The 144179-nt window shown below is 48.1% G+C and overlaps 2 protein-coding genes across 3 annotated transcripts; one reads left to right on the forward strand and one right to left on the reverse strand.

Moving 5' to 3' along the window:
• Positions 1 to 18460: 18460 nt before the first annotated feature.
• On the reverse strand, positions 18461 to 36269 carry LOC142260448 (uncharacterized). Of its 2 annotated transcripts, none has more exons than XM_075331925.1 (3): positions 36118 to 36269; positions 23397 to 23497; positions 18461 to 19666 (listed from the first exon to the last, which is right to left on the reverse strand). In XM_075331925.1, the coding sequence occupies exons 2-3, from the start codon at positions 23473 to 23475 to the stop codon at positions 18537 to 18539; spliced, it is 1209 nt and encodes a 402-aa protein (XP_075188040.1). In that variant the 5' UTR covers positions 23476 to 23497; positions 36118 to 36269; the 3' UTR covers positions 18461 to 18536. The 2 variants fall into 2 exon arrangements, with proteins under 2 accessions (XP_075188040.1, XP_075188039.1); XM_075331924.1 differs by lacking the exon at positions 36118 to 36269 and adding an exon at positions 35952 to 36107.
• A 2120-nt stretch (positions 36270 to 38389) lies between these two features.
• Positions 38390 to 94951, forward strand: LOC142260445 (uncharacterized). The gene is made up of 3 exons (XM_075331922.1): positions 38390 to 38514; positions 66856 to 66956; positions 93525 to 94951. Exons 2-3 carry the CDS (start codon positions 66878 to 66880, stop codon positions 94850 to 94852), a joined length of 1407 nt encoding a protein of 468 aa, XP_075188037.1. The 5' UTR covers positions 38390 to 38514; positions 66856 to 66877; the 3' UTR covers positions 94853 to 94951.
• The last annotated feature ends 49228 nt before the right edge of the window (positions 94952 to 144179 follow it).

Below are 144179 nucleotides of genomic sequence, written 5' to 3' on the forward strand. Positions count from 1 at the left end.
GAATCTGTTCATGTGTGTGATGTCACCTCCGCCTTCTGTTCTGGGTGTTTCCAAAAGGATAACAGAGAATGAAGTTAAGGATCACAGTGCAGAGCCATTTTGTTGGTGAGCGCAAAGTGATCCTAATATCTAGTGTCAGCAAGGACAGCTGCATAGTGCTCCTTACATAGCGCTCTGCACAACCCATACGAGCAATGCTCTGCCGCATGCTCGCCTTCAATGATCTGCTGCATGCATGCCAGCCGTCAAATTTCTGCCGCACGCACGCCCCCAATGCTCTGTCGCATGTACGCCCCCCAATGCTTTGCTGCACGCACGCCCCAATGTTCTGCAGCATACACACCTCCCAATGCTCTGCTGTATGCACGTCCCTCAATGACTGTCAATCTTACTCGGTTTGGGGCTCCATGCAAGATCTCGCCTCGTGGGGGTAAGTATAATTCTGAGAAAGGTCAAGAATCAGCCCAGAATTACACGGGAGGACCTGGTCAATGACCTGAAGAGAACTGGGACCAAATTCTCAAATATTACTGTAACACACTATGCCGTCATGGATTAAAATTCTGCAGTGCACACAGGGTCCCTCTGGTCATGCCAGCACATCCAGGCTCATTTGAATCTTGCCAGTGACCATCTGGATGATCCAGAGAGGCATGGGAGAAGGTCATGTGGTCAAGGGAGACCAAAATAGAATTAGTATTAGAGCATTGAAGATGGGTTGTGACTGAGTCTAAAGGCCACTTTACATGCTGCGATATTGTGACCTATATCGCTAGTGTGCACACCCGCCCCCATCGTTCGTGCGTCACGGGACAATCGCTGCCCGTGGCGCACAAAATCGCGTGCACCCATCAAATTACCTACCTGTCTAGCGACGTCGCTGTGACCAGCGAACCGTCTCCTTTCTAAGGGGGCGGTTCGTTTGGCGTCATAGCGACGTCACTAAGCAGCCGCCTAATAGAAGCAGAGGGGCGGAGATGAGCGGGACATAAACATCCCGCCCACCTCCTTCCTTCCTCATTGCAGCCGGCGGCAGGTAAGGTGAGGTTCCTCCTTCCTGCAGTGTCACACATAGCGATGTGTGCTGCCGCAGGAACGATGAACTACATCGTTGCAGTAGCAGCAACGATATTCGAGATTAGATGGCATGTCACCGATGAGCGATTTTGAACGTTTTTGCGACGATTCAAAATCGCTCATAGGTGTCACACGCAACGACATCGCTAATGCAGCCGGATGTGCGTCACGAATTCCGTGACCCCAACGAGATCGCTTTAGCGATGTCGTAGCGTGTAAAGTGGCCTTAACAGCATGACGATGACCCGAAACACACAGACAGGGCAACTAAGGACCTGAGCCTAATAGAAAATCTTTGGAAGGAACTGAAACTCAATGCAGCCCAGTGACAGCCAAGAAACCTGAAACATCTGGAGAAGATCTGTATGGAGGAGTGAACCAAAATCCCTGCTGCAGTGTGTGCAAACTGGGTCAAGAACTGTAGGAAACGTCTGACCTCTTTAACTGCAAACAAAGGTTTCTGTACCAAATGCTAAGTTCTGTATTTCCATTGTATCAAATACTTATTTCACGCAATAAAATATAAATTCATTATTTAAAAATCATGCAATGTAATTTTCTGTATTGTTTTTTTATTGTGTCACAGTTGAAGTTACCTACAATAAAAATTACAGCCCTCTCCATTCTTTGGAGGTGGGAAAATTTGCAAAATTGTCCACGTATCAAATTCGAATATTAGTACATATATCCAGATTTTCATTATAAATATATTATTTTTGAAATTTAAGTGTTTTATTGGTTTTCATGAAAAAAGACAACATAATGGGTCAGGTTATACAGTTACATGTTGCATAACAACTATGAGTATTGGGACCATGAGGTCCAACAAGCAAAGGAAAGAAGGGGAGAGAGGGGGCTGGAGGGCATTGCACGTAGACGATATTGTGACAATTATCCAATACGCCACATAAAAGAACTCCTGGCGCACAGACTCCCCCTTCCACCCCTCTCTTACCCTCCTAAAGGAAACTTACCATGAAAGAAAACTCCTAATAAGAAAGGTCAGAGAGTGGAAGGAGAAAGGAAGGAAGACAGAAAGGGAGAAAGAGTATCGAAAGAGGGTGCCATGGGGCCTTCACCTGCCCGCCATGTTTATGTAAGGAGGTAAAAAGTTCCGATCAAAAAGGGGATTTGAGTCATGTCATGGGTTTGAGCCAGACCCTGCCAAATAAGACTCCCAGTGAGACCATTTTGTGATCACAGACTCTGCATCCCCCCGCGACTGGACCAGAACCCTCTCCATCCGATATATTGCATTCACCTCGTCAATCCACTCTTCCAAGGTTGGAGAGTCTGCCTTCTTCCAGTGACGGGGTATAGCCATCTTGGCCGCCTGTAGGCGGTGTCGCAGAACAGATTTTTTGTACGCAGCCTGCGGCATAGGGAACATGTAGAGCAGAACCGCCTCAGGGCGTCTAGGCACGATCACTCCTGAAACCTCTCTGATCGCCTCTAGCACCCCCTCCCAAAAGGACTGCAAGGCTAAACTCGACCACCATATATGCGTCATGGTACCCCCTTGGCTTCCGCACCTCCAACAGTTATCTGGGGTCTCAGGCCACCACCGATGTAGGAGGGAAGGGACCCGATACCATCATGATACGACTTTATAACTGGTCTCCTGGGACTTAGTAGCAGTCACCGACTTGTGTGACAAATGGAAGCATCGCCCCCATTGTTCTCTAGAGAATGTTTGGTTGAGTTCCCCCTCCCATGCTCCGCAAAAGGGGGGGGGATTGTCCAAGCCCCCGGAGACCAGCAATTTGTATATAACTGAAATGTTGTGATTCGGGGCAGTCTTTGTTGTACACATGGCCTCATAAGGGGATGGAGAGAGTGAAAGCTCATGCGTCTGTGTAAGTGATGTAATAAATGCTGGAGTTGGGCGTATTCGAAATTGGGGCGTAGTTTTTGGGGTTTCTCCCCCAAAATTACAGAGAGTGGTAGTGTCCGTCCCTGTGGGGCAATATGGATGAGCCGAAGAGGCATCCGTTTAGTTCCTTCCAGGAAGCGGGTAACAGAGGCACCCGGAAGGAAATCCGGACTATCGGTCACCGGCATCAGCGGTCCATATGCACGAATCAAATCGCATTTCCTTCCAGGGGCATGTATGGTGCGCAGAGTCTGCTCGACACTGTACCCCACCACAAGTTTGCGACGGTTCAGCCGTGGCCACGTCCAAGGCAGAGTTGATGCCGACAGAGAGCATAGATCATGGGCCAAACACACCCATAGTTTAGACCCCTCACCGTGCAGCAGGTCCAGGACACGGGCATGGGCCACTGCTAGGTGATACTTTCGGCAGTCCGTCAGTCCCAACCCTCCCGCGTCCTTTGGTCTGGTCAGAACACTACCTCGTATTCTAGGTCGGCCCTTGGCCCAGACAAACTGGATAAATAATTGTTGAATTTTGTACCAGTATGACGCAGGGATGTGGACGGGTACCGTGTGCAGGAGGTATAATAATCGGGGCAGAACTGTCATTTTGAGGGCGCCAACCCTACCAAACCAGGACACCACCCCCTGATGTCAGGTGGCTAGGTCCCTCTCTAATTTGATAAGAAATTGTTGGAAGTTAAGTGGAAACAGTTTGGACAGGTCAGATGGAATGGTGATACCCAAATATCGGATACTATTGTTTTGTGGCCACTTAAAAGGGTGTTTGGATTGTAGGGAAGAAACTAGATTTGGAGGGAGGGAGATGTTCAAAGCCTCTGATTTGTCGAGGTTTATCCGGAAATTGGACCATCTCCCAAAGCTATCCAACTCTGACATCAGGGATGGAAGTGCCTCAAGCGGATTAGTGAGAAAAACTAATAGGTCATCGGCGAAAGCCGAGCATTTATATTCATGGTTCGCTATCTTGATCCCGTGGATGTCTGGGTTGGCTCGCAGGGCCGCCATGAGATGCTCCATCACTAGGATGTATAGAAGAGGGGATAAGGGGCATCCCTGTCTCGTCCCGTTATGGATGGTGACAGGGTCCGACAGGGTGCCATTGATTTTTATACGCGCCGATGGGGTGTGGTACAGAGCAAGGATTTTAGCCGTTAGGTTTGGGCCCAGCTGCAGATGATTTAATGTTTGGGCGAGTGACTCCCATGAAATCCTGTTGAAGGCCTTCTCTGCATCTAAGGACAGGATCATCAATGGGATCCCTCGGTTGCGAGCAAATTGAATAATATCTAGAGTTTTAAGAGTGTTGTCTCTAGCCTCTCGTCCCGGGACAAACCCAACCTGGTCTAGGTGGATCAGATCCGGAAGGAGAGGATTCAGCCTATTGGCAATAAGTTTAGCATAGCACTTGACATCTACATTGAGCAGGGAAATCGGTCTGTAGCTACCGCAAACGCCCGGGTCCTTGCCCACTTTGGGAATAACTGTAATGTGCGCCGCTGTAGAGTCCGTTGGAAAGAGGGTGGTGTCTGAAATTGAATTAAAAGACTCCAACATCAGAGGCGCAAGTAGGGTCGAAAAGGATTTATAGAATTTTGCCGTTAGCCCGTCCGGACCTGGACTTTTATTGCCAGGAGCGCTCTGGATAACCTGCAATAGTTCTTCTATCGTGAACGGGGCCTCAAGATTTTCTATTATGGCGCTATTCAGTTATTTAAAGGGGGAAGGGGGGGCACCCGTTGAGGCGTTGGGGGACACCCTAGGAGGGGGTAGATTGTACAACCTAGAATAATATTTATGAAAGGCACTTGAAATTTTTGGGGTAGTATGCACCAGGCCACCCGATGAGTCCTGAATATGTGAAATCAGGTTTGTTGCCCTTTTGGCTCGTAACGCGTTGGCTAGCATTTTGCCTGGTTTGTCGCCGAACTCGTAAAATCTGCTCCTGCCCAATTGGATAATGTGTCTATATGAGGAGTCCAGTAATTTCCTAACCTCAACCTCGCTCTCAGAAGTGCTTGGAGTGTCGAGGCCGCCAGAGCACGTTTATGGAAGAGTTCAAGTGTTGTGACTTTTTGAAGAGCGTCTTTGATGGCTTGTGCCCTACTTTTTTTAATTCGAGAGCCGTGTTTAATGAGAGTCCCACGGAGGATACATTTCAGGGCCTCCCACTTAAACACAGGCGCAGTGCTGTCTGATGCGTGGTCCCCAACAAAATTTGTGATAGAGGTGCAGATATCTGAAGTGCAGCTCTCATCCAAAAGCAGGGACTCGTTAAGCCGCCAGGATCCTGCCGTCTTTGCCATGGATGGAACATGCATGGAGCAGAACACTGGAGCGTGATCCGACCATAGGATGTTTCCAATCCCCGTATGGGACAGCCAAGATAAAACATTATGCTGAATCAGAATATAATCCAAGCGGCTGTACGAGTCCTGCGAGTGTGAGTAGAAGCTGTAATCCCTGTCCGAGGGGTGCTGTATGCGCCACGCATCATACAGTTGGAGCTGTAATAAAGATTTTTTAACTCGTTTAATTAGTGCATAGGAGAGGCTTGATCGACCCTTGGAGTTATCCATAGCCGGATCGAGCGTAATGTTTAGGTCCCCACAGAGAACCACTGAACCCCTAACCAAAGGGAGGGCCGAACGTACTAATCCGGCGACAAAGCAGTCTTGGTTCTGATTGGGTGCGTACGCATTAATTATAGCAAAATCCTGTCCACTGAGAGATAATGATAAAACAATATAACGTGCCGCCTCATCTATTTTAACGTCCAATACTTGGTGAGGGAGTGATTTGTGTATGCCTATCGCCACCCCCTTTGAACGTGTCTCTGGATTGTTGGCAAAAAACCATGTGGTGTAGTATTTGTTTTTGATCTTTGGGGTGTGGTTAGTTTTAAAGTGCGTCTCCTGGAGGCAGATCAGGTGTACCTTACGTTTGTGCAGGTGATAAAGGATCTGGGCCCGTTTCTCTGGGGTATTGAAACCCTTCACGTTGAAGCATGTAATGTTCAGGTCCGCCATTTAGAGGGGAATCCGGATGTTGCGATGGAAGGAGGGCAGGGCTGCAGTTTTGGTGGACAGTCCCCATGGCGAGGTCTAGTACAGAGAAAGAAGATTAGGAAAAAGAGAGAAAAGAGGAAGGGAGACGATTCAGAGGAACAAAACAAAAGCAGAGGGAAAGCCTCCGCACTTAACACTAAGCAAGTTAATACAATCAACGGGAGCATGCCCGCCGCACACCGGCGGGGCAGGGGCTTCCAACCTATTGGGGGGAGAAACTGGTCAGACATAACCAAAAGACAACTCCTTTCCAATTGAGCATGAATACAGAGAGACAAATAACATTAGCATGGTACGAAACCATCGGCATCTCATGTAATCAATATCATGTACTATAGATATCTTAGAGAGGTTCCTTCAGGCGGGGTCCAGACTACTGCGGCTCAGATGTGGGTGTCTCTTGCCCCGGAATCTCTCCTCTCTCCGAGGGGGTCCCGCAGACTGCCGATTCGTGGAGGGGCTCTCAGGAGGACCCGTGCGTAGCCCCATACCCCATGGACGGAGCAGCGTGTTAGGCCACTGGGGGAGAAGAATCGGCGGCAAGCCAAGGCCCGTAGTAAAAGAGGGCAAGTCCTCGGGTGTACGGAGGGTGAAGTATTTCGAGCCCTGGCGGACCGAAAGGGAGAAAGGAAATCCCCATCGGAACTGGATCTCTCTATCCTTTAAAACATCTAATAGAGGTTTGAGGGCCGCTCTTTGAGCTAGTGTATGGCGAGAAAGGTCCGGTAAGATTCTAATATGGGTCCCATTATAGGAGAGGTCAGCTTTTTTCCTACTCGCCAGTAGGATCGCCTCCTTGAGAGCGTAGAAATGGACCCGGCAGATAACATCCCTTGGGTGGGGGTCCTCCGGATTGAAAGGGCGGAGTGCTCTATGGGCTCTGTCCAGCTCTATTCTGACCCCTGGCGGGCGCCCGAGCAGCCTGTTGAAAATTGTGGTGAGCACCGATGGTACATCCACGGAAGCAATAGATTCTGGCAATCCTCTGACACGGAGATTGTTTCTCCTATTGCGGTTCTCTAGATCGTCCATATTTTGCTGCAGGGAGAACAATTGTTTGGCGTGTTCTGTCACTGTAGCTTGTAAGGCATGAATAGAGGTAGAGTTATTTTCTTGTATCGTGGAAACCGTATCCACTCTATCTGTTAGAGATGAGAGTTCCGCTCTGAATTGAGCAAATTCCAGTTTGCATTCCGCAACGACTTGGTTCGCTAGAGCCGCGATGTCACTTTTGGTAGGTATCGCCTGCATGAATGCTCGGAGGTCCGCCAGGGAGGCCGGCCTATCCTCACCCCCTGCAGTCGGAGAAAAGGCCACATGGGAGGTATGGAAGCTTGACTGTGGCCTGTATATTTGTGGTCTCCCCTCTCTCGGAGTTGCGATCATGATTGGGGTGTGAGGTACCATTTGAGTGTCAGGGCCCGCTAGAAGCAAGGTGGGATGCCTCTCAGGTGTGACCGGGTGCTTAGCGGGGGGGCTGTCTGCCCATGATGAGCCAGTGGACCATCTGGTTGGGGGGCTTGATGCTGCCTCCTCCCTCTGTAACCTTTCTTGCATGACAGCCTCATCTTTCTGAGGGGGGACTCCCCATCCTCCTCTCCCATATGTGGGGGGCAGGTGTCCCCAGCTCTCTGTGAGACCCCGGGCTCTGTGCTTCCACACCCATTGGGATCGTAAGCTGGGGTGGAGGGGGGGCCTGGACAGACTCCAGCTACTCCCATCTGTGGCTCCGGATTTTCTGCCAGGATCAGGGGCGACTGGTGTCCCAGGCATAGTCCTCCCCCTCCCTCTTGTGCGGCCTGATCGCCGCTTGTCAGCTGCTTCAGCTGCAGGGTCTGGGGCCTGCTTACCCGGTCCGTCTCGGCTGGGGATCTGCTGCGGCGGCCATCTTGGAATGGCGCCGCTGCCGCGCCAGGCCTCTCCGCCTCCGGTATGGGGGTCCCGATCGTTCCGATTACGGACCCATTCCTCCGGGTCTGAGCTGGGGTGCTTCCCGCTTCCTCCGGTGCCAGGGTCCCGCTCGCCGCCGCGGCGGATTCAGCTTGACAATCTGGTCCCCGGGCAGGACGCATGGAGGCCTCAGATTTTTCACTCCCCGCACTGGTGAGGTAAGCCTCCATAGTGTGCTGTGGGGACGTCGGGCAGGCAGCAGAACGGGACCGGGCTTTCTTGGCAGCGGTACGCACCATTTTGGTGTGGGGATGCCGGTGGATCGTGGGATTCTGCAGCGGAGCTCAGGAGCTGCACGTCTCTACACGGCCATGTCTAGCCACGCCCCCATAAATATATTATATGCTAACTCCACTACTTGATAATGTATAAAGAGAAAACACAGGAGCAATTGCGCATTTCAAAATTAAGAAAATTACTTTTATTACAAAATAATAACAACATAAAAAAAGACATACATAAACACATAAAATTGAAGTGTGACAGTGTATAAAACACACATAGATGGGGAGGATTGGAACTGGCTGAGTTTCCGATGCTATAATGTTATTTGCTTATTGCAAGTAAAAAGTAAAGGAACCCACATTGGTTATATCCCTCTGCTATTACATAGCAACGGAGTGCAGAACTGTGGAGCATGAGCTACATGGATGCAAATGCGTATATACGAAAAACACTCAGTATACGGTTTCATATCGTGGCCATTAAAGGGTTAAGTTCATGAGGTGCGCCTCTGCATCCAAACGACCATGCCCACAGACAGCATTACACCATAGAATATACAATTAAAGTGCTTAGTGCATACAGCATGTAAACTGATGCTATGTGATCCAGAGAATAGATAAATATTAGTGATAAGCGAGTATGCTTGTTACTACTCGGTACTCGCACGAATATCACTGTACTCGGGCTACTCGGCGGGGACCGAGTAATCTCGCGATACTCGTGCTGTACTCGTGGTCTTCATCCCTGCATGTTGGCGCTCTTTTGAGAGCCAGCCCTCATGCAGGGATTGGCTGGCAGACCACTGCAATGCCACAGCCCTGTTAGTTGTGGAATTGCAGTGATTGGTCGGCCCGCACAGCGTGACCGAGCCTTTATACCGGCGGGCGCGCTGTGCTCTGCACACAGCCATCCAGACAGTCAGTGCAGGGAGAGTGTTGCTGCTTCAGGGAAAGGTTTGCAGCCCTTTATAGCTATTTCCGTAGCAGGGCTGCAAACAGTGTGACCAGAAGTCCTTCTCAGGACTATTATAGTTGTATACAGGCAGGCAGGGTATAGCCAGGTCGGAGTACAGTAGCAGAGTCCTTCTCAGGACTATTGTTGCTGTATACAGGCAGGGTATAGCCAGGTCGGAATACAGGCTAGTGACCAGAAGAGTCCTTGTCAGGACTATTGTAGCAGTATACAGGCAGGCAGGCAGGTAGGCAGGGTATATAGCCATTCCTAGTGGTGACCGTATACCAGCCTTCATCATATCTGGGGCTGGTGTACACAGTCTAAAAGTCCACATAGTGTCAGACTTCTCAGTAATTGTCGCTCCTAAAAACCTGTTAGGTTCTTAGTGCGTCCGTGCTTGCATTTAAAAACCGCACGTGTGTGCCTGTCGGTGGCAGCGTACAGATGCACTTGTGTGCGTTTTGCACAAACTTGGATATAACGCACAAGTCTAGTGAATACACGTCAGCACAGCATTGCAAAATGCGTAAGGGCGTTGGCAACGAACAAGGAAGTGGACGTGATGGTGGTGCAGGCAGAGGCCGAGGTCGTGGGCAAGCTCTAATTTCGCCACAACAAAGGGCCACATCTAGTCGCTCGCACGTCCTGTCCCAAATTCTTGGGGACCGCAGCAGTACACCGCTCTTGAACCAAGACCAGTGTCAACAGGTTGTTAGTTGGATAGCGGATAATGCTTCCAGTCAGATTGGCACCACCACAAACACTCTGTCTTCCACACGGTCAAGTGTCAGTAGCCGTGATACTGCACCGCACATTTCAGAACCTGATCCTCCTTCCTACCACAAGGCTGAGTACACGTCCTCGGACATTACTGATCCCACACTTGGACACTCGGAAGAGCTGTTCACATTTCCATTCGCACATTCTGGCCTCTCGCCAGCTCATGTTGAAGTGGGTCATGAGGAGATCGTATGTACAGATGCCCAAATATTTGAGCAGCCACGTTCTCACGAAGTTGGCAACGTGTCTCAACAAGGGGTGGACGATGATGAGACACAATTGTCAGGAAGTCAGGAGGAGGAGCAGGGTGCGGAAGAGGAAGACGACGTGGTGGATGATCCAGTAACTGACCCAACCTGGCAGGAGGATATGCAGAGCGAGGACAGCAGTGCACAGGGGGAGAGAGGCGTAGCATCCCAACAGGCAGTAAGAAGCAGGGTGGTGGCTCCAGGCAGAAGTCAGGCAACCGTTCCCCGGAACAACAACACGACACAAGGTGCCTGTACAAATGTTAGGTCTTCCCGAGTCTGGCAGTTTTTTAAGTTGGCTCCAGATGATTCTAAAAAGGCCATTTGCAACACCTGCCATGCCAGCATCAGCAGGGGTACCAAAACTAGCAGCCTGACCACCACCATCATGATCAGGCACATGTCAGCCAAGCACCCGACTTTGTGAGATGTACAACAGAGTCGAGGAGCAGTGCTTGCTGATGTCACTGCTACGTCTTCGCTTGTTGTGCATGCGAGCCAATCCCCTGTCCATGCTGCCTGCGAACAAGCCTCCTCCGGTCCTGCACCTGCAGTTGCCTACGCAGAAATAACACCATCATCAAGCACGTCCTTGTCCCAGCGCAGCGTTCAGTTATCCATTCAGCAAACCTTTGAACGCAGGCGCAAATACACTGCCAACGCCCCACATGCCACAGTTCTAAATGCTAACATTTCGCAACTGCTTGCGCTGGAAATGTTGCTTTTTAGGCTGGTGGAGACAGAAGCATTCCGCGACCTGATGGCGGCAGCTGTCCCACGTTACTCGGTCCCCAGCCGCCACTATTTCTCCCGGTGTTCCGTCCCCGCGTTGCATAACCACGTGTCACAAAACATCACACGTGACCTGAACAACGCTGTTTCACCCAAAGTCCACCTAACCACAGACACGTGGACAAGTGCTTGTGGGCAAGGCCGCTACATCTCGTTGACGGCACACTGGGTTAATATTGTGGAAGCTGGGACCCAGTCTGAGCGAGGGACGGAACACGTCCTTCCCACACCAAGGTTTGCAGGCCCTACCTCAGTCAGGGTTTCACCCACACTCTACAGCTCCGGAATGTCATGCTCTTCAGCCTCCTCCTCCTCCTGCGCATCCTCATCCACTTTACCCTCCACACCAGTCCCAAGCTGGAAGCACTGCAGCACTGCCTCGGCGAAGCGGCAACAGGCTGTGCTGAAGCTAATCTGCATAGGTGACAAACCCCACAATGCAGAAGAGGTGTGGACAGCTCTGAAACAGCAGGCAGATCACTGGCTCACACCTCTGAACCTAAAGCCAGGAAAGGTCGTGTGTGACAATGGCCGGAACCTGGTGGCGGCTTTGAGGCGAGGCCAGCTGACACATGTTCCATGCGTGGCCCATGTGCTCAACCTCGTGGTTCAGCGGTTTCTAAAGTCATACCCAGAGCTGTCTGATCTGCTGGTAAAAGTTCGCCGCCTGTCTGCACATTTTCGAAAGTCACCTACTGCTTCAGCCGGCCTTGCCGGCTTTCAGCGCCATTTGCATCTTCCGGCTCACAGACTGGTGTGTGATGTCCCCACGCGTTGGAATTCAACTCTGCACATGTTGGTCAGGATATGTGAGCAGAAGAGGGCAGTTGTTGAGTACCTGCATCACCTAAGCCGTCGGGAAATGGGTCAAACTCCACACATAACACCTGAGGAGTGGAGATGGATGTCCGACCTATGTACCATCCTACAAAACTTTGAGGACTCCACCAAGATGGTGAGTGGTGATGACGCCATTATTAGCGTCACCATACCGCTTCTCTGCCTTCTAAAACGGTCTCTGCTCAAAAACAAACATGATGCATTGCAGGCGGAGCGCGATGAGTTGGAGCAAGAAACAGTAGTGGGTGTGGGTGATAACACACAGCCCAGCCTCGTCTCATCACAATGTGCAGTGGAGGACTATGACGAGGAGGAGATGAAGACATGGAGCAACTCTCCGGCCAAATTGAGGATATGACATGCACACCAGTCATATCCTCGGTTCAGCGTGGCTGGCCAGAGGACAGGGTAGATGAGGAGGAGGAGGACAGCATGTTCAGTCATCGTGTTGGTCAGGATACTGAAGTACTGGCTGTTAAGAGTCTGGCGCACATGGCTGACTTTATGGTAAGCTGCCTGTCTCGTGACCCTCGCGTTAAGAACATCTTGGCCGACAATCATTACTGGTTGGTAACACTGTTAGACCCACGCTACAAGGAGAACTTTATGTCTCTTATTCCCGAGGCGGAGAGGTCAGCCAAAATGCAGCAGTTCCGGAAGGCCATAGTCACGGAAGTAGGCAAAGCATTCCCCTCACAAAACGCTAGCGGCATAGGTCAGGAATCAGTAGACAACCAAGGCGTACAGCCGAGAGAGGCACAAGTCCAATCCGCCAGAGGTAGGGGAACAGTCTTTAAGATGTGGGACAGTTTTCTCAGCCCCTCACGTACCACAGCCCCTGAGGTGCGGGGTAGTGCCACAAGAAATCCTAAGTTTGCCCAGATGCTCAAGGAGTACCTTGCAGATCGAACAACTGTACTCCGACATTCCTCTGTGCCTTACAATTATTGGGTATCCAAGGTGGACACGTGGCATGAATTGGCTCTCTACGCCTTGGAAGTCCTGGCCTGCCCTGCCGCTAGCGTTTTGTCAGAGCGTGTTTTTAGTGCCGCAGGTGGAATCATTACAGATAAACACACCCGCCTGTCAACTGAAAATGCTGACAGGCTGACTCTGATCAAGATGAACAAGGGTTGGATTGGGCCAGACTTCACCACAACACCAGCAAATGAGAGCGGAATTTAAAGTTTGTAACGGGAATTTGCCATGTACCTCCACTCACCCATGGGTACACACTTCTGGACTTTGGATAATCGCTGGACTGCTCCTCCTTCTCCTCATGCGCCACCATGATGACCGTTACAATAGTTAGGCCTTTGTTTCAGGTATACCCCCAGTGGTAAATTGTTTCGCCCATTCTTTCAGAATGGACATTACAACGACAGGAGACCCGCTCCTTTGCAATGGGAACAATGTTTTGAGGCCCTCATGCACGTCTCTATCCAGGGACAATGTGGAGCCTCCCAATTTTTGGCTGCCCTGCCAAAGGGCTATACTACAATAGACCCACTTCCTTACAATGGGCACTTCAGGTTTACAGGCCCTCATGCACGTCTCTATCCAGGGACAATGTGGAGCCTCCCAATTTTTGGCTGCCCTGCCAAAGGGCTATACTACAATAGACCCACTTCCTTACAATGGGCACTTCAGGTTTACAGGCCCTCATGCACGTCTGTATGCAGGGGCATTGGTGAACCTCACAATTTTGGACTGCCCTGGCAAAGGAAAATACTACAAAGACTCACTTCCTCAAAATGGGCACATTAGACTCAAGAGGCCTTCATGTACGTCTCTTCTCAGGGACATCGGAGTGCCACACAATGTTTTACGTAAAATCTTTCATGTATTAATCTCAAAAAGTAACATACACCGGCTCTATCTCACTATTGGGTATGTGCCCTTAACATTTCCGCCATGAAAATTCATTTTGGTGTCATTTTGAAGGTTTTCTGGTGAGTCCGTAAAAATGGCGTAAAACGCGGACAAAATTGTTCACAGCTGTGACTTTTGAGTGATAAATGCTTCAAGGGGTCTTCCCCATGCTGTTGCCATGTCATTTGAGCACTCTTCTGAGACTTTTGTGACATTTTTAGGGTTTCTACATGCTGCCGGGGGTCATTTCATAAAAATACTCGGGTCTCCCATAGGATAACATTGGGCTCGGTGCTCGGGCCGAGTACACGAGTATCTTGGGAGGCTCGGCCCGAGCTTCGAGCACCCGAGCTTTTTAGTACTCGCTCATCACTAATAAATATATATATAGCCACTACATCCGGTCAAATAACATGGTTATAGTAAAATACAATCATCACAGTATAAACCAGTATAGGTAAGAATACTATATTCCTGGAATAGAGGTCATAGAATTGGCTCGAAAAGAGGACCTGCGCGTGTTAGTAATCTGTCATCCGTAAAAATTCACATCTCATTCAGTGCAGGTTACCATATGACCTAAATGGCTCAGGCAATCATGGCATCACATTACCCATTGTAAATTGGTGGATCAGCACTGTTCAACCTCCACCCGAATGTACATTTCACAATAGAATGCTTCCTCAGGGGTCTGCTGTTAATCGATATACCCTCACCTTTTATAGTGTGGTCACCCAAATGAGTCTCACCTGCGATCACACGCCGGCGCATGTGCGTTGACGTCCACCGGCCCTCCCGGGAGCGCCGCTCGTCAGCATCGCACGTGCGTGCTCAGTGGCTCAGAACGCCAATGATCACGTGCGTCGCCCATGACAGCGGTGCCACCCGGGGGATGGGTGGACAGCAGCGGGCACGCGCACAGGAACACACCTGGGACTGATCACATCCACTAGAATGCGGCACCATACACACCAGTACTCCGCATGTCATTCTATGTGGATACAAGGTATGTGACATGTTTGCCTCACAAAATATATACAGGGTGATTAATGTTCGTAATGACTTGGTTCCCAGGTGGTGTGGGATATCACCAGGAGATAAATGCAGTTCCATTGGGATCAGTTTCACATACAAGGTGCTCCTCAGGATGGCAAGGGAGAAATTACCTGTCAACAAATACACAAATTAAAATAGCTTAAAAACAAACAGTGTAGGAGAGTAATGGAAATATAACAACTGTTTAAAGTACTAATAAGTATCATAGATGCTGCGCAAAAATCCAAAACCAGACCTAGAAGGCCAATTTTAAGATCTATTTTAAGACTAAGGTGGACCATGGACTAATTCACAAAAAACATGCAAATGAGTTAATTTCGTTTAGCCCTATAGGTGATTCCGTTTGCAGCAGGGTGATCTATTTACATTCCTGCTGCAGCAGTTTTATTATGTTACCACCACGAATTCCTACTGACACTTGTTCAATACCCCTCACCTTAAACATGGATGTGATCCCCGCACCTTTAAGTTTGAAATGTCGTGGGATTGTTTTTAAATCCTCCAAACTGGTAACAGTTTTTGCCGCAAGAATGTCACGGACATGTTCTCTCGTCCGGACTCGCAGTTGGCGAGATGTCAACCCGATATAAATCAGGTTGCATCCGCAAACCGCGTAGTATATAACCTGCGTAGTGGAGCAGGTGATATACTGTCGGATTGTAAATTCTTTATCACCCCCAGAAGACTTAAGGCTACTTTACACACTGCGATATCGGTCCCGATATCGCTAGTGTGGGTACCCGCCCCCATCTGTTGCGCGACACGGGCAAATCGCTGCCCGTGCTGCACAACATTGCCCAGAGCCGTCACACATACTTACCTGTCCGGCGACGTCGCTGTGACCGGCGAACCGCCTCCTTTCTAAGGGGGCGGTCCGTGCGGCGTTACAGCGACGTCACTGAAGCGTCACTGAACCGCCGCCCAATAGCAGCGGAGGGGCGGAGATGAGCGGGACGTAACATCCCGCCCACCTTCTTCCTTCTGCATAGCAGCCGGGAGTCAGGTAAGGAGAGGTTCCTCGTTCCTGCGGCGTCACATGCAGCGATGTGTGCTGCCGCAGGAACGAGGAACAACTTCGTTACTGCTGCAGTAACGATTTTTAAGAATGGACCCCCATGTCGCCGATTAGCGATTTTGCAACGATGCAAAATCGCTTATCGGTGTCACACGCAACGGGATCGCTAATGCGCCCAGATGTGCGTCACAAATTCCGTGACCCCAACGACTCCGCATCAGCGATGTCGCAGCGTGTAAAGCCCCCTTTAAACGTTTTCATTCTACTCATATTGGCACATGCCTTGAATCCACCATACAGATAAAACCCCGATTGGTGGGCCCGTCCCAAATGGTTTGTTGGTAGTTACCACATAGTGGCTTCTAACCAACAAATCTTTCAGATTTTTGTTTCTTTTATAAGACATCTGGGGGTAATCCAATAGGTAGTTCTTCAAAGTTGGTTCAGTTTGGAGAACTGACAAGTAACGCTGTAAGATTTTCTTAATTTCCTCACTTTGTGAGTAGAAGGTCGAAATTAATCTAATATGGTCATTATCCTTGGAAGTTCGTTTTGAAGACTGGAGTCTGCTTTCTCTGGTAGAGTTCTTTGCCCTGTTGTAGCCTTCTTTGATGGCTCTGTTACTGTACCCTCGTGACTGGAATCTCTTTCTCAATATCTCTGCCTGATGTTCAAATTTTTGTGGGGTGGAACAGATCCGCTTCGTTCTCATGAACTGACCAACTGGAATGGCTTTGATGGTTGTGTAATGTTGACTAGACCCAGCATGCAGCAGGGAGTCATCTATGTGTGTTTTGTACACTGTCACACTTCAATTTTATGTTTATGTATGTCTTTTTTAATGTTGTTGTAATTATTTTGTAATAAAAGTAATTTTCTTAATTTTTAAATACGCAATTGCTCCTGTGTTTTCTCTTTATACATTATCAAATTCAAATATTGTAAGAATAAGCTTCTTACCTTTTGATACAGCTCGAGTTGCCTGAGGAAGGCAAGGTGGTTGGATCAGCGGTTCTCAGGAATAGCGGGTCCCTGTTCAGGCACCAGATTTTGTTGTCACCATTCAGCATGGGACATAAAAGATTTTGTGTATGGTCCTAATTAAATTAAATAGATCATGTATGTATGTATGTATGTATGTATGTATGTATGTATGTATGTATGTGAGACACCCCTCTGAGACATTAAAGTATCAGACGTAGCTCTCCCTTTGTCTCAAACAAATAAAAGATTACATCATCATCACTCATTTATATAAGACTATAAACTTTTTAATTTCACATTCCTGAACTTCACTTTTAACAAAGAAACTGAAACTATAGAAGTCCTTATCTAACGTAAACAGGAGGTCTCTGCTGCATTACACCAGGGGAGACACAGTACAGACTCTTATGGTCATTTCACACACAACGACAGCGACATCGTCACTGCTGTCGCCATTTTCTGTGACGTAGCAGCGACCGTGCTAGTGATGTCACTGTGTGTAACATCCTGCAACGACCTGGCCCCTGCTGTGAGGTCGCCGGTTGTTGCTGAATGTCCTGGACCATTTTTTGGACGTTGCTCTCCCGCTGTGAAGCACACATCGATGTGTGTGAGACAGAGACAAACTAAACGTGCAGGGAGCCGGCTTCTGCGGACGCTGGTAACCAAGGTAAATATCGGGTAACGAAGCAAAGGCTTTGCTTGGTTACCCGATATTTACCTTTGTTACCAGCGTCCGCAGCTTCTTGAAGCCGGCTGCCTGCATACGTAGCCAAGGTACACATCGGGTAACTATAAGCAAAGCGGTTTGCATGTTAATCCGATGTGTACTCTGGCTACGAGTGCATTCAGCCAGCGCTAAGCGGTGTGCACTTGTAACCAAGGTAAATATCGGGTAACCAAGCGAAGCACTTTGCTTGGTTACCCGATATTTACCTTAGTTACCAAGCGCAGCATCGCTTCCACGCGTCGCTGCTGGCTGGGGGTTGGTCACTGGTCGCTGGTGAAATCAGCCTGTTTGACAGCTCACCAGCGACCAGGTAACGACGCAGCAGGGATCCAGATAAGGTCAGATCGTCGTCGTGATCGCTGCTGCGTCGCTACGTGTGACCTAGGCTTTAAAGGTCCCGTCACACACAACGAGATCGCTACCGAGATCGTTGCTGTGTCACCGTTTCTGTGACGCAGTAACGATCTTGCCAGCGATCTCGTTATGTGTGACACCTACCAGCGATTAAGCCCCTGCTGTGAGATCGCTAATCGTTGCCGAAGGGTCCGGAGCATTTTCTTCAAAGGTGATGTCCTGCTGGGCAGGACACATCGCTGTGTTTGACACCTAACAATGACCTCCTATACAGTTCGCTTATCGTTACTGCATCGTTGGTAAGGTCTGACTGTGTGACATCTCACCAGCGACCTCCCAGTGACTTACCAGCGATCCTTATCAGGTCACATCGTTTTCGGGATCACTGGTAAGTCGTTACATGTGACGGGGGCTTTACACAAAGACAAAATGGAGTGTAGATTTAACAAAATGAATTCTGCTCTCATTCAAGCAATACACAAATGGATGAGTAAAGCATACAACTTGGCTATAAAAAAAAAATAAAGAAAAAAAAATTCTCCATCAAAAATAAAAAAAAATGTGTAAAAAAAAATGAATAATTTGTAAATGATCCATTATAAAAAGTACACAACCGTAATGACATAAAATTAACTCTTTATTAACAGATAGTAAAAGTCTATTAATATTTACTAAAACAGACATTCTATTCATGACTATGGCTTCACTCCTGTGTAATAAGCCTTGATTTCCGAGCAAAACAAACATGAATATGGCTTCACGCCTGTGTGAATGCTCTCATGTATAATGAGACTTGATTTGTCAGCAAAACATTTCTCACATTCTGCACATGAATATGGCTTCATTCCTGTGTGAATTCTCTCATGTCTAATAAGATGTGATTTCCGAGCAAAATAATTTCCACATTCTGAACATGAATATGGCTTCTCTCCTATGTGAATTCTCTGATGTTTAACAAGATCTGATTTCCGAGCAAAATAATTTCCACATTCTGAACATGAATATGGCTTCTCTCCTGTGTGAATTCTCTCATGTCTAATAATATGTGCTTTCCGAGCAAAACATTTCCCACATTCTGAACATGAATATGGCTTCACTCCTGTGTGAATTCTCTCATGTTTAACAAGATCTGATTTGCAAGCAAAACATTTCTCACATTCTGAACATGAATATGGCTTCTCTCCTGTGTGAATTCTCTCATGTTTAACAAGATCTGATTTGCAAGCAAAACATTTCTCACATTCTGAACATGAATATGGCTTCACGCCTGTGTGAATGCTCTCATGTGTAATGAGACTTGATTTGTCAGCAAAACATTTCTCACATTCTGAACATGAATATGGCTTCATTCCTGTGTGAATTCTCTCATGTCTAATAAGATGTGATTTCCGAGCAAAACATTTCTCACATTCTGAACATGAATATAGCTTTTCTCCTGCGTGAATTCTCTCATGTTTAATGAGATTTGATTTGCAAGCAAAACATTTCTCACATTCTGCACATGAATATGGCTTCATTCCTGTGTGAATTCTCTCATGTCTAATAAGATTTGATTTGCAAGCAAAACATTTCTCACATTCTGAACATGAATATAGCTTCTCTCCTGTGTGAATTCTCTCATGTTTAACAAGATCTGATTTCCAAGTAAAACATTTCTCACATTCTGAACATGAATATGGCTTCTCTCCTGTGTGAATTCTCTCATGTTTAATGAGATTTGATTTGTTAGCAAAACATTTCCCACATTCTGCACATGAATATGGCTTCGCTTCTTTGTTACTTTCACTTTCCTTAGCATTCTGTGTGGAACTCCTGGTACCGTCATCTGCCATAAATAAAATTGAAGTTATAAGCTTTTAATAATATAACCTCAAACATACACAGACACACATAAATCCATACAAATTCCAAAGAAAGTGTGTAGTGTTCTACTTTAAAAGGCCTATGTGACAGAAAATACCCAAAATGACATCATTTTAAAAACTGCACCCTTCGAAGGGCTCAAAATGACATTCAATAAAACATATCTACAAAAGAATATCCAGTGGCACTCAATAATATAAGGATACTTTCGCATTGCATTACTGCTGTAGGAATATTAGAAAAAAGGGATTAATACATAGGTAATGAGAAAAATGAGTAAAACGACATAGGCATTGCATTACTGCTTTAGAGATATTTGTAAAGTGAGATTCTTAGTTTATGTATTGACCAATCCATGTGAGCCCGATAACCGTGACAAGCACCTGACCAAGCACTCTGCCCTATAGCCAGGGTGTGTCCACCATCTTATTTAGCCAGGAAGCAGAAATGCAGATTTTTTAACCACACAGAGGCATTTAAGGTTAGGTTCCCAATAGAATAAGATCACCTTGTCAAGGTGATCGGCCTCACATGGATTGGCCAATACATAAGCTAAGAATCTCTTTGCAAATATCTCTAAAGCAGTAATGCAATGCCTATGTCTTTTTACTCATTTTTCACATTAGCTATGTATTTATCCCTTTTTTGTAATATTCCTACAGCAATAATGCATCACAGAAATTAAAGCAATGTGGAAGGAAAAAAAAAAACATTTTAATTTTTCCCACAAAAGTGTTGCGTTACCACAAATTTTTATTTTCCCAAGGGTAAGATGAGAAAATGGACCATATAATTCTGTTGTGCAATTTCTCGTGTGTACGCCGATATCCCAGGACTCGGAAGGGAAGGAGCACCATTTGACTATTGGAGAACAGAACTGGCTGAACTAGAGGATGCCATGTCATGTTTGTAAAGCCCTTGATGTGCCTAAACAGTGGAACACCCCACAAATTATCTCATTTTGAAATCTACACCACTGAAGGAATGTATCTAGGTGTGGAGATCATAGAAGTACCCTTATATAGGGCAAGGGGTCTTTAGCAGACCCCAGCTATTATGGCGACCCATATGCACCCAATGATAAATGTTGCTGGGGGCGTTGGATAGGTGGAACGTTGTACCCCATAGGCTGCAAGCTGCGAATGCTGCTGTCAAAGATTGAAAAGTTAACAGCAGTGGGTGAAGCCTACCTCCACTGAATAACTCAGACATCATCTGCTGGCAATAATGGAGACTCAGCTTCTGAGCCCGCCAGAAGCAATAGGATGTAATAATATGTTATATATCGAGAAGGGGTTAAAGAAAATCTGGCAGCTACAAAAACACTATTTACCTGCAGATATAGTGGTAATCTGAGTACCTAGCATTAAATGATCTCTATCTGGTTTATTAGAACAGTGTGTGACGCTAGTCACTGCATGGACAAGCCGTGAGGCAGGGTTATCAAATGTTCTGGGGTCAAATACAAAGAACATGCCATGAACTAAGGGGAAAGACAAAGGCGTAGTCAGCTCTGGGGTCAGAATATCAGGAGGATAGCGGATATGGGCAAATGGATGGTCAGAGGAGGTCCAAGGTCTCCCAGCTATAGATCAGAGCACAGATAACCAAGGCCCACATTCGCAGGGAGCCACAGTGGCGACGGACTCTGTTCACAGGCAACCTAAAATTAGTTGCTCAGCCTCAGCTGAGTGTTTTACACTGTTTTCCAGTCCTGTGGAGTGGTTTGTGGCTTCTTGAGACTCAGGGGGCTAATTTCTTTTCAGCTGTCTTCTCCCCATTTAAGGTTTGAGATTCCTCTTGTTACTGCAGATGATACCTTCAGTTTATGCTCCTGTCATTCCGGTTTTTGTGGCGATTCTTTGTGGGGTTTGCATCTCCACTCCCGGTGGAGGGGGGGGGGGGGGGGGGGGGGGGAGGGTTAGATCAGGGTTTGGACAGGTGTTAGTGTGGCACCCCAGGCTTCAGTTGCCACAAATATACCTGTACCCGGGGCAGGGAAGGATCTCCACATCAGGTAGTCCCACATACAACACTTCCACTCCAAGCCTGGAGGGGGAGCTCTACAAGCAGAGTTCAGGTGAGGTCCCCTTTAAATCCAGGTTTGGAGGCGGAGTTAAAAAGACAGTTGACAGTTGGAGAAAAGGAGACAGTGCGAGCAGAGAGTGAGGGAAGACATCAAAATAGAGAGGGCTGTGCTTAGCCCGTACGAGCAACTGTGTGACCGCCTGAGGGGTCAGGAGTGAGGCAAAAGAGGAGTGACCGGGAAGGTGGAGCCAGATCGGTTCATCCCCAAGGAACAGCGCTGATTACCGGACACCGGCGTCCGAGTTTGTGAGGGATCTAATCTACCCAGCAATAAAGACCGGAGGCCAGGAAGACTCCAGGTCTCCTGGCCGCAGCAGCACCTGAAGGCAAAGCCGCTACACAGAGCTTAGGGACCGCAGTGAGTACAGCAGTGCCCCTTAAAGAAGCTCCCGCCGCCTGCCATACAGGTGAAGACAGTGAGAGAGGGACAAGGTATAGCTACAGGCAGCCTAGTACGAAGGAGAGAGACAGCGCAGCAGGGAGGTCTCACAACTAACATGGTGCAGAGATCCTGAACTGTTTCCAGATTACCCAAAAACTGTCACATCAGAAACTGAACCCATTTTTAATAACACCTGCAAGTAAAACCTGGTCAGAGTTAATGAATTGGTGTAACGCACTTTATTTCTTCATCTGAGGAGCCATAGGCTGCTGCACTAAAGTGACAGTTGAAAATGCTGTGAGGAAAAACCGCCATATCTGTGTAGAGACTGCTAAAACTGCCCTGGGGACCCCGCTTCACCTACGGGAAGCATAAACAACTGGCTGCCTAACCATCACCCCAGAGGTCTGACCTGCAGCCCCAGTAACCATACTGGAACCGTAGGTGGCGTCACGAAAGTTTTATTTTTTTTTAATTTTCTTTATTATTTTTTTATTTTATTTTTATTATTTAATGAGTTTCAGCGAACACCAGGGCCATGGAACTGGGCACAGGCCCCCGTGACATAATCCCATTAACCAACACCTGGAACCGAGTACCCCACGGCCCTGGGGCGGGTCATTAGGGTTAAGCTGGAGGTCCAGACCTGGATACTATCAAGCCTACCTCTGGGATCAGGGACAGCACAAGTTCCCTAGTTTGAGGGCCAGTTTTAGGGTCCCTGCTCCAGCTATCCTGGCACCTCCATGATACTCTGGGTTTAGGACTGATTACTCAGAACAGGGAACCCCTGAAGAAACCAAGCACCTCCCAGTTTCAGATTGAACTGAGCTTTCGCTCAACAAACAGCTTGGCACGACCCGGATTCCATAGGGAGCCAAAATTGTCACTCACTGCGTACAAGACAGCGGATAGAGTGTGACACAGTAACTACAAGGAAAAAATGCAGTTACATTCTCCCAGCAGATGCTCACTTCCAGTCACCAGCACAGTGGGAGAGGCTGAAACAGTCACCACTCACTACATAGTGGGTGCACAGTAATCAACCCTCTTGTTCCTTGGCTGACAGCCTGTGAGCGGTAAGTGTTACTGTTTCCCGCACTGCATCGGTGACTGTATACGAGCGGCAGCAGGGAGAATGTAAATTCATTATCTCCTTGCAGCTGGGAATGTGACTGTTCTCCTTGTTATTTAATGGTGACTCTTCACTGAGGAGGGTTACCTGTGGAAAGGTCTCTACTCCGTTCATCACCCCGCACATCCATTTCTCCTTTTTCCATTGTGTCTGCAGCGTTCTGCATATCTTTTCCCTGAATTTCAAAGCTGTAAAATAAATAATGTAAAAGTCATGGACAGAAGGAAAAGTCATGTGGAAGGTTCTAGATCAGCATTTCTCAACTCCAGTCCTCAAGACCCACCAATAGATCATGTTTTCAGGATTTCCTTAATGTTGCACATGTGATGGAATTATTCCCTTTCTAATATTAAGGAAAACCTGAAAACATGATCTGTTGGTGGGTCTTGAGGACTGGAGTTGAGAAACACTGTTCTAGATTGACGCTTCTGCTACCAGAGTCTTATGGCACCTGAGACCAATCGATGCTTGGCCTCTACGCCTCCTATATCCCCCGTGCTGCCCCAGAGTCAGTTCAGCAGGGATAGAAGCAGACGTGGCAGGATCCACTTAGTGTGGTACATTATGACATTGGGATTTCCTTCATTGTTTTGTCTTCACAATTTGGACGCCCTAATGCTTATTTTTCCATCATTTTAGAATTGGTTTAGTCAACAATGTTATATTTTTGAAAGTCTTTTTGAGGAAATACGTAATTACTTACCGGTAATGTGTTTTTTCTGAACCCATGATGGCACCACGAGAGAGGGGATCCGCCCTTACAAAACAGGAAACCTCCAGAATAAAAAGGGGCGGCACCTCTCCCCGCATCAGTTGATTACCGAGCATGACAGGACCTCCGAAACAAGGAACATCGTTAAAACATATCCCGCCACCAGAACCGCCCAGTGAAGAGGAGCGAAAAAGGAAGCAAACTAGCAACCCCTAAGTGCAGGGAGGGAATGTAAGGGTGCCGTCATGGGTTCAGAAAAAACACATTACCGGTAAGTAATTACGTATTTTTCCAGCACCCATGATGGCACCACGAGAGAATTACAGAGAGGAAGACCTAGGGAGGGACAACAGTTTGCAGAACCCGTCTCCCAAAGGTGATGTCGGTGAATGACAAATCAAGGCGATAGTGATTAAAAAAGGTGGACGGAGAAGACCAGGTTACTACCTTACATATTTGCTCGATAGAGACCTCTGACCTCTCCGCCCAGGAAGATGCCATCGCTTGCGTGGAGTTCGCCTTCATACCAGGAGGTACAGCTTCACCCCCGGCCGTGTAAGCAACAGAGATGGCATCCCTGATCCACCTGGCCAAGGTGGATTTAGAAGCCTTAAGCCCCTTCCTACAACCCTGGAAGACTACAAACAGAGACTTATCCCTCCTCCCTTCTGAGGTGACCAACAGATACCGTTGAAGACAACGCCTAACATCCAGGCAGTGCCATCCCATCTCCTCCGGAGTAGAAGGGTTGGCATAAAAAGAGGGGAGCACTATTTCTTGTGATCTATGGAAGTGGGAATGCACCTTCGGCAAATAGGCACGGTCAGTTCTTAAAACCACTCGGTCATCAAAAAACTGGGTATACGGAGGAGAAATGGATAAGGCCTGAAGGTCACTAACCCTACGAGCGGAAGTGAGTGCGACCAGGAGAATCGTTTTGAGGGACAGATGCTTGAGTGAGATAGAATCTAAGGGCTCAAACGGGTGCCGTGTTAAAGCTGAAAGGACCAAGTTAAGGTCCCAGGACGGCAGTGGCATGTTGCCCCGAGGCCTAGACCTAGCACAGGACCTAACGAACCTAGACACCCAGGGATTTCCGGCCAGGGCATGGTTATACAAGGCGCTCAGTGCGGAGATTTGCACCTTTATGGTACTAACCGACAGACCCAGTTCCCAACCCCTCTGGAGCAATTCTAGGACAACCGGGACAGAGGGTGGCTTAGTAGGATCCGCACCCGTAGAGGCCAGGAATTTGGCCCAAACGCGCCCATAAATACGAGTAGCGACAGGCTTTCGACACTGCATCAAGGTGGAGATCAGACCTGGAGAAAACCCCTTGTAGCCTTACAGTGACCGCTCAAGCGCCACGCCGTCAGGTGTAACCTGGTGTTCTGCGGGTGGAAGGCTGGACCCTGGGATAGGAGATCCGGTAGGTCCGGGAGAACCCACGGATTGGTGATGGACAGATGCGTCAGCCAATAAAACCAAGGTCTCTTTGGCCAAAAGGGTGCTATGAGAATCACGGCTGCTTGATCCTCCCGTATCTTCCTGAGCACTGCAGGGAGGAGGATGATCGGAGGGAAGGCATATGCGAGGCGGAAGTCCCATCTGAGTAATAGGGCGTCCACCGAGTGGGGATGATCCCTCGGATCCAGGGAACAGAATTGGGGAACCTTCCTGTTGGTTCGGGTTGCAAAGAGGTATATCTCAGGAACCCCCCACATCTCCGTTATCCTGTCGAAAACGGACTGATTTAGAGACCATTCGCCTTGGTGAAACTGGGTGCGACTGAGAAAGTCCGCCAAAATGTTCTCCTTCCCTCGGATGTGCACTGCCGACAGGGAGCCCAGATGAGCTTCTGCCTGAGACATGATCCTGCTTGTGATGGACATTAGGTGCCTGGAGCGAGTACCCCCCTGGTGGTTGAGATACGCTACTGTCGCTTGGTTGTCAGACAGAACTTTCACATGGCGACCCCGCAATAACGGCAGGAAACGACCTAACGCCTTTTCCACCGCCAGCAATTCCCTTGTATTCGAGGAACTTTGAGTTTCTCCTCCAGACCATCGTCCCTGAATGAACTGAGTGTCCAAGTGTGCACCCCAACCGTAGAGACTGGCGTCGGTGGTTACCACCACGGGCTCCGGCGCCATCCAAGGCACCCCTCTGCCCAAGTGGACCGGATCTAGCCACCAATAGAGGGACTGCAATGTGCTATGGTCGAGAATGATGAGTCTGTCCAGATGGTCTCCGTGAGCGGTCTGATGCTGCAAGATATTCCACTGCAGGACCCTGGTGTGTGCCTGAGCCCATCGGACTGCCGGGATGGCCGCAGTCAGGGAGCCCAGGAGGGACATCGCACCCCGGAGAGACATGCGCTGGTGCCGCAGAGTCCGGTCTATCTGGGTCTGGAGGGCTTCCACTTTGGAAGGAGGCAACCGACATAGTTGAGTGTTGGAGTCCCAAGTGAGTCCCAGAAACAGGTGAACCTTGGAGGGGATTAATCTGGACTTCTCCTCGTTGATCAACCAGCCCAACTCCAGTAGGGAAGCTTGCACCTGCCGTAGAAGGGCCGCACAATGGCGAGCTGAGGCGCCCACAATCAAGAAGTCGTCCAGATAAGGAATCAGAAGGATCTCTCTCTGACGCAGATATGCCGACATTTTTGCTATTATCTTCGTAAAAATTGTCGGGGCGATGGCCAGACCGAAGGGGAGGGCTTTGTATTGAAAGTGGCAGACCCGACCGTCCATGTGGAGGGCTATTCTGAGGAAGCATTGGAAGAGAGAGTGGATTGGGACATGATAATATGCATCGCACAAGTCTATGACAGCAATGTGACAATGGGGATACAGATATTTCACGATGGACCGCACGGACTCCATCTTGAAGCTGTCTATTTGAAGGAACCGGTTGAGGGCTTTCAGGTTGATGATTGTGCGATAGGAACAGTCAGGCTTCCCCACCAGAAAGAGGGTGGAGTAGAATCCTTCTCCTTGTTCCCGTGCGGGAACTTCCATGAGAACCCCCTTGAAGAGGAGGTTGCTTCCAAAGCCAGCTGTTCCGCCAGAGAACGACGCAGAGGGGTAACCAGGAATCGGGGAGGAGGAGGGTGATGGAAGGGGAGCCGGAGGCCTGAGCGTATGAGGCCCAGGATCCATGCACTGGATGAAGTCCTTTCCCAAGCCCGAAGGAACTGAGAGAGCCTCCCTCCGACCTGGGAAAGCGAGTCACTTGGACGACTTATTCTGATCTTTTGAGGGGCCCTTGAACATGAACCCCTTTCCCGGATTCTTTCTATCGGACCAGGTATTCCGATCCCGGGGCCGGGTGGGGCGAAAGGACCGCCGTGAAGAAGGAAATGACGGAAAGGGAAAACCACCTTTCTTGTCGCTAGCTTTTTCCAGGATGTCATCCAGGACGAACAGATATTCACCTTGACAGGGGATATTGCAAAGTTTAGACTTAGTTTGCAGATCCCCCGGCCAGCATTTCAGCCAGAGAGCTCTTCTAGCCGCATTGGAGAGGGACGCTGACTTTGAAGCCAACTTAGTGGAGTCCGCCGAGGCGTCCGCAAGGAAGGCCGCCGCCCCCCGCAATTTGGAGAGGGAGGAAGCAATCTCCTCCTTAGGTGCCCGTGATCTAAACTGGTCTTCCAGTTCGTCAATCCATATAGTCAGGGATCTAGCCGTACATGTAGCCGCAATTGCGGGTCTCAGTCCTCCAGCAGAAGCTTCCCAGGTAATCTTCAGGAAGTGATAAGCTTTCTTATCCAACGGGTCTTTCAAGGAGCCCATGTCCTCAAATGGCAAGGCAAACTTTTTGGACGCCTTAGCGACAGCCACATCCAATTTTGGCGCCTTATCCCATGTGGAGCAGGAGGCCTCCTCAAACGGATATTTTCTCTTAAAGGCGCCTGGAAGGGAATGCTTCTTATCAGGTCTCTTCCATTCCCGGGCAATCAAGGCCTGTACTTTATCCACCACCGGGAAGGAGCGTCGTTTTTTCTGCTCCATGCCCCCGAACATCCTATCCTGGATAGATTTTTCAGGTTTCTCATCCGGGATGCCCATAGTGGTCCGCACCGCCTTAACCAACTTCTTCATATTTTCGATTGGGAAGCACTGGCGACCCCCTGAGTCGCTATCTGAAGAGGAGCGGGAAGTAGAGCCAGAGGAATCACAATCCCCATCAGACCTATCAGAGTCCTCGAGGGTAGGCGAAGGGGGCCTAGAACCCCCAGCACTCTGCGCCCCAGACAGGGATCGGAGGGAGTCCCTGACCTCTTCCCTTATGATGGACCGGAGATCGGAGGCAAATCCCGGCTGTTCCACCGACAAAGTCTGCTGAATGCAGCCTTTGCACAGCCTCTTAGTCCAGGAACCAGAAAGTTCTTTACAGCACAAGGCACATTCCTTATGGCTGGATTTAGATAAACACTTCTTAGGTTTACTGCGATCCTATAAAAAACACAGACAAGACGACCGCCGGTTAGAAGCGGAACTCATGAGGTAGCACTCACCCACAGATGCAAGAGGCTATACCGGGTCAGCAGGGACATCATCTGACTTCCCTCCTTTAGAGGGCCTTTTTCTGTCAGGAGAGTCAGGGTCCTTCCACTTGGAGGACCGGTCGTCAGACATCCCACGCTTGACCCCCGAGCCAGTGACACTGTCATCCTTGCCACCTCTCTGCTGCCGCTTCAGGGAGGCAGTATCCATGATCAGAGGGAGGCTTTGGGGAGGAGGGAGGCGAAGGAGACGCAGCTGACTGCTTGTCAGCCATGGTAACCGAGCACAGGCACCATAGAGAAGATTGCCGCTCTGATTTTCAAAAAAAAAAAAACCTTTGCAACTCCGCCCCCTATTTCCGGTAGATGACAACCCATCCGCGCGTCCAACAGGAAAAGGCGCGCTGCGCATGCGCACCGCCCGGACATCCCCGCCGCCACACACAACATGGCGATCAGTCACCCGGAAGCGCCATAGCATCTGCCGCCATGAGGACGCCCCGCAGGGAGCGCAGCAGCAGCCACCCGTATCCCATCCCCTGGTGCTGGTACGACGTGGTAAGGAGAGGGGGGGGCCGGGAGCAGGGAGGGAAGGAGCCCACGCGCAGACAGGACCCCCGTGGGTATGCTGCGTCGGGAGAGCCCTGCGGTCGACCGGACATACCTGGTCCCCGCAGGCTCATGGCGCTCCTATCGGGCGCGCCGCACGCAATCCTGACCCCCACTGGTCCGCTGCGGCAGCTCCACAGCACCTCGGCCGACCGCAGCAGGACCCGTGCCGCTGCCAGAGTCGGCCGGCCGGGCGCCAGACTTGAATCTTCGGCCCATCAGGACCTTCTTGGATCCAGTGGATCCCTGGAGGCTCCCTGTTCAAGGACAGGAAACCAACTGATGCGGGGAGAGGTGCCGCCCCTTTTTATTCTGGAGGTTTACTGTCCTTGAAGGGCGGATCCCCTCTCTCGTGGTGCAGTCATGGGTGCTGGAAAAAATTAGTTTTATTCAATTGTTTTTCTTTAACGGGACGAACAGAGGTGTACATAAAATCATGGGACCCCATAGCGGAAGTTGTAATTGGTACCCCCCTCCCCCAAAAAATAAAAATGTAATTAATATTCAACTGGGTCATATAAGAACCTCTCTCACAACTTTACAGCCCTTAAAAAGTAACTTTCCTCCTAATGAAGCCCAAAGATTCCCCTTTCACTGCCCCATAATGTATAATACAAGCACTGTATGATACCTCCACAGTCACTTCCTCCACACCAGGGCTGAGGAGAAAAACGAGAAGTTTCCATCCGCTCTCTATACAGACACATCTGCAGGTTTTTCCCTCCGCTCTCTATACAGACACATCTGCAGGTTTTTCCCTCCGCTCTCTATACAGACACATCTGCAGGGTTTTTCTCACTATCTGACATCAAATCAGAATAAAGTGAAGAAATAAATCCAGCACTCAAAATATTTTCAATTTTTTTTTTTTATTTTTTAAATCCAGTGAATAAAGACCACAATGTGAGTCAATCAGTGACGTTTCGGTCCTTCCTTGGACCTTTATCAAACTCACACTATAAAGATACATAAGAAAAATACAAAGTGAATATTATGGGATATTGCAGCCGCTGGGGACGAGGCCATGTTCCAATTGTGCCCATTTTCTGTTATATAGATAAATCTTTTCTATCTTTCCACAAGTAATATGTATGATTTTTGCTCTAATATTCATGCACCGTATTTTTCGGACCATAAGACGCACCCTGGTTTTAGAGCACAAAAATAGAAAATAAAATTTTAAGCAAAAAATGTGGTCATGACACTTATTATAGGGCGAGGATCTGCTGCTGACACTGTTATGGGTTAATGTCCCCAAATTCTCTACTAGGATACCCCATCCTGGTAATGATCCTCCTGCCTTGTATATACAGTATATACCACCATCCTTGCTCATATACCCCCATCCTTGCTCATATACCCCCATCCTTGCTCATAATATACCCCCATCCTTGCTCATATACCCCCATCCTGCTATACACCCCCATGCTGGTATACGGCCCGCATCCTGTGGCACATAAAAAAAAATAATAAATAAACGTTCATACTCACCTTACCTCACTCCCTGCAGCCCCTCCTCCCGTCTGTGTCAGCAGCAGCGCCGCTGAGTGGAGCCGTCCCCGTTCCCCTGCAGTACCGCGATCTCCTCCTGGCTGCCGGCGGCCAGCCAGGAGGAGAACGCTGTACTGTAGGGGAACGGGGACAGGTGAGTATACTGATTCCCTGCACCCCGCGCTGATGATGATGCACGGGGAGCAGTGAATACAGCCGCACATGATCACTCCAGGCTGTAGTTGCCAGGGGTGATCATGTGGCCGGCTGTTTATCCCTCGCCCATCATCCCGTCCACCTGTCAGCGCTGAGAGATGGGCGGGAGGATGGGCGTGCATATGGAATGAGTGGGCCCACGTGGTCACGGCAGGCGCTGCTGCAGCCTGCTCGTGCCCCCGATGACCCACTCCACCGCAGCACCCTCATTCCCCGCAGCCCTACATTCAGACCATAAGACGCACCCCCCACTTTCCCCCAACATTTGATGGGGGGGGGGGGGGGGGGGAGTTCGTCTTATGGTCCGAAAAATACGGTACCTTTGAGAGAATGTTCACTTTGTATTTTTCTTATGTATCTTTATAGTGTGAGTTTGATAAAGGTCCAAGGAAGCACCGAAACGTCACTGATTGACACACATTGTGGTCTTTTGTCACTGGATATAAAAACCCTAGATGTGCATCCATCCTTCCTACAGGCCCACCCCAGGTGTGCCCCCATCCATCAATCCATCTATCCTTCCTACAGCACCCCCATCCATCAATCCATCTATCCTTCCTACACCACCCCCCCAACTTGCAGTCTCTCCCCCCTGTGAGCCCCCCCCAACGTGCAGTCTCTCCCCCCTGCGAGCCCCCCACAGCTTGCAGTCTCGTCCCCCTGTGAGCACCCCCAAACGTGCAGTCTCTTCCCCTGCGAGCCCCCCACAGCTTGCAGTCTCGTCCCCCTGTGAGCACCCCCAAACGTGCAGTCTCTTCCCCTACGAACCCCCCCCAACGTGCAGACGTGCAGTCTCTTCCCCCTGCCAGCACCCCCACAGCTTGCAGTCTCTTCCCCCTGCCAGCACCCCCACAGCTTGCAGTCTCTTCCCCCTGCCAGCACCCCCACAGCTTGCAGTCTCTTCCCCCTGCCAGCACCCCCACAGCTTGCAGTCTCTTCCCCCTGCCAGCACCCCCACAGCTTGCAGTCTCTTCCCCCTGCCAGCACCCCCACAGCTTGCAGTCTCTTCCCCCTGCGAGCACCCCCACAGCTTGCAGTCTCCTCCCCCTGCGAGCACCCCCACAGCTTGCAGTCTCCTCCCCCTGCGAGCACCCCCACAGCTTGCAGTCTCCTCCCCCTGCGAGCACCCCCACAGCTTGCAGTCTCCTCCCCCTGCGAGCACCCCCACAGCTTGCAGTCTCCTCCCCCTGCGAGCACCCCCACAGCTTGCAGTCTCCTCCCCCTGCGAGCACCCCCACAGCTTGCAGTCTCCTCCCCCTGCGAGCACCCCCACAGCTTGCAGTCTCCTCCCCCTGCGAGCACCCCCACAGCTTGCAGTCTCCTCCCCCTGCGAGCACCCCCACAGCTTGCAGTCTCTTCCCCCTGCGAGCACCCCCACAGCTTGCAGTCTCTTCCCCCTGCGAGCACCCCCACAGCTTGCAGTCTCTTCCCCCTGCGAGCACCCCCACAGCTTGCAGTCTCTTCCCCCTGCGAGCACCCCCACAGCTTGCAGTCTCTTCCCCCTGCGAGCACCCCCACAGCTTGCAGTCTCTTCCCCCTGCGAGCACCCCCACAGCTTGCAGTCTCTTCCCCCTGCGAGCACCCCCACAGCTTGCAGTCTCTTCCCCCTGCGAGCACCCCCACAGCTTGCAGTCTCTTCCCCCTGCGAGCACCCCCACAGCTTGCAGTCTCTTCCCCCTGCGAGCACCCCCACAGCTTGCAGTCTCTTCCCCCTGCGAGCACCCCCACAGCTTGCAGTCTCTTCCCCCTGCGAGCACCCCCACAGCTTGCAGTCTCTTCCCCCTGCGAGCACCCCCACAGCTTGCAGTCTCTTCCCCCTGCGAGCACCCCCACAGCTTGCAGTCTCTTCCCCCTGCGAGCACCCCCACAGCTTGCAGTCTCTTCCCCCTGCGAGCACCCCCACAGCTTGCAGTCTCTTCCCCCTGCGAGCACCCCCACAGCTTGCAGTCTCTTCCCCCTGCGAGCACCCCCACAGCTTGCAGTCTCTTCCCCCTGCGAGCACCCCCACAGCTTGCAGTCTCTTCCCCCTGCGAGCACCCCCACAGCTTGCAGTCTCTTCCCCCTGCGAGCACCCCCACAGCTTGCAGTCTCTTCCCCCTGCGAGCACCCCCACAGCTTGCAGTCTCTTCCCCCTGCGAGCACCCCCACAGCTTGCAGTCTCTTCCCCCTGCGAGCACCCCCACAGCTTGCAGTCTCTTCCCCCTGCGAGCACCCCCACAGCTTGCAGTCTCTTCCCCCTGCGAGCACCCCCACAGCTTGCAGTCTCTTCCCCCTGCGAGCACCCCCACAGCTTGCAGTCTCTTCCCCCTGCGAGCACCCCCACAGCTTGCAGTCTCTTCCCCCTGCGAGCACCCCCACAGCTTGCAGTCTCTTCCCCCTGCGAGCACCCCCACAGCTTGCAGTCTCTTCCCCCTGCGAGCACCCCCACAGCTTGCAGTCTCTTCCCCCTGCGAGCACCCCCACAGCTTGCAGTCTCTTCCCCCTGCGAGCACCCCCACAGCTTGCAGTCTCTTCCCCCTGCGAGCACCCCCACAGCTTGCAGTCTCTTCCCCCTGCGAGCACCCCCACAGCTTGCAGTCTCTTCCCCCTGCGAGCACCCCCACAGCTTGCAGTCTCTTCCCCCTGCGAGCACCCCCACAGCTTGCAGTCTCTTCCCCCTGCGAGCACCCCCACAGCTTGCAGTCTCTTCCCCCTGCGAGCACCCCCACAGCTTGCAGTCTCTTCCCCCTGCGAGCACCCCCACAGCTTGCAGTCTCTTCCCCCTGCGAGCACCCCCACAGCTTGCAGTCTCTTCCCCCTGCGAGCACCCCCACAGCTTGCAGTCTCTTCCCCCTGCGAGCACCCCCACAGCTTGCAGTCTCTTCCCCCTGCGAGCACCCCCACAGCTTGCAGTCTCTTCCCCCTGCGAGCACCCCCACAGCTTGCAGTCTCTTCCCCCTGCGAGCACCCCCACAGCTTGCAGTCTCTTCCCCCTGCGAGCACCCCCACAGCTTGCAGTCTCTTCCCCCTGCGAGCACCCCCACAGCTTGCAGTCTCTTCCCCCTGCGAGCACCCCCACAGCTTGCAGTCTCTTCCCCCTGCGAGCACCCCCACAGCTTGCAGTCTCTTCCCCCTGCGAGCACCCCCACAGCTTGCAGTCTCTTCCCCCTGCGAGCACCCCCACAGCTTGCAGTCTCTTCCCCCTGCGAGCACCCCCACAGCTTGCAGTCTCTTCCCCCTGCGAGCACCCCCACAGCTTGCAGTCTCTTCCCCCTGCGAGCACCCCCACAGCTTGCAGTCTCTTCCCCCTGCGAGCACCCCCACAGCTTGCAGTCTCTTCCCCCTGCGAGCACCCCCACAGCTTGCAGTCTCTTCCCCCTGCGAGCACCCCCACAGCTTGCAGTCTCTTCCCCCTGCGAGCACCCCCACAGCTTGCAGTCTCTTCCCCCTGCGAGCACCCCCACAGCTTGCAGTCTCTTCCCCCTGCGAGCACCCCCACAGCTTGCAGTCTCTTCCCCCTGCGAGCACCCCCACAGCTTGCAGTCTCTTCCCCCTGCGAGCACCCCCACAGCTTGCAGTCTCTTCCCCCTGCGAGCACCCCCACAGCTTGCAGTCTCTTCCCCCTGCGAGCACCCCCACAGCTTGCAGTCTCTTCCCCCTGCGAGCACCCCCACAGCTTGCAGTCTCTTCCCCCTGCGAGCACCCCCACAGCTTGCAGTCTCTTCCCCCTGCGAGCACCCCCACAGCTTGCAGTCTCTTCCCCCTGCGAGCACCCCCACAGCTTGCAGTCTCTTCCCCCTGCGAGCACCCCCACAGCTTGCAGTCTCTTCCCCCTGCGAGCACCCCCACAGCTTGCAGTCTCTTCCCCCTGCGAGCACCCCCACAGCTTGCAGTCTCTTCCCCCTGCGAGCACCCCCACAGCTTGCAGTCTCTTCCCCCTGCGAGCACCCCCACAGCTTGCAGTCTCTCCACCTGCGAACCCCCCCCAAGCGTGCAGTCTCTCCCCCTGCGAACCCCCCCCAAGCGTGCAGTCTCTCCCCCTGCGAACCCCCCCCCCAGCGTGCAGTCTCTCCCCCTGCGAACCCCCCCAAACGTGCAGTCTCTCCCCCTGCATACCCCCCCCAACGTGCAGACATGCAGTCTCTCCCCCCTGCCAATCCCCCCCAACGTGCAGTCTGTCCCCCCTTCCAACACCCCCCCAACGTGCAGTCTGTCCCCCCTTCCAACACCCCCCCAACGTGCAGTCTGTCCCCCCTTCCAACACCCCCCCAACGTGCATTCTCTCCCCCCTGCCAACACCCCCCCAACGTGCATTCTCTCCCCCCTGCCAACACCCCCCCAACGTGCATTCTCTCCCCCCTGCCAACCCCCCCCAACGTGCAGTCTCTTCCCCTGCGAACCTCCCCCCCCCCCAACGTGCAGTCTCTCCCCCTGCGAACCCCCCCCAACGTGCAGACGTCCAGTCTCTCCCCCTGCGAGCCCCCCCCCAACGTGCAGTCTCTCCCCCCCAACGTGCAGTCTCTCCCCCCTGCGAGCCCTTCTCAACGTGCAGTCTCTCCCCCCTGCGAGCCCTTCTCAACGTGCAGTCTCTCCCCCCTGCGAGCCCCCCCAATGTGCAGTCTCTCCCCCCTGCGAGCCCCCCCAATGTGCAGTCTCTCCCCCCTGCGAGCCCCCCCAATGTGCAGTCTCTCCCCCCTGCGAGCCCCCCCAATGTGCAGTCTCTCCCCCCTGCGAGCCCCCCCAATGTGCAGTCTCTCCCCCCTGCGAGCCCCCCCAATGTGCAGTCTCTCCCGCTGCGAGACCCCCCCCCCGTGCAGTCTCTTCCCCCTGCGAGGCCCCTCAATGTACAGCCTCTTTTCGTTAGCCCGCTCCATCGTGCAGCATCGCCCAGTGCCAGCCCCCCCCCCCCCAAACGTGCAGCTTCACCCCCTGTCCAGTGCGAGTCCACCCCAAACATGCAGAGTCGCTCTGTGGCAAGTGCGAGCCGCCCAAAACGTTCCACATTGCCTCCTGCAAGCCCCCCAAACATGCAGCGTCGCCTCCTGCCTAGAGTAACCCCCACATTCCTTATGAAGCCTCCACAGCATCACCCCCTGCTCCGTGTAACCCCCCATAAGCCACTTACCTTATTGAACCCTCCACAGCCCCGTGCTGCAGCCTCCGTACATTCCCTGTGACATATACACGAGCTGCAGCTCCCAACACAGACAGGAGACACTGCTCTGTGCCCCCAACATCCAGTCTGAGACCCCAGAACTATAACTAATGAGGAAAAGCTGAATCTTCCCCACCTCAGGGTCAGGATCCTCCGCTCTGCACTGAGGAGCCCGAGCACTGCTGCTTCCCGCCCACAGATCTGCACGGCACTGAGGAGGCCCCGCCCCTTCCGGTGACATCATGATTTCATGAGATCACTCCTCCCACCTCAAAAAATCAACTCCGATCTAGCCTCTACCTAGAGAATACAGGCTGCTTGCAGGTTATGACGTCACTTCCGGGGCGTATTCAGGTACTGTTAGGGGGCGTGTCCTTTATTCAGCGCGGCCTGTAGCTCTAGGCTCAACCGATCTGAATTTTGGGGTAAGAAATAAAAGTGTCTCCTGTCACTACTGGGGGCTGCAGCTCGTGTATATATCACAGGGAAGGGGCTGAAGCTGCAGCACAGGGCTGTGGAGGCTTCCATAAGGAAGGGGGATATGGGGGGGCTACACAGGGCAGGGGGCGATGCTGCATATTGGGGGGCTACACAGGGCAGGGGGCGATGCTGTATATTGGGGGGCTACACAGGGCAGGGGGCGATGCTGTGGAGGCTTTCATAAGCAATGTGAGAATAACACTAGGCAGGAGGCGACGCTGTACGTTTGGGGGGCTTACACTGGGCAGGGGGCTATACTGCACATTTGGGGGGGCTCGCAGGGGGCGACACACGTTTGGGGGGCTCACTGCATGGGGCTACGCTGCTTGTTTGAGGGGCTCGTAGGGGGGTGACTGCATGTTTGGGGGAGCTTGCACTGGACGGGGCGACACTGCACGTTTGGGGGACTCGCAGGGGGGTGGTGCTGCACGTTTGGGGGCTTGCAGGGGGTGACGCTGCAGTTTAGGGGGGGCTCACTCTGGCCAGGGGGTGACGCTGCACATTTGGGGGGTTTGGACTGGGCAGGGGGCGACGCTACATGTTTGGGGGACTCGCAAGGGGGCAACGCTGCACGTTTGGGGGACTCGCAAGGGGGCGACGCTGCACGTTTGGGTGGATCGCAGGTAGCGACGCTGCACTTTCGGGGTGCTCGCAGGGGCGACGCTGCACGTTTGAGAGGATCGCACTGGGCAGAGGGCGATGCATGTTTTGGGGGGGCTCGCACTGGGCAGGGGGTGACTGCACGTTTGGGGGGGCTCGCACCGGGCAGGGAGCGACTGCACGTTTGGGGGGACTCGCACTGGGCAGGGGGCGACTGCACGTTTGGGGGGGCTCGCACTGGGCAGGGAGCGACGCTGCACGTTTTGGGGGGCTCGCACTGGACAGGGGGCGATGCATGTTTGGGTGCGACGCTGCACTTTGGGGGAGCTTGCAGGGTGCGCTGAGCAGTTCGCCATGTTGCACGCTGGGGGGCTTACACTGGGCGATGCTGCATGTTGTAGGGGGCTTACACTGGGCGATACTGAACATTGAGGGGCGTACACTGGCTGATGCTGCATGATGGGACCACATCGGGGGTGGGGAGTGTAGGAAGGATGGATGGAGCACATCGGGGGTGGGGAGTGTAGGAAGGATGGATGGAGCACATCGGGGGTGGGGAGTGTAGGAAGGATGGGTGGGGGCACATCGGGGTGGGGGCTATAGAAGTCCATGGCTTATAGAGAACCTGTCACCAGTTTTTTGGCGTATAAGCTGCGGCCACCACCGGGCTCTTATATACAGGATTCTACCATGCTGTATATAAGAGCCCAGGCCACTGTGAGAACATAAACACTTAATAATACTTACCTAACGGTCGTGTGGTTGGCCATATGGGCGTCTCTGTTCTCCGGTGCCGGTGCCGCCTCTATCGGCCATCTTCGTCCTCTTTCTGAAGCCTGTGTGCTTGACGCGTCTACGTCATACACACTCGCCGATCCTGCGCAGGCGCACTACAATACTTTGATCTGCCCTGCTCAGGACCTGAATGCCGGCGAGTGTGGATGATGTCGGACGCGTCATGCACCGCGGCTAGAGAAGGAGGAGGACGAAGATGGCCAAAAGAGGCGGCACCAGAGAACGGAAACGCCCATATGGCCCACCGCACGACCGTTAGGTAAGTATTATAAAGTGTTTTTTATGTTCTCACAGCGGTCTGGGCTCTTATATACAGCATGGTAGAATCCTTTATATAAGAGCCCGGTGGTGGCCGCAGCTTATACGCCATAAAAGTGGTGACAGGTTCCCTTTATCATATTTCCTTCAGCAGGATATATATTTTCTCTTCCTCCTTTATGAAGCTGAAATCCCGGGAAGATATCATAGTCTCCTGAAGTGAGTGTCCCTCACTGCTGAGTGTCCCTCACTGCTGAGTGTCCCTCACTGCCGAGTGTCCCTCACTGCCGAGTGTCCCTCACTGCCGAGTGTCCCTCACTGCCGAGTGTCCCTCACTGCCGAGTGTCCCTCACTGCCGAGTGTCCCTCACTGCTGAGTGTTTGCTGCAGTGTAGCAGGAGGTGGGTTTCATCCTTCCTTGGCCTCCAGGTCAGTGTTGGCACAGTCTGTCCTCCCTGGGCTTGTAGCTCTGCTTGTGTGGGAATTGATGGCTAGACTGTGGGCACTGAGTCTATATTGGCTCATAGTCCTGCGGTCTCTGGGGTCTGGGGGTTTCTCCAGATATGGGGTCAGTCTTTAGTCTCTGGTACGTGGTCTATTTCTGTGAGGTGTAGATATCGGTCCTCCAGTCACTGACACCTCTCCTGGCCCTCGTCTACCATCTTCCTGATTCTGGCTTTTGTCAGGCTGCTGTGATTGGTCATTTTGTCCTGTTGGGTTTGGGAGAGCTGTGCCAGGGGTCCTGGTTCATCTGGATCACCTATATGTATCAGGGCTTTATGGTGATGGGAGCGTGGATTGTTATTCTGTAGGTGAGACTGACATGACAGTGCCCTCTTCAGAGCTGCTAGGTGTAGAGGGAATCTGCCCAGCTCGGCCTGACAGGAGCTGTTGAAGGTGCTTTGATGGACCTGGAGAAGGCGCCTACAAAATTCCAGGTTGAATATTTCTGTTGGGCTGGAATCCCACCTTGATCAATCTGGGTAAGCCCGGTTTCACACATCCTTCTTTTCGCCGGTTTTGCGGATGCGGCGAACTCCCGTACAGTGTATACAGTACAATGACAGCGCTGTAACGTCCGGATCACATGCGCCGGTCACATGACAGCATGTGACCAAAGCTTGTCGCGCTGCCACTGTACTGTATACACTGTACTGGCGTGCGCCGCATCCGCCAAACCAGCGAAAAGCCGGATGTGTGAAATCGGGCTAAGTGTGAGGGCCCCAGACCTCACTGCCGTACAGGAGGATTTCGGTGATGATGGAATTGAATATTTTTAGCCAGACCCTCACTGGTGGCTTCAGATGATAGTTTCCTTCGGATGGCATAGCAATCTCTATTGCTTGTTTGAAGCTCCCTGACTGGTGAATTTCCAGGCCCAGGTAGGTGTATGTGTCCGTTCCTGTAAGAGCGCAGTTGTTTAAGACAAATGAAGGTGCTGGTCCGATCTTCATTTTTCTCTTCTGGAACTCTATGATGTTGACCTCCTTTTAGGTTGATCAGTGGCGCACACGTAGAACTGAATTTCTCCAAGATTTGTAGGTTGTCTTGGAGGCCTTTCTCAGTTGGTGTCAGCAGCAGGAGGTCATCTGCATAGAGAAAATTTCACCTGGGCGTCATGGAGGGTAAGGCCTGGAGCTGTGGAACATTCCAGAGCAGTGTACGCTCATTGATGGAGATATTAAAGAGCGTTAAGGTGGCTTTACATGATACGACATCGCTAAAGTGATCTTGTTGGGGTCACGGAATTTGTGACGCACATATGGCCGCTTTAGCGTTGTCGTTGCGTGTGACACCTGTGAGCAATTTTGAATCGTCGCAAAAACGTTCAAAATCGCTCATCGGTGACATCACCCCCTATTCCCAATTATCGTTGCTGCTGCAGTAACGATGTTGTTCGTCGTTCCTACGGCAGCACACATCGCTACTTGTGACACCGCAGGAACGAGGAACATCTCCTTACCCACGTCCCGCCAGCAATGAGGAAGGAAAGAGGTGGGCGGGATGTTCGTCCTGCTCATCTCCGCCCCTCCGCTTTGATTGGGCGGCCGCTTAGTGATGTCGCTGTGACGCCGCACGAATCGCCCCTTAGAAAGGAGGCGGTTCACTGGTCACAGCGACGTCGCTAGGCAGGTAAGTAGTGTGACTGTTCCTAGTGACGTTGTGCGCCACGGGCAGAAATTTGCCCGTGTCGCACAACCAATGGGGGCGGGTACGCACGCTAGCGATATCGGTAACGATATCGCAGCGTGTAAAGTGGACCTTAGACTTAAGCTGCAGCCCTGTCTGACTCCTCGGCTCTGCTGAAAATAAGCCATTCTTCTATCGTTTACACTCACACTGCAGAGGTTCTCGGTTTAGGAGCTTTTGACCAAAGTTCTGCCTCAAAAAGGCAGCATTTTGAACAACATAGTGTGAACAAGAAACCCAAATTCCCATAGACTTTGCTTGAATAGAAGAACACATCCATTTTGGCATTAAACAGCGCAGAAGAAAAAGCAGCAAAAAAGCAGGTAAAAAGCAGGTAAAAAGCAACGTGCGCACATACCCTTAAAGCGAATGGAGCTGGGAGCCCAAGTGCAGCCAGAACTTCAGAAGATTGCGCAGCCACGCCCTTAAATGGAATGTTTGTGTGTCACAATGCAGCCAGGGAAAGAGACAGACACAGACAGGGTAAGAAACAGACATAGCTTAGCTTCTATTTTGCTACAGTTCTGGACCCCGAGAGCGTCATAGGCTATGTTTTGAGGGGAAATTTTAACCCCGTGCTTTACAGTTATTCACCAAAAAACCTGCCTCCATTAAAGCGAATGGAGCTGGGAGCCAGATATGAAAACAAGAGCAGCTTCCTCAAGAACCAATGAGTCATCTCAGCAGAGAGAAGGCCGACTTGCCACTAAGAGAATTGCTGTTTCTTCCTCCAGGGCACAGGAAATGGTTGGAGATTTGAAACATGCTGCCTTTTGTTACCAGTCAGACATAAACTATCAGGATCATCCTAAAGTTCAGATAGGAAACATGGATGTGGTCTGTATGTACTGCAGTGCCCTGAAATGGAAAGATGAACCGCCGAGTTTATGCTGTGCAAATGGCAAGATAAAACTTCCACGTCTCCTGTCACCACCAGATCCCCTGAAGTCTCTGATGACAGGCACCAGTACAATATCAGCATTTCTTGGACATTAGGAAGTGCAACTCCTGCTTCCAAATGACATCATTTGGTGCAACAAAAGAAATATTTACAACACGATTTATGCCGACATTTAAAGTTCAAGGACAGGTTTACCACTCAATTGGGTCACTGCTTCCATTACAAGGAGAAGAACCTCAATTTCTTCAACTCTTCTTCATGGGAAATGCAGAAGCGGAGGCTCAGCGGAGATAGTCTTTAATTCCTAACACTCGCCTTGATATTGTCACTATTTTGCAGCAGTTTCTTCACTCCAACAATCCATATGTTCAACTTTTCAAGACTGCACTTGAATGCATGCCAAATGCCGATTACAAGGTTGTCATTCGAGCTGACAAAACACCACAAGGTGAACATCAGCGACGTTTCAATGCTCCCACATTTGATGAGGTAGCCATCTTGATTGTAGGCAATGATTTTCAAAGCCGTGACATTGTGCTTCAAAAAAGGAACAATAGTTTGCAACGAGTAGCAGAAACTCCACATGTAATTGAGGCAACCATTATGACAGGATGGGCCACAGGAGAAGAGGTTTTCATTCCAACAATTCCTCTTATTCCATCTGATTTGCCTTTTGATGTTAAACGCCTCCAGTTTCCTGTTCGACTGGCATTTGCTATGTCCATCAAGGCTCAGGGACAGTCTTTGAAAGTAGTGGGAATTGATTTACAATCTCCATGCTTTTCTCATGGTCAACTTTATGTGGCCTGTTCAAGAGTTGGAACAGCCAAAAATCTGTTCGTCTTTGCACCTGAAGGAAGAACTAAGAATGTCGTCTATCAAAAGGCTCTCGAATAAGGAGTAGAAGATTACTTCACATTACTTGGCCAATTTAAATACACAATTTAATAATTACATTTCTATCTATTTGTTTTGTGGTTTTTGTGTGCAGAATACATTTTTGTTAATACAGTCTATTTTGTTAACAGCAGTTATTAACCCGTAGTTGGCTCCCAAGCCTATACAGCTTGGAGTAGGACAATATGTATAAAATGCATCATGTGATCAAAATACTCATTTGCCTAATAATTCTGCACACTGTATTTATATACATTTTACTGGTTCTGAGCCTGTACACATGTAGCAAGCGATAATATGTAAAATTACATGACCGCAAGGGTTTCTACATTAGTATTTATGTTAGTAGCATTAAATGGGTTGTCCAGGTTTGGGATGAAAGTTTCTATGTGACTGCAGACTTCTGAATCCTCAGTGTGCACACTGTAAGGACGCTCTGATGCCAGCAGTGAGAGCTTGAGGGCACGTAACTATTGAGTGAGGGTGCACACGTCTAATTTGAATGTGGCCGGATGTAGGCAAATCGCATACTTGCAGTCCCATGACTACTTGCCCATGGCACGGGAAAATCATGACAGTGTGCAGTCCGCAAGCTGTGAGAATTCAGAAGTCTGCAGTTATATAGAATAACTACAAATTTTCCTTGTCGACCTGAACAACCCCTTTAATAATAAAAGTAAGCCCCGTAGCATGCCCAATCCAACAACCTGTAATATACTCAATGTAAGGATTCAGCTCTGCTTGCTAATTCCAGAAGTGGTCACATGACCACTTGCAGGTCATTTTAATACTTTGAGTCACAATTTGCTTCTCTTCCTGCTTCTCTTTATGGGCTGTAGTATTTCACTTAACATTGAGAGAATTAGGAAGAGCAGCTCATCGGCACGTGGCTAAGTGTGAAAATCACGTATGTGCGGTCACATGACGACTGCTCAAACCGCATAAGCCATGTATAGAAGGGGGCGCCAAACTGAACTCCTACTCCATGGACAGGAAAACCTAGATCCACCTCTGATACTGTGTATGGTATACTGTGTACAGACATCAGCTGCTATGTACTACTCCGGAGATAATACAATAGAGAGCACATTGTTATTTTTAGCAACCATTGCTGCCAGTGAAAACTTTCCCTTTCTGCATTTTTACTATTCCTTCACTGTCTTAACATTGGGATCAATAAAAAAATGTGAGTAATTCTACTTTCTGTGTATAAGTGACGGCTGTGAGTTATCCTGGACTGTATCTGTATTGTAGTACTGTAAATCTGAATGTGGCAGAACAAGAGGATAAGATCCATGCTCATTGGATTTATATCTAAATGCTACAGTTCGTGCTCTACTGTTATGGCTAAATATGTTAAGGTTATTGGGCCCCCACCAGATTTTCTGCCCAGGGGCCCCCACCAACCTTAATCTGGCCCTGTATCTATCTATTATCTATTTATCACTATTATCTGTCTATCTATATATCTATCTATTATATATGTCTATTGACTTCCACTATACTCAGTAAACAAGTCGATCCCGTCCGAGCATCAAAATGCTTGTTCCGAGCACCGGAGCATGGTCGCACTCGCCGGAGTCTATGAAGCGGTATGTGCACATACGAGGTCTACACTGATGGACAAATAATCACAATACAGAGCCCAGTGTATTATATCAGCGAGCAGAGGATCTCAGGACTAGAGATGAGTGAACCCGATGTTCGATGTTCGTTTTTTTTTCTTCAAGCCAAATGCCAACTTTAAAAAAAAACAGAGTTTGGATGCTTTATGTAAGCTGACCAATGGCGCCAGCATCGCTGTGCTCAGGGACGCTCGGTGCTCAGCCCGGTGCGAGCCTCTTGCAGTGTTTAAACTGCTCACACTGAGGGTAACAACAGCGTGATCACATGTAATGTGCGACTCCCCCCCCCCCCCCCCTCGTAAAAGACAAAAATGGAAACACGCCGCCCACCATCTCCCAGAAATATTCTGCTTATTATTATTATTATTTATTATTATAGCGCCATTTATTCCATGGCGCTTTACAAGTGAAAGAGGGTATACGTACAACAATCATTAACAGTACAAGACAGACTGGTATAGGAGGAGAGAGGACCCTGCCCGCGAGGGCTCACAGTCTACAGGGACTGCTTATGGCTGGCATTATGTGGGCAGGGACTCGAACGGCCAATCAGTGACTTCCATTGGGGTTCGGGTCAATTTCCAGCTAGTGGAGGTACGACTGCTTCCGCCGAACCGAACTTTCACAGGTTCACTCATCTCTACTCAACACCCCAAACTGGGAGAAAAGAAAGTGAATAAGAAGAACAAAAAGGTTTTATATCAATCAAAAAAATATTTAATACAAAAAAATCCAAAGAAAACATAAAACAATTATACATGTGAAACAGCTTTTTGATGTTTTTGGAGCTGCCCAGTGTGGTGTAAAATAAAACATAAAGCAGAGTTTCGGGGGGGGGGGGGGGAGGAAGTATTGTTGTGATGTCAGCGCTGGCACCATTCGTTTCCCTGCTCAGCATTGCAATTTTAAGGCGGGCTTTGCACGTTGCGACATCGCAGCACGTTGCGATGTCGCACGCGATAGTCCCCGCCCCCGTCGCAGGTACGATATCGTGTGATAGCTGGCGTAGCGAAAATTATCGCTACGCAAGCTTCACACGCACTCACCTGCCCTGCGACTGTCGCTCTGGCCGGCGACCCGCCTCCTTCCTAAGGGGGCGGGTCGTGCAGCGTCATAGTGACGTCACACGGCAGGCGGCCAATAGCGGCGGAGGGGCGGAGATGAGCAGGATGTAAACATCCCGCCCACCTCCTTCCTTCCGCATATCCTACGGGAGCCGCGGTGACGCCGGTAGGAGATGTTCCTCGCTCCTGCGACTTCACACACAGCGATGTGTGCTGCCGCAGGAACGAGGAACAACATCGGACCGTCGCGTCAGCGTAATTATGGATTACGCCGACGCTGCACCGATGATACGATTACGACGATTTTGCGCTCGTTAATTGTATCATCTAGGCTTTACACACTACGATGTCGCATGCGATGCCGGATGTGCGTCACTTTCAATTTGAACCCACCGACATCGCACCTGCGATGTCGTAGTGTGCAAAGCCGCCCTAACTGTATCAGCATTGCAGATGTCGCCACAGTTGAAAGCAATGATGAAAGATGGAGCTCTCTGCTTCCTCCTCCATCGTTCTCCTTCGGCGTCTGAGATCTGGTGTCTAAGCACAAGGGGGCGCGATGATGTCACTACTGTGTGCCCGCTGTGCCGAGATGTGCAGAGCTGCAGAACACGCACCACTGCAAAGACCGGAGCAGTGCGGGAAAGAGGAGAGGTTTGTCTTTTTTTTTTTTTTTTTGTTATATATAGTACACTAGCTGTACTACCCGGCTTCGCCCGGGTTAATAACTGCTGTTAACAAAATAGAATGTATTAACAAAAATGTATTCTGCACACAAAAACCACAAAACAAATAGATAGAAATGTAATTATTAAATTGTTTATTTAAATTGGCCAAGTAATGTGAAGTAATCCTCTACTCCTTAGGGTATGTGCGCACTAGGCGTTTTTTTTCACGCTGCGTTTTTATGTGCGTTTTTGTCTCAAAAAACGCACCCGCGGCTAAAACGCGCGACAAACGCATGCCTTTTTACCGCGATTTGGTGCGTTTTTTGCTGCGTTTTTGCTCACTGCGTTTTTAATCAGTGCACAATGCCATTAAAGATTGTTGATGAAAAAAAAAAACAAAAAAAGGTCTGATGTCATTTTCTTCTTCAAAATGTTCATTGTAAAACTAAGTTAAAAAAAAAAATGTTCATTGTATGCAGGAGAGCAGACAGCTGCAGAACTATAAGGCTCAGCATCCTCCATCCAGGACTGTATGCAGGAGTTTTTTGCCCAAAAAGAAAAAAAAAAATGACTTGGGCTTCGCTATGTTTTTGTATGCTAGCCAGGTACAGCAGGCAGGTACAGGCTGCCCCCAATCCCCAGCTGCCTATTTGTATCCGGCTGAGAATCAAAAATATAGGGAAGCCCTTTTTTTTAATTTCATGAATTTCAGGAAATAATTAAAAAAAAAAAATGACATAGGCTTCGCCCAATTTTTGTCCAGCCAGGTACAACTAGGCAGCTGGGTATTGGAATCCACAGTGCAGAGTGCCCAAGCTTTCTGGGCACCCCCGCTGTGAATTGCAGTCCGCAGCCGCCCCAGAAAATGGCGCTTTTATAGAAGCGCCATCTTCTGGCGCTGTATCCAAGTCTTACAGCTACCCTGGTGACTGTGGCTCGCTGGGTAATAATGGAGTTAGGGCTAGCTGTATATTATCAGCTGGCCCTAAGCCCGAAATTCATGGTGTCACGCCAATATTAGACATGGCCACCATGAATTTCTAGTAATGATAAAAAAAAAAAACACAACACACAGAAAAATATTTTTATTAGAAATAAAACACAACACAATTAGTGACTCCATCTTTATTGAAATAAAGCACCCCCCTCCGCAGTAATCCTGGGTCAAGGGTCCCGCGCCGTCCAATCCGGATCCAATATCTGATCGGTTTGCTGGAAGGCAAAGCGATCAGATGATGTGTCAGGTTCAAGGATGTGAATTCCATGACACAGCAGCTGATTGTATAAAAGCCGTTTATACAATCAGCTGAAGCATCAGTGCAAAAAAAAAATAAATAAATACTCACGTCTGTGCTGATTACCGGCAGCTCCTGGAGCGATCGGATGAGAGTCTGATCCTGTCCCATCGCTGCAGGAGCTGCCGGTAATCAGCTGATGAAGTCTCCTGACGGCAGGATCAGCTGATAGCCGGCCGGGCGCGAAAAAGCCGGCGACACCGCGAGAATTACGATCAGCTGATGTGTCAGGTAACTGCATCAGGTGATCCACCGCCAGGTCCTGCAAGCTTCGTACGTGCCCCGGGGAGACTGCACACAGCCAAAGCGGCGGTACCGGGACAGGAGCTGGGAGCGGGCATGGCACCAGGACCCTGCAGACAGGTGAGTATATATGACATTTTTTTTTTTTCTACTGTTCACTTTTGTTTTCGCCGCTGCCTCCACCTCCCGCCCAGACATGGCGCCGCACGGAGCTGACATGGCACCGGGCGGGTTGTGGACGCAGCGGTGACGGTACCGGGAGGATTCACGCTTCTGTGTTTACCAACAGAAGGAATCCTCTTCCTGTACACGTCACTTTACTGCCCACCCCTTGCGTTTATAGCTGCGTTTTTAGTCATAGAAACGCAGCTATATGCGTTTTTCATTGCATTGTTGAACATCTCATTGAACTCAATGGGTGAAAAACGCAGAAATAATTGACATGCTGCATTTTTGTGGTCACCACAAAAACGCAGCTACAAAAAAACGCTGTGTGCGGACAGCACTTATGACAACACATAGACGTTGCTGGGGAAGCAATGTCACTGCGTTTTCAGCACAAAAACGCGGTAAAAAACGCAGCAAAAACGTCTAGTGCGCACAAGGCCTTAGCTTTTCCTTCAGGTGGAAAGACTAACAGATTTTTGGCTGTTCCAACTCTTGAACAGGCCACATAACGTTGACCATGAGAAAAGCATGGAGATTGTAAATCAATTCCCACTACTTTCAAAGACTGTCCCTGAGCCTTGTTGATGGACATAGCAAATGCCAGTCGAACAGGAAACTGGAGGCGTTTAACATCAAAAGGCAAATCAGATGGAATAAGAGGAATTGTTGGAATGAAAACCTCTTCTTCTGTGGCACATCCTGTCATAATGGTTGCCTCAATTACATGTGGCGTTTCTGCTACTCGTTGCAAACTATTGTTCCTTTTTTGAAGCACAATGTCACGGCTTTGAAAATCATTGCCTACAATCAAGATGGCTACCTCATCAAATGTGGGAGCATTGAAACGTCTGATGTTCACCTTGTGGTGTTTTGTCAGCTCGAATGACAACCTTGTAATCGGCATTTGGCATGCATTCAAGTGCAGTCTTGAAAAGTTGAACATGTGGATTGTTGGAGTGAAGAACTGCTGCAAAATAGTGACAATATCAAGGCGAGTGTTAGGAATTAAAGACTATCTCCGCTGAGCCTCCGCTTCTGCATTTCCCATGAAGAAGAGTTGAAGAAGTTGAGGTTCTTCTCCTTGTAATGGAAGCAGTGACCCAATTGAGTGGTAAACCTGTCCTTGAACTTTAAATGTCGGCATAAATCGTGTTGTAAATATTTCTTTTGTTGCACCAAATGATGTCATTTGGAAGCAGGAGTTGCACTTCCTAATCTTGTCCAAGAAATGCTGATATTGTACTGGTGCCTGTCATCAGAGACTTCAGGGGATCTGGTGGTGACAGGAGACGTGGAAGTTTTATCTTGCCATTTGCACAGCATAAACTCGGCGGTTCATCTTTCCATTTCAGGGCACTGCAGTACATACAGACCACATCCATGTTTCCTATCTGAACTTTAGGATGATCCTGATAGTTTATGTCTGACTGGTAACAAAAGGCAGCATGTTTCAAATCTCCAACCATTTCCTGTGCCCTGGAGGAAGAAATAGCAATTCTCTTAGTGGCAAGTCGGCCTTCTCTCTGCTGAGATGACTCATTGGCCCTTGAGGAAGCTGCTCTTGTTTTCATATCTGGCTCCCAGCTCCATTCGCTTTAATGGAGGGAGGTTTTTTGGTGAATAACTGTAAAGCACAGGGTTAAAATTTCCCCTCAAAACATAGCCTATGACGCTCTCGGGGTCCAGACGTGTGAGTGTGCAAAATTTTGTATCTGTAGCTGCGACGGTGCAGATGCCAAGACGCTGAACGCACCTCCCCCTTGAAGGAGGGATTTTTCGGCGGTCACAGTGACGTCGCTGACAAGGTATATTCGTGTAACGCGATGTCGCAGCGTGTAAAGCACCCTTTAGTTTAATTAAAATTCAGTCGGGTAAATCTGAGACCCCTAGTCTGTGTGAAATTACAAACTGAAGGATTGAAACAGGTGTCAAGAAGAATAGAAACTAACCAGGACTATATAGTTAATAAATTGCTATATAAAGCTAAAAATTCCAGTGCAGGAGTATAATCATCACATGTAGACTATATGTATATAAATAGACCATTCTTGTAGATTCCCAATTATGGACAGGGTATTACCTGGAGCTCTGATGTATATCAAAAATAAACCTTCAGACTGAAAAACCACCAATGGGGAACCTGGACTTCATCGACGCACGTTTCGCATGGTGAGACAGCTTTTTCAAGATGGAGAGGCACAAAATCTATGCAACAACTCAGGGGTTGTTGCATAGATCTCGTGCCTCTCCTTGTTCTCTTGTTCTTATATGTTCATATGAGTAGTGCTGTCTGAGATATTGGTTCCTTGTGACCATCTCTCAGCATAATTTCCTTAGGTTCTAATGTTGAGAATTTTGTATCCATCCTATTATCTGTCTGTCATCTATTAACATTGCCGTGCATAGGAGGCTGTGTGGGGGCTCCTGCCGTGCATAGGAGGCTGTGTGGGGGCTCCTGCCGTGCATAGGAGGCTGTGTGGGGGCTCCTGCCGTGCATAGGAGGCTGTGTGGGGGCTCCTGCCGTGCATAGGAGGCTGTGTGGGGGCTCCTGCCGTGCATAGGAGGCTGTGTGGGGGCTCCTGCTGTGCATAGGAGGCTGTGTGGGGGCTCCTGCCGTGCATAGGAGGCTGTGTGGGGGGCTCCTGCCGTGCATAGGAGGCTGTGTGGGGGCTCCTGCCGTGCATAGGAGGCTGTGTGGGGGCTCCTGCCGTGCATAGGAGGCTGTGTGGGGGCTCCTGCCGTGCATAGGAGGCTGTGTGGGGGCTCCTGCCGTGTATAGGAGGCTGTGTGGGGGCTCCTGCAGGTATTTGCATATAGTTGGTGTGGCCCATAGAGTTACCTCCTCCTTTGGACCCCAGTCTCACCCTGCAGCCATCTATCTAATCTATCCATCTATCTATCTTTCATATAGTAGCTATGTGTGTGTCATGTATATGGTGTAATTTATGCAGGGGCACAACGACCAGGCCTGTGAGTGATGGGGCCATTACTAGTACCTCAGATGCAGGTTAAACACCATTGAGAGCAGATGGGCACTGGCTCCCTGTTCCGCACTTGCTCTGCAGCTGTGGGCCCCTGATAGGTGTAATGACATCAGGGGGAGCCTGTGTATGACATTCCCCCTCTCTCATTCCTAAACGACCTAAAACGGGAAAGATTTATTCTGATTTCATTTCATATAGTGAGAAAAACCTTCACATGTGTCTGTATAGAGAGCGGAGGGAAAAACCTGCAGATGTGTCTTTCTAGAGAGCGGAGGGAAAAACCTGCAGATGTGTCTTTCTAGATAGTGGATGGAAACTTCTGGTGTGAACTGTATGAGGGAATCGTGGAGTCAGAGTTGGAATCAGTGAAATTGAGCAGTCGGAGGTTTTTCTTACGACTCCTCAGCCCTGGTGTGGAGGGTGCTGTGGAGGTATCATACACTGCTTGTGGGACACTTTTGTTGGCATTATACATTATGGGAGAAATAAAAGGGGAATCATTGAGTTCATTAGAAGGAAAATGACTTGGTTCTTATATGACCCAGCTGAATATTAATTACATTTTTATTTTTTGGGGGAGGGGTACCAATTAGAACTTCTGCTATGGGGTCCCATGATTTCTATGTACGCCTCTATCCACCCTCTTAAAGGTATTATCCGGCTTATTTCGCCTTTTTTTTTTTTTTGAAATTACACTATTTGGCTACATTAGGGCAGGTAAGTAGACAGTAACTACCTACCTTCCCTGCTGTCAGCCCCTCTCCTCCGGCTCAGAGTGGTCATGTGACGGCTCCTGCCGTGATTTTGCTGCTTCCTGCGATGTCACGATGACCAGTGCAGGAGCTTATGTTCTGCCTTGTCAACGGGCATCACAGCCGACGTCATGTAGCCGCCCTGCTGGGCAGGTACAGTGCGTGGAGTCCCCGCCCCCCTTCCCCCTCACATTCCCCGGCACCCTCCCCGCACTCCATACTCTCCCCTTCCACAGCTGTGGGGCCCGTGAACTCGGGGGAGGGGCCTCGCGGCGACTACCGCCGGGTCACCGCCAGCATGGGGCTTCTGCTCAGGATTGCACGTTCATATGTGTCGGCATCACAGATGTTGATACATTTGAAAGCACAGGTGACAGGCAGCACCTCGCTGCTTGTCATCATTGTCCCGCTGTCTGCTCTGACAGTTCAGGACAGCGGTAATGTCACCACTGTGCTAATATGTCCCGAGCACAGACAGTGGGGTGAACGTGGAGCAGCGGTAGGGACCGAGGAGAGGCAAGTGTGTATTCCCTATGTATGGGCATGCAGAGCACCATGTGTGGGGAGGGGTGCAGAGCCCTATGTGTGGGGAGGGGTGCAGAGCCCAGTGTGTGTGTGTGTGTGTGTGTGTGTGTGTGTGGGGGTTGCAGAGCCCAATGTGTGTGTGTGTGTGTGTGTGTGGGGTTGCAGAGCCCGGTGTGTGTGTGTGTGTGTGTGTGTGTGGGGGTGGGTGCAGAGCCCGGTGTGTGTGTGTGTGTGTGTGGGAGGGGTGCAGAGCCCGGTGTGTGTGTGTGTGTGTGTGTGTGTGTGTGTGTGTGTGGGGGGGGGGGGGGGTTGCAGAGCCCTATCTGGTAGGGGTGCAGAGCCCGATGTGTGTGGGGGGTGCAGAGCCTGATGTGTGTGTGGGGGTACAGAGCCCGATGTGTGTGGGGTGGGGGGTGCAGAGCCCTCTGTGTGTGGGCATGCAGAGCCCGATGTGGTGGGGGGTGCAGAGCTTGATATGGGGCTGTTATTTCCAATGCTAGAGTGATAACTGGTAGTGCTGGGCCGAATACTGATAGCTAAGGCTATGTTCACACTTCCGTTGTTTTGCATTCGTCACAATCACTTGTGTGACTGATGCAACGGACACGTTGCAGCCGGTGGCACAACTGATGTGACTGATTCTGCAAAACAACGATCTCTTTTGTTTTTTTTTGTTTTTTTGTTTCTTTTACTGTTTAACCAGCGGCCGGCTATTATGAATGATCAGCTGATCGCTCACAGAAGTCGGTCGCCGTTCACAGTAAGCCGGCAGCCGTGTAATCAGCTGATTGCTCACAGAAGCCGGCAGCCGGGTGATCAGCTGATCGCTCACAGAAGCCGGCAGCCGGGTAATCAGCTGATCGCTCACAGAAGCCGGCAGCCGGGTGATCGCCTGATCGCTCACAGAAGCCGGCAGCCGGGTGATCAGCTGATCGTTCGGCCGCCGAGAGAGTGAGAGAGACATTGATTTGAATAATTAAACACAAGATTTGAGCATGCGCAGTGAAATCAAAAGGATTCTGCTGCTCAAAAATCGTTACATGCTACGTTCCTGCCGCCTGATGTGTCAGTCGTTCCATGACTGATCAGTCGCGCTGCCGGATGCAACGCAATGGCATCAGTCACAATCCACCGCTCATACAAGTCTATGGGGAAACAACGGAATCCACCAAAACGGATTGTGTTGTTTATCAGAGCGGCGGATTGTGACGGATTCTAAATAGCGGAAATGTGAACATAGCCTAATGAGTGTGCAGAGGGTGGAAGAGGGCGGGGCTGGACAGTGAGGCCGGGTGCGGCAGCTCTGACTGTGAGGTTCGGCATAGGAAGTTTTCATGTTTGGTTGAGCTGTAGGTAAATAAACTGTCTGCAGAGAATGAAGGGATAATTCAAGAGGAACAAAAGTTAGAAAAGAAAAAAAAATGTGTGGGTGATTTAGGCTACATGCGCACGCTGCGTTTTTTGCCGCGGTTTTTTGGTGCAGTTTTGTTGTCAGAACTTTCTGACCTCTGACTTCCCAGCAAAGTCTATGAGAAGTCAGATTTGTAATGTGCACCTTGCAGTTTATTTGTCAGCATTTTTTTTGTCAAACGTTTGTGATAAAAAGATGCCGCATGTTCATTCTTTCTTGCGTTTTTGTCAACATTTGTCACCCATTGAAATCAATGAGGGCATCAAAAAGGCAAGGAAAAATGCATGCTATCAAATTGGTGCATTTTGCATGCGTTTTACCTGCGGTTTTGTCAACAGAAACGCAGCTCACCAACTTAGTTCCAGAATGACAAAATCCAATGCTGGAGTGAATTTGACATGTCGGAGCCTGTGTTAGTTTCTCTGTCTCTCTTGCGCTCTCTCTCTTTCTCCCCAAGCAGTACATACTCACCGATCACGGCTGTCACACTGCTCCCCCCGCCTCTCATCTTCTTTCGGACGCGCTTATTAGGCTCATACATATTGACTCCTCCCCCGTCTGTGATTGATTGGTTGCAGTCAGACGAGCCCCCATGCTGAGTGACAGCTGTCTGACTGCAACCAATCACAGCCGCAGTGGACGTTTCTACATAGTACAGAACTGAAGAGGGTCGCTCTATCAGCGGAGGAGGACTCAAACTGTGACAGAAAACACCTGAGTGATGGCACCGCTGACACTCGGGGGTGGTTTGCTGTGACAGCTGGAGGACATCATACTTGAACCGCAGTGAACCCGTGATGTCATTGCTGTGACACCCGCCGTACTGCGGGAACAGTAGCTGTGATGTCAGGGATTTACCCTAGTTCATTCTGATCTCTGCGGCTCTATCCACACTCACAGCTGGCAGCCATGCTGTATGAGCGCTGGCTGTGACAGGACAGGGATGTAGCGGAGCTGGAAGCGTCGTGGGACCCTCGTGTGGATTACTTCGGACCTCAAGGGGTGTTTTGGGGGTTAATAAAGTGGTGAAAGAGGGTGGCTTTTTATTTCAAATAAAGGATTTTTTGGCTGTTTTGATGTGATGTGGGGTGTCTCATAGATCCATAACATCACTAACCTAGGGCTTAGTGGCAGCTATGGTCTGACATTAACCTCCTTTATTACCCCAATAGCCACCGCACCAGGGCAACTGGAAGAGCCTGTTCCAGCGCCAGAATTGGCGCATCTTATGGATATGCCACTTCTAGGGCGGCTGTGGGCTGCTATTGTTAGGCTGGAAAGGGCCAAATAACGATGACCCTTTCCACCCTAATATTATCAGCCCCCCCAGTTGTCTGCTGCACCTTGGCTGGTATTAAAAAAAAATGAGGGGATCCCACGTCATTTTTTTTTTTTTTTTTATTTCAATAAATCAAATCATTAAAAAAAACGTGTGGGATCCCCTCTATTTTTCATAACTAGCCAAGGTACAGCAGACAGCTGAGGATTGCAGCTTCTGCTGTTCCTGTACTGTATATGAAAAATGGGGGGACCCTAGGTTATTTTTTTACCCCCAGCCCCACCCCCAACAAAAAAAAACAGCTAACCAAGCTGGCTATTCCTCTATCAAGCTATTCTGTTTTTTCTTTCTATGTATTCTTTCTGTTTTTTCTTATCTAATTTAAATGTTCTTATTATCTATCTTTCCATCTAGCTATTCTTTCTATTTTTTACTATCTATCATGTATTCTAGCTATCTATCCATTATCTTTCCTATCATATTTCATTCTCCTTCAAAAAAAGCTGTGAGAAAAAATGCACTATAAGCGCACCTACATTACAAGCGTTTTTGGATAAGAAAACAGAGCAATTTTAAGCAATTTTGGGACATTTCCAGGTTCACTCTGAGGCTATGGTGCGCACGTTGCGTACTAGCCCTGCAGAAATTTCTGCAGCGAACTGAAGAGCACACGTGCGCTTCAAATCGCTGCAGAAAATGTGAGTAGAGAAAAAAAAAAAGCCGATTCCATGCGCTCTGCCTGCAGCTCCTGCCATAGACAGAGCAGGAGCTGCCGGCAAAGCGCACGGAAGAAGTGACATGTCACTTCTTAGAACGCAGCGCTTCGGGCAGCAGCCGAAGCGCTGCGCTCCAAGACGCCACGTGCGCACGGCCCCTACACAATCTCCATAGACTGTGCAGGGGACGCAGGGACGCATGCAGTTACGCTGCGCTACAAAGCGCAGCGTAACTGCATGTAATTACGCAACGTGCGCACATAGCCTGACAAGGTGCAGTTTTGGTTGCAGTTTTTGTGCAGAAAAAACTGCAGCGTGCGCATGTAGCCTTATATGACAATATAGCACAGAATAGCTTACAAAAAATGTTTGCGCTTATGTCGGACAACTCCTTTAAAGAAAAAAAAATTGAATAAAACTAATGTACCTCAAAAAGAAAGCTTTCAAAAATACCACATTGACTAAACAATTCTAAAATGACGGAAAAATAAGCATTAGGGCGTCCAAATTGTGAAGACAAAACAATGAAGGAAATCCCAATGTCATAATGTACCACACTAAGTGGACCCTGCCACGTCTGCTTCTATCCCTGCTGAACTGACTCTGGGGCAGCACGGGGGATATAGGAGGTGTAGAGGCCATGCATGGATTGGTCTCAGGGGCCACACGGCTCTGGAAGCAGAAGCGTCTATCTAGAACAGGGGTGGGCAATTAATTTTCCCATGGGGCCGCATGAGAAATTGGGATTGGTTTAGAGGGCCGGACTAATATAATTTAACTCAGTTCTACCCAATATACTACATTACTACACCCCCCCATATACTACACCTGTAATATACTACATCACTACACCCCCATATACTACACCTGTAATATACTACATCACTACATCCCCATATACTACACCTGTAATATACTACATCACTACATCCCCATATACTACACCTGTAATATACTACATCACTACATCCCCATATACTACACCTGTAATATACTACATCACTACATCCCCATATACTACACCTGTAATATACTACATCACTACATCCCCATATACTACACCTGTAATATACTACATCACTACATCCCCATATACTACACCTGTAATATACTACACCATTATACCCCCATATACACCTGTAATATACTACATCACTACATCCCCATATACTACACCTGTAATATACTACACCACTACACTCCCCTATACACCTGTAATATACTACACCCCCATATATACCTGTATTATACTACACCACTATATAATACACCAGCGATATACTACATCACTACACCCCTATATACTACACCTGTACTATACTACATCACTACACCCCATATACTACACCTGTAATATAGTACACCCCCATATAATACACCTGTAATATACTACTCCCCCATATAATACACCTGTAATATACTACACCTCCATATAGTACACGTGTAATATACTACACCTCCATATAGTACAACTGTAATATACTACACCTCCATATAGCACACCTGTAATATACTACACCTCCATATAGTACACCTGTAATATACTACACCTCCATATAGTACACCTGTAATATACTACACCTCCATATAGTACACCTGTAATATACTACACCTCCATATAGTACACCTGTAATATACTACACCTCCATATAGTACACCTGTAATATACTACATCACTACACCCCTATACACTACACCTCTAATATACTACGCCTCCATATATTAAGAAAAAATCCAGCACCAAGTCCATGGGAAAATCTTCATTAAAAATTCATCTTTTATTATCAAAACTTATAAAAAGTCCATGTTACAATTGCCCCAACAGAGGACGCGTTTCGAACGACCAAGTTCTTAATCCGTCTCTAATTCTTCTAAGAAAAAAATGGACTCATTAAAAAGGGCTGAAACCCCCACATGAACCTCATTAACCAGTAGAAGGTTTGGAAAGTGCAGCAAAGAAATCCTCCCATTAACCCTTCATGTTCAAAGTCCCAGAGAAGACCAAACACAGTCTCCTATAGCACTAATTCCCATATATCCAAATTCTAATCTGTTATAAATTACTTTCATTTCCCTCCAAAAATTTTTTTTTTTTATTCTTATTTAATTTTATTTTCATTCCATCACTATATCTTTCTGTCACTATTTCCCCATCATAAACATATTCAGGGGAATAAGAGAAAAAAAAAAAAGAGAAAAAAAAACCCCTATAGAGGAATTTATTTCCCTAGGGATTCTTTTCTATAATGTTTTTTTCATGAATTTCTTAACAAACTTTCAATAGAGTCCACTTTTTTCTCAATAAGAAGAAGGACAATGGAAAATAATGAAATTTTTATTCCTGCCCGATCTCATATTTATAATGACATGAAAACAAAATTATAAAAATTTACAACAAAATCCAAAAAACAGAAAATCACAAAAAAATCAAAATTTTACATCTCACATGTTATTATTTCTAATATGCATATAACACATCATTCCTCCTATTCAAACCCATTGGATATCTGGTCCCCATCAGGAAAATCCACTTAATCTCCCTGTGCAACAATAACTTCTTCAAATCACCTCCCCTTTTAGGCAATTTTACTCTTTCTATTGCATTTACTCTCATATCTGTCAAAACTCCCGCATGTATGTCCCGAAAATGTTGCGACACTGCAGATAAACTCCTCGTTGTCACATTATTTGTGTCATACACATGTTCTGAAATTCTCCTCCTTAAAGTACGCGATGTACTCCCAATATATTGTAATCGACAAGTTACACAAGAGATCAAGTAGACTACATAATCCGTGCCACAGTTTATTATAGTATTTATCTCATAACTTTTTCTTTGACTGAATGAAGAAAAACTCTTGGTACCTTGCATAAAAACACAAGAACCGCACGATTTACGTCCGCACTTATAAGAACCTTTTGTCGGAAGCCAGTTACCTGTGGATCCCTCCACTCCATTCACATTAGATCTACTCATGTGGTCACTAGGTGACAATAACGCATTCAAAGCCGTATTCTTTTTAGACACAAACTTCACTCCTTCTTTAAGGATTTTAAACAATGTCTCATCAGTTGTTAATATCGGCAAATATTTTTTGACCACATGTATAACCTCATGGTAAATTGGAGGGAAATGAAAGTAATTTATAACAGATTAGAATTTGGATATATGGGAATCAGTGCTATAGGAGACTGTGTTTGGTCTTCTCTGGGACTTTGAACATGAAGGGTTAATGGGAGGATTTCTTTGCTGCACTTTCCAAACCTTCTACTGGTTAATGAGGTTCATGTTGGGGTTTCAGCCCTTTTTAATGAGTCCATTTTTTTCTTAGAAGAATTAGAGACGGATTAAGAACTTGGTCGTTCGAAACGCGTCCTCTGTTGGGGCAATTGTAACATGGACTTTTTATAAGTTTTGATAATAAAAGATGAATTTTTAATGAAGATTTTCCAATGGACTTGGTGTGCTGGATTTTTTCTTAATACATGAAATGAGTTCTGCTACCTTCCTTTCCGTGCACGGTCCTGGATAAGCAATCTCTGGCAGCAAGCAGGTGAGCTGGACAAAGTTGAAGTTGTACGCCTCCATATAGTACACCTGTAATATACTACATCACTACACCCCTATATAGCACACCTGTAATATACTACACCTCCATATAGCACACCTGTAAATATACTACATCACTATACCCCCATATACTACACCACTATATACAACACCCCCTTATACTACACCCCTATATACTACACCTGTAATAAAACTACATCACTACACCCCATGCAGTGGCGTAACTAGAGTTTGATGGGCCCTGGTGCAAAATTTGGACCGGGGCCCCCCTCCACGTACACCGACACTTAAGGCCCAGTCACACACAACGACTTACCAGCGATCCCGAAAACGATGCGACCTGATAGGGATCGCAGGTAAGTCGCTGAGAGGTCGCAGGTGAGATGTCAAACAGTCAGATCTTACCAGCGATGCAGGAACAATACAGGTCGCAGTAGCGGCCTGTATAACGATCTCAGCAGTCACTGTGATCCTGTCACACAGTGTCAAACACAGCGATGTGTCCTGCCCAGCAGGACATCGCCTTTGAAGAAAATGACCTGGACCATTCAGCAACGACCGGCGACCTCACAGCAGGGGCCTGATCGCTGGTAAGTGTCACACATAACGAGATCGCTAACGGGATCGCTACTGCGTCACCAAACGGTGACTCAGCTGCGATCTCGCTAGCGATCTCGTTATGTGTGACAGTACCTTTAGGGTATGGGATAATGACACTGACACTCGGGGTACAGGATAATGACGCTGACACTTGGCTTTTACCCTCCACACCCAGGTTTCCCATGATTTGAAATCCCTCTATCAGCACCCAGCTTTCCCATGTTCTGATATCCATCTTGTCCTCGGCACCCAGCTTTCCCATGCTCTGCTATACATCTTTCCCATAACAGAGCATGGGAAAGCTGGCTGCTGAGAGATGTACAGCAGAGCATGGGAAAGCTGGGTGCTGAGGGAAAGAGACTTTTTCCCTCAGCACAAAACATTACCATCCCATACTTGTATCTTTGTCCCCCCTTGTATATAGATCTCCAAATACTATAATGGCCCCCACATAGCCTTCCTTATAATATAAAGGGTCCCACATAACCTGTCATATTATAATGCACCCCCATAGTTCTCCATGTATTACAATGCATTTCCCCAAAGTTCTCCATGTATTATAATTCACCTTATAGTTCTCCATATATTATTCACCCCATAGTCTTTAATATATTATACTGCACCACATAGTCCTCCATGTTTTATAATGCACACCCATAGTCCATGTATAAGGTAGCCTCCATATTCCTCTATATATTATAATGTAGCCCCCATAGACCTATATGTATTTTCTTTATCGTTCCTTCCATGGGAGACCCAAACCATGGGTGTATAGCTAGCGCCTCCGGAGGACACACAAAGCACTACACTCAAACGTGTAGCTCCTCCCTCCGGGCTATATACACCCCCTGGATGACAATCTACCCAGTTCAACGCTTTGTGTTCCAGGAGGATCACACACACTTTCATTTCCTCATATTTTTTTTCAATTTTATTTTAATTTTTTAAAGATTTGGAAGAAAAGCGGGTCCAGTCTGGACTCCCGGCATGTCCCTTCACGCTCCACTCTGCGGGGTGCTGTTAAGGTTGATTTTCATAAGGCTGCAGCCTTCACATGCCGAGCTCCTTCGCATCCTCTGTCGAGGCTCTGTTTGAAGTGGGAGCCTCCACGGTCCTCTCTGCTTGCAGGAGGCCGGCTCCATCCACAGCCCTGTCTGGTCCCTGCTGGAAGGAGCGTTAACCCCCACTCAGGGACATGGCCCTGCGTCTCAAAGCTAAGTATTGAGACGTTTTTTCAGGGGTCCCGGGTACTTTTATTATGGGGGCAGTATGTGCTTTAGCGTTACTGTTAATTTCGGCCGGTTCTGGGAATTTCCCATGAGAACCGCGCCGACGGTGCCTGCTCGTCGGCCGCACTTTAAAATCTAGGCCCCGGCTTCAGTTTGGGCCTAGTTTCGTTTTTGGCTTCTCCTGCATGTTTTGCATACAGCGCCGCCCACCGCCCGGCCAGCAGAGGGGAGGGCACTCCTCTCTAAGGAGATGTCCCCTCCCCTGTCTACCTCCCTGTATCTCTCTGCCCTCTGTTTTTCCCGCTCCTGGGCTTATACACGCCCCCCCTCCTTCTCCCAGCGCCATTTTCTCAGCGTGTTTTACACTGAGAAGCGCTGGATGCTGCAGCAGCATACTGTCTGGAAGTCTGACACTTCACAGGGGAGCGGTGAAATCCGGAGGACACACAGAGTGCAGGGCTGGTAAGCCACAACTTCTGGTTGTGGTTTTTTGTACACTCTCAGGCATTCTACAGCAGTGTGTTTTGGCTGCAGAGCTTCCTCCACAGCAGCATGTCTGTCACTAGGAGCAAAGCTGCAAACATGTGTGCTATATGCACTGCTTGCAAGCTTATTCTGCCAGAGCCTAGCACGTACCCACATTGTGATAACTGTGCTAATATGGTTGTGTCTCAGCCTGGAGCCTCCGCAGGGGTCCCTCCGGCTGCTTTGGCCCCGGTGGCTGAACCCCCGGCTTGGGTAGCGTCCTTTTCACAGGCTCTTTCCAAGTCGTTTGCCGATTCCATGGGGCAGCTGTCCCAGACGCTGCTGTCTATGCATCAGCCTCCCTCTCAGGGTGTCTCTGCGGCTCCGAGCTCTGCAGAGCCCTCAGAGCATTTCCTAGGACCCCGTCCCCCTAAACGGAGACGCACGGACCCTTCTCCTTCCTTGTCCCACGGCTCTGATTCACAAGCCGAGGTGCAGGGCGAGGACGATTCATTTACTGTGGGCTCAGACTCTGCCTCTATGTACCCCATTGACTTGTCTGAGGGCGATGCGGACGTTAGTGACTTGATTGCGTCCATTAACTCCGTACTGAACCTCAACCCACATGAGTCAGAGGATCAACCCTCTCTGGTAGAGGTACACCAGTTTACCTCTCCTAAAAAGCCCAGGAGTATGTTTTTTAACCACTCCAGCTTTCAGACCACTGTTAACAAGCCCAGGGCCTGTCCTGACAAACGCTTTCTGAAGCGTAGTTCAGATGACCGTTTCCCGTTTCCACCGGAGGTGGTTAAGGACTGGGCCCAGTCCCCAAAGGTAGACCCTCCAGTGTCCAGAATCTCAGCCCGCACAGTCGTTGCTGTGGCTGACGGCACTTCTCTTAAGGACCCCACTGACCGCCAGGTTGACCTTCTGGCCAAGTCTGTATTTGAGGCGGCAGGAGCCTCCTTCTCTCCGGGTTGCAACACGTCTCCGATCAGTGGGTGCGGGATATCATCACCCACGGCTACAGGATACCTTTTTCTTCCAGCCCGCCAAACAGATTTTTTCTGTCCACCCCCCCCCTGCTCCAAAGCCGCCGCCTTCTCTCAGGCCGTGGCATCCCTGCAGGCCAACGGTGTAATTGTTCCGGTCCCCGCCCGGGAACGGTTCAGCGGTTTCTACTCAAACCTCTTTCTAGTTCCCAAAAAGGACGGTTCCTCCCGGCCCATCCTGGATCTCAAGCTTCTCAACAAGCATGTTCAGGTGCGGCACTTTCGCATGGAATCTCTGAGATCGGTCATTGCCTCAATGACCCAGGGAGATTTTCTGGCATCCATCGACATCAGAGATGCCTATCTGCATGTGCCTATTGCGGTTTCACACCAGCGCTGGCTACGCTTTGCAATCGGAGAGGAACATTTCCAGTTCGTGGCTCTTCCCTTTGGCTTAGCCACGGCCCCCCGAGTGTTCACCAAGGTCATGGCAGCAGTGGTTGCGGTCCTGCACCTCCAGGGTTTGGCAGTGATTCCCTACCTGGACGACCTTCTAGTCAAGGCCTCATCCAGTGTAGACTGTCAGCGGAGTGTCTCTCTCACTGTCGCCACGCTAATTCAGTTCGGGTGGCTTGTCAACCTCCCCAAGTCGACTCTGACCCCGACCCAGGTACTTTTGTACCTAGGGATGCAATTCGAGACTCTGCCGGCACTTGTCAAGTTGCCCTTAGTCAAACAGCAGTCCCTTCGTCTGGCGGTGCGCTCTCTGCTGAGGCACCGCCGTCATTCCATCAGACACCTGATGCAGGTGCTGGGTCAGATGGTGGCGTCCATGGAAGCGGTTCCCTTTGCCCAGTTCCATCTGCGTCCCTTGCAGCTGGACATTCTCCGCTGTTGGGACAAGCGAATCTCTTCTTTGGACAGGCTGGTGGCTCTGTCATCACAGGCCAGGAACTCCCTTCAGTGGTGGCTTCAGCCCCTCTCCCTTTCACAGGGACGTTCCTTCCTGACTCCGTCCTGGGTGATCCTCACCACGGATGCCAGTCTCTCCGGCTGGGGAGCGGTGTTTCTCCATCACCGAGCACAGGGCACTTGGACTCCGTCCGAATCAGCCCTCCCGATCAATGTGCTGGAAATCAGAGCTGTGTTTCTAGCTCTCCTAGACTTTCACCACCTATTGGCGGGCAAGCACATTCGGGTTCAGTCGGACAACGCGACAGCGGTTGCCTACATCAATCACCAGGGCGGAACTCACAGCCGTCTGGCGATGTTGGAGGTTCAACGAATCCTCCAGTGGACGGAGGACTCAAAGTCCACCATATCCGCAGTCCACATCCCAGGTGTGGAAAACTGGGAGGCCGATTATCTCAGCCGTCAAACCGTGGACGGCGGCGAGTGGGCCCTGCATCCGTCAGTGTTCAGATCAATCTGCCGCAAGTGGGGCACTCCGAAGGTAGATCTAATGGCTTCCCGGCACAACAACAAAGTTCCGGTTTACGTGGCTCGCTCCCACGATCCTCAAGCCTTCGCAGCAGACGCACTGGTTCAGGATTGGTCTCAGTTCAGTCTGGCCTATGTGTTTCCCCCTCTAGCGCTCTTGCCCAGGGTTCTGCGCAAGATCCGAATGGAGGGCCGTCGAGTCATACTCATTGCTCCGGACTGGCCCAGGAGAGCCTGGTACCCAGACCTGCTCCGCCTGTCCGTAGAGATGCCGTGGCGTCTCCCGGACCGCCCAGACCTTCTCTCTCAAGGTCCGTTCTTCCGCCAGAATTCTGCGGCTCTCAGATTGACGGCGTGGCTCTTGAGTCCTGGATCCTGACGGCTTCGGGCATTCCCTCTGAGGTCATCTCCACCATGACTCAGGCTCGGAAGTCTTCCTCGGCTAAGATTTACCATAGGACTTGGAGAATTTTCCTGTCCTGGTGTCGATCTTCCGGCCATGCTCCTTGGCCGTTCGCCTTGCCGACCATCCTGTCTTTTCTACAGTCAGGTCTACAGTTGGGTCTGTCCCTCAATTCCCTTAAGGGACAGGTGTCGGCTTTGTCGGTATTCTTCCAGCGGCGTATCGCCCGACTGGCTCAGGTGCGCACCTTCATGCAGGGCGCATCTCACATCATCCCTCCTTACCGACGACCCTTGGATCCCTGGGACCTTAATCTGGTCCTCACGGCCTTACAGAAACCCCCTTTTGAGCCTCTCAGGGAGGTTCCCTTGGCTAGACTTTCACAGAAAGTTGTCTTTCTGGTAGCCATAACTTCTCTCAGGAGAGTTTCTGATTTGGCTGCGCTTTCTTCGGAATCCCCCTTTTTGGTGTTTCACCAAGACAAGGTGGTTCTTCGTCCGACTCCGGACTTTCTCCCTAAGGTGGTGTCTTCCTTCCACCTTAACCAGGACATTTCATTGCCCTCTCTTTGTCCGGCCCCTGTGCATCGCTTTGAGAAGGCGTTGCACACCTTGGATTTGGTGCGGGCGCTCCGAATCTATGTGTCTCGCACCGCCGTTTTTCGGCGGTGCACCTCACTTTTTGTGCTAACCACGGGTCAGCGCAAGGGCCTCTCGGCGTCTAAACCGACCCTGGCTCGTTGGGTTAGGTCGGCTATCGCCGATGCCTACCAGTCTTCTCAGGTGCCTCCCCCGCCGGGGATTAAGGCGCACTCGACCAGAGCTGTCGGTGCCTCCTGGGCTTTCAGGCACCAGGCTACGGCTCAGCAGGTGTGTCAGGCTGCCACTTGGTCCAGTCTGCACACTTTTTCTAAGCACTACCAAGTGCATGCTCATGCTTCGGCAGATGCGAGCTTGGGCAGACTCATCCTTCAGGCGGCTGTCGCCCATTTGTGAAGTTAGGTTTTGCCTACTTCTCAGTTTAGTTTATTTCCCACCCATGGACTGCTTTGGAACGTCCCATGGTTTGGGTCTCCCATGGAAGGAACGATAAAGAAAAAGAGAATTTTGTTTACTTACCGTAAATTCTTTTTCTTGTAGTTCCGACATGGGAGACCCAGCTCCCTCCCTGTTGCCTGTTGGCAGTTTTTTGTTCCGTGTGCTTCACGGCTGTTGTTAGTAGACAGAGTTCTGGTTTTGCCGAGTTTTACTCTATCTCTACTTATGGGTGGATGTCCTCCTTCAGCTTTTGCACTGAACTGGGTAGATTGTCATCCAGGGGGTGTATATAGCCCGGAGGGAGGAGCTACACGTTTGAGTGTAGTGCTTTGTGTGTCCTCCGGAGGCGCTAGCTATACACCCATGGTTTGGGTCTCCCATGTCGGAACTACAAGAAAAAGAATTTACGGTAAGTAAACAAAATTCTCTTTATAATGCAGCGCCATAAATAATTTTGTATTATGCAGCCCCATACTCCTCCATGTATAATGCACCCCTATATTCCATGTATAAGGTGTCCTTCATTTTGTATTATGCAGTCCCATAGACCTCCGTGTATCATGGAGTCAGCACCCCCAGGGCCTCCATGTATCATGCAGCCAGGCCCCTCCAGGCCTCCACGTGTCATGCAGCTAGCAAAATAAAAAAACAAGTACGTCTCTTCTCCTTCTGACCCCTGCGACCGCGGTAGTTACGCCCCTGCCCCCATATGTCACACACCCTGCTCCCCATACAGCCTGCACCCCCATATCACACACACACTACACCCCCATATCTCACACACCCTCCTCCCCATACAGCCTGGACCCCCCATATCACACACACTACACCCCCACATGTCACACACCCTGCTCCCCATACAGCCTGCACCCCCATATCACACACACTACACCCCCACATGTCACACACCCTGCTCCCCATATCTCACACACTACACCCCCACATGTCACACACCCTGCTCCCCATATCTCACACACTACACCCCCATATGTCACACACCCTGCTCCCCATACAGCCTGCACCCCCATATTACACACACTACACCCCCATATGTCACACACCCTGCCCACATATCTCACCCTGCTTGTACCCCAACTTACCCCTCTCAAACACTCTGCACCCCTTCACATCCTTCTGTCAGTCTGCAGCCCTCATATGCCACTCACCCTGCAACTCCATCTTCCCTCATATGCCACTCACCCTGCAACTCAATCTTCCCTCATATGCCACTCACCCTGCACTCCCTCTCATGTCCCCTCTTTTATTACCAGTCATCATGTGTCCAAATCTCTTTCAGGATTCAGTTCTCTTGCTTTCTGCCCGGCATCCTGTGTCTCCTCCCACACAGTCACATGGGCGTGACGTCATCTCAGGTCCTGCAGGATGGATTATTCCTTCTGCTGTGCAGGTCAGGAACGGCTGGTGGGCCTCTCCAGGTCAGGGGCACCTATACTGACACTGGGCTACCCTGACTCACAGGCCGGCCTCTGATGGTCGCATTGTCGGCCACTACACAGCGGCACTACACATAGGGGCCCGGCAGCCGGCTCTGCAAAGCGGCTGCCGGGCCCCTATAACCCTGCGGGGCGACCTCTGCGACCGCGGTCGTTACGCCCCTGACCCCATGTACTACACCATTATATACACACCATATACTACACCTGTAAAACTACACCCCCAGTATTAGTCACCAGTCCCCCCCTCCCCCATTGTTCCCTCCTCAGCTTATTAGTCACTACTTACCTCTCCCTTGTTTTTGTCCCCGTCCTCAGGCACCTCCGTACAGGCCACCCGCTGAGCTGCTCCTTCTGTTGTACGGGCCCTGGCTGTGCTGATGCTCTTCTCTGAGGGGCCTGCTGCGCTGCTCCTTCTCCTGTACGGCGCCGCTGCTGTTCTTGTGCGGGTCCCCGCCGCTGCTTCTCTTCAGGCCCCCGCTGTGCTGCATCTTCTCCTGCCGGCCGGGGGCGGGAGCTTTTGAAATGACACACGCCGCGCAGTACTGACAACGTCAGAGCGTGCGCGTGTGTCACAGAGAAAGTGCTGGCAGGGAACAGAGGAGAGACTCCTGCGTTCCGCTGCCTGCACTTACTGTGCGGACCTGCAGGATCTCTCCCTGCCCGGCACGCTGCAGTCCGGCTCCACTGCACCGACTGAAGACGGGCGGGCCGGTCACAGAGACTAGGCGGGCCGCATGTAGCCCGCGGGCCGCCCCTCGCCCAGGTCTGATTTAGAACCTTCCACATGACTTTTCCTTCTGTCCCTGACTTTTACATTATTTATTTTACAGCTTTGAAATTCAGGGAAAAAATATGCAGAATGCTGCAAACACAATGGATAAAGGAGAAATGAATGCGCGTGGTGATGAACGGAGTAGAGACCTTTCCACAGGTAAGAGACCTTTCCTCAGTGAATAGTCACCATTAAATAATAAAGAGAACAGTCACATTCCGAGCTGCAAGGAGAAAATGAAGTTACATTCTCCCTGCTGCCGCTCGTATACAGTCACCGATGCAGTGCTGGAAACAGTAACACTTACCGCTCACAGGCTGTCAGCCAAGGAACAAGAGGGTTGATTACTGGGCATTCACTATGTAGTGAGTGGTGACTGTTTCAGGCACTCCCACTGTGCTGGTGACTGGAAGTGAGCAGCTGCTGGGAGAATGTAACTGCATTTTCTCCTTGCAGACACTGTGTCACAATTTCTCCACTGTCTTAGACGCAGTGAGTGACAATTTTGCCTCTCTATGGAATCAGGGCTGTGCCAAGCTGTTAGTTTGTTGAGCTCAACTGTCCAGTCTGAAACTGGGAGGTGCTTGGTTTCTTCAGGGGTTCCCTGTTCTAAGTGATTGATTGATCAGTTACTTAGCTGAGTAGTTAGTCCCAAAACCATGGTATCACGGAGGTGCCAGGGTAACTGGAGAAGGGACCCCCCGAAATGGGCCCTCAGACTAGGGATCTTGTGCTGTCCCTTATCCCAGGGGTAGGCTTGATGGTATCCAGGTCTGGACTGCTAGCGTAACACTAACTCCTGTCCAAACCCTGATCTAACATCCCCTCTTCCCCCACCGGGAAAGGAGATGGAAACCCCACAAAGGATCGCCACAAAGACCGGAATCACAGGAGCTGAAACTGAAGGTATCATCTGCAGTAACAAGTAATATCTCAAACCTTAAATAGGGAGAACACAGCTCAATAGAAATTAGCCCCCCTCTCAAGGAGCCACAAACCACTCCACAGGAATGGAAAACAGTGTAAAAGACTCAGCTGAAGCTGAGCAGCTAGTTTCAGGTTACTTGTGAACAGTCTGTCGCCACCGCGGCTCCCTGCGAATGTGGGCCTCGGTTATCTGTGCTGTATTCTGATCTATAGCTGCCAGACCTTGGGCCTCCTCTGACCATCCATTTGCCTATATCCGCTATCCTCCTGATATTCTGACCCCAGAGCTGACTATGCCTTTGTCTTTTCCCTTAGTTCACGGCATGTTCTCTTTGTATCTGACCCCAGAACATTTGACAACCCTGTCTCACGGCTTGTCCGTGCAGTGACTAGTGTCACACACTGTTCTAATAAACCAGATAGATATCATTTAAATCAGGGGTGGGGAACCTCCGGCCTGCGGGCCGCATGTGGCCCGCCATGACCTTTTATGTGGCCCCCGGGCAGATTCCCGGGGGAGGCAGTGCTGGTGCTGTCACCGCGGTCTTGCTGCCGCCGGCCCTTTACATCCACACATTGCTGTTTGTGCTGCAATGTGTTCTCCCATCGGCCAGTGCCAATTGTGGGCGGGTCCACAGCAGCCTCACAGCTTCTAGCCTTGTGTGTCCGCCCCCTGCCCTCCGGAGATCAGTGCCTGCCTTCTCCTTCTGATGCAGTGTGTCCGGCTCCTGCACTCCGGTGATGTGAATGCAATGCTGCTGTGAGTCCAGCGCCGACCCTCTGCTGCTATGTTCCCTGCCCAATGCTTTGTGCCTCCCCACACCAGTTCTGTAAACCTTCTCCCCCAGAGTTGCATGAAACTCTCAGCGCAGTGTGCCCCCCAATGTCCTGTGTGCACCCCTCCCCCAGTCCTGTGTGCAGCCCCCCAATGTCCTGTGTGCAGCCCATCACCCAGTAGTCCTGTTTGCACCCCCCCAATCCTGTGTGCACTCCTCCCCCAGTCCTGTGTGCAGCCCCCCAATGTCCTGTGTGCACCCCCACACAATCCTATGTGCAGCCCATCACCCAGTCCTGTGTGCACCCCCCAGTCCTGTGTGCACCCCCCAGTCCTGTGTGCACCCCCCAGTCCTGTGTGCACCCCCCAGTCCTGTGTGCACCCCCCAGTCATGTGTGCACCCCCCAGTCATGTGTGCACCCCCCAGTCATGTGTGCACCCCCCAGTCATGTGTGCACCCCCCCAGTCCTGTGTGCACCCCCCCCAGTCCTGTGTGCACCCCTCCAGTCCTGTGTGCACCCCCCCAGTCCTGTGTGCACCCCCCCAGTCCTGTGTGCACCCCCCCAGTCCTGTGTGCACCCCCCCAGTCCTGTGTTCAGCCCCCCCCCCAGTCCTGTGTTCAGCCCCCCCCCAGTCCTGTGTTCAGCCCCCCCCAGTCTTGTGTTCAGCCCCCCCCAGTCCTGTGTGCAGCCCCCCCAGTCCTGTGTGCAGCCCCCCCAGTCCTGTGTGCAGCCCCCCCAGTCCTGTGTGCAGCCCCCCCCAGTCCTGTGTGCAGCCCCCCCCAGTCCTGTGTGCAGCCCCCCCCAGTCCTGTGTGCAGCCCCCCCAGTCCTGTGTGCAGCCCCCCCCAGTCCTGTGTGCAGCCCCCCCAGTCCTGTGTGCAGCCCCCCCCAGTCCTGTGTGCAGCCCCCCCCAGTCCTGTGTGCAGCCCCCCCCAGTCCTGTGTGCAGACCCCCAGTCCTGTGTGCAGACCCCCCAGTCCTGTTTGCAGCCCCCCCCAGTCCTGTTTGCAGCCCCCCCCAGTCCTGTTTGCAGCCCCCCCCCAGTCCTGTTTGCAGCCCCCCCCAGTCCTGTTTGCAGCCCCCCCAGTCCTGTTTGCAGCCCCCCCAGTCCTGTTTGCAGCCCCCCCAGTCCTGTTTGCAGCCCCCCCAGTCCTGTGTGCAGCCCCCCCAGTCCTGTGTGCAGCCCCCCCCAGTGATGTCTGTGCCTCCCCCCAGTGATGTCTGTGCCTCCCCACAGTGATGTCTGTGCCTCCCCACAGTGATGTCTGTGCCTCCCCACAGTGATGTCTGTGCCTCCCCACAGTGATGTCTGTGCCTCCCCACAGTGATGTCTGTGCCTCCCCACAGTGATGTCTGTGCCTCCCCACAGTGATGTCTGTGCCTCCCCACAGTGATGTCTGTGCCTCCCCACAGTGATGTCTGTGCCTCCCCACAGTGATGTCTGTGCCCCCAGCCCCTCCAGTGGTGTCTGTGCCTCCAGCCCCTCCAGTGGTGTCTGTGCCCCCAGCCCCGCGTGTGGTGTCTGTGCCCCCAGCCCCGCGTGTGGTGTCTGTGCCCCCAGCCCCACGTGTGGTGTCTGTGCCCACAGCCCCGCGTGTGGTGTCTGTGCCCCCAGTTAATTAATTGCTTCACCCAATATAGCAGGGTCATTTAAACATTGATAATTTTGTGCGGCCCCCAAAGGTTGGTAAAAATTTCCAAATGGCCCCCGACAGAAAAAAGGTTCCCCACCCCTGATTTAAATGCTAGGTACTCAGATTACCACTATATCTGCAGGTAAATAGTGTTTTTGTAGCCGCCAGGTTTTCTTTAACTCCTTCTTGATATGTAACATATTATTAGATCCTATTACTTCTTGCGGGCTCAAAAGCTGAGTCTCCGTAATTGCCAGCAGATGATGTCTATTCACTTATTCAGTGGAGGTAAGCTTCACCGGCTGATGTTAACTTTTCGATCTTTGACAGCAGCATTTGCAGCTCGCAGCCTATGGGGTACAGCGTTCCACATATCCAACGCCTCCAGCAACATTTATCATTGGGTGCATATGGGTCGCCATAATAGCTGGGGGTCTGCTAAAGACCCCTTGCCCTATATAAGGGTACTCCTATGTTCTCCACACCTAGATACATTCCTTCAGTGGTGTAGATTTCAAAATGAGATAATTTGTGGGGGGTTTCCACTGTTTAGGCACATCAAGCGCTTTACAAACGTGACATGACATCCTCTATTTCAGCCAGTTTTGTTCTCCAAAAGTCAAATTGTGCTCCTTCCCTTCCGAGCCCTGCCGTGGACCCAAGCAATAGTTTTACAGCATATATGGGCTATCAGCATACACATGAGAAATTGCACAACAGAATTATATGGTCCATTTTCTCATCTTACCCTTGGGAAAATGAACATTTGTGGTTAAAGCAACACTTTTGTGGGAAAAATTTAAATCTTTATTTTTTTCCTTCCACATTGCTTTAATTTCTGTGACGTATCTAAAGTGTACTTTGGCATTGCATTACTGCTGTAGGAATATTCCAAAAAAGGGATAAATACATTGCTAATGTGAAAAAGAGTAAAAAGACATAGGTATTGCATTACTGCTTCAGAGATTCTTAGCTTATGTATTGGCCAATCCATGTGAGCCCGATAACCTCGACAAGGTGATCTCATTATATTGGGAACCTAACCTTAAATGTTTCTATGTGTGATTAAAAATCTGCATGTCTGCTTCCTGGCTGAATAAGATGGTGGACACACCCTGGCTATAGGGCAGAGTGCTTGGTCAGGTGCTTGTCAAGGTTATCGGGCTCACATGGATTGGTCAATACATAAACTAAAAAATTGTTTAAAAGACCTGAAGTCTTCAGTGGTTGATAACTTTTTAATGGCTAACTGAAAAGATGGAACTAAAGACACTTCTGAAGAAACGTGCACAACTGGACAGTGACATATTTTTCTTATCCAAATGCAAAAAGGAGAATCTGATCCCCAAAGGACTCTGGATTACAAACCCAATTCTACATACCTACAATAACCATTATGCACAAAACCTTTGTCACAGGACTTCTGAGAGACCAAGGAACCACCTTTTGCATGTCTTCTACAGCATCAAGAGTAAAATCCAGAGGGAATTTGAAACACAAAGGAAGACACTTCCAGAAAGCACAGAACAAGAAGTACAACAATACTACTACAGACTACGAACTCTTCTGATCCACAACAAGGAAAAGAAACTACATAGACTGCGCCTCAATTCTGGACTTAATACAAACAGGTTGAGAACAAAGCTAAAACCTGACAACTTGGACAACCACTCCATTCAAGACACAAAAGCATCTGTGTTATCAATCTCTCGGATTATAAACGAAAGAAAGTGGAATTTGCTGTGCTTTCTAGGGGACTTTCATTTTGTCCTACTAAAGCTCTAGACAAAACTGAACTCTGCAGTGACATGGAAGATTACTTCAGGAGACTACGTCTGAGGGAATATTTTAACGATGCAGATGTTTCAGAATCCACCCAGACTGAAGGAAGACGGATCTTGACAACCAGGAAAAGGTCAGATTGGACACCTCCACCAGGACACAACCCTTATTTGGATAACTATATAGACACCTTCAGACATTTGGTAAAATCCACTATCCTAGAACCACACAGGAGGCAACGATCCAACATTAGTGCCCAGGAGAGAAGGGCCATAAAATCTTTGAAAACCAACAAAGAAATCATCATTAAACCTGCAGACAAGGGATGTGCAATAGTCATGATGAACAAATCAGACTACATGAATGAAGCACACAGACAACTGATGGACACACGCTACTATAAAAAATTGGAGTCTGACCCTACACAGGACTATTATAAGGAACTTAAGAAGTTGGTCTCTAAGCTCCTGGCTAAGATGCTTGCAAATAGGCTCACCAAAGTCATTACATCCCTAATACACCCAGATCAAGCAGGGTTTATGCCCAACAAATCCAAGGCAACTAACCTTAGGAGACTGTACCTGAATATGCAGATACCGGCGGAAAATAAGGGGAGGCGGGTTATTCTCTCCCTAGACGCGGCCAAAGCCTTTGACAGCGTAGAGTGGGGGTACCTATGGGCTACGATGCGATCAATGGGGTTTGGGGAAGTGTATATTAGGTGGGTGCAGCTGTTGTACTCTGCTCCTACGGCAAGAATTAGGGCAAATGGCAGCATGTCAGATAGATTTTTTTCTCTATAGGGGCACAAGGCAGGGGTGCCCACTGTCCCCCCTGTTGTTTGCTATCGCTATCGAACCACTGGCGGCGGTGATGCGGCGGGATCCTGGTGTAGTGGGTTACCGATATCGGAGTGTGGAGGAGAAAGTGGCCTTATATGCGGACGATTTATTATTGTTTCTGGCAGATGCAGGGAGTTCCTTGGAGGCGGTAATGAGGGTCATATCTAACTTTGGAAGGATATCAGGACTCACGATAAATTGGGACAAATCGGTTTTGATACCACTAGATGAAACGCCTTCCAATGTAGTGGTGACTTGTGCTCCGGTTCAGGTGGTGTCAGAGTTTAAATAATCTGGGAATTATGATATCCAATAAACTGACTCACTATGAACGTCTTAATCTCACCCCCCTTTTACATAAGTTCAAACAAAAGATTCTGGCCTGGTCCAAAGTGTACCTTTCGGTGGTGGGGAGAGTCAACTTCGCTAAAATGATACTAATGCCCCAACTGCTCTATGTGCTCCATAACGCCCCGGTATGGCTACCACAAAATAGGTTTTATAAAATAAATTCTATTTTACGAGGCTTAATCTGGGGAAGGAAGCGCCCACGGATGAGGTTAGAATATTTACAGAGACCAAAAGACGAAGGGGGACTGCCTCTACCTAATCCTTGGTGCTATTACTTAGCTGCCCAGAGCCAACACATGGTGGTGTGGGGTGTGACAGATTTGGAGACCTCAGCGGGGAAAATATTACAGTATGTGATCGGAAAAGGTCCTCTGCTGGCAAGTCTGGAGGCGGGAAAGTTTCGTCCACACTCTGCATTATATCCTACTATACAGTTGATAGATAAAGTATGGGGTAAGATCAAACAGATGAGACAGGTAACCGGGTTCACTAGATATACCCCCATGTGGGACAACCACATATAAGGTATCGCCAAACTCAGGAGAAATTGCACAATACATTTCATGGTGACTTTTTTCCTGTTACCCTTGTGAACAAAAAAGCTACCTGGTTGAAATAACAATTTTGTGGTAAAATTTTATTTTTTTATTTTTATGGTTCAACGTTATAAAATTCTGTGAAGCACCTGGGGGTTCAGGGTACTCACCAAACATCTAGATAAATTCCTTGAGGGGCCTAGTTTCCAAAATGGGGTTACTTGTGTGGGGTTTCTGCTGTGTAGGTACCTTAGGGGACCTCCAAATGCGACATGGTGCCCGCAATCTTTTTCAGCCAAATTTCCTTTCCAAAATTCAAATATTGTTCCTTCCGTTCCAAGCCCTCCCATTTGTCCAAACAAAGGTTTCAGACCACATGTGAGGTATCACCGCGCTCATAAAAAAGTGGGTAACAAACCTTGAGGTCAAATTTTTGGAATTACCTCTTGAAAAAGTGAGAAAATTGATGCTAAAGCAACATTTTTGAGAAAATTATTAAAATTTTCAATATGACAACGTAACGTTAACAAAATCTGTGAAGTCCCTGTGGATCCAAAATGCTCACTATACCCCTAGATAGAAGCCTTGAAGGGTCTAGTTTCCAAATGGCGTCACTTGTGAGGGGTTTCTTCTGTTTAGGTACCTTAGCGGACCTGTAAATGCAACATGGTGCCCGCAATCTATTTCAGCCAAATTTGCTTTCCAAAATTCAAATATTGCTCCTTCTGTTCCGAGCCCTCCCATTTGTCCAAACAGAGGTTTCTGACCACATGTGGGGTATCAGTGCGTTCATAAAGTGGGGAACAAGTTTTGTGGTCCATTTTGTTCTGTTATTTCTTCTAAAAGTGAATAAATTTGGGTTAGAGCAACATTTTTAGGTAAAATTTAATTTTTGCTTTTTTTTCATTCCACATTGCTTTTGTTCATGTGAAGCACCTGAAGGGTTAATAAACTTCTTGAATGTGGTTTTGAGTACTTTGGGGGGTGAAGTTTTTAGAATGGTGTCACTTTGGGTATTTTCTGTCATCTAGGCCTATCGAAGTCACTTCAAATATGATGTGGTCCCTAAAAAATGGTTTTGTAAATTTTGATGTAAAAATGAGAAATCGCTGATAAACTTTGAACTCTTCTAACTTCCTAACAAAAAAAAAAATTTGTTTCCAAAATTGTGCTCATGTAAAGTAGACATGTGGGAAATGTTATTTATTAACTATTTTGTGTCACAGAAATCTCTGGTTTAACGGTATAAAAATTCAAAAGTTGAAAATTGCTAAATTTTCAAAATTTTTGCCAAAATTCAATTTTTTTCATAAATAAACGCAAAAAATATTGTCCTACATTTGGTACCAACATGAAGTCCAATATGTGACGAAAAAACAATCTCAGAATCACCGGGCTCCGTTGAAGCGTTCCAGAGTTATAACCTCATGAAGTGACACTGGTCAGAATTGCAAAATTTGGTCTGGTCATTAAGGTGAAAATTAGCTCCGTCACTAAGGGGTTAAATCATAAGTTTGTACTCCCATAGTCTCCTATCGCTCTGGGACTTGAATTTACCTTTCAATACCAGCAATTTCATGTCCATGATGCTGTGGTCTGGGTTACAAAAATGTTTGGCCACAGGTAGATCTATCCTTTTTTCTCTAATTGTGTGGCGGTGAGAATTCATCCTTGTCCTGAGCTGTTGTCCGGTCTCCCCTACATACAGACCCCAGTTGGACATTTAGTACATATAATTAAGTACACCACATTGGTTGTGGTGCAGCTGAAGGTACCTGGGATCTTGTAGTCCTGATGTGATCTGGGAATCTTTATCTTGTCCGTTGTCAATATAAATGGACAGGTCTTACATTTTTTTCTGGTTGAAGGGAAGTGTTCTTGTTGTTGTTGGAGAGGACAGGGAGCTTCTGACAATGAAGCTTCTTCGATTTGGGGGCTGTCTAAAACACAGAAGTGGGGGGGCTGGAAAAATAGATTTTAACCGGGCATCTTTTTGCAGTAATGGTTGTAGTTTCCGTGTAGCTCCTCTTAACACCTCCAGATGTGGATTGTGATTGCAAGAGGGACCCGGTTGTTTTCTTCTTTAGTTTTATAATGTAGGAGATTGTTTCTTGATATTCTCGTGGCTCTTGTAATCTGGTCTTCAATTGTTCTTGGGTGGTAGCCTTGATTCAGAAAGGTCTTTCTGAGGCCCTCAAGGTGATTGTCTCTATCTGTACTGTTGGAACATATCCGATTGTACCGGATAGCCTGGCTGTATACAATAGTTTGTGTGTTTTCGATGAAAACGGTCCCATTTCAGGTATGTTGGACGGTCAATTGGCTTCTTGTACAGGGATATCTATATTTCATTGTTCCGTAGTTTAAGGATGGTGTCCAAGAAGTTGATTTCAGTGCAGGAGTAGTTGAGTGTTAGGTTGATGGTGGGATGAAACAGATTAAAGTGTTCATGGAAGGTCTTCAGCTGCTCCTCAGACTCTGTCCAGATGATTAAAATATTGTTAATGTAATGGTAGTAGGCCAGAGACCTGATAGGACAAGAGGATAAAAAGTCACTCTCAAGCTTGGCCATGAAAAGATTTGCATATTGTGGTGCCATTTTGCTTCCCATTGCAGTCCCAGTCTCCTGTAGATATATCTTATTGTCAAATGCAAAGTAATTATGGGCGAGGATGAATTTTGTAAGCTTCACTACAGAATCGGCATCAGTTCCTGTATTTTCCAGGAAGACTTTGCAGGCATTCAATCGATCCTGGTGTGGAATATTAGAGTACAAGGATTCCACATCCATAGTGGCAAGGATGGTTGCCTGTGGTAGAGAACCTATTGCTGATAGTTTTCTCAATAGGTCAGTAGTGTCCAGGATGTATCCCTTACCAAGGGTTTAAGGATACCCTCTAGCCATCCAGAGACCTGTTCAGTGAGGGTGCCCACACATGAAATGATGGGTCTTCCTGGATTTCCAGATTTGTGAATTTTGGGAAGCATGTAGAATGTGCCTATTCTTGGACTTCCCGGTATCAGTTCATCAGCTGTTGACGATATGTCAGGCAGACAAGAGACCAACTTCTTTTTTTTTTTTTTTTTAAATCAGATACATTTTTATTGCATTTTAAAACTTTCATAAACATAATAAAAAATTGTGAGGATAGTCCTCACACATACCCCTCTCATCCTCTTCCGGTCGACAGTCTCACCCCTCCACTCTCTACATCCCTCTTTATTCACATAATGACCTGCCCTCCTTATTTCTCAGCCTCTGCGGTCTTTCCTTTCCTACCTATAGTCTAAATATCCTATCTTTCAGATGATCAAATGACGCTAATCCTGGAAAGTCCAGCCACTTGCTCCAGATCTTCTCATATTGAGTTCTCCTTCCCCTTTTAATATAAACATTTTTCTCCATATAAATAATATAATTCACTTTTTCAACAAATTCCTTACGTGTCGGTGCTTTTTCAGATAGCCAATACAAGGCAATTAGTTTCCTTGCTGCATACAACAATTGTGCCACTGCCAGCTTCTCATGTTCATCCACCCCCACTTCATCCACTTAGCCCAGCACACACACCAGCGGGTTTCTGGGTAGGTCCACTTGCATCACTGATTGAATTTAACACTGTGATCCAGAACCCTTGTAAACACAGGCATTCCCACAACATGTGCATGATCCCTGCTTCTTCCAAGGTACATTTTGGACACTTGGAATCTGTTCTCACTCCCACTTTCTTCATCCACACGGGGGTTCTATATACTCTGTATATAACATATAATTGCGATAGCCGTTTTGCCTCGCTCAGAGATATTTTGATGACATATTGCAAAATAGACTCCCATTTCTCCTCCCCAATTTCTCCCAAATCTTCCACCCACCTTGCATATGCCCCAATTTGTTGCCTCCCAACCAACATGGACAGAAGTCCCCCGTAGACCATCGATATACATCCTGACGTCCCTCTCTGCGTCCCTAATATATTAATTACACTATCTGATTGTATAACAATTGGTGTTATTCTGTTCTGCGATTCACATGCGTGACGTAGCTGCAAGTATTTATAAAACATAGGAATGGGGGGCGAGGGTATTCACTTTATAGAAGGGGAATGTAGTGCAGATAGTGACCAGGGCACAAGTAATGAAATTGGGGGTGGTACGGGGGGAAGGGTTAGGACAGTTAATACAGTAAGCAGGAATACAGGTACAGAGTCATACGTAACGTGCATGTACACTAATGCCCGAAGCCTCACAAATAAGGTGGAGGAATTAGAATTAATATTGTTGGAAGAAAATTATGATATAGTGGGGATATCAGAGACATGGCTGGATGAGAGCTATGACTGGGCTGTTAATTTACAGGGTTATAGCCTATTCAGGAATGACCGTACAAATAAGCGAGGGGGAGGTGTGTGTCTATATGTAAAATCATCCTTAAAACCCATCCTGCGTGACAACATATGTGAGGGTACTGAGAATGTAGAGTCCCTATGGGTGGAGATAAGGGGTGGGAGAATGAATAATAAAATACTGATAGGGGTATGTTATAAGACGCCGAATATTATGGAAGAGGTAGAGAATCTCCTCATAAAGCAAATTGATAAAGCAGCGAGTCTTGGAGAGGTAATTATTATGGGGGACTTTAACTATCCTGATATAAATTGGGGAACAGAAACTTGCAGTTCCAGCAAAGGAAATAGATTTTTGATAACAATGAAAGATAATTACCTTTCACAAATGGTACAGGACCCCACAAGAGGGGGAGCACTACTAGACCTTGTACTAACCAATAGGCCAGACCGCATATCAAATATACAAGTTGGGGGTTACTTGGGGAATAGTGATCACAAAATAATAAGTTTTCATGTATTCTTTAGTAAGATGTCTAGTAGAGGGGCTACAAGGACACTAAACTTCAGGAAAGCAAATTTTAAACGGTTGAGAGATGTTCTTAGTGCAATAAACTGGGATGATGTACTAAGTAATAAAAGTACACAAAGCAAATGGGAGACTTTTATGAGCATCCTGAATAGGGCTTGTGCAGAAAATATACCCTATGGGAACAAACATGCTAGAAATAGGAGGAAACCCCTATGGCTAAATAGAGCTGTAAGGGAAGCAATAAAAGAAAAACAGCCTTAAAAGAATTAAAGAGGGTAGGTAGTGATGAGGCATTATATAATTATAGAAAATTAAATAAAATATGTAAAAAGCAAATTAAGTTAGCTAAGTTTGAGACAGAGAGACTCATTGCGAGAGAAAGTAAAAATAATCCTAAAATATTCTTTAACTACATAAACAGTAAAAAACTGAAAAGCGATAGTGTTGACCCCCTTAAAAATAGTCTTGGTGAAATGGTGGAAGGGGATGAGGGTAAAGCCAACCTGCTGAATGACTTTTTTTCTACGGTTTTTATACAAGAAAATGCCATGGCAGATGACATGACCAGTGATACCATAAATTCACCCTTGAATATTACCTGCTTAACCCAGCAGGAAGTACGCCGCCGCCTCGAAATCACTAAGGTTGACAAATCTCCGGGCCCGGATGGCATACACCCCAGAGTACTACAGGAATTGAGTTCTGTGATAGATAGACCATTATTTTTAATCTTCTCAGATTCCATAATAACAGGGTCGGTACCGCAGGACTGGCGCATAGCAAATGTGGTGCCAATATTCAAAAAGGGGACAAAAACTGAGCCGGGAAATTATAGGCCGGTAAGTTTAACCTCTACGGTTGGTAAAATCCTTGAGGGATTCTTGAGAGATGCTATACTGGAGTATCTCAAGAAAAATAACCTTATGACAGAGTATCAACATGGGTTTATGAGGGATCGATCCTGTCAAACTAATTTGATCAGTTTCTATGAAGAGGTAAGTTCAAGTCTGGACCAGGGAAATGCAGTGGATGTTGTGTATATGGACTTTTCAAAAGCTTTTGATACGGTGCCACACAAAAGGTTGGTACATAAAATGAGAATAATGGGGATAGGGGAAAATATGTGTAACTGGGTTAAAAACTGGCTCAGTGATAGGAAACAAAGGGTGGTTATTAATGGTACGTACTCGGACTGGGTCTCAGTTCATAGTGGGGTACCACAGGGGTCAGTATTGGGCCCGCTTCTTTTCAACATATTTATAAATGACCTTGTTGGGGGCATGCGGAGTAGAATTTCAATATTTGCAGATGATACTAAACTCTGCAGGGTAATCAATACAGAGGAGGATAATTTTATATTACAGGGAGATTTATGTAAATTGGAGGATTGGGCTGAGAAGTGGCAATTGAAGTTTAATGTAGATAAATGTAAGGTCATGCACTTGGGTAGAGGAAATAACATTTATGATTATGTACTTAATTGTAGAACACTGGGTAAAACAGACACAGAAAAAGACTTGGGTGTATGGGTGGATGGTAAACTTCACTTTAGTGGACAGTGTCAGGCAGCTGCTGCCAGGGCTAATAAAATAATGGGATGTATTAAAAGAGGTATAAGTGTTCATGAAAAAAATGTACTTCTACCTCTGTACAAGTCACTAGTGCGACCGCACTTAGAATACTGTGTACAATTCTGGTCACCGATATATAAGAAGGACATAGCTGAACTGGAGAGGGTGCAGAGAAGAGCGACCAAGATTATTAGAGGAATGGGTGGGCTGCAATACCAAGACAGGTTATTAAACTTGGGGTTATTTAGTTTGGAAAAACGAAGGCTTAGGGGGGATCTAATCACAATGTATAAATATATGAGGGGACAGTACAGAGACCTTTCCAAAGATCTTTTTACACCTAGGCCTGCGACTGGAACACGGGGGCATCCGCTACGTCTTGAGGAAAGAAGGTTTAATCATAATCACAGACGAGGATTCTTTACTGTACGAGCAGTGAGACTATGGAACTCTCTGCCGCATGATGTTGTAATGAGTGATTCACTACTAACATTTAAGCAGAGCCTGGATGCGTTTCTTGAAAAATGTAATATTACCAGTTATGTATATTAGATTTTATGACAGGGTATTGATCCAGGGAACTAGTCTGATTGCCGGATGTGGAGTCAGGAAGGAAATTTTTTCCCCATTGGAACTTGTTTGCCACATTGGGGTTTTTTTTTTGCCTTCCTCTGGATCAACATGTTAGGCTACGGGTTGAACTAGATGGACTTAGAGTCTCCCTTCAACCTTAAAAACTATGATACTATGATACTATGATACTATGTCCCAGTGGGAAGTCTTTTAGCAGTACTTCAAAAGTCTTAAATATGTTTCCATCCATCACTTGGGAGAGGTACCAGATACCAATTCTCCTCCATTGCCCAAATTCTTTAAGGGATAAAAATTCCGGAATGTTTATCCCTTAAAGAATTTGGGCAATGGAGGAGAATTGGTATCTGGTACCTCTCCCAAGTGATGGATGGAAACATATTTAAGACTTTTGAAGTACTGCTAAAAGACTTCCCACTGGGACATAGTATGTTTTATAAATACTTGCAGCTACGTCACGCATGTGAATCGCAGAACAGAATAACACCAATTGTTATACAATCAGATAGTGTAATTAATATATTAGGGACGCAGAGAGGGACGTCAGGATGTATATCGATGGTCTACGGGGGACTTCTGTCCATGTTGGTTGGGAGGCAACAAATTGGGGCATATGCAAGGTGGGTGGAAGATTTGGGAGAAATTGGGGAGGAGAAATGGGAGTCTATTTTGCAATATGTCATCAAAATATCTCTGAGCGAGGCAAAACGGCTATCGCAATTATATGTTATATACAGAGTATATAGAACCCCCGTGTGGATGAAGAAAGTGGGAGTGAGAACAGATTCCAAGTGTCCAAAATGTACCTTGGAAGAAGCAGGGATCATGCACATGTTGTGGGAATGCCTGTGTTTACAAGGGTTCTGGATCACAGTGTTAAATTCAATCAGTGATGCAAGTGGCCCTACCCAGAAACCCGCTGGTGTGTGTGCTGGGCTAAGTGGATGAAGTGGGGGTGGATGAACATGAGAAGCTGGCAGTGGCACAATTGTTGTATGCAGCAAGGAAACTAATTGCCTTGTATTGGCTATCTGAAAAAGCACCGACACGTAAGGAATTTGTTGAAAAAGTGAATTATATTATTTATATGGAGAAAAATGTTTATATTAAAAGGGGAAGGAGAACTCAATATGAGAAGATCTGGAGCAAGTGGCTGGACTTTCCAGGATTAGCGTCATTTGATCATCTGAAAGATAGGATATTTAGACTATAGGTAGGAAAGGAAAGACCGCAGAGGCTGAGAAATAAGGAGGGCAGGTCATTATGTGAATAAAGAGGGATGTAGAGAGTGGAGGGGTGAGACTGTCGACCGGAAGAGGATGAGAGGGGTATGTGTGAGGACTATCCTCACAATTTTTTATTATGTTTATGAAAGTTTTAAAATGCAATAAAAATGTATCTGATTTAAAAAAAAAAAAAAAAAAGAAGTTGGTCTCTTGTCTGCCTGACATATCGTCAACAGCTGATGAACTGATACCGGGAAGTCCAAGAATAGGCACATTCTACATGCTTCCCAAAATTCACAAATCTGGAAATCCAGGAAGACCCATCATTTCATGTGTGGGCACCCTCACTGAACAGGTCTCTGGATGGCTAGAGGGTATCCTTAAACCCTTGGTAAGGGATACATCCTGGACACTACTGACCTATTGAGAAAACTATCAGCAATAGGTTCTCTACCACAGGCAACCATCCTTGCCACTATGGATGTGGAATCCTTGTACTCTAATATTCCACACCAGGATCGATTGAATGCCTGCAAAGTCTTCCTGGAAAATACAGGAACTGATGCCGATTCTGTAGTGAAGCTTACAAAATTCATCCTCGCCCATAATTACTTTGCATTTGACAATAAGATATATCTACAGGAGACTGGGACTGCAATGGGAAGCAAAATGGCACCACAATATGCAAATCTTTTCATGGCCAAGCTTGAGAGTGACTTTTTATCCTCTTGTCCTATCAGGTCTCTGGCCTACTACCATTACATTAACAATATTTTAATCATCTGGACAGAGTCTGAGGAGCAGCTGAAGACCTTCCATGAACACTTTAATCCGTTTCATCCCACCATCAACCTAACACTCTACTCCTGCACTGAAATCAACTTCTTGGACACCATCCTTAAACTACGGAACAATGAAATATAGACATCCCTGTACAAGAAGCCAATTGACCGTCCAACATACCTGAAATGGGACCGTTTTCATCGAAAACACACAAACTATTGTATACAGCCAGGCTATCCGGTACAATCGGATATGTTCCAACAGTACAGATAGAGACAATCACCTTGAGGGCCTCAGAAAGACCTTTCTGAATCAAGGCTACCACCCAAGAACAATTGAAGACCAGATTACAAGAGCCACGAGAATATCAAGAAACAATCTCCTACATTATAAAACTAAAGAAGAAAACAACCGGGTCCCTCTTGCAATCACAATCCACATCTGGAGGTGTTAAGAGGAGCTACACGGAAACTACAACCATTACTGCAAAAAGATGCCCGGTTAAAATCTATTTTTCCAGCCCCCCCACTTCTGTGTTTTAGACAGCCCCCAAATCGAAGAAGCTTCATTGTCAGAAGCTCCCTGTCCTCTCCAACAACAACAAGAACACTTCCCTTCAACCAGAAAAAAATGTAAGACCTGTCCATTTATATTGACAACGGACAAGATAAAGATTCCCAGATCACATCAGGACTACAAGATCCCAGGTACCTTCAGCTGCACCACAACCAATGTGGTGTACTTAATTATATGTACTAAATGTCCAACTGGGGTCTGTATGTAGGGGAGACCGGACAACAGCTCAGGAAGAGGATGAATTCTCACCGCCACACAATTAGAGAAAAAAGGATAGATCTACCTGTGGCCAAACATTTTTGTAACCCAGACCACAGCATCATGGACATGAAATTGCTGGTATTGAAAGGTAAATTCAAGTCCCAGAGCGATAGGAGACTATGGGAGTACAAACTTATGATTTAACCCCTTAGTGACGGAGCTAATTTTCACCTTAATGACCAGACCAAATTTTGCAATTCTGACCAGTGTCACTTCATGAGGTTATAACTCTGGAACGCTTCAACGGAGCCCGGTGATTCTGAGATTGTTTTTTCGTCACATATTGGACTTCATGTTGGTACCAAATGTAGGACAATATTTTTTGCGTTTATTTATGAAAAAAATTGAATTTTGGCAAAAATTTTGAAAAATTTAGCAATTTTCAACTTTTGAATTTTTATACCGTTAAACCAGAGATTTCTGTGACACAAAATAGTTAATAAATAACATTTCCCACATGTCTACTTTACATGAGCACAATTTTGGAAACAAATTTTTTTTTTTGTTAGGAAGTTAGAAGAGTTCAAAGTTTATCAGCGATTTCTCATTTTTACATCAAAATTTACAAAACCATTTTTTAGGGACCACATCATATTTGAAGTGACTTCGATAGGCCTAGATGACAGAAAATACCCAAAGTGACACCATTCTAAAAACTTCACCCCCCAAAGTACTCAAAACCACATTCAAGAAGTTTATTAACCCTTCAGGTGCTTCACATGAACAAAAGCAATGTGGAATGAAAAAAAAGCAAAAATTAAATTTTACCTAAAAATGTTGCTCTAACCCAAATTTATTCACATTTAGAAGAAATAACAGAACAAAATGGACCACAAAACTTGTTCCCCACTTTATGAACGCACTGATACCCCACATGTGGTCAGAAACCTCTGTTTGGACAAATGGGAGGGCTCGGAACAGAAGGAGCAATATTTGAATTTTGGAAAGCAAATTTGGCTGAAATAGATTGCGGGCACCATGTTGCATTTACAGGTCCGCTAAGGTACCTAAACAGAAGAAACCCCTCACAAGTGACGCCATTTGGAAACTAGACCCCTCAAGGCTTCTATCTAGGGGTATAGTGAGCATTTTGGATCCACAGGGACTTCACAGATTTTGTTAACGTTACGTTGTCATATTGAAAATTTTAATAATTTTCTCAAAAATGTTGCTTTAGCATCAATTTTCTCACTTTTTCAAGAGGTAATTCCAAAAATTTGACCTCAAGGTTTGTTACCCACTTTTTTATGAGCGCGGTGATACCTCACATGTGGTCTGAAACCTTTGTGTGGACAAATGGGAGGGCTTGGAACGGAAGGAACAATATTTGAATTTTGGAAAGGAAATTTGGCTGAAAAAGATTGCGGGCACCATGTCGCATTTGGAGGTCCCCTAAGGTACCTACACAGCAGAAACCCCACACAAGTGACCCCATTTTGGAAACTAGGCCCCTCAAGGAATTTATCTAGATGTTTGGTGAGTACCCTGAACCCCCAGGTGCTTCACAGAATTTTATAACGTTGAACCATAAAAATAAAAAAATAAAATTTTACCACAAAATTGTTATTTCAACCAGGTAGCTTTTTTGTTCACAAGGGTAACAGGAAAAAAGTCACCATGAAATGTATTGTGCAATTTCTCCTGAGTTTGGCGATACCTTATATGTGGTGGAAATCAACTGTTTGGGCACACGGCGGGGCTCGGAAGGGAAGGACTGCCATTTGACTGCAAAATTGTCTGGAATCAATAGCGGACACCATGTTGCATTAGGAGAGCCCCTGAGGTGCCTATACAGTGAAGCTCCTCAACATGTGGCCACATTTCGGAAAATAGACCCCACAAGGAATTTATCTAGATGTTTGGTGAGTACCCTGAACCCCAGGTGCTTCACAGAAGTTTATAAGGTTGAGCTGTGAAAAAAAAAATACATTTTTACCACAAAATTGTTACTTCAACCAGGTAGCTTTTTTTTTACAAGTGTAAAAGGAAAAAATTCAGCATAAAATTTATTGTGCAATTTCTCCTGAGTATGCTGATACCTTATGTGTGGTGGAAATCAACTGTTTGGGTGCACAGCAGGGCTCGGAAGGGAAGGAGCGCCATTTGACTGCACAATTGGCTGGAATCATTAGCGGACGCTATGTTGCATTTGGAAAGCCCCTAAGGTACCTAAACAGTGGAGGTCCCCAACAAGTGACCCCATTCTGGAAACAAGACACTTCAAGGCTTTTATCTAGGTGTATATTGAGCAGTTTGAATCCAAGAGTACTTCACAGAATTTGATAAGCTTAGGTTGCCATATTGAAAATTTTCATTTTTTTCACAAAAATGTTGCTTTATTATCAAATTTCTTACTTTTTCAAGAGGCAACAACAAACCGTGGACCCAAGAGGTTGTTATCCAATGTCTTATGAGCACAGGGATACCCCACATGTGGCCAAAAACCTCTGTTTGGATAAATGGGACGGCTTGGAATGGAAGGAGCACCATTTGAATTCTGGAAAAGTTGAAATAAATTGCGGGCACCATGTCACATTAGCAGGCCCCTTGGGTACCTATACAGCAGAAACAGAGAACCGGAGGGTGCTCCGGGGGACCAGAGATCTCCGGTGTACCGGAGGAGGGGTCAGGGGGAGGACATTTCCCTCCGATCTGAAATGTTTCATCATTTCAGATCGGAGGGAAATGAATGCAGAGTCGGCGGCGGCGGCAGTTGTCGGCGCGCATCGGCGCCATTTTGGATGTCCGGTGGGGGTTGGGGTGGTGGGGGTTGATTTCTCCGGTACCGGGGGCTTTGGGGGCACTAGAGGATTATATTTCTTTATCATCTGACATGTTTGATCATGTCAGACGAGAAAGAAATCAGTATTATTTGCCATTTTTTTTTTTTTTTTTTATGTGTACGTCGGTATACGGTGTATACCGGCGATCACATTATCGGGGTCCAAAAAAACCACCCCGATTCATAATCTTGGGGGTCTCAGCTACCCCCGGTAGCTGAAACCCCCGAGATTTTTTGTCACTGGGGGGCGCTACAAGCTTTTTCCGGCCTGACGTCTCAAGACGTCGGAACAGAATAAGTACCCTGTTTTTCCGACGTCTTGAGACGTTAGGCCGTCGCTATGGGGTTAAAATATTTTTTATTTTGAAAATTTGTGGGGAAGTAGAAATTTGAAGGAGTTGTATTGTCATTGCATTAATCATTCTTATGTTCTATAATCTTACCATTTAAGTACTATAGAAATGGGAAAGGGAGTAAGGATAGGAAGAGGAGTATGGGGTTGAGGAGAGAAGTGAAATTTTTATTGGGGAAACTGGCAAGAGAGGGAAGGAAAAAGGGAGGGAAACTGGGAAAAGGAGAACATCTAATAAGTTGGTTGCAATATGAGAGAGAATATGAGGATTAAACATATACAACAGTTATAATTGAGAACTATGAAATATATCACATTTGTCAACGTCTAGAGGATTTCAGTATTATAAGAAAACCCGAGCTGAAGGCTAAATAATAAGATGAACACAAAGACAACCACATGTTAGAATTCAATTAGTAGGATCATCTGATCTCATGTAACGCCTTGGTGATATTGATTCCATGGATTCCACTGACGGAAATATGTAGGGAAATTATTGTTAATAGTGGCATAATGTTTCTCAAAATTGTTGTGTTGGGCTAATGCTTCAATAAGTTGTGTAATAGATGGAGGGAGGGGATTTTTCCAGTTGGCTGCAAAAAGGGATCTGGTGGTGAGGAAGATGTGGATAATAAATTTGAAGGATGGATCAATCTGGTCAAGGTCTAGAGAGAGGAGAGCTAATTGGGGGTAATAACTATGTTGGAATGGGTGATTTGATTAATTAGTTTGGATATTTCTATCCAGAGGTGTTTTAACCCCTTCACCCCCGGCCACTAAAACACCCTAATGACCGGGCCATTTTTTGCAATTCTGACCAGTGTCACTTTGACAGGTTATAACTCTGGAACGCTTCAACGGATCCTGGCGATTCTGAGATTGTTTTTTCGTGACATATTGTACTTCATGTCAGTGGTAAATTTAAACCGATAATTTTTGCGTTTATTTGTGAAAATTTTGGAAATTTTGCAAAAATTTTGAAAATTTCGCAATTTTCAAACTTTGAAAATTTATGCCCATAAATCTGAGAGATATGTCACACATAATAGTTACTAAATAAACTTTCCCACTTGTATACTTTACATCAGCGCAATTTTCAAAACAAATTTTTTTTTCGTTAGGAAGTTAGAAGGGGTCAAAGGTCATCAGCGATTTCTCATTTTTCCAACAAAATTTAGAAAATAATTTTTTTTAGGGACCACATCACATTTGAAGTGACTTTGAGAGACCTAGGTGACAGAAAATACCTAAAAGTGACCCCATTCTAAAAACTGCACTCCTCACTCTGCTCAAAACCACATCCAAGAAGTTTATTAACCCTTTAGGTGCTTCACAGGAACCAAAGCAATGTTGAAGGAAAAAATTAAAATTTTACTTTTTAACACAAAAATGTTACTTTAGCCATAAAATTTTCATTTTCACAAGGGTGAAAAGAGAAAGTGCACCCTACAATTTATTGTGCATTTTCTTCTGAGTACGCTGATACCCCATATGTGGTAAAAATCAATTGTTTGGGCGCACAGCGGAGCTCGGAAGGGAAGGCGCGCCATTTGAATTTTTGAGTGCAAAATTAGCTGCACTCATTAGCGGACGCCATGTCGGGTTTGAAGACCCCCTGAGGTGCCTAAACAATGGAGCTCCCCCACAAGTGACCCCATTTTGGAAACTAGAACCCTCAAATAATTTTTCTAGATGTTTGGTGAGCACTTTGAACACCTGGGGGCTTCACAGAAGTTTATAACGTTGAACCGTGAAAAGAAAAAAAATTTTTTTTACCACAAAACGGTTGCTTCAACTAGGTAGCTTTTTTTTTCTACAAGGGTATCAGGAAAAAATGCACCATAAAATGTATTGTGCATTTTCTCCTGAGTACGCAGAAACCTCATATGTGGTGGAAATCAAATGTTTGGACACAAGGCAGTGCTCGGAAGGCAAGGAGCGCCATTTGAATTTTTGAGTGCAAAATTAGCTGCACTCATTAGCGGACGCCATGTCGGGTTTGAAGACCCCCTGAGGTGCCTAAACAATGGAGCTCCCCCACAAATGACCCCATTTTGGAAACTAGAGCCCTCAAATATTTTTTCTACATGTTTGGTGAGCACTTTGAACACCTGGGGGCTTCACAGAAGTTTATAACGTTGAGCTATGAAAAGAAAAAACATTTTTTTTACCACAAAACTGTTGCTTCAACTAGGTAGCTTTTTTTTCACAAGGGTATTAGCAAAAAAATCACCATAAAATTTATAGTGCATTTTTTCCTGAGTACGACTATACCTCATATCTGGTGGAAAGTAATTGTTTGGGCGCATGGCGGGGCTCAGAAGAGAAGGAGCGCCATTTGACAGCAAAATTGGTTGGAATCATTAGCGGACGCCATGTCACGTTTGGAGACCCCCTATGGTGCCTAAACAGTGGAGCTCCCCCACAAATTACCCCATTTCGGAACTAGACCCCTTTATCTAGGTGTTTGGTGAGCCCCTTGTACCCCCAGGGGCTCCACAGAAGTTGATAACGTTGAACCGTGAAAATTATTATTTTTTTTTAACCACAAAATTTTTGTATCAACCAGGTAGCTTTTTTTTTTTTTTACAACGGTACCAGGAAAAACTGTACCATAAAACATATTGTGCAATTTTTCCTGAGTACGCAGATACCTCATATGTGGTGGAAAGTAATTGTTTTGGCACATGGTGGGGTTCAGAAGAGAAGGAACGCCATTTGACTTTTCAAACGCACAGACGCAGTGCACTGATCGGCCGCTGCAGGACGCACGGTCGGATGAGATGCAAAAAGCGTTGGGGATACGGAAAAAAAAAAGGTCACGCCAAAAATTGAGCAGGGATGCAGATCCGTTATGTGCATCCCTGATCAGCACTTGGCGGGACGCACGGACGGATGCGATACAAAAAGCATCGCAAATACGGAAAAAAGTCACGCCAAAAATTGAGCAGGGATGCCGATCCGTTATGTGCATCCCTGATCAGCGCTTGGCGGGACGCACGGACGGATGCGATACAAAAAGCGTCGCAAATACGGAAAAAAGTCACGCCAAAAACTGACCACGGATGCAGTTCCGTTATCTGCATCCCTGATCAGCGCTCGGCGGGACGCACGGACGGGCGCGATACAAAAAGCGTCGCGAATACGGAAAAAAGTCACGCCAAAAATTGAGCAGGGATGCCGATCCGTTATCTGCATCCCTGATCAGCGCTTGGCGGGACGCACGGACGGATGAAGAAGGCAGTGAGATAGACAGCTTTACACCAGCAGCAGGCAGGACGTTGGACAGATCAGCAGAAGGACCCAGCGATGGAGGCAGATGTGATCGGGCCAGTGAAGACCTCGGATGACCCGTGAAGGCAGGTAAGAGGACGTCGGGGGGGGCGGAGGGGGATGGGGAGAGGGGGGGGGCGGAGGGGGATGGGGAGAGGGGGGAGCAGAGGGGGCGGAGAAGCAAAGGCAGAAGGAAGGAACCTTGGAAGCAGAATAGAGATGACAGAGGAGGCAGGCAGATCGCGTGGGTAGCAGATCGGGATGCCGGGGGGCAGATCGGGGCGTAGGGGGGCAGATCGGGGGGGTCACGGGCAGGGGCCTTCACGGGAGCGCGCAGGGGCCTTTACGGGAGCGGAATACTTACCATTGGAGCAGGAGCGGCGGTGACATCAGAGGCGGCGGCAGCAGCAGCGGTGGCGTGGTACCAAAAGTACCAGCCACTCCACACTGCAGACATGTTGGGGGAGGGTCCCCAGACCAGGACAGGCCTGGGGAGGGCGGCCACCCGCAGATCAGACCGCCCCACTGCACACTGATTGGAGCGATTGCGCGTCATAGCACGATCGCTCCAATCAGTGCTGCAGGGGCTGGGGGCGACATGTTAGAGATCCGGCTATGATCTGCTGTAGCTGCTACAATAGATCATAGCAGGATCTCACAGTATCGCACTAATTTGGGCATTATTTTTGCCGAAATTAGTGCGAACGATGTGGTTGGCGGTTCAGATTTGAACAGCCAATCACATCGATCGCCTATGGGGGGTGGCGATGCCACCCCCCCTGGGGTCAAGCAAAGGTCCCCTGCTGTAAGAAACAGCAGGGGACATCATTTGAAAGCCGTTGCTATGGCCACGGCAATCAAATGAAGTTTAGGCCATAAAATTACGTCCCTGGTCGTTAAGTCACGTTAAAATAGGACGTAATTTTACTGCCCGCGGTCGTGAAGGGGTTAATATTGGGCAATCCCAGAAAATGTGCAGTAGGCTACCGGAGCCGTTACAGTTCCTCCAGCATGAGGAGGAGTTGTTTTTATTAATTTGGTGGAGCCTGAGTGGAGTAAAATACCATCGGGTGAGAAGTTTGTAGTGGGATTCTAAAAGAGAAGAGCAAATAGTTGAGGAATTTGTTGCTTTTAAACCGATCTGCCAATTCTCTTCAGAAAAGGATTGTTTTAGGTCCTTCTCCCAATCCAGCATGTATTTCAGTTTCTCGAAATTTAGATCTATTAAATGTTGATATATTTTTTGTTTTTTCCAAATAGGCACACTATTTGGGTTGCAGAATAATGTATCAATTATCTCTGGGAGGGGATTGTTATTATTAAGGATTTTACGCAGGGATTCTCTGATGGAACTAAGAGTTTTAAAATCTGAGTCGGGTATTTTATGCTTAATTTTAATATCCAGAAAAGAGATGAAATCCAAACCATCATGAATGTCGCTTATTTTGTTTAGTTTTGAGTTGTGCCATGAGGTCGGTATCTTCTGGTTTGCGATAATAGCTAGGAAGTTGAGACTAAAGTTTCTAATTTGGTTATATTTGTTTATTTTAGGAGTTTTGTTAGCAAGGTGTTTCCATGCCTGTATAGAGGCCCTCAACGTGGGGGGGATCAGGTGAAGGGAGAGATGGGTTGAAAAGATGGGATAAAATAAGATGTTTAAGGGGACGATAGTTGTTAAAAAATAATTCCAAATCGACCCAGGGAAATGTGTATGAGTCTCCCACCCAACGTTGGCTTTGTTTGATTAAATTAGCATTGTAATATTCTAATAAACTTGGAACACCAATCCCACCCCTCACCTTATGTTTGGTTAGAATAGTTTTGGAGACCCTTGCCCTCTTACCACCCCAAATGAAGTCGTTTATTGTTTTTTGTAGCTTGTTTATGATCTTGATAGGGATATGGAGAGGGATGGATCTAAATAAGTAGAGTATTTTGGGTAGGATCATCATTTTAAGAGTAACTATTCTCCCCAGCCATGAGAGTTCTGATCTTAAGAAAGTTTTAAAGTCTATTGTAATGCTATTAATTAGTCGATCAGTGTTGACATCTACTATGTTCTGTACATTTTTGGTAATCTGTATTCCTAAATAAGTAATAGAGGTGTCTTCCCATGAAAAGGCAGAGCATGTCTTGATTAGACTAATAGTGTGGTCATCGAGGTGAAATTGGAGGATTTGGGATATTTTGGCGTTTAGTTTGTAATATGAGATTTTTGTGAAATTATCTAGGGCCTTAATCAATTCTAGAACAGAGGGAGCTGGGTCTGAAAGGGAGAGGATAATGTCATCTGCAAAAAGTCCAATTTTATGATGTTTGGTTTTTGTAGGGATGCCTTTGATTTTATCATTGGTTCTGATAAGTTCAGCTAGGGGTTCAATTGCGAGGACAAACAGGAGAGGGGAGAGAGGACAGCCTTGGCGGGTACCGTTGGTGATACCAAAGGGGGCAGATAACTGGTTATTGGCATATACTCTTGCAGACGGTTTAGAGTATAATGCCATAACCGTATTGATAACACTGTCCTCGAAGCCAAATTTGGACAGAGTCGCCCTCAGATACTGCCAGTTTATGCGATCAAATGCCTTTTCAGCATCTAGCGCCAGCAGTATGGATGGCGTTTTGCTTTTTTCCATCTGATGAACAAGGTTGATAGTCCTCCTTGTTCCATCGGAGGTTTGCCTCCCTTCGACAAAACCAAGTTGATCTTTATCAATAATTTCTGGAATCAACTTTTTGAGTCTGTACAAACTTATGATGACCTTTGACACATTCAGAGCAGGAATGAATGTGTCTCATGGATTCATGTCTTTTTACATCAATTAAGAGATGTACTCCTCAGACCATCCAGGGGCATCACAGCCCTGGACCAGACCTCAATCAGAGGTCAATAAAACTTTCACACTGAACTGCAACAATATTTATGGCTACAGCAGTTTGTCCTCTTGCCATAGTGATAGTTCTGCTTCACATAACTTATTTTATTTACTGCCTCATTCTATGTCCTGTCCTGTTGTGTATAAATATGTGACTCTTCAGATTTTGTGTTATATTGAGCCTGAAGAAGAGACCTGAGTAGTCTCGAAAGCTTGCTATTCTTACCATCTTTTCAGTTAGCCATTAAAAGGTATCAAGCACTGAGGACTTCAGTTCTTTTAAACAATTTTTTTTCTCTACTGGCTAACACGGTATAAAGATCTATTTTACCTGTACATAAACGAAGACTCTCACTTTGCAAATATCTCTAAAGCAGTAATGCAATGCCTATGTCGTTTTACTTATTTTTCTCATTACCTATGTATTAATCCCTTTTTTTCTAATATTTCTACAGCAGTAATGCAATGCCAAAGTATCCTTATATTATTGAGTGCCACTGGATATGCTTTTGTAGATATGTTTTATTGAATGTTGTTTTGAGCACTTTGAAGGGTGCAGTTTTTAAAATGATGTCATTTTGGGTATTTACTGTCACATAGGCCTTTTAAAGTAGAACATTACACACTTTGGAATTTGTATGAATTTATGTGTGTCTGTGTATGTTTGAGGTTATAGTATTAAAAGCTTATAACTTCAATTTTATTTATGGCAGATGACGGTACAAGGAGTTCCACACAGAATTCTAAGGGAAGTGAAAGTAACAAAGAAGCGAAGCCATATTCATGTTCAGAATGTGAAAAATGTTTTACTCAGAAATCAAAACTCATTAGACATGAGAGAAATCACACAGGAGAGAAGCCATATTCATGTTCAAAATGTGGGAAATGTTTTGCTCAGAAATCAAATCTTGTTACACATGAGAGAATTCACACAGGAGAGAAGCCATATTCATGTTCAGAATGTGGGAAATGTTTTGATCGGAAATCAAATCTTATTACACATGAGAGAATTCACACAGGAGAGAAGCCATATTCATGTTCAGAATGTGGGAAATGTTTTGATCGGAAATCAAATCTTATTTCACATGAGAGAATTCACACAGGAGAGAAGCCATATTCATGTGCAGAATGTGAGAAATGTTTTGCTGTCAAATCAGGTCTTATTACACATGAGAGAATTCACACAGGAGTGAAACCATATTCATGTTCAGAATGTGGAAAATGTTTTGCTTTAAAACCAAATCTTGTTAAACATTTGAGAATTCACACAGGAGAGAAACCATATTCATGTTCAGAATGTGAGCAATGTTTTGCTCATAAATTAGCTCTCATTACACATGAGAGAAATCACACAGGAGAGAAGCCATATTCATGTTCAGAATGTGGGAAATATTTTGCTCAGAAATCAGATCTTGTTACACATGAGAGAATTCACACAGGAGTGAAGCCATATTCATGTTCAGAATGTGGGAATTGTTTTTATCGGAAATCAAATCTTATTACACATGAGAGAATTCACACAGGAGAGAAGCCATATTCATGTTCAGAATGTGGGAAATGTTTTGCTAAGAAATCAGATCGTGTTAAACATGAGAGAATTCACACAGGAGAGAAGCCATATTCATGTGCAGAATGTGGGAAATGTTTTGATCGGAAATCAAATCTTATTACACATGAGAGAATACACACAGGAGAGAAGCCATATTCATGTTCAAAATGTGGGAAATGTTTTGCTCAGAAATCAGATCTTGTTAAACATGAGAGAATTCACACAGGAGAGAAGCCATATTCATGTGCAGAATGTGAGAAATGTTTTGCTGTCAAATCAGATCTTATTACACATGAGAGAATTCACACAGGAGTGAAACCATATTCATGTTCAGAATGTGGAAAATGTTTTGCTTTAAAACCAAATCTTGTTAAACATGAGAGAATTCACACAGGAGTGAAGCCATATTCATGTTCAGAATGTGGGAAATGTTTTGCTTGGAAATTACTTCTTATTAGACATGAGAGAATTCACACAGGAGTGAAGCCATAGTCATGAATAGATTGTCTGTTTTAGTAAATAGTAAAAGTCTATTAATATCTGTTAATAAAGAGTTCATTTGATGTCATTACGGTTGTGTACTTTTTCTAATGGATCATTTAAAAATAAAATAAAAAATAAATCTTTATTTTTATATAGCGCTAACATATTCCGCAGCGCTTTCCATACATCAGGCACACTGTCCCCATTGGGGCTCCCAATCTAAGGTCCCTCTCTGTATGTCTTTGGAATGTGGGAGGAAACTGGAGTACCCGGAGGAAACCCACGCAAACATGGGGAGAACATACAAACTCCTTGCAGTTGTTGTCCTTGGTGGGATTCGAACCCAGGACCCCAGCGCTGCAAGACTGCAGTGCTAACCACTGAGACACCGTGCCGCCCGTTTACAAATCATTCTTCTTTTTACACACTTTTAATTTGATGGAGAAATTTATTTTTTTTTGTTATAGCCAAGCTGTACGCTTTATTCATCCATTTGTATATTGCTTGAATGAGAGCAGAATCCATTTTTTTTAAATCTACACTCCATTTTGTCTTTGTGTAAGAGCCAGTACTGTGTCCCCCCCTGGTGTAAAGGCCCAGTCACACTAAGCAACATCGCTAGCAACATCGCTGCTAACGAACAACCTTTGTGACGTAACAGCAATGTTGCTAGTGATGTCGCTGTATGTGACATCCATCAACAACCCGGCCCCTGCTGTGAGGTCGTTGGTTGTTGCTGAATGTCCTGGGCCATTTTTTAGTTGTTGCTCTCCCGCTGTGAAGCACACATCGTTGTGTGTGACAGCGACCGAGCAACAACTGAATGTGCAGTGAGGAGGAGCCGGCTTCTGCAGACGCTGGTAACCACAGTAAACATCGGGTAACCAAGAAGCCCTTACCATGGTTACCCGATATTTACCTTCGTTACCAGCCTCCGCTGCTCTCAGCTGTCAGTGCCGGCTCCTGCTCTGTGCACATGTAGCTGCAGTACACATCGGGTAATTAACCCCATGTGTACTGTAGCTAGGAGAGCAGGGAGCCAGCGCTAAGCAGTGTGCGCTGCTCCCTGCTCTCTGCACATGTAGCTGCAGTACACATTGGGTAATTAACCCCATGTGTACTGTAGCTAGGAGAGCAGGGAGCCAGCGCTAAGCGGTGTGCGCTGGTAACCAAGGTAAATATCGGGTTGGTTACCCGATATTTACTTTAGTTACCAAGCGCAGCATCGCTTCCACACGGCGCTGGGGGCTGGTCACTGGTTGCTGGTGAGCTCACCAGCAACTCGTGTAGCCACGCTCCAGCGATCCCTGCCAGGTCAGGTTGCTGGTGGGATCGCTGGAGCGTCGCAGTGTGACATCTCACCAGCAACCTCCTAGCAACTTACCAGCGATCCCTATCAGGTTGGATCGTTGTTGGGATCGCTGGTAAGTTGTTTAGTGTGACTGGGCCTTTATATAAATGAGTGATGATGATGTAATCTTTGATTTGTTTGAGACAAAGGGAGAGCTACTTCTGATACTTTATTGTCTCAGAGGGGTGTCTTCTATACATACATACATGATCTTTATAATTTAATTAGGACCACTCACGCAAAATCTTATATGTCCCATGCTGAGTAGCAACAATAAATCTGGTGCCAGAACAGCTTTTTCTGAGAACCGCTGATCCAACCACCTTGCCTTCCTCAAATACAACTCAAGCTGTATCAAAAGGTAAGAAGCTTATTCTCACAATATTCGAATTTGATACGTGAACAATTTTGCAAATTTTCCCACCTACAAAGAATGGAGAGGGCTGTAACTTTTATTGTAGGTAACTTCAACTGTGACAGAATAAAGAAATAATACAGAAAATTACATTGCATGATCTTTAAATAATGAATTTAGATTTTATTACGTGAAATAAGTATTTGATACAATGGAAATACAGCACTTAGCAATTGGTACAGAAACCTTTGTTTGCAGTTAGGCTAGTTTCACACTTGCATTGAACGGCATCCGTTGCATTGCGTTGTGTGACGGATGCCTTGCAAATAGTGTGATAATAAAGGCAACGGATTCCTGTGAAATATCGCGTTGCGTTAACTTTTCTAGCCGAGAGAGAGCACCCCCATCATCACGGCACACGCAGGCACTACCGCACTCATCATCTCCGCACACGCAGGCACTATCTCATCCATCATCACCGCACACACACAGGCATTACCTCAGTGACGTCCCTGCTGACAGCGCGACTCAGTTCAGTTACTGCGTGGAGCTGACAGAGAGCGGTCGTGTTCTACGGCTGCTCCTGTCAGCTTCATGTAGCAGAGCTGGATGCGTCGCGGGACCTCGTGGATTACGCCGGAACTGGAGGGGTATTTGGGGATTTTAATAAAGTGGGGAAAGAGGGTGTTTTTTGCCTTTTATCCAAATAAAGTATTTTTTCGGGTTTATGTGTTTATTTACTTTCACTTACAGGCTAATTATGAAATGTGTCTCATAGACGCCTGCCATGATTAACCTAGGACTTAATGGCAGCTATGGGCTGCTGCCATTAACTCCTTATTACCCTGATTGCCACAGCACCAGGGCAATTCGTGATAAGCCGGGTAGAGTCCCGGAACTGTCGCATCTAATAGATGCGGCAATTCCGGGCGGCTGCTGGCTGTTATTTTTAGGCTGGGGGGCTCCCCATAACGTGGGGCTCCCCATCCTGAGAATACTAGCCTTCAGCTGTGTGGCTTTACCTTGGCTGGTATCAAAATTAGGGGGGGAGACTGCTCGCCGTTTTTTTTAATTTTTTTTTTTTTTTATTTGACTGCACGATATAGACCCGCCCACTGACAGCAGTGATTGGTTGCAGTTAGACAGCTGTCACTCAGCGTGGGGGCGTGACTGACTGCAACCAATCATAGGCACCGGTGGGCGGGGGGAGCAGTGAATACTAAATGGAGTAATGAGCGGTTGGCATTTTCAAAAGAGGAGAAGCCGCCAGAGAAGTGTGACCGCCGTGCAGCGCCATGCCGGTGAGCGGTGAGTATGAAAGAGGGAGAGACAGACCAACAGAGAGTTGGAGACCGAGAGAGAGAGCGAGACCAGGAGTGCTTTTAAACGATTTATAACGTTCTGCTGGACATGCTGAGCATGCTCCGTAGAACGTGACGGAGTCCTGCACTGGAATCCGTCGCCAAACACATGGCGACGGAATCCAGCACCATACATTCATTATGCCTCGCAACAGATCCCAACGGAATCCTGCGGAGTGCCTTTTTTTTTTTTTTTTTTTTTTACAGCAACAAAAAACGCTACATTCAGCGTTCCCTCCGCTCGACGATCACTGACGGTCAGTGACAAAACAACTGATGCGTCGCAGGACGGATGCAACGCAAGACCATTCATTGCTATCCACAGCTAATGGAAGTCTATGAGGAATAAACTGTTTCCTGCAACGGTTACTGTAATTCCTCAAGGCGGCGGATAGCAACGGATGCTGTTCAACGCAAATGTGAAACTAGCCTCATAGAGGTCAGATGTTTCCTACAGTTCCTGACCCAGTTAGCACACACTGCAGCAGAGATTTTGGTTCACTCCTCTATATAGATCTAGGTTTCTGGGCTGCATTGAGTTTCAGTTCCTTCCAAAGATTTTCTATTAGGCTCAGGTCCTTAGTTGCCCTGTCTGTGTGTTTCGGGTCATCGTCATGCTGTATGGGGTACTTTGCACGCTGCGACATCGCTACTGCGATATCGTCAGGGTGAAATCGAAAGTGACGCACATCCGGCGCCGGTAACTATGTCGCAACGTGTAAAGCCTAGATGCACCAATAAGCGATCGCAAAAGCGTCGTAAATCGGTGATCTGTGTAGCTTCGGACATTTTCATAATGTCGCACCAATAGGAGATACGATGTTGTTCCTCGTTTCCTAAAGAAAAATGATACTCCGGTTGCTCGGCATATAAACAACTTTCACAATGGCAACCTTGAATGCCTCAGAATCATGGGAATTGACCTCATCCGTCCACCAGCCAGAGGGGGCAATTGGGACCGTAAAATACTCCAGAAGGAGTGTTATTGGATTTATAGCCTAAACACCATGACACCATTAGGTTTGAATGAGTCCCTGTCCTTCACACCCTTCCTGTAGGAGCACCTTAGTGTTAGGAGTGAGTATAGGAGGGATAGACGTCGGCCGAGTGGGGGCACCACTTACGTGGAAGTTTCTAGGGTGCCGACCCCGACATGATAGGTAGGGCTAACAATTCTTGTAGGGTAATGTCGTAGTTTGCACTTTAGTCCTTATCCTTACCATTCTGTAGCTCTGCCTGTCATTTTTGGGTTGACATGGTTTGGTCCAGTTTGCCTATGCTATGCTGGCCAGTCCTCATTAGCTCTATACCTCCTCTCCCCTTGTTTGGGATTTTCAAAAAACAAGGCCCTTCCCTGGAAGCACTGAGATAATCACTTAGTCATTTGTTTGACCAATTGGGCCTCTAAATTTCGTGGGTTTTGATGATAACCATGGGATATTGTGTTTGGTGACTTTTGTATACCCCCCCCCTTTTTGCTATGACAACAATATAGATTTCCCCCTCATTTCTGTTGCATCATTTTTGAGTTACCTGGTGACACTTTTATGTATATCTGACAATAACATGGGCCTTTGTATGTGAGCGTCTTGATCTTGATCATACTTTAACATACTGCCAAGTATAGCCTTATGTACCTACCATGATACTGCCCTGAGCTGACATGGTTATCTCTCTATTCCGCTCCGCTGATTAAACCTGAGCGCGTCTATGTTGCAATGGCAACGCGCTCAGTGTTCATGTCTGTCTAATCAGCGTATGCGGCTCCCCAGGATGTGATGTCACTGGATGAGGCTGTGCTGTCTCTATGGCGACGCAGCAACTAATGACGCGGTACTTCCGGTCTCGGTGCATACTGGGAGTACACGTCCCTGGATTGTTTGGTGCTTCTGCGCATGCGCCGGTATATAAATGGGAGCTAGTTTCCGGACGCCCAGCGCGGCACTTTTTGAGTGTGTACCCTGACACGCGGACATATGTGGTGAGTGACCCGTCTAAGGGACATTATGATAGGCCTAACTAATATGTTAATTTGGGCTTTCTCACTTTTGGTTTTTGTTTACAATGTCACTGGGCATGACAATACTGCAAGATAAATGGACAGTACCCAGTAACCTTCACCTGAACTCCCCTGATGATTGTTCCCCATGAAACGCATTGGGAACGAGTGTTTCTCTATTGCATGGAGGTGATCCCTCCATGGCATCCCTGAGGGATTTTGAAGAGCTGGTAGACAGCTTCCCCAGAAGCCATGATGTATTTCTAGTCGCCCTATTTATTTCTTCAGGACTGGGTAAGACCGTTCCCTTAGGGGACTTGACTATGCTTGTTACCCTGATCTGTCGCATATGGTCAGTATTGGTTCCCTCCTCTAGGGGATTCAATTTCGCCACGAGATTCTGACCTACATTGCCAGCAGATACAGCACACTCTAAATCCCCCTTCTTTCTTTGGCCCTTGTTGAAGGGTGTTAGGGGGGAGTGTGTCTTACTATTGTCAATCACCATCTGAGCATCATACTTGGTGGTTTCTGGATGGTTGTTTTGAGGACACCACTGTTACAGTGACCTATGAATGGTGGTTGGACTTGGGTCACGTATTATGCCCCTTTGTGTAGCATGATAAATATCATTGCTTTCACTGTTTTTACTCACCTTTTTGAGCCTCGGCTCTTTTTATCAGCAATTGATTAAAAGTTATGTTTTAGGTCTCTTCTGTGTACAGACCATTGTGTGCTCCACTTGGATCCAGCTATTTACCTTGTTCCTGCGGCAGCACACATCGCTGTGTGTGAAGCCGCAGGAGCGAGGAACATCTCCTTACTTGCCTCCACCGGCTATGCGGAAGGAAGGAGGTGGGCAGGATATTTACGTCCCGCTCATCTCCGCCCCTCCGCTTCTATTGGCCGCCTGCCGTGTGATGCTGCATGACCTGCCCCCTTAGGAAGGAGGCGGTTCGCCGGCCAGAGCGACGTCGCAGGGCAGGTAAGTGCGTGTGAAGCAGCTATCACAAGATATCGCATGTGCGACGGGGGCGGGTACTATCGCGCTTGGCATCACTAGCATCTGCTAGCGATGTCGCAGTGTGCAAAGTACCCCTAAGACTCAGCACGATCCATCTTCAATGCTCTAATACTAATTCATCCAGATGGTCATTGGAAAGATTCAAATGAGCCTGGATGTGCTGGCATGAGCAGGGGGACTCTGTGTGCCCTGCAGAATTTTAATCAATGCAGGCATAGTGTGTTGCAGTAATATTTGAGAATGTGGTCCCAGTTCTCTTCAGGTCATTGACCAGGTCCTCCTGCGTAATTCTAGGGTGATTCTTGACCTTTTTCAAGAGGCGAGATCTTGCATGGAGCCCAAAACCGAGTAAGATTGACAGTCATTGAGGGACGTGCATGCAGCAGAGCATTGGGAGGTGTGCGCGCTGTAGAGCATTGGGGGCCTGCATGTGACAGAGCATTGGGGCGTGCATGCGGCAAAGCATTGGGGGTGGGGTGGACATGTGGCAGAGCATTGTGGGCGGGCGTGCGGCAGAAATTTGTGGGCTGGCATGCATGCAGCAGAGCATTGCTGGTATGGGTTGTGCAGAGCGCTATGTAAGGAGCACTATGCAGCTGTCCTTGGTGATACTAGGTATTAGGATCACTTTGCGCTCACTAACAAAATGGCTCCGCACTGTGATCTTTAATTTCATTCTCTGTTATCCTTTTGGAAACACGCAGAACAGAAGGCGGAGGTGACATCACACACATGGACAGATTCCACCCACTTTTACTGCAGTTGTAATGTGAGCTAGTTATACAGTACAGTAGGTCTACAGTAGGATTTCAGCAGCTGCTCCCCCTAGTGCTTAAAAGTAAAATATCAAACATTTTATTTTTCTCTAGTCCCCTTCCACGACAGCACACAGGAGGTTACCTCTCTACCGTAATAGGGACAGGAAACACAAAGAGGTTAATTAACCCCTTTTCCACCTCCCATCTCCAGTGTTGTTTCCTGTCCCTATGGAGCACGAAAAGGTGACCTGCGGTGCTTCTGTGGCTGGTGATGAGAACGTCGCATACATACTTCCTTACCAATCGGGCAGCTGAGGTCTGAGCCAACCCGCTTACTCCTCCATTGCTGCCTCCGTCTCATTCGGATTTGGGACATGCCTGCCCCTCCTGCACCTCTCAGAGCTAAAGCGGGGTAGGCTGACTCACCAGGGGCCTCTTTTAGCTCCTCGGCACCTCCTCTCCCACGGACGATGGCTTTGGGGCGAGTAGGAAGTGATGTCATCAGGGGCTCCTTGTCAGCGTCACTTTCAGATTTCATACATTCCACTGTGGAACGCATGCGTGATTACAGCACCGTGGTGGTAAACCAGGCACTTGCCCCGTTGGATGGCCTTCGTCCCCCCCGACCGATGGTAGAGATGGAATCACCCCACAGTTGGAAGCTGGGATATCATCCAGACCGCATAAAGATCCAAGTCAGAGCACTCTCCAGGCTGGACTGAGGATGGAGGGAGATCGCGCTACCCACTCTGCTTCTGTGGAGCCCAACACATCCCCCGGTTGAGTGAGTATACTGCAACTTGGGGGAATAAAAAAGTAAAGAATCTGGCTCAACCGTGATAATTGGTGCTCAGAAGTCAAAATTTAACCAAGAGAGCGAAAAGAACTTCAGCACTCAAAAGGAAAACAGTGGCAAATGTATTTCTTTTGAAAAAGATTGCTTTTATTAATGGCTCTTCATGTGAAAAAAGAAAAGCGAAAAAAGTTGTTGACGTTTTGGCTAATGCAATAGCCTTTCTCAAACTGTCTATATATACAGGGTATAATCAAAAAAATATATGCATGGAAAACCTAGTCACCAGTTTAACAATTCCGTGGTCTGTTATGAGAAGGACAGCAAGAGTCTGCTCTTGAAATCAGTCGATGATAATCATGCAGTAGTGAGATATATGCGGTCAGGAAATTACTTGTTATGAGAAAGATAGCAAGAGTCTGCTCTTGAACCCAGTCAATGGTAATTGTTCTGTCCCCACTTAAAGGCGATTGAAGGTGCGTAGTTGTGAGGTGGTGTGAGAATCTTACCTTCGTTTTTCCTATAGGTGAGGCAGACAGGAGCAGAGCGCTCCAGAGTTAAACATGCACATGCTGAGATGAAACAATGGTGGTTTATTTTCTCCAAAGGTTAAGGACATGCAGAAGTACAGCGGTCCAAGTACCTGGCATTGTAGTTCTCTTGTGATGTTTGTTTCTGAAGTCACTAAGGTCAGAAGACTTTGCTTCCAGCAGCTCCAATAAGGGGTTGTTATTCTCACAAACTCTGTCGAACTGAAGATGCCAGGAAGTGATGCAAGAGGATCAGCAGACACTCCCATGGGCTGGACAAAAGAAATAGAGGAGCCGAAGGTCTGACCAGTAGATGTCAGCAGAGACAAGCATGAAAAACATTAAATAACAGTTTTAACCAAAACAATTAGGAACAGCACAGTAATACATGCAGTGATGGTATCTAGTGAGCACCTGATCCAAGGACAGAGTGAAGAAGACTGGTGACGAGGTTTTCCATGCATATTTTTTTTGATTATACCCTGTATACATAGACAGTTTACTGAGAGGCTATTGTATTAGCCGAAATGTCAACAACTTTTTTTTTTCTCTTTTCGTTTTTCATATGAAGAGCCATTAAAAAAAAAGCAATCTTTTTCAAAAGAAACACATTTTAAACCGTTTCCTTTGAGTTTCGAAGTTTTTTTTCTCTCTCGCAACTTGGTTGAAGGTCGGAAGAGATAAGAATGTGGCATCCAAGAAGGAGAAGACCTCCAGCTGTAAATCTGTTGTGTAGCAAGAGGCTTCCTTCGGGCCATAATAAGAGACTATGCCAACCCTGTACTGACCGAGTAGTTAGAGAGAAACAACCCTCCCTAATTGAAGCGTTAAGAAGCCTGGTATGTCAGGAGGTTCAGTCTTCCCTAGCATCCTTCTCCCAGCGTCTTCCCATTGCAGCCCCAGCACCCAAGAAGAGGAAACTTAGCCTCATGGAGGAGTCAGAGTCAGACTCTTTAGAAGGTCCATCATCACTACCAGATGAGGTCATAGAGGACAATGAAGGTATCTCTTCAGTGGATAAAGTCGAGAACAAATATTTCTTCTCTATGAATGAACTACTGGGAGTGGTGCGGGATACTATGGGGGTTGAGGAAAAGAAATCGGCCAGGTCAGTACAGGAGGAAATGTTTGGGGGTCTAAGAACCCAAAAGAAAGTAGGATTCCCGGTGCATGAGATCATCAGAGATAGGATTCTCCAGGAGTGGGAAGCCCCAGAGAAGCGCCTTATCATTCCTTGGGTACGCGTTGGGGGGGGCTTATGGTGGGCGATGCTGCACGTTTAAGGGTACTTTACACGCTGCGATATCGGTACCGATATCGCTAGCGAGCGTACCTGCCCCCGTCGTTTGTGCGTCACAGGCAAATCGCTGCCCGTGGTGCACAACCTCGCTTACAGCCGTCACACATACCTTCCCTGCGATGTCGCTGTTGCCGGCGAACTGCCTCCTTTCTAAGGGGGCGGTTCATGCAGCGTCACTAAGCGGCCGTCCAATAGCAGAGGATGGGTGGAGATGAGCGGCCGGAACATGCTGCCTACCTCCTTCCTTCCCCATTGCCGGTAGACGGAGGTAAGGAGATGTTCGTCGCTCCTGCGGTGTCACACATAGTGGTGTGCTGCCGCAGGAACGAGGAACAACATCGCTACTGACCAGACAACGATTTTTCATAAATAAATGACCTCTCTCAGACAAAAGATTTTTGCTTATTTTGCGATCGTTTAAGGTTGCTCCAGCCTGTCACACGCTGCGATGTCGCTAACGATGCCGGATGTGCGTCACAAACACCGTGACCCCGACGATATATCGTTAGCGATGTCGCTGCATGTAAATGGCCCTTTAGGAAGCTTACACAGGGCAGGGAGTGTAGCTCCATGTTGGAGGGCCCTACACTGGCCGATACTGCATGATGGGGCCACATCCGGGGTGGGGACTATAGGAACGAAGGATGAGGGCACATCCGGGGTGAGGACTGTAGGATGCATGGATGGGGGTACATCCGGGGTAGGGGCTATAGAAGTCCATGGCTTATCCTATTTCCTTCAGCAGGATATATATTTTCTCTTCCTCCTTTATGGAGCTGAAATCTTGGGAAGATATCATAGTCTCCTTAAGTGAGTGTCCCTCACTGCTGAGTGTACCTCACTGCAGAGTATTTAGTACAGTGTAGCAGGAAGTGGATTTCATCCTCCACGGCCTCCAGGTCACTGTGTTGGCACAGTCTGTCCTCCCTGGGCTTTTAGCTCTTCTTGTGTTGGAATTGATGGCTAGACTGTGGGCACTGAGTCTATATTGGCTCATAGTCCTGCGGTCTCTGGGAGTTTCTCCAGATACGGGGCTAGTTTGAAGTCTCTGGTATGTGGACAGTTTCTGTGAGGTGTTGATATTGGTCCTCCAGTCACTGACACATCTCCTGGCCCTCGTCTACCATCTTCCTGATTCTGGCTTTTGTCAGGCTGCTGTGATTTTTCATTTTGTCCAGTTGAATTTGGGAGACCTGCGCCAAGGGTCCTGTTTCATCTTGTCCACCTATATGCATCGGGGCTTTATGGTGATCGGAGCGTGGATTTCTATTTTGTAGGTGAGACCGACATGACAGTGCCCTCTTTAAAATTTATGTTTGGGCTGGAATCCCACCTTGACCAATCTGGGTAAGTGTGAGGGACCCAGACTTCACTACCGTACAGTCGGATTGGGGTGATATAATTGAAGCTTTTTAGCCAGACCCTCACTGGTGGCTTCAGATGATAATTTCCTTCGGATGGCATAGCAATCTGTATTGCTTATTTGAACCATCCTGACTGGTGAATTTCCATGCCCAGGTAGGTGTATGTGTCCGTTCCTGTAAGAGCGCAGTTGTTTAGGACAAATTAAGATGCTGGTCCGATCTTCTTTTGTCTCTTCTGGAACTCTATGGTGTTGCCTTCCTTTAGGTTGATCGGTAGCGCCCATGTAGAGCTGAATTTCTCCAAGATTTGTAGGTTGTCTTCGATGCCTTTCTCAGTTGGTGTCAGCAGCAGAAGGTCTTCTGCATAGAGCAAGAATTTCACCTGGGCGTCATGGAGGGTAAGACCTGGAGCTGTGGAACATTCCAGAGCAGTGGCCACTCATTGATGTAAATATTGAAGAGTGTTAAGGCCGCTTTACACATATCGATATATCGTGCGTTCGCATATGCGATCGCACCCACCCCCATCGTTTGTGCATTGCGGGCAATTAGTTGCCCGTGTCGCACAAAGTCGTAAACCCCCGTCACATGTACTTACCTTCCAAACGACCTCGCTGTGGGTGGCGAACATCCACTTCCTGAAGGGGGAGGGATGTTCGGCGTCACAGCTACGTCACACAGCGGCCAGCCAATAGAAGCGGAGGGGCACAGATGAGCGGGACGTAAACATCCCGCCCACCTCCTTCCTTACACATTGCCAGCGGGACACAGGTAAGCTGTGTTCATCGTTCCCAGAGTGTCACACGGAGCGATGTGTGCTGCCTCGGGAACGATGAACAACCGATGCGCAGAAGGACGTTCTATTTTTTGAAAATGAGCGACGTGTCAAGAAGCAACAATAAGGTGAGTATTTTTGCTCATTCACAGTCACTCGTAGCTGTCACACGCTACGATATGTCAAACGATGCCAGATGTGCGTCACTAAAGACGTGACCCCGACGACATATCGTTAGATATATCGTAGCGTGTAAAGCGGCCTTTAGACTTAAGCTGCAGCCCTGTTTGACTTCAGGGCTCTGCTGGAAATAAGCCATTCTTCTACTGTTCACACACTGCAGATGTTCTCAGTGTAGGAGCTTTTGATGATATCGTAGGACTTTCCTACTATTCCGCTCTCCAGAAATTTCAAGAAGCCCGGGTGCCACATTTAAGGCCCCGTTACACGCAACAACATCATTAACGAGACATCGCTGGGGTCATGGAATTCGTGACGCATATCCGGCCTTGTTAGCGACGTTGTTGCGTGTGACACCTACAAACGAGCGTTAAAAATCACAAATACTCACCTAATCGTTGATCGTTGACACGTCGTTCATTTTCAAAATACCGTTGCTCGTGCTGGACGCAGGTTGTTCGTCGTTCCTGAAGCAGCACACATCGCTACGTGTGACACCCCGGGAATGACGAACAACACCGTTCCTGCGTCCTCTGGCAACGAGGTGGGCGTGCCGTTAATGCGGCTGGTCTCCGCCCCTCCGCTTATATTGGTGGCCCGCTGTGACGGCGCTGTGACGGTGCACAAACCTCCCCCTTAAAAAAGGGGTTATTCGCCGCCCACAGCGACGTCGCTAGGAAGGTAAGTATGTGTGATGGGTGTAAGCAATATTGTGCACCACGGGCAGCGACATCACTAGCTATGTCGCAGCGTGTAAAGCGGCACGGTGGCTCAGTGGTTAGCACTGCAGTCTTGCAGTGCTGGAGTCCTGGATTCAAATCCCACCAAGGACACCATCTGCAAGGAGTTTGTATGTTCTCCCTGTGTTTGTGTGGGTTTCCTCCGGGTACTCCGGTTTCCTCCCACACTCTAAAGACATACTCATAGGGAACCTAGATTGTGAGCCCCATTGGGGACAGTGTTGCCAATGTATGTAATGTATGTAAAGTGCTGTGGAATTAACAGCGCTATATAAATGAGATAGATATAGATATATATATTTAGGGTCCCATCTCACTAAACGACATACCAGCGATTCCGACCACGATATGACCTGGTCAGTATCGCTGGTGCGTCGCTACATGGTCGCTGGTAAGCTGTCAGTCAGGCAGATCTCACCAGCGACCAGCCACCAGCGACACGTGGAAATGATGCTGCGCTTCGTAACCAGGGTAAATATCGGGTAACTAAGCAAAGCGCTTTGCTTGGTTACCCAATATTTACCCTGATAACCAGCGTACACCGCTTAGCGCTGGCTCCCTGTACATGTAGCCAGGGTACACATCGCGTTACTAAGCAAAGCGCTTTGCTTAGTAACCTGATGTGTACCCTGGCTACGTGTGCAGGGAGCCAGCTCTAAGCGGTATACGCTGGTAACAAGGGTAAATATTGGGTAAGTAAGCAAAGCGCTTTGCTTGGTTACCCGATATTTACCCTGGTTACCAGCGTACGCTGCTTACACAGTCGGTGCTCGTTGGTCTCCCGCCGTCAAACACAGCAATGCGTGCTGCACAGCGGGAGACCAACGAGCAAAACATGAACCAGAACATTGTGTAACGATCAGCGATTTCACAACAGGGGCCAGGTCGCTGCTTAGTGTCACACACCGCGAGATCGCTGATGAGGTCACTGGTACGTCACAAAACCGGTGACTCAGCAGCGATCTCGCTATGTGAGAAGTACTCTGTAGTCAAAAGCCTTTTTAAAGTCCACAAAACAGGCGTATATCTTCACGTACTTTGCTTTTGTGGATGTGGCGCCGAATGAGACTGTGTAGGGTGTAGATGTGGCCTCTGGTGCGGTGGTTTGGCATGAACCTTGCTTGGCTCTTGCTGAGGAAATTGTGCTTGGTGAAGAAAATGAGGATCCTCTTGTTCAGAAGGCTGGTGAACAGTTTTCCCAAGTTACTGCTGACACATATGCCTCTGTAGCTGGCAGGGTCATATCTGTCCCCGCTTTTGTGGATGGGTGTGATGAGGCCTTGATTCCAAGTATGAGGGAAGTAGCCGGCACTCAGCACAATATTGAACAGTTTAACCATTGCAGCATGTATTTCCGGTGGGCTGTACTTCTGGCAGGATTCCATCCGGACCCCTGGCTTTTTTACACCTTATGGAAGAGATTCTTTCTGCAGCTTCCTGTAATGTAATTTGTGTATCCAGAGGGTTTTGGAAATATTTGACTTTTTCCTCCATCGCCTTTAGTTTTGATGTTCTGTTTTACTGTTCTTGGCTTAGTCCTTTTTTGGGATCTTTGCAGAGGTCTCTGAAGTACTGGAGCCATATGTTACCATTTTCGATATGGATGTCGTTTTTCTTGTATTTTGTGTCCATGTGACTCCATAGTTCCCAAAAGGAGTTGTCTTGGAGGGCGTCTTGGAGTTGGCTAAGTTTCTTCCTCCTCAGGATGATTTTGTACTGCCTTTGTATGGTGTCAAAGGCTTCCCTCAGGCCCAGGTGGTTAGGGTCTCTGTGTTTATTGTTTGAGGCTGTTTTCTGGGTTTTTGGTACGGCTTTACATTCTCTGTCAAACCAACCATTGATCTGCTCTTCTTTTGGTCTCTTGTAGTTGACTTGTTTAAGGTGGGACAATTTGGCCATGGTGTAAAATATTTTGTTGAGGTCTTTTGCAACTTGACTCCTGGGTTAGACTTGAACTTGTAGGTGTAGAAGTTATGGAGCATCTCCTGTATTTCGAGTCTGTTGGGAGCCTCTTATATTTTATTGCTGACGTCTTGGACCATTGATAGGATGGAGGTCGGCTAAAGAGGATGCACTGCTGTGGCTTTTGTGTGGATGGTTTCTCTGTAGATTTCATGTATGGAAGGAGTTGGCTGTGGTCAGACAGGTGCATTTGTGGTGTAACTATGAAGGTGCTGATATTTGCCAGGTCCATATCTGTAATGGCATAGTCTACTACTCTCCTTCCTACACGGGAGTTTAGTGTATATCTTCCCAGAGAGTCTCCCTTAGTAGGTCCATTAAGAATATGAAGACCTAAACGTCTACATAAGTTCAAGAGCTTTTTGCCACTTTCCTTGACTGTACTGTTTGTTATAGCATCATAGCTGTTTCTCTCTGAGTGTTCACATTGTGACCTCCATTCTCTTCCCCAAATATGTAGATGTTTCCATCTGTGGTCAGAAAGTCACGCAAGGAGAACTGCTTCCCGTGCGTGTGGGGGGGTCTCTGCATGGAGGCTCCTGCAGGTATTTGCATATTGTTGTAGTGGGGCCCCTAGAATTAACTCCTCCTGTGGACCCCAGACACCCCAGTTCAACTCTGCATCCATCCATCTATCTAATATAGCCATCTATCCATCTTTTATATAGTTTGTGTGTGTGTGTCATGTATGTTTTAATTAGCCATTTAGTTAGCCATTAAAAGGTATCAACCACTGAGGACTTTCTGTTCTTTTAAACAAAATTTTTTTTTTTTTTTATCTCTACTGGCTAACACGGTACAAAGATATATTTTACTTGTGTCATGTATATAATGTAATTTATGCAGGGACAATGACTGTTAGTGATGACGGCCTTCGCCATTTCCTTGGATTCATGGTTGGACACCAGTGAGGAGCAGATGGCCACTGGTTCCCTGTTCTGCACTTGCTTTGCAGCTATAGGCCACAGCAGGCACATGAGAAGGCGCGGGCGGGCTTCATTTCCTCTGAAATGCACTTCATGTTTCCATGATATATTCTTGTGACTCAGCAAACACAGCGACACTGTGAATAAGACCTTGGGTTAAGGTTGAAACATTAATTTCTGTGGCATTTTCCTTCTGTATATATTATCCGCACCATCTCTACGGATCCACATGTGTACCTGCATTGTATGAACAATAAAAATTACTTGTTAATAAGTGAAACAAAGAGTGTGCATAGACATGTTCTTGATGTCAGAGCATGTGTAGGGGGTAATATAAATTTATATAATACTAGAAGGTGGCCCGATTCTACGCATCGGGTATTCTAGAATTTACGTATTGTGTAGTTCATGTATGATTTTTGTTATATATATATATATATATATATATATATATATATATATAGATGTTGTTGTGTGTAGTTACCAAGTGTTTGTGTAGGGCGCTGTACATGTTCTGGGTGTTGTCTGGGTGTGGCGGGGGGTGAGAGCGGTGTTGTATGTGTGTTGCGTTGTTTGTGGAGCGCTGTGTGTCTGTAGCGTTGTGTGTGTGTGTTGCGCGGTTTGTGTGGGTGTGGTGTGTTTTGGGGGGAGGTATGTTTTGTGCAATGTGTGTGTTGTGCGGTATGTGCGTACATTTATGTATGCCGCGGTGTTTGTGTGTTGGGTGTTGTGTGTGTGCGGCGTTGTCTGTGTGTGTGGATGTCTGTGTAGGGCGGTGTTTGTGGTTCCCAGTGTGTGTGTGGTGTGTTGTGTGTGTCTGTGTTGGGAGGAGGTGTGCACCTCCCATCGTGCTCCATCCCCCATCGTACTCCTTCCCCCATGCTGCGCACCCCCCATCGTGCTCCATCCCCCATGCTGCCCAACCCCCATCGTGCTCCATCCCCTATGCTGCGCATTCCCCATCGTGCTCCATCCCCGATGCTGCGCACCCCCCATCGTGCTCCATCCCCCATGCTGCGCACTCCCCATCGTGCTCCATCCCCGATGCTGCGCACTCCCCATCGTGCTCCATCCCCCATGCTGCGCACTCCCCATCGTGCTCCATCCCCCATGCTGCGCACTCACCATCGTGCTCCATCCTCCATGCTGCGCACTCCCCATCGCGCTCCATCCCCCATGCTGCGCACCCCCCATCGTGCTCCATCCCCCATGCTGCGCACCCCCCATCGTGCTCCATCCCCCATGCTGCGCACCCCCCATCGTGCTCCATCCCCCATGCTGCGCACCCCCCATCGTGCTCCATCCCCCATGCTGCGCACCCCCCATCATGCTCCATCCCCCATGCTGCGCACCCCCCATCGTGCTCCATCCCCCATGCTGCGCACTCCCCATCGTGCTCCATCCCCCATGCTGCGCACTCCCCATCGTGCTCCATCCCCCATGCTGCGCACCCCCCATCGTGCTCCATCCTCCATGCTGCGCACCCCCCATCGTGCTCCATCCCCCATGCTGCCCAACCCCCATCGTGCTCCATCCCCTATGCTGCGCATTCCCCATCGTGCTCCATCCCCGATGCTGCGCACCCCCCATCGTGCTCCATCCCCCATGCTGCGCACTCCCCATCGTGCTCCATCCCCGATGCTGCGCACCCCCCATCGTGCTCCATCCCCCATGCTGCACACTCCCCATCGTGCTCCATCCCCCATGCTGCGCACTCACCATCGTGCTCCATCCTCCATGCTGCGCACTCCCCATCGCGCTCCATCCCCCATGCTGCGCACCCCCCATCGTGCTCCATCCCCCATGCTGCGCACCCCCATCATGCTCCATCCCCCATGCTGCGCACCCCCCATCGTGCTCCATCCCCCATGCTGCGCACCCCCCATCGTGCTCCATCCCCCATGCTGCGCACCCCGCATCGTGCTCCATACCCCATGCTGCACACTCTCCATTGTGCTCCATCCCCCATGCTGCGCACTCCCCATCGTGCTCCATCCCCCATGCTGCGCACCCCCCATCGTGCTCCATCCCCCATGCTGCGCACCTCCATCGTGCTCCATCCCCCATGCTGTGCACTCCCCATTGTGCTCCATCCTCCATGCTGCGCACTCCCCATCGTGCTCCATTCCCCATGTTGTGCACCCCCATCGTGCGCCATCCCCCATGCTGCGCACCCCCCATCGTGCTCCATCCCCCATGCTGCACACCCCCCATCGTGCTCCATCCCCCATGCTGCGCACCCCCCATTGTGCTCCATCCCCCATGCTGCACACTCCCCATCGTGCTCCATCCCCCATGCTGCGCACTCCCCATCGTGCTACATCCCCCATGCTGCGCACCCCCCCATCGTGCTACATCCCCCATGCTGTGCACCCCATCGTGCTCCATCCCCCATGCTATAATAGTTCTCCTATTATACTCAGAGAGGAGAGAGGAGAGGAGTATAATGCCGGCTCCCTGCACATGTGTACCGGGAGCCGGTGTATGCTGGTAACTATGATACACATCGGGTAACTAAGGGACCTTAGTTACCCGATGTGTATAATGGTTACCAGCGTTCACCGGCTCCATCACGATCCCAGCATCGCAAGGGTATGTCTGGCGCAGCTGGGATCGTGACGGAGCCGGTGTACACTGGTAACTATGATACACGTCGGGTAACCAAGGGACCTTAGTTACCCGATGTGTATAATGGTTACCAGCGTACACCGGCTCCGTCACGATCCCAGCATCGCAAGGGTATGTCTGGCGCTGCTGGGATCATGATGGAGCCGGTGTACACTGGTAACTATGATACACATCGGGTAACCAAGGGACCTTAGTTACCCTTTGTGTATAATGGTTACCAGCGTACACCGGCTCCGTCACGATCCCAGCAGCGCAAGGTTATGTCTGGCGCTGCTGGGATTGTGACGGAGCTGGTGTACACTGGTAACTATGATACACATCGGGTAACCAAGGGACCTTAGTTACCCGATGTGTATAATGGTTACCAGCGTACACCGGCTCCGTCAGGATCCCAGCAGCGCAAGGTTATGTCTGGCGATGCCTGCGGAGGGCCGAGGCGAGCGGGCAATCCATGCGGAGGGCGGGGCCAGGCCGAGGCGAGCAGCCAATCCGTGCGGGGGGCGGGGCCATGGCGAGCCCAGCGGCCAATCAGCTTTGTGTCACCGTAATGACACAATTTTGGAGCAAGACAGACAGACAGAAAGACAGACAGAATAAGGCAATTATATATATAGATTATATATATATATATATTTTTTTTATCCAAGAAACATGCCTGCATGATGAAATAAACCTGAAGTCTTTACCTGAAGAGCTGGATTCTCTTGTTTCTTGGATGAATTTGGTCGGGTGTCTGTCCGTGCTCCAGGCAAGAAGCTAAAAGGAGTGGGTCAAAAAGGGTTTTAAACAGTGATGTTGTATACATGGTATATCATAAAATATTGGTCATGATAGATCATAAATAGAATCAGGGACTATATAGGAAGGGCAAATCACATAAACATGTTTAGGAAAAGAGGGGAGAAAAGCGATCATAAAAGCCCAAAACTGCAAGAAGGCAATCGGATTATTCAAAAGGTGAATTTTTATTAAGTATAAATATAAATAGTAAATTTACACAGGTACCTATAGGGACAACTATGCGTGCATCAATATTGAACAAATAACAGAACCGTGTCATAGATCGATAAATATGTAGATATAAATACATCTATATGGTTTCAAAAATTATAATGGGCCAACCAGAAGAGAATATAATAAATCAGCTCCATCAGCAATGCGTATAAGTAATTAGAGACCACTAGGGGTCACTCTTGGTGCACAAAATAAATCTAAACCATCGGCAATACATACAATTGAAGACCACTAGGGGTCACTCATGGTGCACTTAGGGATATTTAAAGCTACAATGCCTATGGTGTAGCAGGATATTAAACGCTATTCGTAATAGAGACAATTCTATGGTGACCCATTAAGTTGAAAATACAATCAAGATATAGATACATAGAAGATTTCTATATAAATTAACCCATATAAGCAGTTACCGTTAGGAACGTGTGACACCCGACACGTGTTTCGGTTTCTTCGTCAGGGGGCGTCAGGACAGGAGACTGAAGATCAGCACCACGGACAGCGACGCCAGGGACAGGTGAGTAGAAAGTTCCCGTTCTCCGTGTGTTATCACAGATAACACACGGAGAACACACGTAGCCCATAAACACGGCTCACGGAGGGCAAAACGCACCTCTGACACGTCCGTGAAAAACGTGCATGGCTTTTCACGAACGCATGAAAGAGGCCTTATAGTGGACAGGAAAACACATAGCCACGCCCATGACCTGACTGCAGCCCGTACATTCTAGGCTTAACACCCTGCACAGGAGCCCGAGCACTGCTGCTTCCTGGTTAGCATCTAGAGTAAGGGCGGCGTCAGGCGGTATGATCTATTGTGCGATCGCACGAGCGATCGTACCCGCCCACGTCGTTTGTGCATCACGGGCAATTAGTTGCCCGTGGCGGACAAAGTCGTTAACCCCCTGTCACACGCACTTACCTCCCGGACGACGTCGCTATGGGCGGCGAACACCCTCTTCCTGAAGGGGGAGGGACGTTTGGCGTCACAGCGACGTCACACAGTGGCCGGCCAATAGAAACGGAGGGGTGGAGATGAGCGGGACGTAATATCCCGCCCACCTCCTTCCTTCCGCATTGCCAACGGGACGCAGGTAAGCTGTGTTCGTCGTTCCCAGGGTGTCGCACGGCGCGATGTGTGCTGCCACGGGAATGAGGAACAACCAGAGCACAGAAGGAGGACCGACATTTTGAAAATGAACGATGTGTCAATGAGCAACGATAAGGTGAGTATTTTTGCTCGTTCATAGCTGTCACACGCTACGATATGTCTAACGATGCCGGATGTGCGTCACGGAATCAGTGACCCTGACGACATATCACACGATATATCGTAGCGTGTGACGCCGCCCTAAAGATGATTTTTTTTGAGGGAAACACGTCACCGGGAGGGGCGGGGCCTCCTCGGTGGGGTGTATTAGAGCTGTGTGGGTTGTGTCTAGAATTAAGTTGATTTTTTTTGAGGCTCTCACAGTAGATAAGCGGGCTTTACATGCTACGAGATCGCTACAGCGATCTCATTGGGGTCACGGATTTTATGACGCACATCCGGCCGCTGTAGCGATCTCGTTGTGTGTGACTCCTAGGAGCGATTTTGGATCATTGCAAAAATGTCCAAAATCGCTCCTTGTTGACATGGGGCTCCATTCTCAAATATCGCTGCTGTTGCGTGGGCGCAGTTGATCCTCGTCCCTGCGGCAGCACACATCGCTACATGTGACGCCACAGGAACGAGGAATCTCTCCTTACCTGCCACACGCCAGCAATGAGGAAATAAGGACGTGGGCGGGTTCGTCCCGCTCATCTCCACCCCTCCGCTTTGATTGGCCGGCCGCTTAGTGACGTCGCGGTGACGTCGCTGTGATGCCGAACGTCGCTCCCCCTTGAGGGAGGGATTGTTCGGCAGTCACAGCGCCGACGCCGACCAGGTAAGTGCGTGTGACGCTGCCGTAGCGATAATGTTCGCTGCGGCAGCGATCACTAAATATCGGCATAACGATAGGGGCGGGTGGTATCACGCTCGCCATCGCTAGCATCGGCTAGCGATGTCGCAGTGTGTAAAGCCCGCTATACACTTTTTTGAGGACCTCATTATATCAACTCCAGACTAGATGGCTCTGTACTGAGGGGACTAGAATGGAGATGATATATTGAGGATCTCCCTCAGAAAAGCAACATCAATCTAGACAGATAGATACCACTAGAATGGAGCTGATTTCAGGAGCCTCTCAGTTATGTATACACATGTGACGCCCTGGCAAAACCAGGTAGTTACAGAGGTTGTACAAATCTCTCGGGTACAAAACTCCATCCTCCTTGGCAGTCCAATACAAAACCCACACCCACGTGCACCACACAGCCAGTAAAGCCTAGTCACCTCCCCATGATAATAGGGACACACCAGTGGGCGGGACCAGGCGGATGGGAGCGCCCACCTAGGGTTCCTGAGGTGTCAGGGGCAGGAACACAACAGAACAGTAGAGAACAGTGCTGACAGTTGACAGTGGAGGAGTGTGCAGCACAGCGGAGTCAGGGGTAGGGGCCCCTGGACTACCGGACTAGGTGGCAGACGGCAAACAGGACCATAGGCAACGGAGATCCGGTCGCGGGAGACCCAAAGTGGACCGGGACATGGTAGTGGTCCGCCGGTGCCGACAGCAGGAATCCGGTCCGGAGGCCGTGCATAGATGGGTTGCCTGGACCCTAGGGCGAGGAAGGTTGCAAGCCCCTTGTCAATTGACCAGCCGAAGATGAGGTTTCAGGCCTTGTTCTACAGAAGCCCAGAGAGCGAAAAGGAAACCCAACACGGGGGATAGGGTGTCCGTCAGAACCCACAGAGATCCCAAGGGTCATATTTCGCGGGCCCCAGCTCCCAACATACACAGTACCGGGAGTGGACTTCCCCGTTCCAAGCGGAGTTGTCCCATTGAAGACACAAACACTGAGTGCAGGAGGAAGGGACCCCTGTTTGCTACACCTGGGTGTGGGACCCGAATACACCCGCCGGAGGCGACTGGTCACTGGCAATTTGGTTTATCACTGTGTTTGTGTGCAATTCTTTGAACTGTGAGTACACCATCCATCCCCGGTCCAACCCTGCACGCCATCCTCAGCAGTCATTGCTCCCGTACTCCCCCGGGACCCGGGACTACACCTCCCCTACCCGTGGAGGGGATTCCATCCAGATGCCCCACTCCATCAGCCCCGGGCGTCCCATCACCAGGCAGCGACGGTGCCACCAGCTCTCACGGCAACCCACAGGTGGCGTCACTGACAAAAACTCTCTCCCCTGTAAATACCCCCCTTTTCTACGGTTGTGAGGACGGACGGCTGTACGAGCCCGTGTCCGGCTACCACTCAAGCAGCAGTAACGAACACGGATCCGAGCAGCCCCTGCAGCGGCCCGGCCCCTGTCCGCAACACACACATATGCAAACACACAAATATATAGACACACATATATACATATATATACAAGCACATATATACACATATCTATACACACACATATTTACAGTGCTGGCCAAAAGTATTGGCACCCCTGCAATTCTGTCAGATAATACTCTGTTTCTTCTTGAAAATTATTGCAATCACAATTGTTTTGGTATTATTATCTTCATTTAATTTGTCTTCAATGAAAAAAAAAATAAAAATGGTCATAAAGCCAAATTGGATATAATTCCACACGAAATATAAAAAGGGGGTGGACAAAAGTATTGGCACGGTTTGAAAAATCCTGTGATGCTTCTCTAATTTGTGTAATTAACAGCACCTGTAACTTACCTGTGGCACCTAACAGGTGTTGGCAATAACTAAATCACACTTGCAGCCAGTTGACATGGATTAAAGTTGACTCAGCCTCTGTCCTGTGTCCTTGTGTGTTCCACATTGAGCATGGAGAAAAGAAAGAAGACCAAAGAACGGTCTGAGGACTTGAGAATCCAAATTGTGAGGAAGCATGAGCAATCTCAAGGCTACAAGTCCATCTCCAAAGACCTGAAAGTTCCTGTGTCTACGGTGCGCAGTGTCATCAAGAGGTTTAAGGACCATGGCACTGTGGCTAACCTCCCTAGATGTGGAAGGAAAAGAAAAATTGAGAGATTTCAACGCAAGATTATGCGGATGGTGGATAAAGAACTTCGACTAACATCCAAACAAGTTCAAGCTGCCCTGCAGTCCGAGGGTACAACAGTGTCAACCCATACTATCCGTCGGCGTCTGAATGAAAAGGGACTGTATGGTAGGATACCCAGGAAGACCCCACTTCTTACCCAGAGACATAAAAAAGCCAGGCTGGAGTTTGCCAAAACTTACCTGAGAAAGCCTAGAACGTTTTGGAAGAATGTTCTCTGGTCAGATGAGACAAAAGTAGAGCTTTTTGGAAAAAGCCATCAACATAGAGTTTACAGGAAAAAAAAAGAGGCATTCAAAGAAAAGAACACGGTCCCTACAGTCAAACATGGCGGAGGTTCCCTGATGTTTTGGGGTTGCTTTGCTGCCTCTGGCACTGGACTGCTTGACCGTGTGCATGGCATTATGAAGTCTGAAGACTACCAACAAATTTTGCAGCATAATGTAGAGCCCAGTGTGAGAAAGCTGGGTCTCCCTCAGAGGTCATGGGTCTTCCAGCAGGAAAATAACCCAAAACACACTTCAAAAAGCACTAGAAAATGGTTTGAGAGAAAGCACTGGAGACTACTAAAGTGGCCAGCAATGAGTCCAGACCTGAATCCCATAGAACACCTGTGGAGAGATCTCAGAATTGCAGTTTGGAGAAGGCACCCTTCACATCTCAGGGACCTGGAGCAGTTTGCCAAAGACGAATGGTATAAAATTCCAGCAAAGCATTGTAAGAAACTCATTGATGGTCACCGGAAGCGGTTGTTGTTCACTAGAGATGAGCGAACCGGTCGCGGTTCGGCTCGAGGTCGGCTCGCCGAACGGGGGTCCCGTTCGCGTTCGGTTCGTCGAACGTTCGACGAACCGAACTCGAGCCAATAGGCTATAATGGGAGGCAATCACAAACACAGAAAAATGCATGATAAATGTACACAAACAGTTAATAAACATTGCCATAACACTTACCGGTCCTCGCGATCCCTTCTGCACTCTGTCTCCTGCCGCTATTCCATCCGATGATCGCTGAATCCTCCCGTGACCGGCACTGCCAGCAGAGATGCAGGACCTGTCGTGACGTCAGAATAGCCATGTGACCAGTCACGTGGCTATTATCTCATTGGCTACAGACTGGTCACATGACTATGACGCGTCATGTAGGACCTGCGAGTGCATCTCTCCGGTACACGGTGCACATATGTGTATCGCCGTGTACCGGCGACATGCTCTAGCACACGGTCGACTCCCCTTTCCGTTAGGGACCGGCTGACACAGCCGGTCATTAACGGAGATCACCGTTGCCATAGCAACGCAGTTAGCGGTGACGTCACCGCTAACCGCAGCTCCGAGAGCACCGTTGCTATGGTAACGCGTCTGTCAGCGTCTCACAGAGTGAGGGCTGCACGCTGCTTCCCGATTGTAGTGAGGATTGTACTGAGGATGAGGTTCCCCAGCCCCAAGTGATGGGCTGGTGAACCTCATCCTCACTACAATCGTCACTACTACTACACTAGTGAGGATTGTACTGAGGATGAGGTTCCCCAGCCCCATGTGATGGGCTGGTGAACCTCATCCTCACTACAATCCTCACTACTACTACACTAGAAAGAAAGAAGACAGAAGAGCAGGATCGTGGAGGGCTGACAGGGGGTAATAAAGATGGAGTCTCTAATGTGTCTGTGTATTTATTTCTATTAAAGTATTTTTTCCCTGTGTGTTGTCTTTTTTTTAACCCTTTATTGGAGATTCTTAATGGCCGGGTCAAACGTGCCTGACATTAAGAATCTCTGGCTTAATACTGGCTAGTAAAACAAAGCCAGTATTAACTCATGATTACCCAACAAGCCACCCGGCTCCAGGGCTGTTGGAAGAGTTGGATACAGCGCCAGATGATGGCGCTTCTATGAGAGCGCCATTTTCTGGGACGGCTGCGGACTGAAATCCGCAGCAGAGGCGCCCAGAAACCTCGGGCTAACCTGTGCTGCGGATTCCAATCCCCAGCTGCCTAGTTGTACCCGGCTGGACACAAAAATGGGGCGAAGCCCACATCATTTGTTTTTTAATTATTTCATGAAATAAGTGAAATAATTAAAAAAAATGGGCTTCCCTATATTTTTGGTTCCCAGCCGGGTACAAATAGGCAACTGGGGGTTGGAGGCAGCCCGTGGCTGCCTGCTGTACCTGGCTAGCATACAAAAATATGGCGAAGCCCACGTCATTTTTTTGGTGGGCAAAAAACTTCTGCATACAGTCCTGGATGTAGTATGCTGAGCCTTGTAGTTCTGCAGCTGCTGTCTGCTCTTCTCCATACAGACAGACAGCAGCTGCAGAACTACAAGGCTCAGCATACTCCATCCAGGACTGTATGCAGAAGTTTTTTGCCCCCTGAAAAAATTATGTGGGCTTCGCCATATTTTTGTATGCTAGCCAGGTACAGCAGGCAGGTACGGCTGCCCCCAACCCCCAGTTGCCTATTTGTACCCGGCTGGGAACCAAAAATAAAGGGAAGCCCTTTTGTTTATTATTTCATGAATTTCATGAAATAATTAGAAAACAAATGACGTAGGCTTCGCCCCATTTTTGTGTCCAGCCAGGTACAACTAGGCAGCTGGGGATTGGAATCCGCAGCACAGGTTGGCCTGAGCTTTCTGGGCCCCACTGCTGCGAATTGCAGTCTGCAGCCGCCTCAGAAAATGGCACTTTCATAGAAGCGCCATCTTCTGGCGCTGTATCCAACTCTTCCAGCACCTGCCTGCTGTACCTGGCTAGCATACAAAAATATGGCGAAGCTCACGTCCTTTTTTTGTAGTTTTTTGGCAAAAAAAATAAAAAATGCTTCCCTGGATTTTCCATTGCCAGTGAAGGTAACACCAAGCAGTGGGGGTTAGCAGCCAGTAGCTGCTTGGATTACCCTTAGCTAGCAATACAAAAAATGCAGCGGGAGCCCATATATATTTTTTTTAATTATTTATTTAAATAACTAAAAATAAAATGGGCTTCCCTGTATTTTGATTGCTGGACATCACAGTGCTGTAAAAATAAATCTTTAAAAAAATGACGTAGCGCTCCGCGGTATTTTTGATTCTCAGCGCAGATAAAGCAGACAGCTATGGGTTGCCACCCCAGTCTGCCTGCCGATACCTTGGTTGGCAATCAAAATACAGGGAAGCCCATTAATTTTTTCTATTTAAAAAATAGTTAAAAAAAAAATGACATTGGGTCCCCCCATTTTTGATAGCCAGCTAGGGTAAAGCAGACGGCTGTAGCCTGAAAACCACAGCTGGCAGCTTTACCGTGGTTGGGGATCCAATGTGGAGGTCCCCTCAGGCTCTTTTTTATAATTATTTTATAAATATTAATAATTACACAATAAAAGTAGGGTCTCCCCCAAATTGGATCACCAGCCAAGGTAAAGCGGACAGCTGTGGTCTGGTATTCTCAGGGTGGGAAGGTCCATAGTTATTGGGCCTTCACAGCCTAAAAATAGCAGGCCGCAGGCACCCCAGACGTGGCGCATCCACTAGATGCGCCAATCCTGGCGCTTCACCCCAGCTCATCCCGTGCCCTGGTGCAGTGGCAAACGGGGTAATAAATCGGGTTGATACTAGCTGTAAAGTCACCTGAGATCAAGCCCAGCAGTTTGTGATGTCATGGCGTCTATTAGATACCCAACATCATAAACTGTCAGTACTAACAAAAAAAAAAATCGACAAAAGAAATTTATTTGAAAAAACAGTCCCCAAAACATTTCCTCTTTCACCAATTTATTGTAAGAAAAAAAATAAAGGGGTCCCACGACGACTCTGGACCGTCTAGAATATGGGGGGGAGACACTCAGGGAACGTATCCCCCATTTTCTAGGAGTGCGGACCCTTCATGTGAGGAGTGTGGGTGCAATGAATCTGCACTCACTCTCCCCGGGTCCACAGCAGCAGAGTCCATGTCGTAATAGTTGCTACCAAAGCTGCAATGCCCTGCTCATGAGGTAAGGGCATGCCTAATCAGGAGAACTACTGTAGAGGAAGCTCTGCTCACTGGTATATAGATGCTCAGAGGTAATAATAGATAAAATTAGTGAGTAACCTCGGCACTCTAAATCTCCCAGACTAAGTCAGTAAGTCACAACGGATAGTAATGCAAAATCACTCTTTATTGGTCCGTATTAAGAAAAAAAAATTTTTCTTTTCATAAGCATATATGTTTTTGTCCAAAACAAGTTACAAATGACGTTTCGGCCTGAGCCTTCGTCAGATTGGACTTATCTGCATGTAATCATGAAAAATGACAATAATCAGTATCACATAAGAGTGAGAGAACAATAACATAAACTCGAACAATGTAGAGGTACAATTGGGATGCAGCAAAAAAATTGCAACACAGCAAGAAATGAAACACATGATACAAATGTCATAATACAGTACAAGGACAATATAGTAATGACAAATATGGGGTCAGAGTAGGCTTAGACAGCTCTGGTATGAAAAAGATGTCAATCATAAAGTAACATGTGCAGTAGGTGTAGAGCTACAGTATGCATGGCAGAGCTAATGGGTAGACCGACCATAGAAAAAGAACGGAGAAAAAGTGGAGAAAAAATGGAGAAAAAGTGGAGAAAAAGTGGAGGAAAAATTGGAGAAAAAGTGGAGAAAAAGTGGAGAAAAAGTGGAGAAAAAGTGGAGAAAAAGTGGAGAAAAAAGTGGAGAAAAAGTGGAGGAAAAAGTGGAGAAAAAGTGGAGAAAAAGTGGAGAATAAGTGGAGAATAAGTGGAGAAAAAGTGGAGAAAAAGTGGAGAAAAAGTGGAGAAAAAAGTGGAGAAAAAGTGGAGGAAAAAGTGGAGAAAAAGTGGAGAAAAAGTGGAGAAAAAAGTGGAGAAAAAGTGGAGGAAAAATTGGAGAAAAAGTGGAGAAAAAGTGGAGAAAAAAGTGGAGAAAAAAGTGGAGAAAAAATGGAGAAAAAGTGGAGAAAAAGTGGAGAAAAAGTGGAGAAAAAGTGGAGAAAAAGTGGAGAAAAAAGTGGAGAAAAAAGTGGAGAAAAAGTGGAGAAAAAGTGGAGAAAAAGTGGAGAAAAAGTGGAGAAAAAGTGGAGAAAAAGTGGAGAAAAAAGTGGAGAAAAAGTGGAGAAAAAGTGGAGAATAAGTGGAGAATAAGTGGAGAATAAGTGGAGAATAAGTGGAGAATAAGTGGAGAAAAAGTGGAGAAAAAGTGGAGAAAAAAGTGGAGAAAAAGTGGAGAAAAAAGTGGAGAAAAAGTGGAGGAAAAAGTGGAGAAAAAGTGGAGAATAAGTGGAGAATAAGTGGAGAAAAAGTGGAGAAAAAGTGGAGAAAAAGTGGAGAAAAAGTGGAGAAAAAGTGGAGAAAAAATGGAGAAAAAAGTGGAGAAAAAGTGGAGAAAAAGTGGAGAAAAAGTGGAGAAAAAGTGGAGAAAAAATGGAGAAAAAAGTGGAGAAAAAGTGGAGAAAAAGTGGAGAAAAAGTGGAGAAAAAGTGGAGAATAAGTGGAGAAAAAGTGGAGAAAAAATGGAGAAAAAAGTGGAGAAAAAGTGGAGAAAAAGTGGAGAAAAAGTGGAGAAAAAGTGGAGAAAAAGTGGAGAAAAAGTGGAGAAAAAATGGAGAAAAAAGTGGAGAAAAAGTGGAGAAAAAGTGGAGAAAAAGTGGAGAAAAAGTGGAGAAAAAAGTGGAGAAAAAGTGGAGAAAAAGTGGAGAATAAGTGGAGAATAAGTGGAGAATAAGTGGAGAATAAGTGGAGAATAAGTGGAGAAAAAGTGGAGAAAAAAGTGGAGAAAAAGTGGAGAAAAAAGTGGAGAAAAAGTGGAGGAAAAAGTGGAGAAAAAGTGGAGAAAAAGTGGAGAAAAAATGGAGAAAAAAGTGGAGAAAAAGTGGAGAAAAAGTGGAGAAAAAGTGGAGAAAAAGTGGAGAAAAAATGGAGAAAAAAGTGGAGAAAAAGTGGAGAAAAAGTGGAGAAAAAGTGGAGAAAAAGTGGAGTAAAAGTGGAGAAAAAGTGGAGAAAAAGTGGAGAAAAAGTGGAGAATAAGTGGAGAATAAGTGGAGAATAAGTGGAGAAAAAATGGAGAAAAAGTGGAGAAAAAGTGGAGAAAAAATGGAGTAAAAGTGGAGAAAAAGTGGAGAAAAAGTGGAGAATAAGTGGAGAATAAGTGGAGAAAAAATGGAGAAAAAGTGGAGAAAAAGTGGAGAAAAAGTGGAGAAAAAAATGGAGAAAAAGTGGAGAAAAAGTGGAGAATAAGTGGAGTAAAAGTGGAGAAAAAGTGGAGAATAAGTGGAGAATAAGTAAAGAAAAAATGGAGAATAAGTGGAGAAAAAATGGAGAAAAAGTGGAGAAAAAATGGAGAAAAAGTGGAGAAAAAGTGGAGCACCCTTTGGTGCCTTTCATGTGGCACTAAGGGGTGCTTAGCTTTGTATTTAGCCAGAAAATGAAAAAAAAAAAAAAAATGACATAGGGTTCCCCCTAGTTTTGTAGTCAGCTAGGGTAAAGCAGACGGCTGCAGCCTGCAGACCACAGCTGGCAACCTCACCTTGGCTGGTAATCCTAAACTGAGGGCACCCCACGCTGTTATTTTAAATTAAATAAATAATTAAAAAAAAAAACACGTAGGGGTCCCCCAAAATTGGATCACCAGCCAAGGTAAAGCAGACAGCTGGGGCCTGATATTCTCAGACTAGGGAGGTCCATGGTTATTGGACTCTCCCCAGCCTAAAAATAGCAGGCCGCAGCCGCCCCAGAAGTGGCGCATCCATTAGATGCGCCTATCCTGGTGCTTCGCCCCAGCTCATCCCGCGCCCTGGTGCGGTGGCAAACGGGGTAATATATGGGGTTAATACCAGATGTGTAATGTCACCTGGCATCAAGCCCTGGGGTTGGTGAGGTCAGGCGTCTATCAGATACCCGACATCACCAACCCAGTCAGTAATAAAAAAAAATAGACGACAAACACATTTTTATTTGAAAAAACACTCCCCAAAACATTCCCTCTTTAACCAATTTATTAGAATGAAAAACAAATCCAGGTCTGCTGTAATCCAAGGGGTTGCCATGACGATCCACACTGTCCCAGTCAATGAAGAGCAGGTTGTTCCCCATTGGCTGGGAGAGCAGTGCAGTGACCTGAGCTAACATCAATGGGTCAGCCCAGGTCACTGCAGGGCATGACAAGTGCTGCTGTCAGCGAGGTACATTACCTGCGCTGATCTCCAGCACACTGACAGCCCCTGTCACTGAGGTCAATGACCGCCGCCTTCACACCAAGTCTCGCGAGAGGCCCGTGACGTCACCGCTAGTCAGTCTCGGGTCGGAAGCGAGAGGTGATGTGACAAGCGGCGGCCATGGAGGACAGTGACAGCGCTGAGGTTGGGATGGCGGGACTTCATCACCGCAGGCAGGGCCGGCTCCAGGTTTTTGTGGGCCCCGGGCGGAAGAGTCCCAGTGGGCCCCATAAACACGGAGACACACACACATACACAGATACATACACGTACATATACATATTTAAAGACAAACTCACAAAAATACATATAAACAGACAAATCTATACAGTCATATACACTGACATACATAGATACACATCATACATGCATACATACAGAGACACACACTGCTATGCTGCATACATACATACATACAGACAGACACACACATACTGCTCTGCTGCATACATACATATAGACAGACACACACACTGCTCTGCTACATACATACATACAGACAGACACACACATACTGCTCTGCTGCATACATACATACAGACACACACACACACTGCTCTGCTGCATACATACATACAGACAGACACGCACACTGCTCTGCTGCATACATACATACAGACAGACACACACACTGCTCTGCTACATACATACATATAGACAGACACACACATACTGCTCTGCTGCATACATACATACAGACACACACACACACACACTGCTCTGCTGCATACATACAGACAGACACACACACACACTGCTCTGCTGCATACATACATACAGACAGACACACACACTGCTCTGCTACATACATACATATAGACAGACACACACATACTGCTCTGCTGCATACATACAGACAGACACACACGCATACTGCTCTGCTGCATACATACATGCATACATACATACACGCATACTGCTCTGCTGCATACATACAGACACGCATACTGCTCTGCTGCATACATACATGCATACATACATACACGCATACTGCTCTGCTGCATACAGACAGACACGCATATTGCTCTGCTGCATATATATATATACATACATACAGACACGCATACTACTCTGCTACATATATACATACATACATACAGACACGCATACTGCTCTGCTGCATACATACATACATACATACAGACACGCATACTGCTCTGCTGCATACATACAGACAGACACGCATATTGCTCTGCTGCATATATATATATACATACAGACACGCATACTACTCTGCTACATATATACATACATACATACAGACACGCATACTGCTCTGCTGCATACATACATGCATACATACAGACACGCATACTGCTCTGCTGCATACATACATGCATACATACAGACACGTATACTGCTCTGCTGCATACATACATGCATACATACAGACAGACACGCATATTGCTCTGCTGCATATATATATATATATATAAATACAGACACGCATACTGCTCTGCTGCATACATACATGCATACATACATACACGCATACTGCTCTGCTGCATACATACATGCATACATACAGACACGCATACTGCTCTTCTGCATACATACATGCATACATACAGACACGTATACTGCTCTGCTGCATACATACATGCATACATACAGACAGACACGCATATTGCTCTGCTGCATATATATATACATACATACAGACACGCATACTGCTCTGCTGCATATATACATGCATACATACAGACACGCATACTGCTCTGCTGCATATATACATACATATAAACACGCATACTGCTCTGCTGCATATATACATACATATAGACACGCATACTGCTCTGCTGCATATATACATACATATAGTCACGCATACTGCTCTGCTGCATATATACATACATATAGACACGCATACTGCTCTGCTGCATATATACATGCATACATATAGACACGCATACTGCTCTGCTGCATATATACATACATATAGACACGCATACTGCTCTGCTGCATATATACATACATATAGACACGCATACTGCTCTGCTGCATATATACATACATATAGTCACGCATACTGCTCTGCTGCATATATACATACATATAGACACGCATACTGCTCTGCTGCATATATACATACATATAGACACGCATACTGCTCTGCTGCATATATACATACATATAGTCACGCATACTGCTCTGCTGCATATATACATACATATAGACACGCATACTGCTCTGCTGCATATATACATACATATAGACACGCATACTGCTCTGCTGCATATATACATACATATAGACACGCATACTGCTCTGCTGCATATATACATACATATAGACACGCATACTGCTCTGCTGCATATATACATACATATAGACACGCATACTGCTCTGCTGCATATATACATACATATAGACACGCATACTGCTCTGCTGCATATATACATACATATAGACACGCATACTGCTCTGCTGCATATATACATACATATAGACACGCATACTGCTCTGCTGCATATATACATACATATAGACACGCATACTGCTCTGCTGCATATATACATACATATAGACACGCATACTGCTCTGCTGCATATATACATACATATAGTCACGCATACTGCTCTGCTGCATATATACATACATATAGACACGCATACTGCTCTGCTGCATATATACATACATATAGACACGCATACTGCTCTGCTGCATATATACATACATATAGACACGCATACTGCTCTGCTGCATATATACATACATATAGACACGCATATTGCTCTGCTGCATATATACATACATATAGACACGCATACTGCTCTGCTGCATATATACATACATATAGACATGCATACTGCTCTGCTGCATATATACATACATATAGTCACGCATACTGCTCTGCTGCATATATACATACATACAAACACACACCTTGCTCTGCTGCATATATACATACATACAAACACACACCTTGCTCTGCGGGGCCCACACACGCGGCTCCGGGGGTCACACACACGGCTCTGCGGGGCCCACACACGCGGCTCCGGGGGCCACACACACGGCTCTGCGCGTCCCACACACGCGGCTCCGGGGGCCACACACACGGCTCTGCGGGGCCCACACACGCGGCTCCGGGGGCCACACACACGGCTCTGCGGGGCCCACACACGCGGCTCCGGGGGTCACACACACGGCTCTGCGGGGCCCACACACGCGGCTCCGGGGGCCACACACACGGCTCTGTGGGGCCCACACACGCGGCTCCGGGGGCCACACACACGGCTCTGTGGGGCCCACACACGCGGCTCAGGGGGCCACACACACGGCTCTGCGGGGCCCACACACGCACGGGGGGACAGGGAGGGGCGGGGAGGGAGTGATGTCCCACATACTGATCAGGTCACGGTGCAGATGGGGCCCACACAGCGCCGGAGGGAAGCGATGTGCTGGGGGTCGCTGGCTGGCACTGTGACTCCTTCATCTGTGCGACCGAGCAGGACGCCGGGCGGTAGCTCCGCCCACAGATGATGCTCAATGAAGGAGAACACACCCTTAAAGGGCCGGCAGCCACAGTTTCCAGTGCCAAGGACTGCTGCCTCCGGACCGACCGCAGGTAAGCCGAGCGGGACCGTGTGTGTGTGTGTGTGTGTGTGTGTGTGTGAGTGTGTGTGTGTATGTATGTATGTGTACATGCCGCGGGCAGGAGGGGGCGGAGCGAGCTGAGCGGGGAAGTGTCGGCTTCCTGCACGTAACTAGGATAAACATCGGGTTACTAACCAAAGCGCTTTGCTTGGATACCCGATGTTTATCTTGGTTACCAGCTTGTGGCAGGCTGCCAGCGATGGCTCCTGCACACTGTAGCTGTAAAAAGCCCTGCTTTTTGCTGCTAGAACCGTTCTCGAACGTTTCTAGAACTATCGAGCTTTTGAAAAAAACTCGAGTTCTAGTTCGATCTAGAACATGGCCCAAAATCACTCGAACCTCGAACTGGAGAACCTCGAACCACGAACCGCGCTCAACTCTAGTAAGAAGTCTGACATCATCTGCTATAGATGTAAAAAACCTGGGCATATCAAAAGACATTGTAGGAAATTCTCTCAGCACAAGGACCTACAGCAGCAATCACCAACTGATGTGCCTCCTCCACCTCCCCCTCCTCTCCAATAGGAGATTGGCAAGCTGGGTCCACCACCATCTTTTAACCTACTCCCCCAAGCAAGCTAGCGGTCCTCCTCCTACCATACAGGTGGACGTAGAAGGGAAATCTATTCCCTTTTTGGTGGATACCGGTGCAGCCAGAAGCGTCATTAGGTTTGCAGATTTACCTGACCCAGATTGTCTCACAGATGAAGTTGTCCCATGTGTGGGTATTGACGGAACCACCCGGAGTACTCCCATGACACGTCCTTTGAATCTCAACCTGCAACCTACACACAGTATGCTTTCACAGCTCGTGGTATCCAATACATGTCTGGTGAATCTTTTAGGCACAGACCTGCTCAGGAAACTGCATGCTCGTATCTCTTTCAACAATGATGGTACCGTCTCCATAACACTGAGCCCGATGTGTGTGTGTGTGTGTGTGTGTGTGTGTGTGTGTGTGTGTGTGTGTGTGGTGCTGAGCCCGATGTGTGTGTGTGTGTGTGTGGGGGGGGTGCTGAGCCCAATGTGTGTGTGTGTGGGGGGTGCTGAGCCCAATGTGTGTGTGTGTGGGGGGTGCTGAGCCCAATGTGTGTGTGTGTGGGGGGTGCTGAGCCCAATGTGTGTGTGTGGGGGGGGCTGCTGAGCCCAATCTGTGTGTGTGTGGGGGGGTGCTAAGCCCAATGTGTGTGTGTGTGTGTGGGGGGGGTGCTGATGAGCCCAATGTGTGTGTGTGTGTGGGGGGGGGGGGGGTGCTGAGCCCGGTGTGTGTGTGGGGGGGGTGCAGAGCCCGGTGTGTGTGGGGGGGTGCTGAGCCCGATGTGTGTGTGGGGGGGTGCTGAGCCCGATGTGTGTGTGTGGGGGGGTGCTGAGCCCGATGTGTGTGTGGGGGGGTGCTGAGCCCAATGTGTGTGTGTAGGGGGGGTGCTGAGCCCAATGTGTGTGTGTGGGGGGGTGCTGAGCCCAATGTGTGTGTGTGTGGGGGGTTCTGAGCCCAATGTGTGTGTGTGTGGGGGGGTGCAGAGCCAGATGTGTGTGTGTGTGTGTGTGTGGGTGCAGAGCCCGGTGTGTGTGGGGGGTGCTGAGCCTGATGTGTGTGTGTGGGGGGGTGCTGAGCCCGATGTGTGTGTGTGGGGGGGTGCTGAGCCCGATGTGTGTGTGTGGGGGGGTGCTGAGCCCGATGTGTGTGTGTGTGGGGGTGCTGAGCCCGATGTGTGTGTGGGTTGGGGAGGTGCTGAGCCCGATGCGTGTGTGTGGGGGGTGCTGAGCCCGATGTGTGTGTGTGTGTGGTGGGGGGTGCAGAGCCCGATGTGTGTGTGTGGGGGGGTTGCAGAGCCCGATGTGTGTGTGTGGGGGGGTGTGCAGAGTCCGATGCGTGTGTGTGTGGGGGGGGGTGCAGAGTCCGGTCTGTGTGTGTGTGTGTGTGTGTGGGCCCGATGTGTGTGTGTGTGGGGGGGGTGCAGAGCCCGATGTGTGTGTGTGTGTGGGGGGGGGAGCCCGATGTGTGCGTGTGTGGGGGGGGTGCAGAGCCCGGTGTGTGTGGGAGGGGGCAGAGCCCGATGTGTGTGTGTGTGTGTGTGTGTGTGTGTGTGGGGGGGGTGCAGAGCCCGATGTGTGTGTGTGTGTGTGTGTGTGTGTGTGGCAGGGGGGTGCAGAGCCCGGTGTGTGTGTGGGGGGGTGCAGAGCCCGGTGTGTGTGGGGGGGTGCTGAGCCCGATGTGTGTGTGGGGGGGTGCTGAGCCCGATGTGTGTGTGTGTGGGGGGGTGCTGAGCCCGATGTGTGTGTGGGGGGGTGCTGAGCCCGATGTGTGTGTGTGGGGGGGTGTGCTGAGCCCAATGTGTGTGTGTGGGGGGGTGCTGAGCCCAATGTGTGTGTGTGGGGGGGTGCTGAGCCCAATGTGTGTGTGTGGGGGGGTGCTGAGCCCAATGTGTGTGTGTGTGTGTGTGGGGGGGGGGTGCTGAGCCCGGTGTGTGTGTGGGGGGGTGCAGAGCCCGATGTGTGTGTGGGGGGGTGCTGAGCCCGATGTGTGTGTGTGGGGGGGTGCTGAGCCCAATGTGTGTGTGTGGGGGGGTGCTGAGCCCAATGTGTGTGTGTGGGGGGGGTTCTGAGCCCAATGTGTGTGTGTGTGTGGGGGGGTGCAGAGCCAGATGTGTGTGTGTGTGTGTGTGTGTGCAGAGCCCGGTGTGTGTGGGGGGTGCTGAGCCCGATGTGTGTGTGGGGGGGTGCTGAGCCCGATGTGTGTGTGGGGGGGGTGCTGAGCCCGATGTGTGTGTGTGGGGGGGTGCTGAGCCCGATGTGTGTGTGTGGGGGGGTGCTGAGCCCGATGTGTGTGTGTGGGGGGGTGCTGAGCCCGATGTGTGTGTGTGTGTGGGGGTGCTGAGCCCGATGTGTGTGTGGGTTGGGGAGGTGCTGAGCCCGATGTGTGTGTGGGGGGGGTGCTGAGCCCGATGTGTGTGTGTGTGTGTGGTGGGGGGGTGCAGAGCCCGATGTGTGTGTGTGGGGGGGTGTTGCAGAGCCCGATGTGTGTGTGTGGGGGTGTGCAGAGTCCGATGCGTGTGTGTGTGTGGGGGGTGCAGAGTCCGGTCTGTGTGTGTGTGTGTGTGTGGGCCCGATGTGTGTGTGTGTGTGGGGGGGTGCAGAGCCCGATGTGTGTGTGTGTGTGTGGGGGGGAGAGCCCAATGTGTGTGTGTGGGGGGGGAGCCCGATGTGTGTGTGGTGTGTGTGGGGGGGGTGCAGAGCCCGGTGTGTGTGGGAGGGGGCAGAGCCCGATGTGTGTGTGTGTGTGTGGCGGGGGGGTGCAGAGCCCGATGTGTGTGTGTGTGTGTGTGGGGGGGGGGGTGCAGAGCCCGATGTGTGTGTGTGTGTGTGTGTGTGTGGGGGGGGTGCAGAGCCCGATGTGTGTGTGTGTGTGTGGGGGGGTGCAGAGCCCGATGTGTGTGTGGGGGGTGCAGAGCCCGATGTGTGTATGTGTGTGTGTGTGGGGGGGTGTGTGTCGCCCTGGACAAGCCAGGGGCCACAGGTAACAACACACACCCCCACCCCCAGCAGTTCACACAGACATCCCCAGTGAGACCTGGTTTCTTCCTCGGGCTCAGACGGACACACCAGGTGGGCGGAGTCAGGAGATGGAGACGCCCACCGAGGAGTTTAGCTGGCCTGACGCAGGAAGCAGGCCCAGTCTAGTCCAGGCAGAGAACGAGAGAAGGTCTGCAGGGAGACAGAAGCAGACAGGGGCCTAGGTTGGAGCCTAAGGCCACCGTGCAGATAGTGAGGCAGACGGTAGTGGCCGTCTGCAGGGAGCCGACCAGACAGTTGGTGGAACCGCAGGTAGTCGGGGCTGGGCGTTGGCCCACCGGTACTGAAGCGGGGAGCCAGCTGGAAACCGGAGCGCAGGAGGAGCGTGCATGGAGGTGAAAGGAAGGACTTACACTAACAACCTGGGGTCAGGGGAAAAACACCGCAGCCGTCTGGGGGACCCGTCCATCCAGCCGTGTGTTTTACCGAGAACTGTGTCATCGTCTCAGGCTGAGTGAGTACCCCCGTGCCGTACGGCACAGCGCTGCCCCCGTGACCCTGCACTTCGTCAGGCCCCGTAGCCCGCCTGCATCATCCATCCCTACCCTCATCACCGGGCCCCGGGACAACCAACCCCCCTACCCACGGACGGGAGACATAACAACCAAGCTGCTCCCTGTCACCGCTCCCGGGATCCCCGTCTAGAGCAGCGGTGGTGTCACCATTATCACCACAACCGTGGGTGGCGTCACGGACAATAAATCCCCAATATCAATCCCCTTTTCACTCACGAGCGAGGAGCGCCGCTCGAGTCCCCGGGATCCGGCAAACCGCTCGAGCCACCACCGAGCAGCAGCTGCAGCAGCAAGCCGGACCCGAGCAGTGGGAGAGCGCAGCGTCCCCTCCTCCGCCCGCAACAGGTGCAGAGCCCGATGTGCGTGTGGGGGTGTGCAGAGCCCTGTGTGTGTGGGCGTGCAGAGCCCGATATGGGGCTGTTATTTCCAATGCTAGAGTGATAACAGGTCAGTGCTGGCCTGAATACTTACAGCTAAGGCTATGTTCACACTTCCATTGTTTTGCATCCGTCACAATCAGTTGTGTGACTGATGCAATGGATGCGTTGCAGGTAGTGGCACAACTGATGTGACTGATTCTGCAAAACAACGATCCCTTTTTTTTTTTTTTTTTTTACTGTTTATCCAGCGGCCGGCAATTATGAATGATCAGCTGATCGCTCACAGAAGGCGGCTGCCGGGTGATCAGCTGATCGCTCACAGTAGCCGCCCACCGGGCGATCAGCTGATCGCTCACAGTAGCCGCCCACCGGGCGATCAGCTGATCGCTCACAGTAGCCGCCCACCGGGCGATCCGCTGATCGCTCACAGTAGTCGGCTGATGATTTCTTTGTACGCCTCTGTCCACCCTCTTAAAGGGGTTATCTGGCTTATTTTGCCTTTTTTTGTAATTACACTATTGGGCTACATTAGGGCAGGTAAGTAGACAGTAACTCCCTACCTGCCCTGCTGACAGCCCCTCTCCTCCGGCTCAGAGCGGTCATGTGACCGCTGCTGCTGTGATTTTGCTGCTTCCTGTGGATGTCAGGACAACAAGTGCAGGAGCTTATGTTCTGCCTTGTCGACGGGCATCACAGTCGACGTCATGTAGCCTCCTTGCTGGGCAGGTACAGTGCGTGGAGTCCCCGCCCCCTTTCCTCCGCATCCTCCCACACATTCCCCCGCACCCTCCCCACACTCCGTCCTCTCCCCTTCCACTGCTGTGGGGCCCGTGAGCTGGGGGAAGGCACCTGGTGGTGGCTACCGTGCGGTCACCTCCAGCACCGAGCCCCCTGCTCAGGATTGCACGTTCAAATGTATCGGCATCACAGATGTTAATACATTTGAAAGCACAGATGACAGGCAGCACCTCGCTGCTTCTCATCACTGTCCTGCTGTCTGCTCTGACAGTTCAGGACAGCGGTGACGTCACTACTGTGCTGATATGTCCCGAGCACAGACAGTGGACGAACGAGGAGCAGCAGTAGGGACCGAGGAGAGGTAAGTGTGTGTTCCCTACACGGTGGGTGTGGGTATACAGAGCACCATGTGGGGGGTGTGTGCAGAGCCCGATGTGTGGGGAGGGGTGCAGAGCCAGATGTGTGTGGGGGGTTGCAGAGCCCTATCTGTGTGTGTGTGTGTGTGTGTGTGTGGGGGGTTGCAGAGCCCAATGTGTGTGTGGGGGGGGGGAGCCCGATATGTGTGGGGGGGTGTAGTGCCCGGTGTGTGGGGGGGGAGCCCGATATGTGTGGGGGGGTGCAGAGCCCGATGTGTGTGTGTGTGTGTGTGGGGGGGGTGCAGAGCCCAATATGTGTGTGTTGGGGGGGAAGCCCGGTGTGTGTGGGGGCTGGTGCAGAGCCCGGTGTGTGTGGGGGCTGGTGCAGAGCCCTGTGTGTGTGTGTGTGTGGGGGGGGGGGTGCAGAGCCCGATGTGTGTGTGTGTGTGTGGTGCAGAGCCCGATGTGTGTGTGTGTGTGTGGGGGGGGTGCAGAGCCCGATGTGTGTGTGTGTGTGTGGGTGGGTGTGTGTGTGTGGGGGGGGTTGCAGAGCCCGATGTGTGTGTGGGGGGTGCAGAGCCCGATGTGAGTGTGTGTGTGGGGGGGGTTGCAGAGCCCGATGTGTGTGTGGGGGGGGTGCAGAGCCCGATGTGAGTGTGGGGGGGTGCAGAGCCCGATGTGTGTGTGTGTGTGGGGGGGGTGCAGAACCCGGTGTGTGTGGTGGGGGGGTGCAGAGCCCGATGTGTGTGGTGGGGGGGTGCAGAGCCCGATGTGTGTGGTGGGGGGGTGCAGAGCCCGATGTGTGTGTGGGGGGGGTGCAGAGCCCGATGTGAGTGTGGGGGGGGTGCAGAGCCCGATGTGTGTGTGTGTGTGTGCGGGGGGGTGCAGAACCCGGTGTGTGTGGTGGGGGGGTGCAGAGCCCGATGTGTGTGGTGGGGGGGGTGCAGAGCCCGATGTGTGTGGTGGGGGGGTGCAGAGCCCGATGTGTATGGTGGGGGGGTGCAGAGCCCGATGTGTGTGGTGGGGGGGGTGCAGAGCCCGATATGGGGCTGTTATTTCCAATGCTAGAGTGATAACAGGTCAGTGCTGGCCTGAATACTGACAGCTAAGGCTATGTTCACACTTCTGTTGTTTTGCATCCGTCACAATCAGTTGTGTGACTGATGCAATGGATGCGTTGCAGATAGTGGCACAACTGATGTGACTGATTCTGGAAAACAACGATCCGTTTGTTTTTTTTTAGTTTTTTTTTTTACTGTTTAACCAGCGGCCGGCTATTATGAATGATCAGCTGATCGCTCACAGAAGGCGGGTGATCAGCTGATCGCTCACAGAAGCCGGCAGCCGGGTGATCAGCTGATTGCTCACAGTAGCCCGCAGCCGGGTGATCAGCTGATCGCTCACAGTAGCCGGCAGCCGGGTGATCAGCTGATCGCTCACAGTAGCCGGCAGCCGGGTGATCAGCTGATCGCTCACAGTAGCCGGCAGCCGGGTGATCAGCTGATCGCTCACAGTAGCCGGCAGCCGGGTGATCAGCTGATCGTTCGTCCGCCGAGAGAGACGTTGGTTTGAATAATTAAACACAAAATTTGACCATGCGCAGTGAAATCAAAAGGATTCCGCTGCTCAAAAAAACGTTACATGCTGCATTCCTGCTGCCCGACGTTCCACGACTGATCAGTCGCACGGCAGATGCAACGCAATGGCATCAGTCACAATCCGCCGCTTATACAAGTCTATGGGAAACAACGGAATCCACAAACGGATTGCGTTGTTTATCAGCGGCAGAATATGACGGATACTAAATAGCGGAAATGTGAACATAGCCTAATAAGTGTGCAGACGGTGGGAAGAGGGCGGGGCTGGACAGTGAGGCCGGGTGGGGCCAGCTCTGACTGTGAGTTCAAGATAAAAAAACTGTGGAGGAAAAAAGCGCAATAGGGTCTTACCCAAATAGCATTGGGAGGAAAAGAAGGGGAGATATTACTCACCTATAGGGGTTGTGAAAGTCACAACTCCTATACCAGCATGTGTAGATAATCCAGAGTCACAGCAGCGGTCCCTCGGTTTGGCAGATAACAGAGAGCAATAGATGAGGGTTTTCAAGCCGCGCCAATGACAACCAACATCAAGCTGTTAGATCAATGTTGCTTTTTATTCCAATTACATGTCTACGCGTTTCGGAAGGCACCCCTTCCTTCTTCAGGACCAGATGGCAAGAGAACATCAAATCTGATGTTCTCTTGCCATCTGGTCCTGAAGAAGGAAGGGGTGCCTTCCGAAACGCGTAGACCTGTAATTGGAATAAAAAGCAACATTGATCTAACAGCTTGATGTTGGTTGTCATTGGCGCGGCTTGAAAACCCTCATCTATTGCAATCTGTTATCTGACTGTGAGTTCGGCATAGGAAGTTTTCATGTTTGGTTGAGCTGAAGGTAAATAAACTGTCTGCAGAGAATGAAGGGATAATTCAAGAGGAAAAAAAGTTAGAAAAGAAAAAAAAATGTAGGGGTGATTTAGGCTACATGCGCACGCTGCGGTTTTGTAGTGTTTTTGACGCGTTTTTTGGTGCAGTTTTGTTGGCAGAACTTTCTGACCTCTGACTTCCCAGCAAAGTCTATGAGAAGTCAGATTTGTAATGTGCACCTTGCAAGAAAGAATGAATATGCTGCATCTTTTTTTCACAAACTTTTGACAAAAAAAAAACGCTGACAAATAAACTGCGTTTGTTTTTGTCAACATTTGTCACCCATTGAAATCAATGAGGGCATCAAAAAGGCAAGGAAAATGCATGCTATCAAATTGGTGCATTTTGCATGAGTTTTACGTGCGGTTTTGTCAACAAAAACGCAGCTCACCAACTTAGTTCCAGAATGACAAAATCAATGCTGGAGTGAATTTGACATGTCGGTGCCTGTGTTGGTTTCTCTGTCTCTCTTGCGCTCTCTCTCTTTCTCCCCAAGCAGTACATACTCACCGATTACAGTTGTCACACTGCTCCCCCGCCTCTCATCTTTTTTCGGACCCGCTCATTAGCCTCATACATTTTGATTCCTCCCCCTGTCTGTGATTGATTGGTTGCAATCAGACGAGCCCCCATGCTGAGGGACAGCTGTCTAACTGCAACCAATCACAGCTGCGGTGGGCGTGTCTACATAGAGCGAGTCTCTACAGTGCTGTACTATCAGCGGAGGAGGACTCAAACTGTGACGGCAAACACCTGAGTGATGGCACCGCTGACACTCGGGTGGTTTTCTGTGACAGCTGGAGGACATCAGGCTTGAACCGCAGTGAACCTGTGATGTCATTGCTGCGACACCCGCTGTACTGCTGTAGCTGTAGCTGTGACGTCAGGAATTCACCCTAGTTCATTCTGATTGCTGCGGCTCTGTCCACACTCACAGCTGGCAGCCATGCTGTATGACCGCTGGCTGTGACAGGACAGGGATGTAGCAGAGCTGGAAGCCTCGTGGGACCTCGTGTGGATTACTTTGGACCTCGAGGGGTGTTTAGAGGGTTAATAAAGTGGTGAAAGAAGGTGGCTTTTTTTATGTGATGTGGGGTGTCTCAGACGCATAACATCACTAATTCAACCCAGAATTTGTCCCCAAATCAGGCAACAAATAAGTGGTTCATGTTAAAACATAATTTTTATTACATACATTAAAAAACACATTACAACCATTAAAAAACAGAGATCAATCCTGTGGGGACCTGATATATACCCAGACACAAAATAACAATCATAAAAGGGAAATATGCATTAATAATATATGGCCTCCAAATCCCATAAACTGATTTGTGTATATCTGATGTGTAAAATATATCATATATATATGAACTACAAAAGATGGATTAAAGTGCCAAAAATCATGCTATTGCCTGCTGCCCTATTTTCCATGTATTACTTCATATATAGTGGTGCTGCTAGTAAAATACCATACAGCCACTGAGGCACTATAAGCACTAATAGTTATAGTTATATATAATCCACAAAGAATGGGTTAAAGTGCCAAAATTCAAGCTATTGCCTGCTGCCCTATTACGACATAATATCAATTCCTAATAACTTTGAGCCATAATAGCTACCTGATATTAAATAATCACAGGATCTGGGTGATCGGTCCCTCCACCCCAACGCCGTTTCGCCCTTGCTTCTTCCGGGGGCGTGTCTAATGGTGAATGGGGCTGTCTATTTATGGAGTCATCGGAGCCTATTTAGTGGAAACAGCTGATCGCTTGTTTGTGATGCTCGTTGTGAGGGGTGTGTATTGGCTGCAGGATCCGACATTCGGTTCCTCCCACAGGAACTAACCCCGTCGCGCGTGTGGAACGCAAGCCTGACACGCAAGCCTCGTCTCCATGTACGCGCGACCAGGAAGTTCGGAGGTCCTCAGTCTGATTCTGCGCACTACCGCTCACAAAGGACATAGAAATAATCTCACTGATGTGTGAGATCGCAAAGAACTAGATCTATAAACGTTTATTTAGAATGATCCCAACTTTGCTACAGAAAACCCCTACAAGAAATTAAGATATACATATCTATATTACATTATATTATATTCTAAATAAATGAATTCATTTTATTATTTTTATTTATAACCCTTTATATTATTTTAGATACAAGGGGCAGCCAAATCAAACTGGGTCAACATTTAACCATATTACCATATACCCATAATTAAATATTATATACCATAACCAAACATATCACTGAAAATAGATACATCCCTAAAAATTACCACCTGTATACATAAAAATACACTGTATAAAAAATATACTGTGTAATAATATATATATAATAAATATATACATCGTATATGCTAAGCATATACTAACATCACCCCAATAACTGATGTGCAATATTCTTATTATTATACTAACTATTGTAATTAAATCAATTGATTCTCCTATATAAATATACATATGACTATAATATACATATACAAAATACAGTGTAAGTGCTAAAAAATTTTTAATTAAATCATTATACCTAAAATAATAATAATATAATCTACCCAACACCTAATACACCTAGGAACCAATTTCAGTGTTGCCCTGGGACTGACAATAACAATAACCCTACTCCATAACAAACCCCCCCCATTAATTAAAAATACAAAATCGATAAATGCAGGGGATCTTCTCCAGATTATCAAAGCGACCACTCAGATGATGACACTCAATTCTGTCCAAAAAACGAGTCCACAAAAATTATCACTCCGATATGTAGAACTGAAAATAAATAAAAAAAATGTTAAAACCAATAAAACAAGACAGACTAAACCCACCCATAAAATATAATATAATGTAATATAGATATGTATATCTTAATTTCTTGTAGGGGTTTTCTGTAGCAAAGTTGGGGTCATTCTAAATAAACGTTTATAGATCTAGTTCTTTGCGATCTCACACATCAGTGAGATTATTTCTATGTCCTTTGTGAGCGGTAGTGCGCAGAATCAGACTGAGGACCTCCGAACTTCCTGGTCGCGCGTACATGGAGACGAGGCTTGCGTGTCAGGCTTGCGTTCCACACGCGCGACGGGGTTAGTTCCTGTGGGAGGAACCGAATGTCGGATCCTGCAGCCAATACACACCCCTCACAACGAGCATCACAAACAAGCGATCAGCTGTTTCCACTAAATAGGCTCCGATGACTCCATAAATAGACAGCCCCATTCACCATTAGACACGCCCCCGGAAGAAGCAAGGGCGAAATGGCGTTGGGGTGGAGGGACCGATCACCCAGATCCTGTGATTATTTAATATCAGGTAGCTATTATGGCTCAAAGTTATTAGGAATTGATATTATGTCGTAATAGGGCAGCAGGCAATAGCTTGAATTTTGGCACTTTAACCCATTCTTTGTGGATTATATATAACTACAGTTAGGTCCAGAAATATTTGGACAGTGACACAATTTTGGCGAGTTGGGCTCTGCATGCCACCACATTGGATTTGAAATGAAACCTCTACAACAGAATTCAAGTGCAGATTGTAACGTTTAATTTGAAGGTTTGAACAAAAATATCTGATAGAAATTGTAGGAATTGTGCACATTTCTTTACAAACACGCCACATTTTAGGAGGTCAAAAGTAATTGGACAAATAAACCAAACCCAAACAAAATATTTTTATTTTCAATATTTTGTTGCGAATCCTTTGGAGGCAATCACTGCCTTAAGTCTGGAACCCATGGACATCACCAAACGCTGGGTTTCCTCCTTCTTAATGCTTTGCCAGGCCTTTACAGCCGCAGCCTTCAGGTCTTGCTTGTTTGTGGGTCTTTCCGGCTTAAGTCTGGATTTGAGCAAGTGAAATGCATGCTCAATTGGGTTAAGATCTGGTGATTGACTTGGCCATTGCAGAATGTTCCACTTTTTTGCACTCATGAACTCCTGGGTAGCTTTGGCTGTATGCTTGGGGTCATTGTCCATCTGTACTATGAAGGGCCGTCCGATCAACTTTGCGGCATTTGGCTGAATCTGGGCTGAAAGTATATCCCGGTACACTTCAGAATTCATCCGGCTACTCTTGTCTGCTGTTATGTCATCAATAAACACAAGTGACTCAGTGCCATTGAAAGCCATGCATGCCCATGCCATCACGTTGCCTCCACCATGTTTTACAGAGGATGTGGTGTGCCTTGGATCATGTGCCGTTCCCTTTCTTCTCCAAACTTTTTTCTTCCCATCATTCTGGTACAGGTTGATCTTTGTCTCATCTGTCCATAGAATACTTTTCCAGAACTGAGCTGGCTTCATGAGGTGTTTTTCAGCAAATTTAACTCTGGCCTGTCTATTTTTGGAATTGATGAATGGTTTGCATCTAGATGTGAACCCTTTGTATTTACTTTCATGGAGTCTTCTCTTTACTGTTGACTTAGAGACAGATACACCTACTTCACTGAGAGTGTTCTGGACTTCAGTTGATGTTGTGAACGGGTTCTTCTTCACCAAAGAAAGTATGCGGCGATCATCCACCACTGTTGTCATCCGTGGACGTCCAGGCCTTTTTGAGTTCCCAAGCTCACCAGTCAATTCCTTTTTTCTCAGAATGTACCCGACTGTTGATTTTGCTACTCCAAGCATGTCTGCTATCTCTCTGATGGATTTTTTCTTTTTTTTCAGCCTTAGGATGTTCTGCTTCACCTCAATTGAGAGTTCCTTAGACCGCATGTTGTCTGGTCACAGCAACAGCTTCCAAATGCAAAACCACACACCTGTAATCAACCCCAGACCTTTTAACTACTTCATTGATTACAGGTTAACGAGGGAGACGCCTTCAGAGTTAATTGCAGCCCTTAGAGTCCCTTGTCCAATTACTTTTGGTCCCTTGAAAAAGAGGAGGCTATGCATTACAGAGCTATGATTCCTAAACCCTTTCTCCGATTTGGATGTGAAAACTCTCATATTGCAGCTGGGAGTGTGCACTTTCAGCCCATATTATATATATAATTGTATTTCTGAACATGTTTTTGTAAACAGCTAAAATAACAAAACTTGTGTCACTGTCCAAATATTTCTGGACCTAACTGTATAACTATTAGTGCTTATAGTGCCTCAGTGGCTGTATGGTAGTTTACTAGCAGCACCACTATATATGAAGTAATACATGGAAAATAGGGCAGCAGGCAATAGCATGATTTTTGGCACTTTAATCCATCTTTTGTAGTTCATATATATGATATATTTTACACATCAGATATACACAAATCAGTTTATGGGATTTGGAGGCCATATATTATTAATGCATATTTCCCTTTTATGATTGTTATTTTGTGTCTGGGTATATATCAGGTCCCCACAGGATTGATCTCTGTTTTTTAATGGTTGTAATGTGTTTTTTAATGTATGTAATAAAAATTATGTTTTAACATGAACCACTGTTTGTTGCCTGATTTGGGGACAAATTCTGGGTTGAATTACTTGTTACAAGTGGCATGAATAATTTTGGTATCTTGTTGATTAATTGTATTTTTACTGTTTTTTTGACAGTGTATACCATTGATATGGATTTCAAGGCGAAAGAGAAGTCTTGGCATGACAAAGCTGTTGATTTGTTTAAACAGAGTAATCCTGGTGTTTCGTCTGAGACCTTTGCAGATAGGAATGAGTTAGTTCGTCAGTATAGAAATGCTTTACATAAAAAGACGAAACTATGGTGGAACCGAATGTCACTAGATAACTACTACAAACAGAATATTGTGCCTAGAGGGCTTCGGGTCCACCTGTTTCCTTCATTTGATCTTGACAATGAGGTGTTGGTGAATAAATGGAGTAAAGCAGCAAATTCCTGCTCACTAGCATTTATTGAAATTATCATTGAAAATAATTCATTAGCTTTGACCAAAATAGATTTGGAAGTAGATAGATTGTTTGAATTGATCAAAAAGGATTGTGATCCAAAAAAATTAGAAAAGCTTATGGAAGATATTGACAAAGATCTGGACAAGTGGGAGCATGAAATTAGTCTAGGGAAAGTGAAAAAATTCCAAAGAGACGTTGCAGATTTTGAAACAGGAAAGATCTTTAGATGGCAGATAAAAAATAAAACTAAGAAAAATGTGACACCTGGTAGTCCAGAGAGTCCATCTAGTAGAGGTTATACCTCTCATTCTGATCAATATACGTCATCCAGCGATGTGGAAGAGAGTGGGGAAATTTCCCGTAGAACAAGAACTCAAAATAAAGAAAAGAAATTTCCAGAGATTTTTTCTAAGAATAGAAATCAAAAAAGAACTGATAATTCAAGGTGATCAATCTATCCAAATACTGCTTTACTGACACTGAAATCAGGGTGTTAGAAAAAGGACTCACTTTCTCTCCATCTCATTATGCAGATGTATTCACGTCGGTGAAGGACACACATTTTTTTGCAAGAAAAATGATCCTTAAACGTATACATCATAAAAATGATTGCCAGGAAATTTTTCAAACTGAAGAGGAACAGAAGGCTTTAGAAATTTTGGAAGATCTGTTGGAGGAGAACATGACGCAAGATTGGAGTAAGTTCCCCATACATTTCTTTAATAGATCAAAGACGTTCCCCTCATTAAATTTGTGTCCAGCAATAGATATTTTCACCAAATTGGTAACAGCTGATCTAGAACATCTCCCAAAACAGGCGAGAGAGGTTTCTAATCTCAACTGGCAGGAACGTAGGGCTCTTGAGAAATTACAAACCATGGAGGAAATCTTGTTTAAACCAGCGGATAAGGGGGGCAACCTGGTTGTCTGGCCCTCTGAAATGTACGAGAGACAGGCGTTCAGGTTGCTTAATGACTCCAGGTGTTATAAGAAATTGTGGACAAATCCCATTCCGGCCTTTAAGGGCGATCTGATTAAGATCCTAGAAAGGGCGGTTGAGGAAGGTATCGTTCCAAAGAAATGCTTGGATTTCATTATTAATTTACATCCTCGTACCCCAACCTTTTATCTTATTCCAAAGATTCACAAGGACCCCCTGGACCCTCCAGGTCGACCGATCATATCGGGTAATGGGGGTCTTTGTGAACAGATTGGAGTAATGATTGATTATTACTTGAAGCCCCTTGTACTTTCTTTACCATCATATTTGAGGGACACCACGTCTGTCCTACAAAGACTTGACCATGTGAATCTAAGTGATGACATGGTCATGGTCACGGCGGATGTGGAGTCCCTCTACACGTCTATAAGGCATGAGGACGGTTTAAGAGCTACAGCCCTGTTCTTGAATATGAGCAGTTTGGATAAGCCTCTGATAGAGCTGCTTCTCATCTTGCTGGAATTTGTGTTGAC

Source organism: Anomaloglossus baeobatrachus, unplaced genomic scaffold, assembly GCF_048569485.1.
Source record: "Anomaloglossus baeobatrachus isolate aAnoBae1 unplaced genomic scaffold, aAnoBae1.hap1 Scaffold_106, whole genome shotgun sequence".
NCBI classification, from domain to species: Eukaryota; Metazoa; Chordata; class Amphibia; order Anura; family Aromobatidae; genus Anomaloglossus; species Anomaloglossus baeobatrachus.

Excerpts from the sequence above, each read along its gene's own strand:
- LOC142260448 (XM_075331925.1), bottom strand. The coding sequence starts at position 23,475 with ATGCAGAACGCTGCAGACACAATGGAAAAAGGAGAAATGGATGTGCGG. Across the intron at positions 19,667-23,396 it reads GAGTAGAGACCTTTCCACAG|ATGACGGTACCAGGAGTTCC; the intron begins GTAACCCTCCTC and ends TATTTATGGCAG.
- LOC142260445 (XM_075331922.1), top strand. The coding sequence starts at position 66,878 with ATGCAGAATGCTGCAAACACAATGGATAAAGGAGAAATGAATGCGCGT. Across the intron at positions 66,957-93,524 it reads GAGTAGAGACCTTTCCACAG|ATGACGGTACAAGGAGTTCC; the intron begins GTAAGAGACCTT and ends TATTTATGGCAG.